Genomic DNA, 144179 nt, shown 5'->3' with positions numbered 1-144179 from the left:
ACAGTACCCCATATGATATAAACACTAATAAATATTAGTAGCTGCTACACATCACTGTTCAGGCTCCCGTTTCTTAAACTGTGAGTCACACACACACAAAAAAGTTGACAACGGTCAAAAACGCTCCTGAACACACAACGAGAGAAAGAGAATCGAAAAGCAAACTGCAACAAGTCGGAGGTTTTGCCAGTGCATTAACCTGTACTGTATGATGTGATTTCGCCACGGTGTTGGTCGTGAGCACACAACACGTGCCAAGGGACAGGGCCTGAGACCTCGGCTCCGATTGCAGACCACAGCACACTGTCAACTGTCGCGTTCTTACTGCGCATGCAAAGCCTTTTTGTTTGTTTTGAAATGTAACGGTTTAATTATGGAAAACAGAGACTGAATATTTCCCTGCCGTTATCCCCCAGCAGCAGCTATTCCATTAGTCTGCCTGTGTACGGCGTCCTGGGAATAACTGATTTAAAAAAACAAAACAAAACAAAACAAAACTGCTGCTTGTGCTGCTGACTTGAACTTCATACAAGAAAGAAATTCTTAAAGAATTTTGGTTCAGGATTAAAAATAGAATTTCTAACCATTTTTTAAAAAATGGTCCTAAATGCACTGCTACAATTTTATAATGCTATGTATTTATGAGAAGCAGTATTGATCGGTCAAATTATCGACCAAATCTGAAAAACACTGAGGCCATGTGATGCCCTGTAGTGTCTAATATTTAGTCTTAATTTAATTCTTTATGTCAAAGCAAAAAAGCAGGTCCACCTCATTAGTATGCAAATTTGCTGTTGTCCTTAATAAGCAGCAAAATTATGTGTACACCAAAGAACTGTTTTAAAATAAACTTATTTATTAGTAGCAAATATTTAATGGTCCTACCTATTTCACCCACCTAGTGTGGTGCTTTGAATAAGAATGGCCCAAATAGGCTCATAAATTTGAAGGTTTAGATGCCAGGGTGTGACACTATTAAAAGGTGTGGCCTTTCGGGAGTAAGCATGACCTTGTCGGAAGAAGTGTGTGTATTTATGTCTGTGTGTGTGTGTGTGTGTGTGTGTGTGTGTGTGTGTGTGTGTAGCTGGAATGAGGTTTCAAAAGCCCACGCTAGGCTCAGGCACATGCTTTCTGTCTGTCTGTCTCTGTGTCTGTCTGTCTGTCTGTCTCTTTGTGTCTCTTTCTGTCTCTTTGTATGTGTCTCTTTCTCTATATCTGTCTGTCTCTGACTCTCTGTCTTTCTCTCTATGTGCCTGCCTGTCTGTCTGTCTGCCTCTTTCTCAACCTGTACATCAGAATGTAGTTCTCACCTCCAGTGCTGTGCAAGCCACCATGCTCCCTACCATGATAACGGACTAAACCTCACAAACCATAAGCAAGACCTCAGTTGAATATTTTCCTGTATAAGAGTTGCCTGGGCCATGGCTGTCTCTTCAATGCAATAGAAGAGTAACTGAGACATCTGTATTCCCTGGACCAGGCTGACAAGTGGTTGCAAGTGGAAAATGCTTACAACACCTATATGCACACAGGAGTGAGGTCATCCGCTGTATCCACAGACAACCTTCCAGGAACTTCAACCCCCAGAAAACATGACTCTCTGTCCCTCAGCAGCCAGTCAACTGCCGAATCTCCATGCTAGAATTTTGAGAGCCCCGATCTTCTGCAGGTCTTGTATAGGCAACTGCAACAGCCGTGAGCCTGTGGCTCATCAGTTTCCAACTGACTGGTGTGTCATGTCCTTTTCATTATGGCGGCCTACCCACGGGGAGCTTTATTATGCAATACGTGCTTCCTGGCTTTCTCAAGATCAACATCACATACCTGACTACCACGGGCATTAAGGACTGAGCGCAGCATGGCTGGCCCATCTGGCACGATGACTCAGACATAATTAATGTTTACTGGATGATGGATGATACATCTATCAGACCCCAAGGTAGGCGTTTCTGCTCCTTTTATAGAACATTCTATGTATCTATGGGACTAATTCATTAGTTAACCATCAAAATACTCCCACCCCATGTATTAACTACAAGTTTTAGTCTCTGTATCTCGATATTCTGACATCTTAGGGCCTTGCTAACCAATCAGAACCTACCCCGCCTCTTTCGGTAACACATATTGTGGGCCACTGTAACCCCAGGGGCGGGTCCTGACCCATCAGGGACAAGTGGCTCCTCTCCAGAGTGCCTGCTGAAGTGACTCACACTGGCCATCTCCCACCTCCCTCCCTGCCTCTCCTGCCTACATCACCCCTCAGTCCTTTTCCCTCCTGACCTGGCGATTCGGCATGGGGAAGCTCTGGTAACTATGCCTAGTTAACCTTCTAGGAGAAGGTGAGTATATAAAATAAAAACACCTTGCTTAACGACAGTCATCTCTGTGTCTCTTATTGCACCAGACTGAGCCAGACCAGAGGTATTAGAACAGCCTTCAAACCGTAGAACGAGTTCTCTGTCATCCCATTCTCTGTACTCGGTAAGTAAGGAAGTTTTAAATCTTTTCCCTGTAATTTCCATTACTTTGCCTCATGTTAACAATACTTAACTTTGGTAAGTTTTATTGGTCTATAGCTAAAAAAAATTTTTTTTCAATTAAAACTATTTCCTACTAGCTAAAAGACCCAGCCCTGGTCTACCATCACAGTACTAAAATTTAACTGCAACACCTGTAGCCAGGCACGCTCCATGGTAACCTTCCACCCACACCAATTAGTCTCCTCTCAGCGGTAGCCGGGATGTAGCTCAGAACCCCACAAGTGAGCTGTGTGTTCAGACCCCACTGAAGCAGGTGTGTGTTTGCAGGCTCAGCTGCAACAAACACAGACTAGGGTTCTCTGGGAGATGCGAGTTCTTTGCAGGTCCCTGGGACCGCTTTGAGCTATGCCTGCACTGGTGTGCCCACCACACTTCCTGTTGACACAATTGTCCATCTTCCTGCGACTGGTTTAGCAATGCATTCTGCTTGAGCAGGCAGCAGCGAGGAGGCGGAGCCATAGAGAGATGAAGGTCTACACTGCGCTGCAAAGATGGTCTTCCTTCTTTTTCCTGCCCCTCCACACCTTCATCTCTTTCTTTTCTACCTTCCATATTTCTTTTTCTTCCTCTCTTTTCTCTGCAACATGTCAAACTCTACATAGTGGTTTTTGGCATGAAAACGCAAGGTGGGTGCTGGTTCTCAGTGCTGCATCCAAAGAAGGCCTGATTCCCGCTTCAGTGGCGGAACGGGAGAAAAGAGCTGTTTTCCTGTTCATTACACAATACGCTGACTGCATCCGAAGAAAACACTGAGCACAGAGTTCAAGCAAGCAGGGAGTTTAAGTCGTATAAAAGGGCCCGGATATGAAACACAAATTTCCTTCCATGGGAAATAATAAAGGTACTGAAATTTAATCTACCATGAGCTAGTTTTGTAACGCCATCAAAGAGTTTCCAAGAAAGGCAGGATTTACTGCTGACGTGCGTTTGGTATCTTTCTAGACATCAGAATTTGAAGACACCTTGAAGTGTTTCCATGGCGGGTGTTCAAACTCATTCTATACGTGATTACTGTGTGTCACTGTCCCAGGTGGGTGCCATCTCCTGCAGAACGGGACACAGATGGTCTCTGCCTTCCCGGCGCCTACAGTCTAATAAGCAGACCAGCATAAGCCGTTGACGTTTTATTCACATTTAAACAGCCATGAGAAGGGTGTGTGCTTTAAGACTGATGAGCTACTAACATCAGGGACAATTTGACAACAGTGGGGGCACACACATCGTTAGTTAAGCCGGGGCTGTCTTTTTTTTTTTTTTTCTCACTTTTACAGAGATGCAAGTCATTGAAGTCCGTCCTCTGGGCATAACATGCCAGGGATATGTTGAAATGAGAGCAACTCTCACAATAGACCAGAATAAGATTGAGCTCGAAAACCTTTCCTTGTGGAGGGTGGGGTCTGCACTATGATAGCACAAGACCCACCCCTCCCCAGGATATATAAGCAGATAGAGGCTGGGGGGATATTCTTTTTTGGTGAAGGGGACACCTGTAAGTTGTCACACCCCTGCAAGTAACCCCAGCTGAACTCATTGGTTCATCCATCTGGGGTGCGCAACCACTTGTTCGCTTTCCCCCAGGGAAAGTTAATGCAGCAGTGTATCAGTTAAGTTGTTTTAAGAAAGATTAAGTATGACTTGGCACTGACACCAAGGCATGAGAGACAGCAGTGGGGCATAAAGACCAGATTACTAAAGAAACATTTCTCTCTGATGGGCATTTCCACAGTGCTTTGCAAAGCAAGATAAAAATGCCTCACCAGACAGAAGAAAGACGCTCACTGATGAAGCTACCTTACAGTCTGTTGCTGAGTGGGTGAACACACATTGTCTGTCCATCACTGGCCAAGGAAAGCCGAGAAGAGGGAACCTAACCTCCCTTCAGAACTAGCCTCTGTCACAGTGGCCTGTGGCACAACTGTGGGAGCATTTTCTCGATTGCTAATTGGTTCAGAAGGGCCCACCCGCTGTGGGAAGTACCAATCCTGGGCTCCTGGTACTGGGTTTTGTAAGAAAGCTGGCTGAGCAGGCACCAGAGGCAGTAAGCCAGTAAGCAATATTCTATGTAGTCTTTGCTTCAATTCCTGCCTCCAGATGCATGCCTAGGCTTCCCCCAACAACAGAGCATAACCTGTGTCCTAGTTTGGTTTTTGTTGCTCAGATAAATAAACATCATGACCAAAAGCAACTTGGGGGGGGGATAGGGTTTGTTTACAGTCCATGGAACTGGGTAGCAGGAGCTAAAACAGCTGCAGAAGAATGCCTCTCACTGGCTTGCTCTGCATAGACGCTTTCCCACTCAGGGCCTGCCTGAGGGTAGCACCACAGACAAGGAGCTGGGTCCTCCCGGAAACAATCAGCATCAATCATTAATCAAGAAAATGCCCCCACAGATGTGCCCATGGGCCAATCTGATGGAGACACTTCCTCAATTGCCACTCTCCTTTTCCAGCTGACTCTAGCTTGTGTCTCGATGACAGAAACTAACCAGCACACCCAGTAAACCAAATAATCTGTTTCTTTCTCAAGTTGGAGGGTTCTATCCCAGCAAGAGGAAAGCAAGCTAGAACTCAAGGGAAGGGAACTCTAAACCACAGTAAACTGGCGTGACCTATACATGCAGTGTTGGAAGTGACATGCCCTAAAACTGTCCAGATTTCCACTTTCCCATATGACATTAAACACACACATACACACACACACACACACACACACACACACACACCAAATCTTTCAGCTGATGAAATTTCAGAGTTAGTGAGATATGATAAAAAAATAAAAAGCAATATGGATTGTCGTCTCGTGAGAAGATTTAGGAACAGAGTGCAAGACTTGGTTTTGGATGGTTGTAAGTTCGTGGCATCTTTGCACGTGATGCTTTTGCAATACGTTTAAGAAACTGGAAAATGTCACTAATTGCACATAGCTTCAGAGATTGCTAGTCCTTTAAAGAAGGTAGGGACCCTTAGTCAAAACATGTTTTTGGTTCCCCTTCCACTCTGGGGCAAGAATGCCACAGCGATCAAATGCCATCTGCTTTCCCTGGCATTTGGTGCTGTAGTTTAGAAGCAGGAGATGGGGAGCAATAGAAATATCTGGCTCAGACACGCACATCTTACTGTGGTTGGAGAAGACGGGGTGAAACCACTGCACAGGAGACTTTATCTGAAACTCCAAAACATGCACACAGACCCCGAGACTGTAACCACTTAGAGTAACAGCAAAGGCCAAGAATAGGGATTTATTTTCAGGTAGCAGGTCACAGCCCCAAATGTATGTTTTCTTTTAATCTTAGTGCTGAGAAATCACCCTGAACCAAAGAGAATTGAAAAGCACACCAAGAAAACACACAGACACACACACACACACACACACACACACCCCAACGAGAAAAGAAATCCCATCAGCAATAACAGACTTAATTTTCTTAGGCACAGCTTCAAAAGTTACTGGGTCACACTTGTGATATGACTTTTAATGCTGTCCAGTCAAACATCCAGTTCCTCAGTAAAATATCATATTAGAAATAGGTGTGCTACAGTATCTGTCAGTGGGCCACAAAGCCACACACAGATGAGGCATTTCCCACTGTGAAGAAAGCTTGCTTCCCATCCCTAGAACTTCAAATCCACTCTTTTCAGTCGGAACTAGGGAATTCAGGAGATTCCCTGGATTAATATTTCTTCCCCCCCCCCCCACAAATTCATTTTAGTCTTTCCTTTTAAGTAGGCCGGCCTCTGCTAGGAATTCTCTGACAGTTGGGACAGTAGGACACGTGAGTCACTGTGAACACTGCAGGGGATGTACTGCTGCCAATCAGCAAGGTGTGCTCCTGTGTGCAGGACCAAAATAGCCTCTGATGACAGAGAGTAGATTACTCCTTAAACACCAAGTGGGGGGTGGCAGGGGTGGGGTTGCTTGAAAAGGCAAGGGTTTCGCATATCTGGACATCCAAAATCAGGCCGAGGGACGGTGCAGGGAGGAGACTTGGGGCTTGCCCCTCCATACACAGGGCACACAGTGGCCCAGAGAGAAGCAATATTCTATGAATAAGTCTGACATGTTAGGCCACGAGATGACATGCATTTCAGTTACAGCAGGGCAACTCTCAAAAGCCTGGAGACGCCACGGAACAGTGGCAGGGAGTCGGGCCGATCCAGGTTCAAATCCTACCCTGATCCCTCACTTGCCATGTAGTTTTTAAGAAATGATCTAAAATAGAGTCAGCTTGGTATGGTGACATGTGCTTGTAATCTCAATCCTTAGGACGGGAAGGCAGGGAGACCACAGGGAGTTTGGGGGCTGCTGGAACTATGTGGGAAGTCAGACAACTCAAGAAAAGGAATGATGCTACATTAGAGTTATAATAATAATAATAATAATAATAAATAATAATAATAATAATAACAACAACAACATCTAAGTCTCACCTAGTGAGTGCCTGACACAGAGTAAATGTTGCACACTGCTAGGGACATTTTCTTAAGTGAACTTTTGTAAGAGATAATATGGTATGTGTGTGTGTGTGTGTGTGTGTGTAAGTGTGTGTGTGTGTGTGTAAGTTATAAGGACCTGAACAATATGTCCTTGGCTGAGGAGACTGTAAAGTTGTTTTAAAGTACGAAGGTGTGATGACAGGAAGAGTCCAAATGTGAAAATCTATGTGTGACCAGGAAAGTATCAGAGTCTGATAGAATTCAACGTATTTGTTAAAAGCTGCTAATTGCAAGACTAAGCAGTAGCTAAATATTACCACTCCTACCAAGTTATCTTATTATAGGCCTTTTCCTACATTCTTGGCCAAGCCATGGGGTTTTTTTTTTTTTTAAGTACTTTTTTTTTTTTTTACACATCTATTTTTATTTTATGTGTATGGACGTTTTGCCTACATACACATGTACCATGTACATGCAGTATTTGTGGAGGTCAGAAAAGGGCGTTGGATCTCCCGGAACTGAAGATGCTCGTGAGCTCTGGGTGCTAGGAATCAAACCCAGGTCCTTGGTAAGAGCAGCCATTGCTCTTAAACACTGAGCCATCTCTCCATCTCTATTAACCAGCACGGGTTGAATATAACTGTAAGAATTAGTCTACATTACAGAGTCTTGTAAATAGTGCTCACCCAATCCCTCTTACTTTGATAGCTGAAACTTTTGGCTATGTTCTGCATTCTTTTCCTTTCTCACTCTGAGAAGTGGGTCAAAACTTCATCCGTTCCCCTCCCCGCCCTCCCCCCTCCGCTTCACAGCACCTGTCCCAATATTAAAGACAAGCCAATAGGAACCACAGAGCAATAAAATATTAAATTCAACACACGTAGCTGGCCCGTTGTGCGCAGTGTATCTGCGATCTTTGGTTAGAAAGTAAGATGGGCTTAAAATGTAGAGGCTTTAAAGCTTTAAAGCTCTTGACGGACAATTCTGCAGTACACAGTTAAACCAGGTTTATCCTGGGCACCGTGGCCAAGCAAAAGCCACCAGGTTGAGGTGTAGATGCGACTGCAGAAAAGCCTCCTTCCCCAGGGAGAGTCTCACAGAGCAATTTCCTCTTGTTGCGTTCCAAGTGAGGAGGGTTGCTCTTGTGGGAAAGTGCATGGTCCGCTGCGCTCCAGTTCAGCGCGTGGTGTAGGTGTACAGGGCAGTGTGCCACGGATCTCTCCAAGGCCTCGGGGACCAGGGATCCATCAAACTCCGCACCTAACTTTGTCCCGGAACAAACCCTCTTTGAAAACACAACGGGACTGGAGAAGCACGAAGCGTGGGGATGCGGTCAGCTGCCGGCGAGACGGTCCTCCTCCCCCACCTCTTCCCCAGAGGGAAGCGACCCGACGGCGCGGCCCCGCCCAGCCCCACCCACCGGTTCCACAAAGCCACTGCCCAGGCGCGCGGGTCTCCCGGGGCGAAAGAGGGGTGAGCAGAGCTGGTACCTTAGGAAGAGGCCACAATGCCAGAGCCCCGGGACACCCGCAGCATCGCACCGCCGCCGCCAGCTGCTCCACCCAGGGCCGCCGAATTGCGCCCTCCCCGCTGCCCGCGCCGCGCTCCGCCGCTGCGCCCGCTCGGCTGCCCGGCGACCGCCACTGTCAAGTGCAGCCCCGCCCCCGGCGCCGGCCCCAGCCGCTCGCTCATTGGCTGCGGGAGTGGCTGGCTCCGCCCCTCGGGGCAGGCCCTCTCCAGGGGCGCGCTAATGGGTGGGGACCCAAGCTGGGCGAGGCTTCCTGCGGGCACCCGGAGCTTCTGCTTTGCCAACCCAGAAATAGACAGCTCCAAAGAAAGGAGAGAGAGGAAGTGTCTTCTCCAGGGCGAGGGCCATGGCTCCGCGGGACGGGTTCCCTAGGGTGGAATATTGAGATCATAGCTAGAGGGCTGGGGGGTTGGGTGTTTTTGTGGGCTTGCTTAAAAAACAAACAAACAAACAAACAAACTTGAATTGCTCTCACACACCTCAACTTCTTCATCCCATGGAGAAGCTAAACCAATTTAAACCTGTCTGGCCAAGGTCACTGAACGGGTAGTATGCAGACTCAATGCTGTTTGGGCTTTAGACTTAGGCTCACGGAGAGATTGTTCTGATGTACTGTGTATGTACTTAATTGAAACTCTGCAGGTAAGTCTGAGGTTGTAGGGGTGGGTGGAGCGGCATGTAATTGGGAGTGCTTGCTAGAGAATAGGCTTCACTTGGGGAGATAGGAGCACACTATACTTTTTTTCAGTGGTGCTGCACACCTGACTCTTGACTACATTATAAGCTCCTGGGCTGTACATTTTTAAGTAGTGAACTTTATGATAGGTAAGTTATCTCTCATAAAACCAGTTCTAAAGTACTGAGTAAAGAGTGTTCAATAAAAATCACAGAGCATGCAACAACTTGGTCCATTATGAGCAGAAATTAGGATTTGTTGGTGCTCACCCAAGCGTCAGTAACTCACGGCCATCTTCACCAACCGACTTCAACAGGGCAAAGATTCAAATGTGTCCCACTTTTCAGCCCCGGGAGTGAGTCCTTAATGAAAGGTGACCATTCCTATAAGGAAGGAAGCCAAGTGCTAGCTCCAGAGAGCCAAGGTCAAAGAAAGGCATTGGGCCTAGTCACACCGGGCCCGGAATACCCTCAGTGTTGAGCAGTGACTGTCGCCAAGCATGGGGGCCACTGTGGGAACCCAGATGAACAGCCATTGGACAGAGCAGAGATGGCTCAGAGCTCAGTTCAATACAGTAACTTATGAAGGACATTTGGGGTTCCTTCTCGGTTTCCCTAACCCTGTGAACTATGTGATCATGGGAATGGGGCTCATTTAAACCCATTTCATTACCTATGTCAGATCAAAGGAAGCACTCACCAATCTAGGTTCCAAACCTTATGGAGTATCAGCAGTTTTCTGCATTAAGATTCTGAACTGGAGCAGAGAGGCCAGACCTCAAGGCCTTAACTTCTGAGTGCAGGGGCTGGAGGCCTGTGACTCCGGACCATGTGTCCCTGTTCTTCACTTAGCATCCTATAGAGTTGTGATGCTTCCTCGGATATGTAGAGCACTCAAGCTAAGGGAGCATTCAATGCAATACCGGTTCATTTGTTGTTTGATTGGGAAGTAGAAATAGGACTTAGAAAAAAACCTAGTTATTCATCTACATCCCTGGCGAAACCCTGGGTCCTTGTCTAGGTATGTGTCAGTGCTGGAATAGAGAGGTTTCCCAGTGGTTAGAGCACTGGCTGTTCTTTCAGAGGACCAGGGTTCAGTTCCCAGCACCCACATGGCTGCTCACAACCATCTGTGACTCCAGGTCCATGGGATATGGTGCCCTCTTCAGGCCTCTTCAGGCATTGCAGCATGTGGTTCACAGACATAGGCATAAAATGAGGTGCATGCTCACTTCAACTCCCTTTGCTTCCACATGTCCTTTCATCCCTCATGAGAGTCTAACCTTCCTTTAAATGCTGGCCTTGTGCTGTGTTTTGATAACCTCATTTGTCTCTCTCTGCTTGTTATCCTATCCTGTTCCCCGTCCTCTTTGGGGGTTAGGGTGAGTGGCTAGTGAAGTTTTATCATAAGACAGGAAGTCCATTTCTCCACACTAACAGACAACAGTGTTAACATGCATTGAGAAATTTAGAAATTAATTGGCCCATATTGCATTCCTGCTCCCGTGCTTTGGGACAACAGCAAAGACACAAGAGAATTACATCAACACTTTCCATGCTTTAGCAAGCTGTGGACTGAATACTAAGTCTACGTGCCTGAAATCTAACGTAGTCTTGGTCAGAGAAGTCACAGTGTTAACGTGTTAGCCATAAGCAATCAAAATATTTGGGAGAGAACATTTTGATTTATAAAGGTGGGATCTTTAATCTCTTGAGATTAAATTTCCACTTGATAATTTACTATCTTTAAAGGCTTTTGAAATATCTTGAAATTTGCTCCTGTTTACTTTCTTTCTCAGGAATCATAGATATTAGGTAAGCACTCTAAAGTGAGCCACATCCCCAAACCCTCCTATCCTTTCAATACTTCTTAGGAATATGTATGTATGTATGTATGTATGTATGTATAAGAATTCCTTTCACAATAATCTTACATCTAACACAACAGCTTTACAATTGTCTGTTGCTAAGTTTTTGTGGCAAAAATCTAGGATTCCAAAAGAATGGCAATGTATTAATCTCCCTGGAGTCCAAAGCCCAGGCAAAAACTGGAAAAGCCGCAGTTACTTCTTTTGCAGGAGCAGATGCTGTCTCACCCCAGGGAGTTATGGGTTGGAAGAAATGAGATAATAAAACTATACACGTTTCTTGGTGAACTGTACCAAGGAGGATCAGGGCCAGCCGTATGGATCTGCAAACGAACGCATACAGTTCACCCCTAGAACCAAGGGCCGGTGAGCACTAACTACAGTTTTCTCAGTCTAACCAGAGGAAAGTAATCCGAGCAAGAAGACTGACCTAATTGAGCCCCACATGGTAGCCTGTGGGAACCAGAAAGCTGCCGCTGGGTTAGCTCATCTAGTTGTGAGCTGTCAGCTCTGCTCCACAGCCATGGCTGCGCCACTCTCTCCAGCAGACATCCCCCTGTCCAAGGTCACAACCCAGAGTTACGGGCACAAGCATCTGTTCCCCTAGCTCTGCTCCAGGGATTTGTGTCTTTAGTTGAGAAGCCAAGAACAATAGCACATACAAAGTAACCAAACCACTTGCTTCCTGACAAGCTGTTTGCCTCTTGGTACCTTCATAAGCTATTTGCCTCCTGGTACCCTCAACCCACAAGTTGGGCTTCCTTATCGTTCTAGGAAAACCAGTCCACCTTGCAGACAGGAATCACACTAAGATATAGGAGTACTCTGATGGAAAAGAGTGCACTTGGACATGCAATGGAAACCTAGGAGGTTTTAAAATGAAAAAACGAGCCACAGCACACATTCTCTGTAAACAGTAAGGGGTAGACAGCTCTCTTCTAGCTGAACACATGGTTCTGTTGGGATGGCTCTGAGAGCATCTTGATGCAGGGGGATATGAAGCTGACAGGGAAACATGGAGGAGTCCAAAAGTCTGAGAAGCTGAGAAGAACGGTCCATGCTGAATAGCCGGTGTGGAATGATGAGCACTGGCCTCAGGGAACAGCCGAGCGAAAGAGGGATTGTGTCTGACATACATGTTTCTGTCAACCTAAACTGCTAATTTCTGCTTTTTAAATATCCAAAGATTTACCCCTTGGGAAACTGGATACAGTCTTAAGAGAGAACAGACACAGGCTTGAAATACCCCAGTTACCATAGAGAAAAGGAGAAATTAACAATTTCAATATAGTGCGTGGAGGAAAGAGAAGGACGATATATAATTACTCAGACTCTCCAATAAAGATGCTCTTCTGTGAACAAAAAGGATATCCCAAAGGCACCTACTGTTGTGACATTTAACTGGGAATGCAGCCAAAAATTTAGGCTACGAACAGCCCTTGCCTTTCTTGTGAAAAACTTTGGGGGCAATTAACTCACTCAAACTGATGGTTGTAGTTCTGGCTAACTTAGAGCGATGGTTCGGTTCTCAACCAGTAGGTGGCAACCCCCACGTGGGTTGTATATCAGGTGTATACATACATACATTCATAGCAGCAGCATATTTACAGTTCTGGAGTAGCAATAATTTTACGGTGGGGGCCACCATGGTATGGGGAGCTGTATTAAAGGCGTGTAGCATTAGGAAGGTTGAGAACCACTAGGCAAGAGGCTGATAGAAAACACCCACAGATGTGCATTGATAAAGGTTAACGTGATGCCACCTTTTGGCTGAATGATTTGAAGGTTTCCGGTATTGTATCTAAGTATCTCTCAAAGAAGAATTTCAGCTATCTTTTGTATTCATTCCTTTTTGCCAACTTACATGACTGATATATGTCAGTTTTTGTCAAACTGACACATATTTGGGAAGGAAGAATCTCAACCGAGGAATTGCCTTCATCAGACTGGCCTATGGATACCTGTGGTGTGTTTTCTTGATTGTTGATCAGATATAGGAGGGCCCAGCCCACTGTGGGTGGTGATACCATCCCTGGGAAGGCGGTCCTAGGCTGTATTAAAAAAGGGACTGAGGAGCTAAGGAGCTGACTCAGAGCACTGACTAACCTTTCAGAGGACCCAAGTTCAATTCCCAGAGCCTACATGGGGGGTCACGATGTCTGTAGCTCCAACATTAAGGGATCTGATGACTTTTCTGGCTTCCAGACATACCATGCATACATGGCAAACAGTCATACATGCAGACAAAACCACTATATGTCACCTAGAAATAAATAAAATCTCAAAAAATTTTTGGATATTAAAAAAATATAAATGAAGGTGTCTGAGAAAGCTAGGAAAAGCAAGCCAGTAAGTGACCTTCCTCCATGGCACCTGCTCCAACTTTCCCAGTGATGGATGCCACTGGATCACAGAAGCCAAATAAAACCTTTCCTTCCCAAGTTGCTTTTGGTCAGGGTATCCATGGCAACAATAGAAAGCCAAATGGAGCAACCAGCTAAAATGATTTTCACCTCTGTCTCTTAGTCTGTTAGAATTCTATTTCATTGCACTAGAAGTTTCTGGGAAGGCAACCACAGCACACTGATCTGTCAAGAGTGGATGCTCTCAGGAGATGGTAAAGAGATAAAATTAAAATCCATTTTTCAAAAGGAAACTAAGGGTTGTTACTGTAGCGCTGAACTCAATGATGATCTAGACCAGTTGCTCTCAGTCTGCGCACAAGTTTGTACGTACACAGGGGTTTCCAGAATCAAGCAGCGATCACAGAAAAGCAAGTGTCCCATCATCCCTCTGGCTTCCCCCAAGTAGGACCACAGATCAGAAATACATTAGCTTAGTGTGAATGTGATAGAGATTGCTAATTGCTTCTTAACAAATATTCCTTAACTTCTTTCCACTACAAAGTTTTAGCTGTTTGTGGTTGCGGGGAAACCCTACTTCCTAGACTCCACTGTGAGTAGGTGTGGATGCTGGGAAATCTTGGGTTATGACTCTACTGTCTCCTTGCTTCTGGGAAGCCTTGTTACCACTTCCTAACCGAGAGAGAGAGAGAGAGAGAGAGAGAGAGAGAGAGAGAGAGAGAGAGAGAGAGGGAGGGAGGGAGGGAGGGAGGGAGGGAGGGAGGGAGGGAGGGAGGGAGGGAGGGAGGGAGACAGACAGAGACAGAGAGTGCACACACACACCCTGGTGAAAATGGACTTGCTCCCTGAGGACAGAAATGATTAGTTCTAAGGGGCCTTTAGACTCCACATTTCAATTCTGTGACACTAGGAATTCTCACTGTCATCCTTTGAATATGTAATGCCACCCTACCTCCACCCTGTGTTCCACTCCCCTGCCAGCAGGACCTTTGGGGGTGTGTTGTCTCTGTCCTCTCCCTGTCTCCTCTGGTAGGAGAAGAAAAGCTCTCCTCTGCCCTATGCTTCCTGCCACAACATCCCGAACAAATATGGGGAGCAGACAACCATGGGCCAGGTCCTCTAAAAGAAGGAGCCCAATTAAATCCTTGCTGCAGTCAGTTGTTTCTGTCTGGTACTGTGGTCACAGTGATGACTGTAATGAATCTGGGAGCGGAGGTTCTAACTTGAACATTGCAGGGTGTGTGTGTGTGTGTGTGTGTGTGTGTGTGTGTGTGTGTGTGTGTGGCACCCATGCAAGATATGCTGCATTCTTAGTTAGCAGACTCATCTCCTGCACGCAGTCATTCAGAGGCATCTGTGCTCCTCAACAGGTTGTTTCTTCATCTTCAGGGCTTTATGTATGGAAGTGAGGATGAGCCACGGTGACTCTCAGTCACGCTCCTGGCAGAGAAGAAAACAAAAACACGAGAAGGAATAAACGCGTGAGGTTGCAGCAAGAGCACAGTACTGTTACTTCCTATGTGTGAGCATCTGGACTCCGAGGCTCGCCCAGGCTCAGGCTTGGATTCTAGGAAAAGAACGATTGTATTCCATCATTGAGAAGGATGTACTAGCTTCTCCTCTCTATACACGTATGGCCAGGCCTATCAACCCATGAAGGCTTGCAAAGTGTCCACGCTCTATTTCTGCCCTTGCGGCTTCACTTTCTTACTGGAATTACTTGTAAATTGGTACACTTGCTCTAACTCAGTATTTGCTTTCCTGGGCATACAGCTTCTGTAGTTAAGGCAAAATAAATACTTATATTTCCCTTTATTTACCAGTTACAATGATAGTTCTTGTCCTGCTTATTCCAGGAAGCCTGCAGATGTTGCCACGTTCACTGATGGCATCATGTAGCCATGGACTTAAGGGTGTTGAAGAGTTCAGGGTTAGGAAGGCTCCTCCTTCACAGTGAACATAAAACACGAAAGGCTTCCACAGCATTCTAACTTCTGACTACAGTTTCTAAGTCTGAGGAGACTTAGAACAACCCTCAGGTTTTCCAGACAATCCACTGGAAGGATTCACATAACTAACCGAATGAAACCGGTTATTCTTAAGGCTACATTGTAACACAGCGTGTGGTGACTGGGAAAGGTCTGAATAAACCGCTAGTTGGAGTTCCTGTGGGCTCCCTGTGAAGGGATTACTGCATATTCTAGCTTCTCTTGAGGCCTCTCCCTCCCTTCCCCTCCTCTCCTCCCCTCCCCCATTACCTTTCCTAACAGGTCTCAATTCCACCAGGAGGTCCCACCTTTGTGATCTGGCTAGCCCCTAAGTACTTTCTGGGAGCCCCACCCCCAGTCATTGCTATTTCTGTTTCTGTGTTAGAATATAAGCTTTAGTCGAACACAAACATTCCATTTACTACACAAGCTTCAAGGACAGGAAACGTGATTATCAAGCCCCTCAAGAATTTCCGATCTGAAAATTTATATGTATGTATTCGTTTTTCCTAGCATGCGCTTTTACTCTCATTAAAATTCAAAAGAGATCAGTGACCCAAATTTTTAGAACCTCTGTCACAAACCCGGGGTTCCTCCAGAAACAGCACTGAGTCTTGTTTTCCCTTTTGATATGTAAAAAGATGGGGGTGGGGTGGGGGTGGGCCGAATGTCTTTCTGTTCTTGGTAAATATGAGAATGAAGGTAACTTTTTAAAGATACAGGATTTCTTTCCCCTCTTCTCTTTTTGTTTGATTTTCACGGGAATTTGAACTTGAGAAACAACTCCGAGTGTGTTTGCGGTGTGACTATTGGGCCAGCTACAGACATAAGAGTGACAGGACAGGGTGTGACTGTCAGAAACAGTACTTTGCCAAATGGAAATCTTACATCAAGACACAACAAGGATTTCTGCCATTTCTCTACCTTTAGCCTCTCTAGTGGGTGCTGGAAAAGTGACTCTGGGCTTAAGGTCACTTTCCACTTTTGTCTCTTCTAGATGACCAGAGTTAGGTTCCCAGCATCTTCAACAGGATGGCCAGAGTTCTAGTAACAGTTTCTTTTAAAAGTTGCCATTCCAGGGCTATAATAGAGGTAGATGCTCCGATACTGACAATTAACCCAATGGTTGGCAGACTGTCCCAGGACAGGTTTGTAATTGGTGAAGTACTCCTAATGCCTCTCATCATGTTAGCCAGCTTTAAAGGTACAGCTCTCATTACTTTCTGGTACTTTACAGCTCACAGACACTGATTGCTGGAACATCCAAGCTTTTGCCCGATTCTTGAAAGCAACTACAGCATTTTCAGGTCTAGGATGTTCTTGAAGCACCGAGCACTCAGGGCTCTCATCACGATACAGAGCTAGGCTCCATTGGGCAGCAAGACCTGTAGGAAATTAATCCCTAGGAACATCAGAAACTGGCTGACCAACCTCTGGAATTCTGCTGATAATGAAAATTTTCAGTTGTATTTATTGACTGGCATGCATACTGACTAGGGGTCCATGTTCAGACAAACCAGAGGCCACAACCTGCAGAGAGACACACGTGGGCAACGGGCAGCCCTTTCCGTGCATGTCTACATACTGTGGAGAACTCTGTTACCTTGACTCCCAGCCCGGTTAGGCTTTAAGAGTTGGTAATGTATAGAATCCAGTCTTTACAAGCATCAATGGATAGAATTGTTTCTGGCTTTTCTCTTACACACAGTCCCTCTTTGACCCCCCCCCCCATTGATCTAGGAATGGTCTTTTGTTGGCTTTATGAGCCTCACAAGCTACTCTAAGGGAATAGTAGCACCTGTGATTGAGTTAGCCTTTATCTATAGGATCTTATGAATTTTCTTGAGATAGCATCAATTTCCCACTCATGGACTATGTAGTTCTATTTCTGTGGTTGTATATTCAAAACAACACTTTCCAAGCTTTGTAGTTGGAAGCACTAAGTATTTAATAGAAACAGTGTGGTGCTTTGAATGAGAAGAACTTTCATAGGCTCATATATTTGGTTGTTTGATTCCCAATTAATGGAACTGTTTGAGAAGGTTTAGGAGGTGTGGCCTTATTGGGGGAGGTGTGTCACTAGGGGAGGGATCTAAAGTTTCTAAAGACTCCCACTACTCCAGTGTCTCCGTCTTTCTGCTGTAGGCATAATATTTTTGTGCACTGTGGAAAGGTTATCCTTGTGTTTTTCAAATGCTGATTTCTCTGCCCTCATACCTTGTTTCAGTCCAGACACCTCATTGTTGTTGCTGGAATTTCCAGCCCCAATAAGCTCATATAAAAACGCACAATCCAGTAATTATAATTATAAGCTATATGTCTAGTTTGGACAGATATAACTCTATGCTAACTTATCCCCTGGCTGTAAGACCCCTTGCTATATATGGTTTCTCCTGGCCACGTGGTTCTGATCCATTATGGCTTCCTCCTTCTCTTCTTCTATTCTCTCTCCTTCCTCTCTTGTCCTCTTCTGCCTCTCTACCTGACCCCATTCTCAAATCTCCAGTCCCGTCTTTCCCCTCTGTTGCAGTAAATATTAAAAGGATGGCTTAACCTTTCATTGGCCCTTGAGGTCTCCTTCCAAGGTTGCCACTCGAGTGTGGAGCAGAACACACGGACTGCAAGCTGCACTCTCCAGGTGGTTCCCTTCCCAGATGGTTCACTCTGCTTACCTTGTTATTTCTGTCCTGGGTGGATAAGACTGCCCTGGTGTCTTTCTTCCACCACCCGATACAAACATGACTCCAAAGCCTGATAGCTTTTCATGCCAGTTCATATATTAAATTCTCAGTCCACAAACCCTCTACACAATATGATTACATCCAATGAACAAAGATACAAACCACTCTTCTATATGAGATAAAATGACCTACAGAAACCCTTAAACATATTCATATCTACCTATTGCCAGTTCTTACCATCTGGATCTAGATCTTCCTTCTCAAGCTCCATCTTGATTCTCCGAATCTCCTTTCTACCTCCTGCCTCTACTTCTGTTCCTCGGCCTTTACCGCCTATCTCTCCAATGTCCAATCATATAACGCCTTAACATAAATCTACACACCTCTACTGCTCAATCACAGGCTCTAGCCTTTATTGAACAGTTAAAATAGTGAGAAGGTTCACATGAGATCACCTGAGTACCCATAGACTGGAGAAACCCATCTTGAGGAAGCAGCATTGACATCAGAATACAAACAGCATCAGTTAAAAGGTGAGGTCCACGAATGAGAGAGGGCATGTGATGTTTGTCTTTCTAAGTCTAGAACATCATCTCGTTTCCCTCCAAAAGCCTAGAAAATGAATTTATATACTATATGGTCATTGAACAATGATACTAAGTTCGTTTCTAAAAGCTCCTTCTGTCCTCGTAACGCCCTATGACGACAAGGAAATACCATTAACTTCTGTTTTATTTCCATATCAGGCAATATATCTAGTAGCTGCCTACAAAGACACTGACTTGTAGCTATGTAAAATCCACAGGTAAGCCACTCAGTTTAATATTCTTTTTTAAAAGGAAGTACTTTTTATTTTTATTTTATGTGTATGAGTATTTGCCTGCACATATGTATGGATGCTCAGAGAGAGGTGGAAAGATGGAGGGAGGCAGAGACAGAGACAGAGGATTAGAGGAGGTGTTCATGAAGCATCAGAAAAAATACCTGTACCAGCAGATTTTGTGTCAACTTGACACAAGCTGGAGTTATCACAGAGAAAGGAGCCTCAGTTTAGGAAATGCTTCCATGAGATTCATCTGTAAGGCATTTTCTCAACTAGTGATTAAGAGGGGAAGGTTCAACCCACTGTGGGTGGTGCCATCCCTGGGCTGGTAGACCTGGGTTCTATAAGAAAGCAAGCTGAGCAAACCAGGGGAAGCAAGCCAGTAAGTGACATCCCTCCATGGCCTCTGCATCAGCTCTTGCTTCCTGACCTACTTGGGTTCAAGTCCTGACTTTCTTTGGTGATGAACAGCGATATGGAAGTGTAAGCTGAATAAACCCTTTCCTCCCCAACTTGCTTCTTGGTCATGATGCTTGTGCAAGAATAGAAACTCTGACTAAGACAATACTTTTACACTGAACACAAGTCCACCCTAAAGTCTGTGACCCTTGAGTCCATCACCCGTGTCCCAGGGCTTTGGAGAGGGGCCAGGGATTTTGATTTTCATGAGGTTCTCTTAGTTCTGATGCTGCCAACTCTTCTGACCCGAGTTTGAAGAGAAATGCATCCCAGATTCCTCATCCCAACTTGATCTTCTCTGACTCAGTGTCTTAACTGTGTCCCCCTTTTCCAACCCAGGGTGAAAAATTTATTCTCTCAAAGTGATGGGAGCTACAAAGTCTGAATACTTGGTGTTGGCAGTCTGTGCTCTTTCTCAAAAGTTTGTAGAGAAGGCTCATTTGGTTTTGTAGTAGCTGCAGGCATTCGCTAACTTGGGGCAGCAACATCGTATATAGTCTCCGCCGTCATCTTTTCACGGCCAAATTTCCCTGGTAGCCATGTCTGCCCATGTGTCCATCCACCACAGTGGCCAACCTAACAGTCTTACATCACTATGATTACTCGTGAAAGGGCGTTATTTCCAATAAGGTTACAATTACCGGTGCCAGGGGTTGAAGCTTAAGCAGGTATCTTTGGGGGAAACACCATCAAGGCATATATGCTCATGGGTTGGAAAGATGAAATGTACAATTAAAATGTGTGGAAATTGGAGGCTACGGAGATGCTCAGTGGTGAAGAGCACTGGCTTCTTCTGATTCCCAGTGCCCACATGACTGCTCCCAAACCTGTGTAACCCCAGCTCCAGGGATCCACAAAACCAGGTATGCACATGGTGCACATGTGGACAAGCTACTCACACACATAAACTAAAGCTAAATTTAAAAGTACGTATGGAGTAACAGCAGTAGGTCAAACCTACATTTATCAGTTTCGTTCTTCTACACGAGGATTCTAGTTTCCCCAGTACCATTTGTTGAAGAGGTTGTTTTTACTCTTCCTCTGATGCTGATGTAATTTTGAAGGCATCTTTGTCCAAAAATAAAAAAAAGGAAAGTGGCACCCTGTCTATTTTAGTTACAGAACGCCTGTTGACAATCCTGGCTTTCAAGAAGGACAGATGTCACCGAGTCATTCACAAGGCACATGTACAGGGATTCTGCAATTTCTACAGGTTGCAGCAATCCTTCCATAGACTCTGGGTGCATGTCTACAAGAAGCTTCTAAACCGCTGGCAAGCATAGACCATATACCAACTTAATATTAAGTGCTGTATTCACAGGTGCTTGCAGATGTAACTCGATAGCTGTGTGCTGGCGAATGGAGCCCAGGGCTCTGGGAATTCTTTGCTCACTGTCTGGATATGTTTAGCAGTTCTATCCTGAGCAATCTTATCCCATCTCACTGCAAGGTCTCACCAGGATCACTCTAGAGCTAACTGGGTGCTTGGAAAGCCACATACATCTGGCTTTCTTTTCTTTTTCTGAGGTAATTATTATTGTACAAGCTAAATTACAGCACTTTTGAAGGAAATTTAAACAAGGAAATTAAAACATCCATAAGCCCACTACTTTAATACAATAACTGATTTTTACTGATGTGATTTTTTGATCTAATATGTACACACACACACACACACACACACATGCATGCACACACACATGCACACACACACCTTCCTCCATCATGATCTCAGCATACATAGCAATAATATTGTGCCACTTCTTTTGGCAAGGGTGTCCATTTTTACGCTGTCGTACAATTTCCTCATATTTCTAGACACAGAAATATACTTTTCTTTTGGAATGTTACTTTAATTGTCTTAGTCACCACTATGAGCCATTCCATTCTTCCTCTTTGGAGAGCATCGATGGAGGTATTCTTTCCGGGCTAGGCATGGTGGGTCTAACACAAGGAAGTGTTCAGAAAGTTCAGGAGAAGGAATCCTTTTCTCCGAGGAACCAAAGCACAGCTGCGGGAGTGCAGAGAGAGAGAGGCTCGGAGGTCAGTTGGTGAGGGCTGCTTTCAGGAGTCTTACCTGGCATATTCCAAATGCTTAGGAAGGAAGATGCATAGGCAGGATGAGGAGAGACGACAGAAGTTAGGCAGACTCAAGGAGACATTCAATTAAGCATAGACGTCTTGCACCTTTTAAGTTCATAACCCCCCCCCCCCCCCCAATGCTCATGCTTGCTGTGCGGTGGCATGCTCCTGTTCTGGACCGATCTGGTTTGTCTCGTTGTGGACATTTATTTCAGAGTGAAAAAGAACAGCTTCTCCGGTGCCACTCTGGTGGCCCCTCTGTTTAACCGTTATCTTGTCAGGGATTTGATCCCATTTGAGCGAGCCACAGCGCACATGCCCTGCTGTGGGGAGTGCACAGCTCTGTAAACAGTGGTTTCTTTGAGAGACAGGGTTTTGCTAAGTAGCCCATGTCAGTTGTTAGCTTGTGATTCTCTTGCCTCAGCTGCCTATAAGTCTAGGATTAGAGCTATGAGCCACCATACCCAGATATAAGGATGGAGGGTTTTTTTTTTTTTTTTCCTTTAGAGGAGGAGGGGAGAAAAGGGTTTATTGAGCTCTCACTTCTACATTGTTGTTCATCACCATAAGAAATCAGGACTGGAGTTCAAACAGGTCAGAAAGCAGGAGCTGATGCAGAGGCCATGGAGGGATGTTACCTACTGGCTTGCCTTGGCTTGCTCTTTTTGCTTTCTTATAGAACCCAGGACCACCAGTCCAGAGATGGCACCGCCCACAGTGGGCCCTTTCCCCTTGATCACTAATTGAGAAAATGCCTTACAGCTGGATCTCATGGAGACACTTCATTAAGGGAGGAAGAATAGAGTTTTAAGGTTCCAGTTCTCAAGCTTTTAGAACCATATCAAATATGGACCTCCAGAGCTGAGTAACAACACCTTATGATCTATTCCTTGTGGGTGCTGGGAATGAAACCCAGGTCCTCTAGAAGAATAGGCAATGCTCTCCCCTGCTCACAAGCCACCTCTCCAGACCCGATAGAGAAAACTTCCTTCCTTAAACAACATTATTACTCTACAACAAACCCTTTTTCTTATTGGCTGACAAAGAATACATTTGTAGGAGCTGTAGAAACACCTCACTGCTCTTTCTGAGGGATCACATTCAGTTTCCAGCACCCACACTGGGCCCACAACTGGCTGTCACTCCAGCCAGGGGATCCAACCCCCTCTTCTGGCTCTACGGGTACCTGCACCCTTGTGCAATCCATCCATGTAGATACTCTTACGTAAGCATTTAAAACATATTTTCATAGTTCCTAAGAAATGAAGAGTCACTCACTTTAAGGAGGGCTACATGCTTCAGAAGAATGGGAGGCGGGTGGGAAGAATGCCTGCCTCAAAAGCAACCAAACGTAACATTTGTCTCTAAGGCTTATTTAAAAAAATGCTGGGTCAACCAGAACCAATGACTCAGTCTGTAAATCCGTGGGATCTGCTAAACTCCCGATGAACACCATGCTTTCTGTCATTACTTCTGTTTGCGCGTTTTACTTAAACAATTTTAATTTCTAAAAATTTCAGACAGGATCTTGCTGTGTAACCCAGGCTAACCTGGTAACTAACCTTCACTGTGTAGTTGTGACAGTCATGAAATCAATGTGTACTCCAGGCTGTCCTCAAGTTCCTGTCACTCCCGCTCCGGCCTCTGCAGCACTGGAATCACAGGCGGTACCAACACTTCCAGCTATGGGAGGGGCCACGAAGGTTTGTTTGCTTGTTGAGGCTGGAAGTGGAACCCAGAGCTTCACACATGCGCAGCAGGCACTTCACCGCAGAGCCCACAGCTTCTGTCCACACTGCTCATTTGTATTGTGCTTTCTAACGGGCTCTCGCTCTGGAGCGCAGCCTGGCAGGCACAGTCTGTGTAGCCCAACACGGGCATCAAATTCCCAGCAATTCCGCCTACCTTAGTTCTACGGTCCGGGAATACGAGCACGACCATACACGTGACAAGAACTCATACTTTAAATGGTCATATTTGAATGTTCTGATCCGGTACTGCAAAAAAATAAGGGAAGAGCAGTAACTGTACTTATGTTGTCACCTTGAGATTAAGACAAGGAAATTGAAAAGAAACGTTGTTTTTATTCTTTGAGTCAGGTTTCGACCACGGCGTTTTATACACGTGTCTGCACACTGCCTCCTAACCTGTCCCTCTCCCAGACTCGCTTGCTGGCTGCCCATCCGATAGTCTCCTGTCTGCTATGATGTCATATGTCCCCAATCCCTCTCTCTTTCTCTCTTTTCCTCCCTTAAGCTATCTCTCTACCATGTCATGGTTCCTTTTACAGTTCCATGTGCTACAAACTCAAGCACACGTGTAAACATGATGTATGTGTATATGTGAATACACGTGCATACACACATATACAATTACACATATAAACAGAATCTTTTCCAATAATGAGATTTTAAAACCCCGAAAAATTAATAAGTAATAACTAGCAAGGTAATGCTAAAGTACCCGGACGTGTGGTGGGGCACTCAGAGGAACAGAATCAAAAAGAAGTGAGGGGCGAAAAGCTTCATCCAGTAATAAATAGACGAGTAAACAGAATTAGAAGAAAGTATTCAGGGGAATAAAAAAATCATTTAAAAATCGACACCACGACCCAGTATAAACTCCGCTAAAGTTGCAGTAGATAGAGTAAAGAGGAGGGTCACAATAAGTAGGGTAGAAAAGACCAAGACAGCTTCGTCCTGGGGGTCTGGACAATCGGAGTCTGCGCAGACCATGGGGAGAGTCAGCTGAACTGGAGGGTTCCTGACTGTCTATGATTAGACAGCAGGTGCTAAGGAACTGGAGGCCGAGTTGTCATCTTCACCTGGGCCACTTTTCTCCTCAGCCCACTAGAGGCCTCTGCTGGCCACATGTAACATTACAGGCTCTGTGTTAGGTTGGTTTCGGACACTTTGAGGGCATCCCCTGGGGTGGCTAGTGTTTTAGCCTGCAGACAGACTGTCCTCCACGTGCAGTGTAAACAAGGAAAGCAATCACCAACTATTCTAGGAGGGGGAGAACCTGTCTTTGTGCTTTCAGGACCCTCTCAACCACCAGTATCGATCACCGTGTACCGTGTTGGAGGGAAGCAACTGCGGGTATTAACACACTGCTGGGGCGTCAGAAAATTTCACATCTGTGGCTGCTGAGGGCTGACTCGTCTGATGCCCTCGGCTCAGAGACAGCAAACTCCAGGGTTATTATCAGTTATGAGACCTGATCACTGCCACCGACAGACAAGAAGTGGGGTGGGGGTGGGAAGGGAGAGGAGGGGGGAGGGAAGAGGAAAGAATTGGGGAGGGGGAGAGGAGAGAGAGGGAGAAGAGAGGATTTCTTCCTTCCCTGCGTGCTTCCCAATGGAGCCTCCTCCTCTGCACGATTTGGCTCCTCATCAATCTGCTCTTAGGTTCACAGATGACTCCTAGGGCATCCCTCACCCTGGGCCTATGACAGACCAGGCTAAGTCTCCCTGGCTTGCAGTTCTCTGAGGGAACTTATATTTGGCACTATCTACATCCTCATCATTGGTCTCTAGCCTTGGACTTTTATTTTGAAATTAAGAGTTTTTTATCCTGTTAAAAATAGTTATGAAAGTCTTAAACCAGTTAATTAAATATGTAATAGTGCATTACTTTTTTTTCCCTTGAGATAGCGTTTTTCTGTGTACCCCAGCCTGGACTCAAATCCATTGCAATCTTCCTGCTTCAGATTCCTAAATTCTGGAGTTCTGATACTAAGGTCTAATTCCCTAATTGGTTCTTGATTTGTCAATAAAGAAGGCCGCGAGCCAGTTGCTGGGTGGAAGGTACAGGGTCACACCTCCAGATCCCAGGAGAAAAAGGCAGACCCAAGGAAGGAGAGGGGATTTTTCTGCCATGCTTTGGAGGAAAGAGCACACTAAAACTATGTAAGGCCTTGGGGCAGCTAGGGCCTGTGGCCTCCGCTATGAGCAGATGGCCAAAGATGTTGGCAGGGTCTAGCTGATGCAAGCCACCAAGTTTAGGGCGGAGGGAGAGACAGAGAAGATACATCAATAAGGACAAGCATTTCCAGGAAAGAGGTATTTGCACCCAGTAATTATGCTAGCAGGCAAGTTCTAAAGTAATAAAGCTGTCTCCACGTCTTTTATCCTAGGATTCAAGGGTGTAAGAATCTGGCTGGTAATGCAGCCCCTCCGGGAGCAAAGGTGGGCAGATAAAAAGACTGGGTTGGGGCTGATTGTGATGGATCCCCGAGCTAAGCCACGTGGGACAAAAGGGAGCCAGGAGGGGCCAGAGACCAGAGCCCAGCAGCTTGGGTGGGGGGGAGATGGTCTCATACATTTGTAACTACACACAACACAGGTGTTGTATAAGTGAGTCATCACACACAGTCATAAATGTAGCCTGCTCTCAGTGGGGAGGATGAAAATGTACAGGAAACACTGGTGTAATTTGTCAATGAGATTCATAAAGGACCGTTAAGATCTAAGACACCTAGCTTGTTTAGGACCTGGGGTTTGATACCTCCTTTCGATAGCTTAGTTGGTAGAGCAGAGGACTGTAGAGGTCTAATGGAGTGATCCTTAGGTCACTGTTTCGAATCTGGCTCAAAGAAAGTGTCTTTTAATGGATATTTATCAACAGATATAAAAAATGTAATAAGTACTTCAGGGCCTGGGGTTTGATCCCCACCAAGAAAACAAAAGATAGATAGGATCTTATAAACTTCCCAGGCTGGCCTAGAACCATCTGGCCAGATTCATCTGCCTCTGCTTCCCAAGTGGATGCGACTGCAGGGCTTGTGTGGCTGTGCCACACATGGCTTTAATTGCTCCTGAAGAGTGTGTGATAAATCAGGAAGTTAATAATCGAATGATCTTTGTACTTGATGTCAGTGTTTGCATGTTTAACATGTGAAAAGTCTGAATGTGTTTGTTTAAATTGTAGTTTTATGTGTATGGGTGTTTAATCGAGTGTATATGCATTCACCATGTGCATGCCTGGTACCCACAGAGGCCAGAAAAGGACACCAGATCCCTTGGAACTATAATGACAGATAGTTATGAGCCACCATGTGGATGCTGGGAACCAAACTCCGGTCCTTGTAAGAGCAGCCGGTGCTCTTAACTGCTGAGCCATTTCTCCAGCCCCTGAGTGTGTGGTTCTATCTAAAAATGCATCATAGGTCTTAACAGGGAGAGCACAGGCTATGCTTGTCTAATCTAGTTTCAAGGAAACTCAGTTACCACAAAGGGAGCAGTAGGTTCAACCAAAGCTGCGTTTTCGTCTGACTCTGGATTTCAATGTCCCGCATGGGCTCTGCTTGAAGAGGGAGAGGTTTTTGGTCCCCATTGTGATGCTGACTCACGCATCATTGCCATAGCCCTTCAAGTACAGAGAATCAATAAGTATTTCTGGATGGGGCTGGGAAGAGAGCGCAGTGGTTAAGGTCACATTATTCTTCTTCCAGAGGACTGGTGTTTGATTCCCAGCACTCAACTTAAGTGGCTCACAATCACATGTAACTCTAGATCCAGGGGGATCTGACTCCTCTGGGGTCCACAGGCACCCACACATACTTGGCGTACACTCCCAAATACACATAAAAAGAAAAGAGCGTTGTCGGTTCTCTGGTGGTCTAGATATAGCTTCTGTCATGACTGGTTGGGACTTAGGTAGTGTCCCTGTGGGTGGGAGTGCTCTGTGGAGGTTTTAGAAGACTTCACTTCCATCTGCCACATGTCCTAACTGTCCTCAGTTTCTTCCCTTGTAACTCATCCCTCCTGTTCATGCTTTGTGGGAAAATATCTTGGAGACCCTTCCAGTGATGTGACACGTCTGGAACTTGGGGGCTTTCTCCCCAAACCACGGAAAAGAATAGCTCCTGTTTGATTATGCAGGTAACTACAGTGGACTTTCTTGAATCTGTCCTGGGAGGTGAGACTCAAATGTGGAGAAAGAGGTCTGTTTAAGCCTCACCCCTGAGAGGCCAGGTTTGGCAAGCTCAATCCAAGCCAGACGTGTTGGTTTGGGTTGGAGAAACTCCTAGAAATCAAAGACTTAGCTACTGTGCTCACAACCCTGGTCTGCCAGCCCCATTCTGCCCACAGAGAGAAACAAGCTTAAGTACTGGCAGAAATATTCAAGTGTATGCATTAGTCAGATTTAACGCCTGTGGTTTGGCTTGGTTGCTTTATTCAAAGATTATCTACTGACATAAAGAACATTAAAAAAATACTTGGAAATATTGATGGTGACTTCCATAGTCATAGTGTTTTCGTGAATTCTCTCAATGCTTTTAACAACATGGATTGCTATAAAAATAAAATAAAACCAGCCTTCTTTTCTTTAGGGTTCTGGAGCCCTGAGCGGGAGAAACTGATAGAGACATCCCGTTTAGGACAGAGAATTCCACATTCCCTCCCTTCTCTCTCTCTGCGCATTGCCTTAGCTGGGGGGTCTCTGCATTTATTCTGATCTACCGCAGGAGGAGGCTCTCTGGTGATGGCTGAGCACAGCACTAATATATGATTATAGCAGAATGTCCTTAGAAGTAATCTTGTTGCTATGTTTCTTTAGCAGGACAGTAATATCTGGGGACTCCTCTTGGTACCTGGCCTATTTAGTCTCAGACTGGTGGCCACCCAACCTGTGTTGGAGATAGGCCTCTTCTCATGGAGTGGGCATTAAGGCCAATTGGGTATTTGTTGGTTACCCCCAAAAGCTTTGTGCCATTATTACACCAGCATACCTTACGTGCAGATCATCACCGAAAATCTCAGGGTTTGTAGGTAGCTTGGTGTTTACCTTTTCCCTATACAGAGTGCAGAGTACTTTCCAGTATCCTGAATACTAGTCAGTAGGGTGAAGGCTCCCGGTAAGTACCAGCTCAGCTTCTCCATGGTCAGCGAGAGGAGTCAGAAAGAAGATGAGAGCCAAAGGGGATGGAGAAGATCAAGGACACACAGACTTGTAAACACTGCAGGGCTGGTGTGCGTGGAAACTCCCAGAGCCTCTGGCGGCAGGCACAGAGCCTGCACAGGTCTGATGGAGTCCCAGTGCTGAGAGTTGAAGTGGACACAGGCCCGAGTTGTAACCCAGAAGCCACCTCCAATTGATAACCGCTTGCAATGGAAGCATTCGTTGTCCTCAACAGAGTCTTACTGGGTATGCAAACCACTGCTAAGGGCGGGCTGCATTCCCAGCTGTGGATGGACAAACTCAGTAATGTTTTTGTTGTTGTTTGTTTTGTTTTTGTCTCATAATGCTTTGTCTGGGGATTTTTTTTTCTTCTTACCCTACAGATCTTTTGTTTATATGTGATGGTTTCCAATTTTTTTAATGGGATGTCTGTGTGTAGCAATATATGTCTCTGCTTCTCTACATGTTCCTTGTGTCCCCCCCCCCCTTTGGCTCTCCGTTTTTCTGTTTTTATTTTATTTTATTAGTTTCTTTCTTTCTTTTTTTAGATGCCTGTTTGTTTTCTAATGAGAGCAAGGGGAAAAAAAAAACCTGTGGATTTGGGTGGGCAGAGAGGATCTGGAAGGAACTGGGGTGGGAAACCATAGTCAGAATATAGCAAGTGAAAAACGTCTATTTTCAATAAGAAAGAAAATAAAACCAGATTCAAAGTTAAAATAAATAAATTAAAAATAAAGCAATAGCTTCATCTTGTGGCTTACAAATAAGCATCATCAGTATTAAATATGCATATTTTATCTTGCATCAACAGGACATCCGACAACAGACCTATGTTACAGAAACATACACAAAGATAAACACAGAGGGAAAGATTTGTGGTAAGTTTCTTATTCTCTAGAGTAAGAGAGTAGGAAAATAGAAACTCTTTTAATGTTTTTTCTTTATTCTCTCCTCCTTCACCTCTTCTTCCCCCATCATCCCTCCCTCCATTCTTTCCTTCCTTCCTTCCTTCCTTCCTTCCTTCCTTCCTTCCTCCTGCCTTTCCTCTCTTCCTTCTTTCCTTCCTTTCTTCCTTCCGACCAATAGCTCTCCAATAGCTCAGGCTGATCTTCAGTTTGTGATACTCCTGCCCTGGTCTCCAAACATCTCTCTTAGTTACTCTTCAATTCCCATGGAAAAACATTACAGTTCCAGAGGTTAGAGTCTATGATCATCATGACAGGCAACAAGAAGACAGGTGGGCAGACATAATGCTGGACCAATAGTCCAGAGCTCACATCTGATGATCCAAAAGCAGGAGAAATAAGGACTAACTAGGAATGGCATTGGTTTTTGAACTCTCAAAGCCTGCCCCAAGTAACATGCCTCTTCCAGCCAGACCACACCTCCTAATCCTTCCTAAACAGTTCTACAAACTGGGAAGCAAGTATATGAGCCTCTGGGGTACCATTCTCATCCAAACAACTATAGGCCACTCCTGGTAAAATGATAATATACATCCATTTATCTCATACAAAAAAGCCTCTCACACAATATGTCTCCACACCTCACATGTATTCCTGGTTTTACCTTGAAGCTGAGATTCTAGGTTATGTGTAATTTTTTCAAAGTCTCCCATTTCTCATTTCTGTGGTGTGCATTCTGTAGCTCTCTACACTGCTTATTAAATGGAGGCTGATACATGGAGGGTAAAGAATCAGCAAGTATGGATTCAATCTGGCCCCAGAGTACTCTCAATTTCTGTAGGAGAATGAAACTGTGTGGCTTACCCATGCTAGGGGTCCCTGTGAAAGGAGCTGAGTTGGGGGTATAAAGAAAGGTGAGAAATGTGTGCTATTGCCATTGTCTGCTTGTCAGTCTCAAGTCTGTTTGATTTCTTTAAAACCTGAGTCCTAGTTTGCTTTTTGTTACTGTGATAAACACCACGACCAAGAGCTACTTGGGGAGAAGAGGGTTAATTTGGCTTACAAGTTATATATAGTTCATTATGTAGGAAAGCTCATGGCAGAAACTGAAGCAGAGACCACAGAAGGATGATGCATACTGCTTTGCTCATCTCCCACCTCCTAGTCTATATATTTGTATAATCCAGACCTGCCTGCCTAGGGATGGCACCGCCCACAGTGGGCCGGGCCCTCTTGCATTGATTAGCAATGCCACACAGATGAGCTCACAGGCCAATTTGATGGAGGAACTACTTCAATTGAGAGTCTCTTCTCCCCTTTTTGTTGCTTTGTGTTTCAAGCTAGGCTTGTGTCAAGTTGACAAAAACTAACCAGATAGTCTGTGACCAAAAAAAAAAAAAAAAAAGGCATTTTAGGTATTCTGGTGAGTGTAAACAATCCTATTAGTAAAAATAATTGGGACTTAAGTATGAAGTAAAAATTACATTAAAAACCCTTAAGTTTTCTAGACTTCCACCTGAGGTTCCTGTGGATCTTTGAGGGTATGCTTTTCTCTTCAAGGGAAGATGCCCTTCACACACATGCAATGTAAGAATGTGGAATGTATGGGTCACCCTGATCCTTTCCCACTCATAGGAGGAACAGGCCATAGCCTCTCTCAGATGCCGAAGTGATGTGTACCCGATGTTTAAATTGTCAAAAAAAAAATCCTGACTTTCCATGGTATTTATACAGTCACATAGAAATCTGAGTTTAGAAAACAGGTTTGCACTAACAAAAGGTCTCATTCAGCTGAAATAAAAGGAGTTCTTTCTTCTTTCTTCTTCTTTCTTTCTTTCTTTCTTTCTTTCTTTCTTTCTTCTTCTTCTTCTTCTTCTTCTTCTTCTTCTTCTTCTTCTTCTTCTTCTTCTTCTTCTTCCTTTTTTTTCTTCTTTCTTCTTCTTCTTCTTCTTCTTCTTCTTCTTCTCCTTCTTCTTCTTCTTCTTCTTCTTCTTCTTCTTCTTCTTCTTCTTCTTCTTCTTCTTCTTCTTCTTCTTCTTCTTCTTCTTCTTCTTCTTCTTCTTCTTCCTCTTCTTCCTCTTCCTCTTCTTCTTTTCCTTCTCTTCCTCCTCCTCCTCCTCCTTCTCCTCCTTCTTTCTCCTCCTCCTTTCCTTCCTCCTCCTCCTTCCTTCTTCTTTTTTTCTTGTTCTTGTTCTCCTATCCTCTTCTTTGCATAGCCTTGGCTATTCTGGAACTCCCTCTGTAGACCAGGCTGGCCTCTAATTTACACAGATCCTCTGCCCCTGCTCCTGCCCATGCCCCTGCCTCCAGGGTGCTGGGATTTAAGATGTATGCCACCACCATCCAGTGGAAATTTTTATCTAAAAGCAGACATATTTGTAATGATTTTTCTATCCCTATGACAGATTGTAAATCACTAGGCTGTTAGACTTAACTAGATGTTATGGTGGTGTCAGGTTGCTGTCTACTATGTGGCTTTTAGTTTCCCATAAAACTGCTAACTTTATAGAAGCTTCTACCATTTGTGTTTTAAGCCCTCCATTCAAGAACATGGACATTGTGATTATTTGTATATACTCTGCCCAGAAAGTGGCACTTTTAAAAGGTGTGGCCCTGTTGGAGTATGTGTAGTCTTGCTGTAGTAGGTGTGTCACTGTGAGTGTGGGCTTTAAGGCCTTCTCCTAGCTGCCTGGAAGTCAGTATTCTGCCAGCAGCCTTCAGATAAAGATATAGAACTCTCAGCTCTCCCTGTACCATGCCTGTCTGGATGCTGCCATGTTCCTTATTTGATAATAATGAACTGAACCTTTGAACCTATAAGTCAGCCCCAATTAAATGTTTTGCTTATAAGAGTTGCTTTGGTCATGGTGTCTGTTCCTAGCAATAAAATTCTAACTAAGGCAGACGTCAATGACTGACAGCTCTCAAGGTAGATAACTGGGTATTCCTATTTTTCTGATAAAACATTGACAAATACCACCAGGGGAGGGGGGCTTTATTTCCTTTTATACTCTTGGTTACACTCTATCAAGGAGGGAAACCAAGGTAGAAACTCATGGTACAAATGGAAGCAGAGACCATGGAGGAATGCTGCTTACCACTTGCTCTCTATGGCTTGCTCAGCAACCTTTTTTATACAGAGAAAGCCCATTTATCTAGGGCTGGGACTGTCCATATTGGGCTCCCACATTAATCATAAATCCAGAAAATACCCCACTGACAAATCTAATGAAGACAGCTCCTCGTTTCAATTTCCTTTGCTCTGGTGTGTCAAGTTTGTGTCAAACTGACAGAACTAAGTACACTTAGTCATGGGCCATGGACAAAGATTTTGGGTCAAAACTGAAATATTCTAGACTGAAGACCTAGTCTGGCTGTGTTAAACTATTTGTTTGAATCATGGATTTGGAAAACGCCATGCAGTGATGGTCTCCGTTCGACAGAAGGAGGCTCACTCCACTCACAGCAGCTTGGAAACAAAGAAGGCAGGGGCCAAGATGCCAGGATCCCCCTGAACTTTCTTTATATAGGTCTCACTTCTTCCATAAACTCTCAACAGTGCCAAAGACGACTTTAACAAGATGCCAGCGACTCTACATGAACCAGTGAAGAAACAGGAAAGGAAATGACAGCCATAGAGAGGGAGAGAGGCTGAAATCCTGAGGGAGGAAGGCAGCCTTGGTCACACTGCCATGCATAGAATCCACATGGGAATCACTCCCTGAGAGAAGAAACACAATTTTGGTTAAATGGAGGAACTTGTTTTATGACTTTATGACTTTAGTCAGTGTTAGGTAGCAAATAAACCAAGACAACGGTGATTAACCTCGAAGTTTTGTTTGTTTTGTTTGCTGGATGCTACCAGATAGAAGGATGTTCCATTCATTCTATAGAAAAGTGACATCTTGTGCTTAGACAGATGCTTGCATTTTTCTCTTCCAAGGAACCCAGAAAGAAGGGACAGGAGGTGGCAAAGCTCACTTACCATTTCTCACCTTGGCAACAGAAGAACAGAAATGTCAGCCACGTCTGGGGAGATAATGGTGTGCACCCTAGCAATGATGTGAGACATGTTCAGCCATCCCCAAACCCACCCACATTCTTTGTCAAGCTTCAAGTAACACACAAATGCAAAATATAAATTTATTCGTAGTATTCTTTCCCCCATATAAACTTTTAGTATAAAAGTGTCCAAGTCCTCATATACATTTTTTCACTTAAAAAAAAAAAAAACGCCAAAGTCTCTGGCATTTTTGGGTGGGAATGGGGGGATTTGTGCAAGTAAGCAAACGGCCCCAGATCAGACCCGTCGTCCTGCGTCACCTTTGAACTCTCCTTGCCTCTGTGCTAAATGAGAAGAGAACTTACCAGCAATAGAAATATCGTTCTAAAGCATTTGAGAATCGTAACTGTTTGGGGAAGTTTGTGTTTCCGATTTCATTCTGTGGGTAACTTTAGGAAAAAAAAAAAAACCTAACATCTCAGCTTATCTGAGTTTAAATAGAGATCAAGAACAACTGGCTCTAGGCTCCCACAGCATGCCTCCTGCTTGTGTGGTCATGTTAGTCATGATAAACTGGTGAGAAGAGCTGCATTCAAAGTTGCTATTCTAGCTGCCTGCAGAAGCTGTCAAAAGTATCGATAAGATGGTTTCATACGGTACTGAAAGAGCAATGACAAAGACGTTCATTTTGTGTCGTGATGGTCACACCAGAATAAGATGTCATGGGTCACGGATGCCCATACTTAACAGGCAGTGCAATTCGGTGTAAAAGACGGCCGTGGCTACACGTGGGCACCCAGGGCTAGGCAGGCAGTGTTGACTACCCGGAGATCAACCATGTATCAGTCGACATGGATAACATGTGCATTCTAGGTCTGGGCAGGCAAGAAGGAGAGGTTTGTGACGCTATTCTCAGCTTGCTCCACAGGTCATAGAACTGTCCTCAGAATTCAGGGGCCCACAGCCATTCCACTGTGTCCCTGGCGCTGAACGGGTGGCTGCTGGCCAAGATGAAAACCTTCTCGGATGCCATCTTCCCCAAACTGTACTTTGTTTTAGGTAGTACTCTCAACGTCTAGTGATCTAAAACCACTACGGGGAGACTGGTTTCATTACACTGTCCCCAAGGGCTATTTTGTTCAACACTCCAAGTTTAAGTGAAGAGTCATCTGTCCACACAATGGAAGCAGACAAACTTTTCTTCTTAACTTTGAAAATCGATTTCCTCCGATGTTTGTGCAGCAACTGTTTCAACTTGTCCTTAAAAACGGAGGTGGTGAGAGTGTAGAGGATGGGGTTTAAGGCGCTGTTCACCGGAAGGAAAAAAACCACGATCCAGGAAGTGATGGTGCCTGGAGAAATAAAAGAAGTTTGAAAAGAAATAGAAAGTGGCTCCTCTCTCTCTCTGTTCTCCCAGATCCAGACCCCCCCCCCCCCACACACACAACAACTCCGTCTCCATCTTGTTCCTACTGCTTCAACAGAACACCAACTGCAACCTTCCCCGCAACATCTCCTGTGGATCCCACACACCCTCACCTACGCCACTCACGGCTGAATCTCAGCCTGCAACTTTCTAGGCTCCACCCAGCAGTTACCTAGCAACAGGCATGTAGGCCAGGCTTGCTATAAAAGGGAGTGTTTGGCCTCTCCCTTGCTCTCTGACTCTGACTCCCTTCTCTCTCTGACCCCTTTCTTTTTTTATTCCCCCAATCTCTAATGTTCCCAGCTGGCTTCTTTTTCTCTCTCTTCCTCTCCCCCTTAACCTCCCCTCTCCTCCCCTTCCTTTCTTCTCCTCCTCCTCGGTCCTTCTCTGTTCTCTCTTTTCCTCTATTCCCTTCTCAACTCCCCTTCTTCTCATACCCCCAAGTAAACTCTACTCCACGGGAGGGGTGGGGTGCCTCAGCATGGGCCTGCCGCGGTACCCCTTCTCACAACACCATACTGTGCTCTATAAAACACATCCTTGGCTTTGTAAAACACATCAATGCCTACCAGAAAGCCAGGCAAGCTGTCCACAGATCTTCTCCTCTTCTCTCTATTTTCCCAGCTGCCCAATATCATCCCCAGTGCTGCTGCAGAACACCCGTGGTAACCTTCTCTGCCCCCCGCCCCCATCTTCTGTGGATCCCACAGATTTCCCATCCTAACCTTCCTCCCCTAACTTGTTTCTTTATCCCAGACTCCAACTCCAGCAGGCACCCTTCTGCTAACCCAAGGGTGGCTCCTCACAGGGCAACAAGTAGGCTGAAGGTGAACCCACACCTCTCCTTCTGCTCCTGAGATCCGATGCACTCAGTGGCACCCCAGCTCTGTAGCAGGAAACATGTTGAGGTCCCCCTTTCCTCTCTGACCCCATCCTCAATGAATCACAAAGACCTTCTCCAACCGTCTTTCCCCCAACCCATCCCTCCTAACCTTCAACATCAGTAGGCACTCCCCATGGACATAAGAGCTGATCAGGACAAAAGCCAGGCAACACACGGCATCACACGCTTCAATAACCCAGAAACAGAAGCCAAGGAACAAGACGCCCACCCCACAAAGACAAATCCAGCCACCAGCATCTAGATATTTAATCATCCAGAAACCAGAGGCTGAACCGCCAGTATAAAAACACAGTCAACAGCAGCTAGGGAATTAAGTCTTCACAAGAGCTCAGCTATCTTACCACAGCAGGCCATGAACATCCCAGCTGAGTTGAAGCACAGGAAAGTGACCCCAAATCAGCCTTTGTGAATATGATAGCATTTCCTTACAGAGGGAACGAATAAATCCCTTAAAGAAACCCAGGAAAACACAACACACTAGTTTAAGGAAGTAATTAACATGTTCAAGAATAGAATGTTGGGAATAGAAGTCAATAAAAAAAAATGAGGGACTTCAGGAACTGAAAAAAATTAGGAATTCTAATGGGATGGACAGAGGCAAGCGTCACTAACAGAATACAAGAGATAGAAGAGAGAACCCCGGGTATAGAAGATATGATAGAAGAGATTGATACATTGGTCAAAGAAAATGTTAAATCTAAAAAAATTCCTGACTTAAAATATCTCGGCAACCTGGGAAACCATGAAAAGACTTAATGTGGGAATCATAGGAATGCAGGAGGGAGAGGAAACCAAGCTCAGAGGCCCAGAAAATGCTTTTAATAAAATCACAGAAGAGACTTTTCCTAACCTAAAGAAGGAGATGTCAATAAAGGTAGAGAACACCAACTAGATTGGACCATGAGAGAAAGTCCCCTTGGCACACAATAGTCAAAACACTAAAAACATACAGAACAAAAAATACTAAAAGCTGCAAGGGAAAAATACCAAGTAACTTAAGAAGGCAGACCTATTAGAATCATATCCAACTTCTCAATGGAGTCTGTAAAAGCCAGAAAGGCCTGGGCAGATGTCCTACAGACCCTTAAGAGTTCATAGACGCCAGCCCAGATGACTATACCCAGAAAAACTTTCAATCACTGTAGATAAAGAAATTAAGATGTCTTATGATAAAGTTGATTTTAAACAATATCTCTCTACAAATCTAGTCCCACAAAAGGTGCTAGAAGGAAAACTCCAACCTAAGGATGTTAACTACACCCATTAAACACAGGAAATAGTGTCACACCAGCAAAAATCAAAAGAAGGGAAACACACACACAGACACACACACACCTACCACCACCACCACCAGCAACACCACCACCACCAGCACCACCACCACCACCATCACCAATGACAATACCAAAGTAACAGGAATCAACAATCATTTCATTGATATGTCTTAATGGTCTCAATTCCTCAGTAAAAAGACACAGTCTAGCAGACATACATTATCTCATGGACCTAAGAAGCAAGCTGGTATAGGCATTTTAATACCTAACAAGAAAGACTTCAAATCAAAACTAATTAGGAGTGATAGAGAAGGACATTGCACACTAATCAAAGGAAAATCCACTAAAGTGATGTTTTAATTATTAACATCTGTGCCCCGAACACAAAGGTACCCAAGTTTTTAAAAGAAACACTACCACAGCTTAAATCACATACTGACTCTTACACATTGACAGTGGGGGACTTCAAACCCCATTTTCAACAATGGACAGGTCATCCAGACAGAAACTACATGGAGGAACACTGGAGTTAACAAACTTTATAAACCAAATGGATCTCAGGTATGCACAAAGCTTTTCACTCAAAACCAAAAGAATACACTTTCTTCTCAGCACCTCATGAAACTTTCTCCAAAATCAACCACATACATGGACACAATGTAAGTCTCAACTGATATAAGAAAATTAAAATAACTCACTGCATCCTATCTGACCACTACATAGCAAAGCTGAACAACAGAAACCAAACCAAACCAAACCAAACCAAACCAAACAAAACAAAAGCTTACAAACTAATGGAACCGAGCAATTTTCTACTGAAGAAAAATGGGTTAATCCTGAAATAAAAAAAAAATTAAAGACCCTTTAGAATTCAGTGAAAATGAACAAACAGCATGCCCAAACTTATAGGATACAATAAAAGTGGCACTAAGAAGAGAGTTCATGGCACCAAGTCCCTACATAAAAAAGACTGGAGAGATCTATCTCCAGTCTATCACTATCAACTTAATAGCACACCTGAAAGCTCAAGGATCAATCAAATTCAAGAGGACTTGACAGCAGGAAATAATAACTGAGGGATGAAATCAATAAAAGAGAACAAAGGCTGGTTTTCTTTCTCTCTTTTTTTTCTTTTTCTCTCTCTCTTCCTTCCTTCCTTTTTTCTTTCTTTCTTCCTTCCTTCCTTTTTTCTTTCTTTCTTTCTTTTTTTCTTTCTTTCTTTCTTTCTTTCTTTCTTCCTTTTTTTTCTTTCTTTCTTTCTATCTTCCTTCCTTTCTTTTCTTTCTTTCTTTTGAGAAAAATCAATGAGATAGACAGATCCTAATCCACACTAGTGAGTAGAGAGAGAATATCCAACTTAACAAAGTTGTAACTGAAAAGGGGAGGGGCAAACAAAAGGCACTAAGGAAATCCGGAGGATCATAAGGACATACTTTAAAAAAAACCTGTTCTCCACCAATTTGAAAAATAGAAATGAAATGGATAATTTTCTTGATAGGTAACACTTACCATTTAAATCAAGATGAGATAAACAATTTAAATAGACCTATAATCCACAGTGAAACAGAAGCAGCCATTAAAAGTCTCCCCCAAACAAACAAATAAACAAACTCCAAAATCAAAAGACCAAGCCAAACCAAACCAACCAACCAACCAAACAAACAAACACCAGGTCCAGATGGTTTTAGCACAGAATTCTACCAGACTTTCAGAGAAGATTTAATACCAATACTCCTTAAATTATTCCACAAAATTGAAACAGAAGGAACATTGCCTAATTTATTTTATGAGGCTACATTCATCCTGACACTTAAACTACATAAAGATTCAACAAAGAAAAAGAATTACAAACCGATTTCTCTTATGAACATAGATGCAAAAATACTCAACAAAACACCTGTGAACAGAATGTATGAACACATCAGAAAGATCATCCACCAAAATCAAGCAGGCTTCATCCCAGAGAAGCAACATACAAAAATTAGTAAATGTAATCCATCAATTAAACAGACTGCATGACAGAAACCACATGACCATTTCATTATATGCAGAAAAGGCCAGGGACAAACTCGCACACCCCATCATGAAAAAAGTCCTGAGAGATTAGAGATCCAAGGGACATACCATATCTAAACATAATAAAGGCAATTTATATTAGCTTAAAGCCAACATCAAATTAAATGGAGAGAAACTCAAAGCAATTCCACTAAACTCAGGAGCAAGAGAAGGCATCCACTCTTTTCATACTCACTTAACATAACATAGTACAGCTATGAAACACCTGAGGAAGAACAAGAGGACACCACTTGGGAAGGAAGAAGTTAAGGTATCTTTATTTTCAGATGATATGATTGTATACACAGGTGACCCTAAAAATTCCACCAAAAATCCCCAAAAAACAAAAACCAAAACCTACAGCTGATAAACACTTTTGGCAAAGTGGCCTGAAGCAAGATTAACTTAAGTAATAAAAATGTTTAAAAAATCATTAGTCCTCCCATATACAAATGACAAATGAACTGAGAAAGAAATTAGGGGAAACCACCTTTTCATAATAGCCTCAAATTATATAAACCATCTTGAACTAATTCTAACTAAGCAAGTTGAAGACTTCTATAATAAAATATTCAAGTCCTTAAAGAAGATATCAGAAGAGGGAGACTCTCCCATGCTCCTAGATCTTTAGGATTAAAATAGTAAAAAAATGAAATCTACAAATTCAATGCTATCTCTATCAAAATCCCAACACCATTCTTTGTAAATCTTAAAAAAACAATTTTACAATTTTCAACTCCATATGGGAAAGCAGAAAACCTAGAATAGATAAAAGTATCCTGAACAGTAAACAAAACAAAACAAAAGAACAACAACAAAAAAAAAACACCTTGGGGGTCCCATTATTTTCCATTTCAAGTTGTACTACAGAGCTATAATAATGAACCACATGGTATTGGCACAAAAATAGACATGTTGATCAATGAAATTGAATTAAAGATCCAGACTTAAATCCATACACCTATGAATGCCATTTTTGATAAAGCCAGAAACACAGTGGGGGTGGAGGGAACCCAGCATCTTCAACAAATGATGCTGGTCAAACTGGTTGTCTGCATGTAGAAGAAGGCAAATAGATTCATTTTAATCACCTTTCATAGATTCAAGTCCAGGTGGCTCATAGATTACAACATACAACTAGATTCACAGAGCCTAATTGAAGAGAAGTGGAGAATATCCTTGAATGCCCGGGCACAGGAGACAACTCTTGAACGGGACAGTTATAGTACAGTCACTACTTGATCAACAGTTAATAAAACAGACTTCATGAAACTGAAAAGCTTCTGTAGGGCAAAGGGCTCTGTCAAAACAGCAGCCTACAGAAAAGGAAAATATTTTTGCCAACTTCACACCAGATATAAGAATGATATACAAAATATAGAAAGAACTCAAGAAACTAGACATCAAAAAATCAAATAGCCCAATTTTAAAAATTGGGGAACAGATATAAACAGAGAATTCTCAATAGACAAATCTCCAATGGCTGAGAAAATGTAAAGAAATGTTCTGGGCTGGAGAGATGGCTCATCAGTTAAGAGCACTGACTGCTCTTCCAAAGGTCCTGAGTTCAACATGGTGGCTCACAACTACCTGTAATGAGATCTGATACCCTCTTATGGTGTGTCTGAAGACAGATACAGTGTACTCATACACATTGAATGAGTAAATAAATCTCAAAAACAAAAAATGTTCAGTATCCTTAACCACCAGGGAGAAACAAATCAAAACTACTCTGAGATTTCATCTTACACCTGTCAGAATGACTAAGATCAATAAATCAAGTAAGAGCTCAGCTTATGCTGGTAAGGATGCGAAGCAAGGGAAGCACTCCTCTGCTGCAAGCTTGGACAGTACAGAAATCAATATGGCAGTTCCCCAGAAAGTTGAGAATCAATTTACCTCAAGACCCAGCTATTCCACTCTTGGGTATATATCCAAATGACACTCCATCCGGCCCCTAAGACATTACTCAACCATGTTCATTTTGACTTTATTCATAATAACCAGAAGCTGAGAACAACTTAGATGCCCCTAACAGAAGAATGAATAAAGAAAGTGTGGTGCATTTGCACAATGGAGTACTTTTACATTTACACAATTGCAACTGTGGAATGCTCCTCAGCTGTTAAATGGTATCATGAAATTCGCAGGCAAATGTATGGAATTAGAAGAAAAATTATCCTGTGTGAGGTGATTCAGACCCAGAAAGACAAATGTGCTACGTACTCACTCATAAATGGATATTAGCCATTAAGCAAATGATAACCAAACTACAATCTATAGGCCCCAAAAGGTTAGGTAAAGAGGAGGGAGGAGTCTAGGTGGGGCACACATGAATCTCCCTCAGATGGGGAAATAGAATAGATTTTCCCCAAAATCTGGGGGCCAGTAGGTATGGGAGGAGGAAGTGGGGGGGGAGGTAGGGGTGGAGTGGGATGGGGTGGAAGGAGAGAGTGCAGGGAGAGATGGCTGGGATTGGGAGGCTTATGTGGGGTGGGATGGAAGCCTAATGCAATGAAAGCTTTCTGGAATCGATGAAATGATCCTAATAAGGACCCCTAGTAATGGCAGATACATAGTCTCATTTCTTGTAGCCACACAAGCTTCCCAGTGGCCACATAGGATCCCACTTGGTTGAGTTGTTGGTCAAGGGGTCCTATGGATCTCCAAACAACCCACACTGTTGCTAAGACAAAAGGATGCTCTCTTCAATCTGAGAGCAGGGATCCATTGCTGGGGACAACACTCACAAGGCTCACTGAACACGGAGAAGTGGAGCTGGTGCCTACATGGAGCCTCATCTCTGTGTTCTAGTCCCTTTGGTGAAAGAAGATGCTCTGTAGGCTACCGAAAGAGAAACATGGACATCAACCCATCCATAAAAAGACTTTGACCTACAATCTATCTTACCTGCAAAATATCCTATGGTAATGGTGGCATAGAACTTGTAGGAGTAAGGAACCAATGTCTGATTTGACTTAAGGCCCACTCCATAAGGAGCACATACTGTTTGGATAACCAAGAACCAGAGAATAGATATCTTAAAGACAGGTGGTAAAACCAAACACTACTGGCCTAAAAAAGTTAAAAAGAAAGGAAGGGAGGAAGGAAGGGAGGGAGGGAGGGAGGGAGGGAGGGAGGGAAGGAGGGAGGGAGGAGGAAGAAAAAGAGAAGGGAATAGAAAGTGAAGATGGCTGTTTGTTTTTACAGTGCTGGGGACAGAGCCCAGGACTTCATGCATGCCAGGCAAGTACTTATCAACTGGGATCTATCCATAGTCTGAGGATACTGACTTAAAGAGACATACATTATCCAAACTGCAATTGATGTATATATGGTGATGCTTAGTACTTAAGGAGTTATAGATTCAAAGTTTTATTGCTTACTGTTTTTTTTTTTTTTTTTTTTTTGCATTTCATTGACTAAATTTTAATTGTCATAAGACAAAACCGGAGGAAATGCTCTGACAGTATTCTGAAAGGTATTTTGTATAGAGGTATTTTTTTTTTCTTTTTGATGAAAAAAATGAATGTACGAAATATTTTGTTATCGTGGCATTAGGAAAGAACACAGCCCCCAGAGAGGTAAGAGACTTGTAGAACAGGGAAGCCATTTTTTGAGAGCTATCTAAAAGGCACTCCAGTGAAGCAATGCTACCTCAACAGACCAGTGGGTGGGTCAAGATAGGAGCAGGAAATATTCAACTCACTCATCTGGGGTGTTCTTTTCCTTCTCCCACAACCGGGAGAAAGGAGGCAAAGGTGATGAACATCCGTGACTCCTGGGCAGCCCCAGCTTCCCCAAGTCACTGAGAAAGGTTCCTCATGGAGCTCAAATACTGGTTAGCAGCCTGGTGTGCTCCTGACCCCTCACTCTCCATGGGGCAGCTCATAGCATGGCAGCTGAGTTATTGTTTATTAAACACCATGATGTGAAAAGCTCGGTGGAATATATGAAGATGAATAAATCATGTTCCCAGCATTTCTGGAATTTATAATTTTAAGGAAGCAATGGACACATGGACTCAAGATGAAAGCTAGTATGATGTGGCTCAAAGGAGGCCAACAAGTATGATGGGAACAAGATCTTGTAGGTGTTAAGCAACTGGTTTGAGTGAGGCCGGGGATGGTGCCATTGGAAGAGAGAACTTGCATTGAGCACTGAGGGAGAGAAATGTTCAGTGGACTACACTATTGTCTCCTGAGAGCTTGTATGATCTCCAAGTAGAAGAAACCCCGTCAAATGACATAGCAGAGAAACACAAAGGAGAACGTTCACAGTTGCTATGGCCTTAGATCACAGAGGGTGGGGTGGGAAGTAAGAGACACCACAGACATAGTCCGACACTGGACTACATTATGTGAGCAGTGCGAGCCAGTGGATTATTTGGTCCTATGGAATTTGAAATGGTCTGATGAAAGAGTTGTCCAGGTAGGGGGCCACAGATTGAAGATTGCCCAAGGGAATGTCTGTGCTGCACGTAGCTGGATCTCCTCCAATGAGCCAACAGCAAACAGTTATGTCATCTGCTTTCACTGCGCAGACCAGCAAGTCTCCCAAGTACTCAGCTCTGACCATCCGTGATCTTCAATTCCTCATCTCACCTGGCTTGATGGACATCTAAGCTGGATGAACATCTATGCTGGGCGGACATATATGCTGGGCAGACATATATGTTGGGTGGACATCTATACTGGGTGGACATCTATACTGGGTGGATATCTATACTGGGTGGACATCTATACTGGGCGGACATCTATACTGGGTGGACATCTATGCTGGGTGGACATCTATACTGGGTGGACATCTATGCTGGGTGGACATATATGCTGGGCGGACATCTATACTGGGCGGACATCTATGCTGGGCGGACATCTATGCTGGGTGGACATCTATGCTGGGCGGACATCTATACTGGGTGGACATCTATGCTTGCTTGATGCAAAATTCAAGCAAGAGGGGGCTACTGGGCCTGGTGTGTCTCTTTACACTAGGGCAGGCCTCACATAACTGCATAAGCTGGGGGGAAAGAGCTCTTCATCACCTTCCATGTGCCAAACTCAGGGCTGTCACAATGACCAAGACACAACTCCCACCATGATCAGCTCTTCAGGTGGACCTGCCTATGGGCTGTAAGCTGAAGATGTTCCCAAGCTCTATTTAAGAACAAGGACAAATGCCCTGGTGGCTCCTGGCAGCTGTGCTCTTAGAAGAGGCATCGGGTAAAATACAAACCAACAAAATGTGATTTTTCTCTGTGAAGTAGGGTTGTGCTATGGGTCGGGGTGTTTCATGAGTCATGTAGTCAAAGCCTGATACGATGTTTCATGGTTAGGACTATGAAATAGGGCTGATGGTTCTATCTGAATCTGAGCATCTAAATCACAGGGAAATTGAGAAGAATACCTCTTGTGCATGCCTTGGCCCTCAGGCACCAATCTAGAATTCTTGGTGGAACCAGAGATTCTATTGTCTGTCTGTCTGCCTGCCTGCCTTTCTTTCTTTCTTTCTTTCTTTCTTTCTTTCTTTCTTTCTTTCTTTCTTTCTTTCTTTCTTTCTTTCTTTCTTTCTACTTGTACGGGAGGGGCTGATACTAAAGTATGGTTCCCTAACTGGTTCTTACTCTGGTTAATAAAGAAGGCAGGAGCCAATTACTGGTGAAGGGTACAGGTGGGACTTCTGGGCCCTGTAGGAAAAAGAAACTAGAGGAAAGAAAAGGGACTTTTCGGCCAGGCTTTGGATAGAGAGGAATGAAACAACCATGTAAGAGCTTGGGGAAACTAGAAGTCTCTGCCACTGGTGGATAGCCAAGGAGGTTCTCAGAGGCTGAGGGTGGGGTTTTAAGATTACACACAACATCTATCTACCTGTCTCTTTGTCTATGTATGTACATAAATGTGGTGGTTTGAATATGCTTGGCCCATGAGAAATGGCACTATTAGAATGTATGGCCTCGGTGGAGAAAATACATCACTGTGGGGGTGGGCTTTGAGGTCCTATGCTTAAGGTCTGCCCAGTGCAGAGGAAAGTCCCCTCCCGGCTGCCTGTCCCCTTCTGTTGCCTGCAGATCAAGATGCAGAACTCTCTCTCTGTTCCTCCAGCACCATGTCTGCCTGGACGATGCCATGCAGCTCCTGCCATGATGGTAATGAACTGAACTTCTGAAATTGTAAGCCAGTCCCAAGTAAATGTTGTCCTTGATAAGAGTTGTCTTGGTCATGGTGTTTCTTCACAGCAGTAAAACCCCAACTAAGACAGTATTATCTGTCTATCTGTCTAGAAGCAAGATACTTAGATTTATCTTCTCTCTTTTTTCAGTGATTTTTTTATTCTTCTCACTGGATTTCACTACTGCCCATGTTAGAATATTAAATATAAAACACTGAGATGGGAGTGTTAGCTCATTGTATCAATGCCATAGGTCCTTATGGAGAATTTCCTATGTGCAAGGCACTGTCCTAAACTCTGTCCTTGTCAATCAAAAGGCCTAAGAAGGCACTGTGAACCCGGGGATATAGAAGGGGACTGACCTGGTATCTCCACTTGAAGGAGAGACAGGATTTTAATGACAAACACAGGAATCCAGCAGATGGCATCAGAGAACACGATAAAAAAGAACCGGTTGGCAACAGCCACCTCCTTCCCGATGTGGCTCCTCACTTCTGCAGTCTGAAGGGCTGTTTTCTGAATGGAGCAGAACATGGTGACATAGGAGAACATGATGACCAGGAAAGCCAGCAAGTTCACACCTGTTGGAGAAGCACGCTTGGTTTACACTCTCTGTGTGGTCAGTAGAGAAGCATCGGCTACGTGGCTGCTAATACAGCGCCCAGCACTGGCCTTTCCCAGAAGCACCCTCTCCTATGTTTGTACAGCTATGTAGCTAAACTTCCCCAGTTTGGGGAATAAAATCAAGAATTGGGTTTTTATTAGCCTTAAAAGAGGATTTCAAAGGCATACATTCTTTATGAGAAATTAGGGCTGGAAACTCAAATCTAGACTACTGTGAGGCAAATTAGCTTTTCTCCCCTCCCAACTCTCTCTTACACACACACACACACACACACACACACACACACACACACACACACAGAGTTTTGTTTTTAGTTCCTAGTAAGTTACCCTTTAAGGTGAGGCTATGATTATAATTCACGTTTCAAAAATAAGTAACAATCTCAGTTCTTTGTCTTATACACATGAATAAAATAATCTTAGAATTCATCACAAATATAATTGCCCCAGAACCACTTTTCTTTAAGCTTTGGGCATTTCAATAAACATAACACATAAAACCAAAATGTATTTTTGCTAACTTTTGTCTACAGTGATTTAAACTATTGTGGTTCAGAACCCTTTACATTCCATTTAGAAAAGAGATAAAAATGTTTAAAAAAAATACAACTAAATGAATCATTCTTTTGGGACCAAATGGTTCCACTGACATCCCCTATAACACTTATTTCTTGTTTCTTTAGCTTGCTTTATTCTTGCTGGAACAAAAAAAAAAATCCAAAATAGTGATTATCAAATTTTTTTTAATAAGCATGAAATTTGCATATATTTCCAGAGCTGCTAAAAACATTCCTAAATTGAACTCAGACTGTGTACAAGACCGGTAATGGCTGGGGAAACAGTTAAAATTATTGTTATATAATAGAATTTTATAACACTGGTTTGTCTGAGGTCTCTTGTCAGAGAGTTTAGCTTGGCATAAAGTAAAATGATTCTGTTGAAGGTGCTTAATCTGTTTTAAGAGAGTCTGGTGCCTCAGCTGTAAAAGTTAGCTACATCCAACTTCCTTAGCAATTTAACTGGGCCTGGCTGGTCCTTGGAGCTGAGGTCCACTTTGAACTCACAAAATGTTGTTTCCTGGAACACAGCTGGAACACACTGGAGTGTGTTTCCTGGAACACAGCTCCCACCCCTAATTCTCTGTCTTCGCTTGGCTGTGCCTCTCCACCATCCCCATTCATTTCTCCTTCGAAGCCTTCCCTCATCCTCAGACGTGGACATCCTAGTCTCTTTACCCATAGTGCTTTTCGGCATGCGCTATGAGGATGCAGCTGCGGGTCTGCATCCCGCTGTGAGACCCCTGGCTGCTGTCTCTCTAGTTCTTAATATTGTGCACGGCCACAGAAAATGCACAATAAACTCTTGACACTGTAAGTTTTGGCGGTTTGAATGTGTTCACGCAGGCATATGCGTCGGAGGTGTCTGCGAAGATCACCTGCGCTAGGTACTGTGAAGAAACAAGCCAGGTGGAAGCCTAAACAGCCCAAAGGATCCTGGGAGAAGACTGGTGTCTGAAGAGAATCAACAAAATGATGTAAAAACAGAGTTTTGTTTTCCAGAGAAGGAGAAGGAATCGACGGAGAAATGGGAACAGAGGTTAGGGCGACTTTAGGGTGAGTTTTAAGCGATCCATTTAAGTTTGGCCTGGAGAGTTTGGTGGGTTTCTGATTGGAGACTGTTCATAGCCAGGGCTATGGAACAAATGTGAGGGGGGATTGTGACGTCAGTAGTAGTGGGAGGGGCTAAGAGTGTAGAGCAGAGGCAAGATCTTAGATTATAGCAACAGCAGTGGGCAGAGACCAGCAGGAGTGGAAGGCAGAGGGAACGTATTTTTAATGAAGCATCAAGAAGTTGTTGATGGGGAGATGAGAAAAGAAGAAACAGATGAAATGATGTGTCTTAGGTAAAGAAAGGCTGTGGACAATTCTTCATTCCAAGCAGAACGAAGACATGTACAATTTAAACCATTAATGTTAAGGTCTAAGTCTATCATATATTTATAACAGAAAATACAAGATCATCATTTCTAAGGGGAAAAAGTCAGGGAATTAAGACAGCTGAAAAAAATTTGTATTGAAGGGGCCTCAAGAGCTGTGTTTACCAAAGGCAATAATTCTGTGGGTGTTTAGATACTCTGCTAGTGGGTTTCCAGAATTTTATTAATATTTAAATTATGACATTAAAATAATTTAAAGGGAGTTTGAGAAATTTGGTAGGGTTTCAGGACAGGGCACTAAGTTTTTCCAGGCCATACTCACTATGACTGAGAAGCAAAAAGAATGAGAAGCAATTAAAAAAACAAACCACCCACAGGTCCTGAGAGTGTGTCTTTGTTTCCTACACTAAATCTCAGCAATGAAAAGTTTAAGGAAAACCTACAAAGTGCACGCCAAGAACTTTGTTTTCTTTCCGAATGAACAGAGGAGCATCTGATGTCATTTCTAGAAAGATGGTGGCGTCTCTGTGAAACCGGGGATGAAATTTACCTAGGAAAATCCCAAGGGAGTACCCTCTACTTCCAAAATCTTCTGCTTGGTCGTAATGAAGTGGGAAGCAGACTCCGTTTTCCCCATAAAAGTTGCCAAAATAATCCTCGCTGGTGAAGGGAACGGCCGCTATGAGAAATCCCGCCACCCAGATGCTGGCGAGGACCACCGCAGTCTGGCGCTTGCCCAGGCGCAGGTTTCTGAAAGGGAATACGATGACCAGGAACTTCTCCAGGGTCAGGAATGTCAGCAGCAGCACCGAGACCTCCGTGGACAGTGTGGCCAGGAAGCCCAGCAGGCGGCAGGGCACACTCTCCATCCACAGCAGCGCATACTTCTGGTACTGCCCTCGGTACTTGATGTCAAAGACGCCCACGGAGAACAAGTATACACCCATCAGGCAGTCGGCACCTGCAAGGAGCCAAGCAACCCAAGACAGTTGCGCTCTATTTTCCTAGATCCCTCTTCCTGTATTAAACGAGCTGATGTTAACTACCTACTAGACTACTAACCAGCCACAGTGGACCTCATTTGTTATCGAGCTAAAAGGCTGGAAAGGGGTAACAATTTTTGAGGGGGTAGTATGTAACTGAAAATATGTACTGCTTGTATAGTTAACAAAATATTCTTGATTAACACAAATATTTGCCCATCTTTTTCTTGACAGTGGCAGTAAGGGAGCATCTGGGCTTGTCAGGCATGTGGGATTTTGTAGTTGAAATTAATAATAAATTACATTTAGTTTACAAATCTCAAAACCTATTTTATCTTCCATGTGCCCCTCCCCCCATTCATTGGCTGGAGTTTTCATTTCTAAGACGTGATTCCCAGGGCTGTGTTTCGTGCTAAGAGCTTGTTACGTAAAATCACAAAGAACAGTCCATTCACATCTAGAAAATATTTGCCCACCAAAGCTAATTTGTATTGAGGGATATTTGTCGAATATACAATCCCGTATACGCATCATATAAATATACAATACGTCATATACATATCCCCTTGTAGAAGGCGATCTATTTATTACAAGAAACATACTCACAACAGAGGATTTTGATGGACATAGCGTGGGTCGTATTCTCAGCCTTAATGCGAGACCTCACGGCTATGACAAGGAAATTCCCAACGCAGGTAATGAAAGCTATAACCCAGACAGACACTCTGAGGATACTGTTAGCCAAGAGGTCCTCAGATGAAGAAATACCATCAGTCGAGGGCATACAGATTCGGACATGGGGAACATAGGAGCAGTACCGAAAGGTTTTCAAGTAACTGAAGTCAAAGGAGAAAAAGAGAGAGTCATTTGGCAGCAGTGATTCAAGATCCCCTACCAGGGCTACAGGCGGGAGGAGGGGTTGGCACTTGGCTGGTTTGCTTGTTATTGTGAAGTATTATTAGTCTTTAGCAATTTGCTGGTCTAGGTAGGGCTATTGGAAAGACTAGCACTGTGTGGGTCATAGACTTCAGAACTGTATGGCTGTGTTTGGAGAGAGTCAAGGGTCAAGACCTCAAGTTTCGGGGGTTCTACTACCATCCCTGGCCATATTGGATATTCTAAAAAGCAGGTCACTATTAAAAGAAAAAAAAAAGATCTCTAGCTAACATCCCAGGCTTTCACTGTCGGGAACCTATGACTCACAAAAACTATTCTCAATCAGTATTGAGTATCTAGCCTCCTTCTTGTGCTGGTCAAAGGGGGGAGTTTGAGATTAGGAAGACTGAGTCTTGCTAGAGCTGGGAGAAACAGTCACCTCAAACATAGGGTCCATATCAGAGTTTCTTCGAAAGGACTTAGCTTTTAGAGGGAAATGTGGTCAATGCATTTGTAATCTGGGCACTCTTGAGGGTTGGAGATGGCCAGCTCATTGGGGTTATGGCCACACCCTAAACATGTATGTGTAGATTTTCTCCCACGGCACACGTTCTATCTGTACTCTTCCACTGTGTCCTGTGGTTCATTATCCTATTCTTTCTGCCCCAGATGGATATACTTTTACCATCTCCGAATTCAGTTTCCACACCAGCAAGTTAGATGACTCCATGGCGCTCTGTGGAGCCCTCTCAAGACCATGTGCCTGGCTATGGTCTTCTAGTCTTATGCAAGCTAGACCCATGCCCCTTGGCGAGCCTTGACTCTGCTTTTTCTTTGGATATATTTGGTTGTTTCAAATACCGAGTGACTGACCATCCAAACCCTTCATCTATCTCTTCATTTCATGCATCATCACGGAATCAATAGACATTTACTTATTGGCTCATTTACTCCCACTTCAAAGCTAAAAGAAAGTACTCTGGCACATTCTTTCTCTCTCTCATTCATGGGTCCTCAGCATCACTATGTTCCTGCCAGATGCTAAGGACTCAACAAACATCTCTTAGATCATCGAAGGATGTTGGATTGTTGAGTGTTGGGTGTCTCGGAGACATACAAGGCATATTCTACCCCAAGTAGCTTACAGTCCAGCTTCTTAACAACAGTTGACATCCAATTAAAGAAACCTGACATCTTGACTTCATTAGTTTCTTTTTCTACCCCAGACCTCTGTCCCAAACTTGGTTCTTTTAGGATTCCATGATACTCAGTGTCTTCAGAGCGAGAAAGCCAGGTTGGCTTTCTCACTGTGACCAGGAGCAGGCGGGATGGGAACAGGGGTAAGGGGTGAGGGATAGGGTGAGAAGGTAGGGATGTTTCAGCAAGTGAAGGTCAAAGAAGAAGAAAGGAGGTCATTTATCAGGAATGTAGCTAAGCTAGCTCTTTTTCTGTTTGTTGTTGGTCCCTCCGTGACCTTAGCATTTAGACACCAGCTTCGCCAAATTCAGAACAGTCTGGATCTCTCTAGTCTAAGACAAACTCACCTTCTGCCTGCAGCAAGTAAAGGACGGCCTCATGAATTATTTATCTAATGGTGCCACAGGAAGGGAAATGAGCAAAAGCACACGGATACGCATTGAACACCTGTCTTTGAGGCACCACACCCCCTGCACAGACACAAAAGTGTTGTCCCCCAATGAGCACCTGAATTCACCTCAACACTCTCATCGACTGGCTGCACCCAACTTGGGATCTTACATCGATTTCTCCCTATGTTTGTGGATGACAATGGTTAATTTTGAAATCAGGAACATATAGATCATAGACAGTTGATAAAGAAATGGTCACGTTAAAAAATAAACACATATATGAACACAACTTACACAGTGCACTTTAGCCAATATATATTCAAGTGACTTAACAAAACTGATAAAGATGAATTACCTCCATTTGCAGTGCACTTTTAATAAGAGAAACAACACCTGGAATCTACATAGCCCACATCTGAGAGCAGCCGACTGCTCACTCATGTGAAGTGAATTAATGTTTCCAGGTCTCCTGAGTACCCTTTAGCCAGTGACTTCATTTGATGTAATATGTGGCATTCTGGTACCCTGATCTCTTATTGGGCCTCAATTGGATAAACATCGTGTTTCCAGAGAGAAGGGTCATTCATGTCGGCACATCATTATATTGAACTCTATTTGAACAGGGACCAAAGGTGACAAAATTAAAAAGTTCTCAATAGAAAAGAAGACGTTTGTTGCATACAAACACAGTTCAGTGATAATTAGACAGTTGAGCATGAGAATATTTGAATTAATCCATCATGCCTTCTTTCCCCTCCATCCCTTCAAGCATACATACATGTGAGAAAGGTTCTTCAGGGGTCGGAACATCCCTGTGCTTATGTTTGGAATCTCTATCCTTTCCAGGTCTCTGGAAGATATGTACAATGGGTTGCACATTTTTAGGGTTACACTCTTTGAAACCATTTCACTTTTTGGTCACGACTAAAATCTGATGCTTTAAATTTTATGTTACCAATTCGAATATGGCTAAAAATTTCATAGCAGACATTCCGATGAAATTTATCATTAATATTAACAGCTGCTGTAAGTGGGAGTTTTTGTGTCGCTTAGATGCAAAATTACATTTTGATATAAAACTGGTTTTGAAATGGTAAGGGGCTGGGAGAGTACGGCTCAGTGGCTGCATGCTTGCCTGACAAACACAAGAGTTTGGCTTCCACCCCCAGAAGTAATAAACAAACAAACAAACAAACAAACAATCAATTGATCAAATGGCAGTGGTGTCTGATTTGAGTTTAACATTATTTTCAGAGTTTGATTAAGTCAGCACTACCATGGAAGTTCATGGGTTTCATTTCATACCTAGAACTTCCAACTAAAGTGAGTCCGATGAGAATCTGGATTTGAATATTTATTTCTCCCTGGCCTTATGGGCCTTTGGAGTGGAAGCTCAGAGGCAGTGGGGAAGATGCTACTCAGAACCATCATTTAGCAAGACCCCAGAGGAGCAGTCATTCTTATTTCCCGCCAGGGTCTACAACGTCAAGCATCCGGACATTCTGAGTTAGTTGGAGAGATGGTTAGAGACCCCCGACATTTTGAGCTTATCCAGGCACTTCTAAAGGTTTGGGTCTCAGAGACCCCTTCGGGACAGTGTAAAGGAAGAGCCACAGGCCTCACCGGAAGCTAACAGGGAAAAGGCAGTGTAGCAGTGAGAACTTCCTGTTTGCAGCGTGCGATCACAGATAAATCCTTTAAAAAGCAGGATTTATCCTGATGCTTATAGCTGATTGAGTAAAGATTTTGTTCACAATATGTTTTTAAATTTTCCTTGGTCTAGTGGCTTCTTCACGGGAGAATCCCTTTGCTCTCTAGACCAGAATTAAAATGGGAAGAGATACCTGATACTACAGAATCATCTTGTGGCCCCTCTGGGAAACCCCCCGAGTTCTTTTAAAAACTCCCTCACCCCACTTCTTCCCATCGATTTTTCAGCTTTCATGTTCGATTCTCACCACTGACGTTTTATGTGGATTGCATGGTTGCTGCACCACGGGGGTCATTATAGCTTGTATGTAAGTCCAATATATGAACTGATGTCCAGTTAGTATTATTACTATAGTATTGCTCACCAGTATATACCAACAGTGAGGTATTATTCCAGTGAGTCTTAGAAACAATTAGACGTGAAGAGAGGAGAGCAAGAGCAACACTTTCTACTTTGGGAAAGGGATCAGACGGCAGCAGGAGAATTTTCTGTATAGAAACGTGCACCGTGAACCTAGGACCCCAAGCCGGTCAAGTGTTCTGTCAGTGAACTACATTCCCCAGCCGTTTAAACACATTCTTACACAGGACTGCTTTGTGCAAGGGAGTCAGAGCGAATATCTTGTGTATTGTATGGGTGCATCGCCTGTCAATTAAAAAAAAAACCTATGGCCTATAAAAAAGGGTAGATCAGAAGGTGGGACTTCAGGTAGGTAGAAAGAATTCTGGGATAGATACCCACATGGGAAGAGTCGCTGGGGGAAATATGAGAAGGGCACATGTGAGGTACCCAAGCAAAGGTGTGACACGTGACAGAATGTAGATTAGTATAGATGGGTTGTTTAAAATTATTAGCCAATTATGGAATGAGCTTAGTTATATAGCCTAGGTATTTGTAAATATACTTCGAGTGAGTTGTTATTTTGGGGAGCTTGGGGCTGGGGAGGAAGACAGTTCCATGCAGTTGAGTATCATGACATATGATGACATTATCCATTAGAGAGGAACCATGATGAAGGCCTGAAGTCGGCTGTTAAAAAAATAACAGGTTAGGGCTGGAGTGCTAGCTCAGTGGTTAAGAACACTGACTGCTTTTCCAGAGGACTTGGGTTCACTTCCCAGCACCCACAAGGTGGCTCATAACTAACTGTCTGTAACTCCAGCTTCAGAGAACCAGTGCCCTCCCCAAGCTTCCAAAGTCACTGATGTGCGTGTTCATATACCTGACTTCACCACGAATAAATAATAAGTCATTAGAAAATTTACAAGCTATGTATACTCTAGCGTTCTAAGGACAATGCTGCCCGTCAGTGGATGCCCACCGATGTTGGCTAAAAGACCACTAAATTGTGTGCTGTTAAATAGATTGTTATTAGAACAGAAATAGAAATCTATTTAAGAAAAAAGAAATTTGATGTTGAAGATTAGTTTCTGGAAGAAACCTGGTATAGTGGAAACTAATAACCTTAGCACTTGGGAAGGGGAGGCAGGAGGATCAGAAGTTCAAGGTCACCCTTAACCATGTACTAAGCTTGAGGCTAACCTGTGCTATGTGAGACCCTGTCTCAGAATATTAAACAAACAGACAAAAGTCCTACTTTTTAAACAAGCAAAACAAAACAAAGAAAAAATGCATCAGGCTGAAAAAGATAATGTAATATTTTTTTTTTTGTCAAGACAAACTTTTGCCAACAGATAGTCACCCAGGGGAAAAGAATCAATAACATTTATAAAGAGTAATTGGCAGGATTTTTGGTATCCCTGGAACTCACTTGGTTGAAATTGTAAAATACCAAAACAACACTGAATTTTTTGAATGTTTGTCTTTGTGGGGCTGTTCTCATTAATTAAAAAGTAAAGATCGATTTTTATCTTACAATGTCTTCAGGGAGATGGGACAGGGGAAAAGAAGCAAAGTCCTAGATAATTTATTTCTGTCAGTCTTTTCTAAAACACGGTTATTACAAATTTCATTCTTCCTGAAGGTCATGGGGTTTGATTTTTCCCTCTCAGTCCAGTTCTCTGGATGGAAGTATATGCAGCTTCATACACAGAGTGACTTTTATAGAACCACGTGACCATAACAGCAACTTTGCTGTGACCTAGTTAATAGTTGACAGTGGACCGTGTGGTCAGGATTTCCTGGACATGCCTCCTGGGGATGCCTGCCCCATCATGAGAAACACGCACTTAGTATCAGATACGTCTCTAAGCGAGACAGCCTTCCTACAGCGGTACAATTAGAATGCTTTACTTACAGAGACTGAAGTTGTTTGAGACTTCCAAACTGGTTCTTGTGGACATACAGAAGAGGGTTGGACGACAGGTTCCTTTTTTCCCATTAGAGGAAGGGAGGGGGATAAGTATGGGTATTGTTATTATTTTGGAAGGCTAAGATCTTGCCACTTAAATCTGATGGTGAGGCAGGGGACTTACAGCTTTTGGAGCAGATGAAGGTCACCGAAAAGGCTGGCTGGGAGTTGTGTTATCATATTGCTAGACAGGTCCCTGTTGATGACAGTGGAAAACCAAAACCAGTTAGACTGGAGATAAATAGCAGGGACATCTCTCCCCACAGTGGCCATCTTCCCACTTGAAAAAAAAAGAGAAAATATGAATCCAGTTCAACCAGGCTGCAAACTTGTGGCACAGCCAGGCCCTGTGAGTCAGCGAGGCAACTGTTTTCCATCGCTGGCATCCTGCTCATCCAGTTCCTATCTGGAATTTCTTCTCGCCCCTTTGCCAGCACATTCTGGCTCTGGGCTCTCTACTGATGTCCTCTTTGGAGCACAGGCTGTGCACATCTATCACCCACACATTCCCACACGTTCCACATGTTTATCCAGCAGCTTTTTTGGGGGTCAAGTCTTGGATCTCCTATTTATGTTGCATTCCATCTGAATAAGTGTCAGCCACTCAGTAGCTATGCAGTGGATCCATTTATATATTTTAAATACACCCTGCACCCTGTTACTGGGGATTGAACCTAGGACCTCACACATGCTGGTCAAGTGCTTTCCCACTGAGCTACATTTGATGGTAGCCTAAATGCATTCTTAGATAGTTCTGTTCTAATTAAATATGATGCCATTGTCCAATCTAGAAAGAATCATAGGGTAGGGACGCTAGAGAGTATGGCAAAGAGATCTGTTGCAATTGGAGACACAAATCTGGGGAGGGTCTGGAACATCTCTCTGAGTAGAGACAATCTTAAGGATGAAACCTGTGTATGAGTGCCTAATTAGGGATAAAGTAAAATAACTTTAAAAAAGTAAAAATAACAAAAAGTGGGTGTTTTGCCTGAATGTAGGCATACCATGTGCATACAGTTCTCATGATTATCAGGAGAGGGCAACAGATCCTATAGCACTGGTGTTACAGATCGTTGAAAGCTTCTATGCTGGGACCCAACATGGGTCCTCTGGAAGAGCAGCCAGTGCTCTTATCTGCTATGCCATCTCTCCAGCTCCCAAAATATAACATCTTAACTATTTTTGATATCTTGTGATAGGTATGGGATGGCTGGCCAGAAATAACTACAGAGGTTTGTTCCTTAAATAACAATAATAAAAAAGTTTATTTATAGTAACAGCCAGAGTTAAGGTTTGGGCGTGGTCTGTTCTCCAATGGTTCATGTAGGGAAGGCTTGGTCTATAGTGTTGCAATGGTGGATCCTTCAAGAGGAAGGGCCTAGTGAGGAGTATGTAGGCCATTGATGCATACCCTTAGAAAATATTGGGGTAGTTGTGTGGGATTCTGGATAGCTCCTGTAAGAGAAATTAAAACCCCAGCAGGTCTGACCCCTGACTATCTCTTTGGCATCCTGTCTCACCATGTAGCCCCGTGTACATCCTTATGATGTTTTCAGCAGAAGCTGAGCTGCTGAATCTGGCTAGTGTTGGACTTTTCAGCCTTTAAAACTGTGGGCTAAACAGAACCTTTTTTCTCTATAAGGTACCCAGCCTCAGCTGTGTTGTGACAGGGACAGAAATGAACATATAATCTATATTATAAGGGGAGAAGAAACAAATAAAGTGTGATTGACAAGGGGGGGCGGGGAGCCATCAGTCTTGAGTATGGAAATTAGGAAGTGCTAGGACAAAGCCAAAGGGTTTGGTTTTAGGTTTAGCAAAAGAAGTACAACTTTTTATGTGAGAGTAAAGCATGACTAGGAAAGCCATGACCTTGGCTATCATCTTCAGGAACCTACAAGTGACTCCGCATGAGTGGAAGACCAAACTCTACGGAAAGCTATTGAGGAAATGCACTAGTTGCTAGATATAAGATATGAGGCCCCCACACAAGCTTCAAGGTCTTACTTGTTCCAGAGCGCAGTCAAAAAAACACTGAAATCACTGGGGAAGCTTCTAGAAACTTCACATTCCAGGCACCCACCCCAGGAGGCTGGCAGCCTGAATTGAACGAGTCTCCTCTGCGAGGCTGACATTTGAGGACTGAGCAGGTGAGCAGATACAGTGCTTGGGATCACAGGATGACAATTGTTGAAAGATTTAGGAGGGAGGTGAGGAAGGAGGCATCCACATGAACCAGGTAGGAGCTGGCAGAGGCTCCGCGGAGACAGTAGCAGGGGTCAGGATCCGAGAATACTTAGCATTAGGAGGGATTAGCAGAGAGCTAGGAAGCCGACTTTAGGATGGGCTGTTGGGGTGGTTACTATTATCATTAAGATGGGAAATTCTAGCCAGAACAGGCACATTTGCTGCAAACTGCTGTTTAGCATTCTACATAGCGGGCTGCGGCCAAGCAGGGCTTGCTTCCTTTGCCAATACTGCGTCTGCTGGGACCCTTAGAGTCCTCAGAAAGGACGAAGACAGAGATAACACACACATGCAAGCCTTTCCCAGAGTCTGCTTTCATCCGTGCTCTCTGCTGTCTGAACCTGTTCCCAGGTCAACTGTTCTAATGCTCCGTAGCTCGGCGAGTTCAGGTCAGCATCCATTCTTCTGCAGACTGAAGGCCATAGAGCAGTGGTTCTCAACCTCCCTAAGGCTGACACCCTTTAACACACTTCCTCTTGTTGTGGTAACCCCAAGCATAAAATTGTTTCATTGCTACTTCACAGCTGTAATTTGCTACTAGTATGAACTCTGATATAAATATCAGAGATTCAGGGTATCTGGTCTTTGGTTCCCATAAAAGGGTTTTTCAGTTTCCCAAAGCAATGGAGATCCACGGGTTAAGATCCACGGGTTTGATGTCCAGGAAGCTGGCCACTTTTGGGAAGGCCTCTCCTGTTCTGTAATTTCCCTTCTGGTAACTTATTTTGTTCATAAAGATGATTCTAGGCGACTCATTCCTGGGCTGTTGGTACTGTTCCAGCTTGGGATAAGATGCTAATTTACACCAAGAAAAAAAACATGCAACCCAAGTCCAGGTGAGGAAGGTATCAGGAGCCAAGTGGCAGCGATAGTTCAAGAACAAACCTGTTAGTTTAAAGAGGTGTGATCATGGTGCCTGAGCCCTGCTTAGCAGGGAATTCTTTCCTAGTGCCTTAGGTGGAAGGCGCATGTGCAGATCATCAAGAAAGACATGGGTGTGCATGAGCCAGAGAAAACATCACAAAGGGGACGGTGCAGGTGATGTCATGCGGGGGGGGGGGGGCGGCGGCGGGCAGGATGTCATGCACTGAGAAACTGTCCTTGAAAACTGAAGTATACCACTTTGGGGGACATCTGGGGCTTTCTGTACTCGTGATTATTACTCCTGGGGATGAGTAATAACCCTGGGGCTGAATATGATACCCAAACAGTAGAATCACTCAACATGTAAACTCATGTATAAATGCCTTGTTCACGTTACATCTGTCGACTCTAGGATTTCCTGTAGCTCTCCAAGGCCACATGGTTTGAAATATTCTAACTTTTAATGAACCAGTTATGTGGGTTTTATTATCTATGAATTCATGGCTAAACAGATGTTTTTCCAGAGTTTTAAAGCTATAAAACACGTATTTGGACAGAGAAAATGTGAGCTGTCTGAAATTTCCCCACAAGCTTCTCTTCATTAGAGACATGTCTACATGCTTCACCTGCTAATGTCTCAGGGGATAGTCATCCCTCTGGTCAGATATAATCAGCTAACAACACATCAGTCAAGTCTCTCTTCATGTGGCATCCGTTGAGATGTAACCATTAGTAGCCACTAGAGAAATACCATCCGAATGTATGAGGGTGTGGACAGCTCACTTCATTCCCAACACACACGCTCACACGCACACACACAGACACACATGAAATTGACCGTAGGAAAGTAGGCAGAGAAGGTAGGGCAGGCTGGCTTCCTTGTCAACCCCAGCACATGACTGTAATGTGCTCTTGACATTAGGATCATGCGGGCTTCCTTAACTGGTTTTTAGTATCGAATAGTCTACAGAAGTTTGATTGTTCCAAGTAGAAAGACAGTCTCACTTGTCATTTCGACTGATAATCTTGGGAGAGAGCAATCAGAGTCTTCCTAGTAGACCACGCTACTTACAGTTCTCCTAAATTTTTTAATGAAGAAAATGTCTTCTCTGGAACAAAATCAATTTGATTTCTAGGCAGAAACCTGTAAAACATGGTGAGAGTCAGCACTGGGGGTTTTCAGTCGGCTGTCCCAATCAGTTCCTGCTGGGAGATGCCACTGCTCGGGTGCCATTGAATAAGCCTCCTTTGAGGGCTCAATAGGATAGTTTTCTGGTGTGTAACCAGAGCCAAGCAAAACTTTGCTCCTGAGGATCCCCTGGGCCCTCAGGAAGCACTGCTGGGAGCAGTTCCAGGCACCGAGGGTGGTCTGTGAAGTTCTATCTTGTTTCGTTTCTGATCATTCTTAAAACTGTCTTTTTTACAAATTTTCTTTTCCCTTATTTTTCTCTGGTCACCTGCGTATTCGTTGCTGAGTGCCCGCTATCCCCAGAAAACTCCAATTTCCAGAAACACAAACTCGTTTTGTCCCCTCCCCGCCCCCACAACAGGCACAAACAACAATCAGAATCCTCAGTCAGTCTAGGGCCAATCGGAATGCGCTAGCTCGCTCCCGCTTTCTTCAGGTCCAGAGACCCATTTGATGAGTCTAGCCATCTGCTGTAAAGGATTTCATTTCATGGTAAATAAACACATTACTCTTCGCCCCTTTTCACTCCTGAACATTCACATCAAGGCTGGAAACAAAGCAGAACTTTGAAATCCAGGCTCAACCTTTTTCTCGACTCTCCCAATCTCTAAGGCTTCTTGTACTGAAGTCCACGTGTACTTACAGAACCGTGAGCGAGTCACACATTAGAAAGGTGGAGTTCGATATGTGCTTTATCCCATTGTTTGCCAGATCCCTGAAAGTCACAGAAGGAAAAACACGTCACACACCTTTGTACAAATCATCTACTAACTTGAAGGATGCTTTTCGTTGATAGAATAGTTCTGAACTTTATCTTTCCTTTATTCTATTTGATTTTGGGCATCTTTCCTAAGTTTTGTGGGCTTCCTATAATTTATATGGTTTCTGTTTTCTTTCCAACTGATAATAAAACATAATAGTAGTAATAATAATAATAATAATAATAACCTAAGGAAAGGGAAATTAGATATTTGGAATGGGAGTGTTTCTCTTGGCTGGGCTGTTAGTTGTTAGCTGTACTTGGTGGTTTGGATGAGTCTCAGTCATTTGAATACTTGGTACCAGTTGGTGGCTCTTTGGGGAGGATTAGGAGGTGTGATCTTGCTGGCCAAAGTATGTCACTGGGGGTTGGGTATTGAGGTTTCAAAAGACTGTTGCCATTTAGAGTGTGTACTCTGCTTCCTGTTTGGGGCTCTAGATGTGAGCTCTCAGCTGCTGCTCTGGCCACCTGCTTCATGCCACCCACACAGTGGCACCATAGCCTCTCACACTCTGGAAATGTAAGGATGAAGCAAACTCTCCCATAAGCAGCCTTGGTGATATATAAGAATAAGACACTATACTGTACGCTAGGTTTCACCAACCACCCTCCCTTGGGCTGGTACTGCTTCAGTGTCTGTGAAGCTTGAGCCAGTGTTGTCCTGCACAGACCGTTCACCAGACAGGACACAAATCTTGGTCTGTGCGATATCAAAGGGTATGTAGGTCTTCTCTACGTGGCCTTCTACGGGGATGCTGATGTCTAATATCACACAACTCTGAGTGTTAGGCCTTATCCTTGAGATCCACCTGCCCCTTCTCTTTTCTGTTTCCCAGTATGTAAATGAGAAAAAATTAATTCCTAAGTATTTTTGAAACTAGGTCTTATGAAGCCCAGGTTGGCCTCAGACTCTGTGCAGCTGAGAGGGTCCTTGAACTTCTGACCCCTCTGCTTCCACCTGACATGTATAAGTGAGGCATTTGAGGCAGGAATAGTGGGTGGTGTTGAAGCTGTGATGCTCCCAAGTAGTTATTAGTTACAAGAGAAGAAAGAGTGGGAGTGGCTTAGCACATCTACCTATCAAAGGTTTATTGGTCACCTATCACGTGGTGGGTGTGGTCTTGGTCCTGATTGGGCATGGCATATCCTTGTGTGGTGTGGTGGAAACATAGAGGCACTCACTGAAGTGGACCAATGTGTGGAGACAGCATTCTGAGGGTGAGATTCTGGACATTGGAAGGGAATGTTAAGAGTTTAGCCAAAGGGATGACCAAGAAAGATTTTTCCCAGCTTCAAGAAGCATATGAGCCTAGAGATGGTTGAGAACTATGGTTTGTTTTGTCTAGACAGAAGGGGCACATGGAGGACAGTGGAAAAAGAGCAGACGGACAAGGGATGGACAGAGCTGGGAGAAGTAGTTAAGAGATAAAATTATCCGGTAAAAGCAAGCCTTTTTAAAGTAAACATACAGAGACTTTGAAATGTCCCTTCTCTGATAATATAACATCAGCACTAATGTCTTGTTAGTCAGTTTGGTTATGCCAAGCAAGTGAAGAGAAACCAAGTCACAGTAGTCTCATGGAGCTAGGCCAGGTGCTGGCAGAAAGATCAGAAAATCCTGCTGTCCGTGGGGTGACTGTGGTAAGTGCGGGTGGGTGGGAGAAGGCCAAGCACGACCTTACATGTTTGGGGATACTCCAAGGGCTTTTGTTTATTTTGGTTCTTAAAGATTTGTTTCTTGTTATGTAATATTTAGAAGGGTCTTGCCTGTATTCATGTCTGTGTGGCATATGCCCAGTGCCTGCAGAATACAGAAGAGGGCATCAGATTCCCTGGAACTGGAGTTACAGGTGGTTGTGAGCTGCTATGTGGCTGCTGGGACTTGAACCTATGACCTCTCAAAAAGCAGCCAGTGCTCTTTACCACTGAACCATCTTTTCAGCCCCTCTTTTGTTTTCTTAAGACAGTGAGTTCACTATGTTCCAGGCTTGGCTTAAGCTTTCAACCCACCTGCCTCAACCTCCCCAGTGCCATGTTCCAGCTACTTTTAAAAGATATTTTATCATTTTATTTCACAACGTTATGTAGGGTCATATTTCTACAAGTGTATAATGCGTGTTGGTCACGTTCCATCCAGTTCCCTGCTACCCTCCCTTCTCCTCGGTAGATCATTCAAAACAGAAAGTAACAATTAGATATTGGTTTGGGAGAGAGATCCTTTATGGATTTTAAAGATAATTCTGCATTGAATTCATAGCCAGCCTCCTTAATTCTAGCATAGAAAAAGCTCAGTTCTTAGTGAATACTCACACCCAGTTGAGTTGAGGCATCTGGGCACACAAACTTTCAGGAAGGGCCTTGAGCTGGTTACTCACCATGGACCTTCATACAGAGAAAATGGCAGTTAGACACAAATGGTTAAACTACATTAACAAGGGGAGTTTTGCTCTTTTGCAGTTTTGAAAGCTGAACGCTGTCATCTATATATCACGATGGAGTCTTTGTGTATAACCATGCCTTTACTAACAGTGCTTAAATGTCTGTATGGAAACCACTGAGGTTATCCCCGGCCATCAGTTATCCTAGGGCATTAACAATGAAAACACAGTTAGGAACACAGCTCCATCAGTAGGCAAGATTTGGAATTCTCATTGGCTGTCACTGGGCAAAAGCACTTTTTCATCTAGTGAAAATGGAGCTGGGGGCTGGAGGGATGGCTCAGTGGTTAAGAGCACTGACTGCTTTTGCAGTGGACCCTGTTTCAGTTGGTAGCATCAACACAGCAGCTTACAGCAGACTGTAACTCTAGTCCCAAGGGATTTTTCTGCCCTCTTCTGGCCTCTGTGGGCACTGCATGCACGTAGGGCACAGTCAAGCAGGCAGGGACACTTATGCATCAGAAATAAAAATAACAAATGTTTTTAACAAATGGAGTTGGAACTGTACTCCAATGCAATCCTGTTTTTCTTCGTTCAGTTTAAAGAGGATTTTAGGAAATTAAAGCAAACCTTTGTTCAAGCACTGCAAATAAAAACATGGCTCGTTCTTTTAGGAAATGAGAAAAGATGAACAACATTGAGCAGCAAGCTCAATTACATACTGTAATCAGTCCAGCCATTTCCTTTGACTTAGCAACAGTAACTATACTGCCGCAAAGATGGCTTTGAAGGGTTTGTTTTAAGGCATTTTCTTAACGATTTCTTTTTATAGACAGGTATACAGAGAGAGAGAGAGAGAGAGAGAGAGAGAGAGAGAGAGAGAGAGAGAGAGAGAGGGAGGGAGGGAGGGAGGGAGGGAGGGAGGAGGGAGGGAGAGAGGGCGAGGGAGACAGACAGAGACAGAGACAGACAGAAAGACGGGGGAGGGGTGGGAGGGAGGGATACTTACAAGAAAAACAAGGAGTTTAACCCGGTAAAGGACCTCTGTGAGATTCTGGTGATGGGGTTGTCATCTAAAATTCTGACAAAACACATCAAAATGTTTCCAATGTTAGTGATATTTCTGAGAAACCCAGGAAAAGTATAAAAGGTCCGCAAGATATAAAAGGTCCACGAGAAACCGCACTCCCCACACCTGGCCAGTTCCTTCCCCATGGGACACAGGCATCTTTCCCTCGACTCTAGGATGAAACATTGTTTCCTCCAGCTTCCTGCAGCTCTCCTCCCAGCTCAAATCAAGCCGGAGCTGATGTCTCCCGCATGTACCTGACAAGCACTTTGCTGGATGAAGTGGTCTCCATAAAGGTTCCAAGCTGCTGATTGGCTGAATAAAGGAGGGATGAGCAACCCCCCCCCCCTCAAATAACATAACAGCTATGAGCTGTATATCTTCATTACAGAGAAGAAATAACATATGGTTGAAGAGATAGAAGTGTTAAACCAGATTTAAGCATCACCTAGTGTTTGCCTACGTTGGAATTTCATCCAGTGCCTGCTAGTATGAACAATTTTCATGCTTTTATATATCAGCTAAAATTAAAAGGCACTTCCTTAATGTCTGGTTAGATAGGTCGCCTTTTTCACATGCTAATTTACTTGTAAGGGCCATGCTCATCCTCCCCCCATTCCTGCCATTTCCTCCTCCCCTATGCAAACTTTGTGTCCTTTTTTAGTTTTAAATCCTTCAAGTCCAGTGTGTGCTGCCTGTATACTCTCCAGTGTGGGACCATCCAGTGGAACCTGGTTCATTTACCAATAGCCACACCCTTAGAGAAAACTGGTTCTTCCTCTCCTAACAGCTATCAATTACCAATAGCTCCTCACGGGGGGGGGGGGTGACTTCATGCCTACCTCCCCCTCCATGCCTCTCCCCTTTCTCATTTTCTTCCCTTGCTTTCTCTTTTCTTTTCCATAGGAATACGTATTTTGAGGAATTCATGTGGCATCATGAATAAAGCCCCAACAGGCAGGTGTGACCCTCTAACACATGCTCTCCTGTGCCCTTCCAAGAATAAATGATAGTATAATTCTTAGAAAAATCACATTTTAAAACTTTACTTTCATTTTATGTGTATGGGTGTTTTTGCGCGGATGTACAGTCTTTACATTATGTGCGTGTCTGGTACCCACAGAGGCTGGACACGTGACAGTGCCCAGAACATTCCTTGAAAAGAAGGAGTCGTTGAGACACAGGCCTGGGATGATAAGGAAGTTGGTTGGACTATTAGCCCGCCTGGCGGTCAGGCTCACAGAGGTCTAGATGAAGCTCAAGCCCTGGGCTTCCCACCAGTAAGGGCAATTTGCAGACACTGAGAAAGGCAACACAAAGCCTTCTTCAGCCCCTCACGTATTGTGCCAAGGACAACGTGGGCAGCTGCTGAGAGTTTCCTGGAGGTGGAGCTGTCCGCTCAGGGGGAAAACACCAGGTGGTACTAGATTCTCAGACTTTCCTCTGGCTGCCCTGAGGACCAGAGCAAAGTCCAGACCTTTGCTTCCAAACACAGAGCTTTCTAATGGAGGGGAGTTCTTCCCTCCCAGGGGCACATGGCAACGTGTGGAGATATTTTTTTCTGTCGTCACAACTCTTAGGAGAAGTTGCATTTCTGGCACAGAGTGAGCAGTGGCCTCCTGCAGTGCTCAGGGCACCCTGTCTTCTCTGGAGCAAAGGATTAAATACGTCAAGATACAACAGTGCCGGGGTCAAGGAATTTCTGTTCATGGTGACACTGGATGGCTGCCTGACTCGGCCAGGCCGTCATTGGGAGCCGAATGTCCCCTGTAATAACATGGTCAGATTCCTTTTTTTTTTTTTTTTGTCCAGCCTGACCTACCCATGTCTGAACTGCTTGGGCAAAATGCTCCAGATTATATGTGAGTCAGAAACATAAACCAGAGACATCTCAACCTGGAAAGTACCCAAGCATGGTTGTAAATCACTAAGACTCTGACCAGTTGTAGGAGAAAGAAAAGCCAAGGTACTTACAGCCAAGCCAGCTGATGCAAGTCTTTGAACATCCCGGGCCTGAGAGAGGTAATGCAGTTGTGGCTGAGGTACCTACAAACAATATGGGCGAGTTCATTGGGCAGACTCCGCATTCCAGGCCGCCACGTACAGTTAGGTGGGGGGAGGGATGGTGGGGGATGGGGTGGGGGAACGACTATGAAGCATCCAGAACTATGAGCCCAGACTGGGTCACACTATGACCAGGGCAGCAATGAGGCCAAGAACAATATTGGGGGAATGGTACATTGGATTGGAGTATAGAGACAGACAAACGAATGTGTAGAGCGATTCTTGTGTCCTTTTTTGGTTATGGTCTTGGTACGTTACTATTTTAAGACATATATCTTCAGTGAGCCATGGTAGTGGGGGAAATGAAATACCGAGATGCTGAGGAAGTGGTCTAACAGCAATACGACAGCACTACCCTTGGATCGTTAATTATTTACATACAATGAGGTAATGTAGGTAATTTTAAAAGCTTTGGTGGCACAGGAGATCAAACCTGAGCCCTCTCATCTCACATCAGGCAAATGCTCTGAGCTACACCTCAAACCCTACTGTGATTACCTTGTAGTCTTTTAATATTTCCGTTTCTCTGCAACCCTTGGTTCAGCACGGAACCTCATCCCTGCCCGAGTCTACCTTTGCAGTCTTTTCTTCAAAGGATACCCAGTGGTACAGTGAAGACGGAGTTACTCACAGTATTTGTAGATTATGTAAGCCAAGAAACGCTCTCCTGGAGATGTGTGTGATGCAGTTGTGCTGAAGGTATCTGAGGGAGCAAGAGAGGGAAGTCAGGCGATTACAGTGTGTGAGCTCTAAGCTTAAATTGTTGTGTAATGAGCAAGTTTGCTTTTCTTTTTCTCTGCCTAAAAGTAGTGGGTGAAATTGGATGAAGCAAGACAAGGCCTGCAGTGAAGACGGGATGTCCGTGATCTGTACCACTGAAGTCTGTGGTGTGTGTGTGTGTGTATGTGTGTGTGTGTGTGTGTGTGTGTGTTGCAGCTAGTCTTCTTTTATTCAAGCAGGAGCTCCAGAAACCCTCTTTTCTAGCTTGCAGTAGGCTGCTGGCTATGAGAGATGGAGCAGCCTTTCCTCAGAATGTGTTAGCACTGCGCTGCACCTTTCATTCCCCATTTGTCGGCATTGTGCTCTCACGGACAAAGAGGAGCCCTCTGAGTCTTGTCTAGATGCAAAGCAAGAGGCAAGCGAATCAGCAACGTGCTCAGGGCTCCAGCTGCTGCCGAACCAGGGCTCTTTAGGCTCTGGGACCTGAGCTTTCAGGACCCTGAGTCACGGCAACTTGATAATACAGAATCGCTTCCCTAACAGCAAGACTGGGGGATCTGTGGGAAGAACACACACTCCCTGCCCTCATTAGGCCATAGGAAGTCAGCCCCGAATCTGTATTTTCTAAAGCCAGGCAGCAAACAGCTGTACTGACAGTGTAGTAACCAAAACATAAGTGGCTCTTGTTTTTGTGTGGTGTGGGGTGTGTGTGTGTGTGTGTGTGTGTGTGTGTGTGTGTGTGTATCTACACATATCTCTCTCTCTGTGTGTCTATCTGTCTCTCTGTGTACGTGTCTGCCTATGTCTGTCTGTCTGTCTGTCTGTCTGTCTCTCTCTCTCTCTCTCTCTCTCTCTCTCTCTCTGTGTGTGTGTGTGTATCTACACATATCTCTCTCTCTGTGTGTCTATCTGTCTCTCTGTGTACGTGTCTGCCTATGTCTGTCTGTCTGTCTGTCTGTCTGTCTCTCTCTCTCTCTCTCTCTCTCTGTGTGTGTGTGTGTGTGTGGGTGTGTGTGTGTGTGTTACACTGAGGATTGAACCCAGGATCTCATGCAGGCTAGGCAACTATTTTACTACGGAGCCACACCGCCAACCCCCACACAATCTACTTTGTTCTGGGGTGTCTCATTTGCATTTGTAGCAACGCTTACAGTATTGCAAAAGGCTGCGCTGACCGTGACGGCGTTCTGCAGTGTTCTGCTGTAAAACCACGGGAAGACCATGTGTGCATTTGCTGTCTAGCTAGACTTTTGGGTTTCATTCTACTGGGATTATTCCCTGTCAGAGCTCCCCAGCCTGTCCTTAGGGTTATGAGTACGTTGCAAAAATAACAGGAGCTGAACATTCTCAGGCCCCAAGACATCAGAGGAAGAAGCTAAGGCCGACTTCTAGTTTACTAGCTGCCCTCAGTGCATAGACAGTCGTACTTCACGTATACCCCCATGTGAGAAGTGGTGCTGATGCAGGGCATCTGCATTATGCCTGTTCCCAAGTACAAAGCACAGATTCCAGTCCTGCAAAGGAAGCTTGAGAGGGAGTATGAGCTCCTGTATCCAAACGCCTGCTTCCTGCACTGTGTCTGTGGGGAGATGCTCCCAGTGCAGCAGAAACCCCTCTTTGGGCTTAACATTCTACTCTGCATAGGAGAGACAGACAGACTGACTGACAGACAGTGATAGGGATCTTGCAGAACATTAGAGGAGTGTGTAGAAGGATGAAAGAGAATGAGGTGATTTAGATAGTAATGCACAGGAAGCCAAAACAACAAAAAGGCGTATAATGTGTTAGTAAAGAGGCCCACTGAAACTTCTCTTAAATATAAAATCCACTTCTCAGCTAGGCCAGTTCCATTTTATTTGACACACCTTTTAATCTGAGGGTGCAACACATGCTTTTTCTACTTGGTGAAGAGATGTGTGCAGTTACAACCCCTGAGACCAACCGTGTACTTTCATATCAGAAGTCAAAGGAAAGAGATGTTCAAACCCAGGACCTGTCTAATTCCTCAGCTGCCCACAGGCTGTCTCCTCTCACCGACATTACCTATGATTCCAGTTCCTTAAATAACGGGGAGCCGCTAGTCTGAGCTTTAGCTGTTGGCTGTCGCTGCAGAGAGACTGAGTCTCAGATCTCAAGTCTCCTGCCTACACTGGCGAACTTAAGCTCTCTCCTTGGTGTCTACCTCCTGTTTCCAGAAGAGCCATTTAAAGAATGTGAGAATGGAAACATGACGATTTGGCCTCGTTCTAGCTCACGCTGAGTCACTGGTCTGTTAAATGTGTGTCACACTGAGCGGTTCGCCTAAGAACAGCTTCCTGGATCACTAATCCCTGGTCTTTCACTTTTCAGGTGGAACACCGAGGACTTGTGCACCAAAACAAGGCAAATCAATACTCTGACGACACGCATGCTCCTGTGCTATTTTTACATGTGACATGATGTACTTCAGAGCCAGGCAGGCACCTTTAATTATGTTTCATTGCCAGTGATTGATCGCATTTAATATGAACTGAGGTTAAGAAGAAATACCTAATTTTTTATAAGGCTACTTTACAATGAGGAGGAGAATGGCTTTTGGTTTCCATGGAAACGGCCACAGAGCATACAGCTGACCCCATAAATTGTATTTTATTTCTCTGAAAGGTCATCTCAAACTACTTTTTCAACTTTAGAAAAGCCAGGTACTTAAGATAACAACATTGATCCACAGTGAAAGAAAATTTATATCCGTTGAGCAATGCTTATTCATCTGGTAATTAAAATGAAATTTTGATGTAGGATTTTTTTTTTCACTCCAGTGTCAGAATGACCGAGACCGTACCATGGGGATTTAGAGGGGTCTAGACAGTGGACAGGAAGTTCTGTCACTGTCAGCGAGGAGGGCTAGCTTGTACCCTCTGGGCACCAATTACACAACTATTTCCACAGTCTTCCTTCCTGTGGATAGCAGCTACCCCAAATAGGGATGTGGATGATGAGGAAGGACTTGGTTGGAGATACCCAGTGTCAGGTCTCCTGTTTGAATGTGTTCATGGTCTTTCTTCCTCCTCAGATATCCTTCTTTTTTTTCAAACAGAAAGCACAGGATGAAATCATGCCCCGGGCAGGACAACACATCTCAGTAGAAACTCTGGGATGTGCTGATCAATTTTTTTTTCCATCCCTAGGTTTTCATTGGGATGGTTTAAGTCCTAGTGGGTTCATTAGAAGCTCTGACCTCTGCTTGTGATTTCTCTACTACCGAATTATAGCTACTAATTGCGTCCCTTAACTTTTGTACACTGGCTGATTCATGTCTAAGGTGGTCTAATTAGGAATTCTTACAACTTCTATGACACCTGATGGTAGAGTTGGATTTTTCATGTCCCACAAAGGCTTATATCTCATCTGGGTGCTGTTGTGAAGGGCACAAATTTCAAGAGATGGGACTGGAGAAAGGTTTTCACCCAAGCTTCACCCAAGCTTCTCCTCCCTATTCTCATTTGTCTCCTGGTAAGGAGGTTTGACTGCATTTGGGATTGCATAGATGATAAGATGATAAGCAAAGCAGATAAGATGATAATGTATACCCCCCCCACAGCTCTGCTAGTTGGGACTTCTCCAGGAACTTCTTTTCTTGTTTGAGAGCACCTGTCTTTAATTTCATGAATGTGGAGTCACTGATAATTTTTCCAGAGACTTTCCTTTTATGCTAGGTGTCGAAGGATAAAAGAAGAAAATATTTCTGCCAGAGATTTAGCATGTGAAGCATTCCTTTGCTGGTATTAGAACCTAGACTATTGGTCCTCTTGACAGATGTAGCATCCTCAGAGACCCCAAGGAACTCACCTTGGAAGGACTGATAGACAGTCACCCAAGCTACAAACCTGTGAGTTTTATACCCATAAATAGCAATAGGAGGCATCACTATGACCTATTGAATATGACTATTTAAGCAACCCAGTATGAAGATTATGAAGTAGCTTAATAAGGGGCTGGTGAGACGGCTCAGTGATTAAGAGCACTGGCTGCTCTTCTAGAGGATTCATGTTCAGTTCCCAGCACCCTCATGGTGGCTCTTCAGAAATTCTGATGCCCTCTTCTGGCCTTGGTGGGAACTGCATGCATGTGGGGCATACAGATATGGCAGGTAAAAGACTCATACCCCAAAACAAACAAACAAAAAATAAAGTCCTTTAAAAAAAGCACCGTGAGGATTGTGGGTTGCTCTGTAAGGAAGGAATGAAGCAGATGCATTTGGGTCATATCAAGTGACAGTTCACGAAACTTGGGGTGGAGACTGAGGGCTCATCACTGCTCTCCCACAGAGACCACCCACCAGTTCCAGCTCCTAGTTGTTGTTTCCCTTGGACGCTAGTAGCATTCGGTCTCTTTCTCACTGAATACTAATTATTTTATTTATATACTAGTTATTGATGTGCTCTCTCCTCAAATATAATAATATCATTGTTGTTACCACCACCACCATCACCACCACCACCACCTCCCACCACCACCATCACCAACACCACCACCACCACCTCCCACCACCACCACCACCACCACCACCACCACCACCACCTCCCACCACCACCATCACCAACACCACCACCACCCCCCACCTCCTACCTGCTTCTATTATTCTGAGATTCAGGCTGTATCTTGTTTTAAACACAATGATTATTCTTGCCTAGCCTTTTTCTAAATTGAACATCAGATCCAGCTCCTCTGATCCTGCAACATTACTCTCCAATAATATTAAGGAAAGACATGAGGCTGTGTATTGAGACAGTCTATCTGAAGCCCAGGTCATCTCTCTGAAAACGGTTAAGCGAAACTGTGCTCTAAACTATGGGATGAAGACAAAGCCTCTTTTCCAGTGCTTTATCTTCTAAGCTTACGTTTAGAACTGGAGTTAGCAACACATATAAAACCTACTCAAACTCAATTCTGTTCTCAGATCAAAAGCATCTTAAAATGTCACAAGAGCTTAAAACACCACACGTCTACCTTCCGCACTACTCACATCTTTCTGAGTTCTGTGTATTTGCTGAAAACCTTGACTGGAAGTCTGTGAATTTTGTTTTTCTTAAGAGATCTGAAAGAAAAATCAAAACAGTTTTTTTTTTTTGGTTACTTTAAGGCAAGTCCATGATTGTATAGCCCAGGCTAGCCCAGGCTTTTCTTGATCTGCATCCTCTTACCTTAGTCAGTTAGTTGCTGCTATAGTGTGGTGTGTATGTATGTATGTATGTATGTATATATCTATGTGTGTGTGTGTGTGTGGTGAGTTCACTCTTCCCCTCTTATCTTTGAATAAGTCAACAAGACATGAAAACAAGTAGAAGCCAATTCAGCAGAAAATCCCAGCCATCTCAGACATGCCCAACGAGGACATGACTACAGGTCCCCGAGGGCCTTACATTTCCAGCATGTACACAGTGGCTTACAACCATCTGTAACTCCAGTCTCAGGACCTCTGTTGCCTCCTGCTGGCCATTGTGGGTACTGCACACATGTGGTGCACATACATCCATGCAGGAACACTCATATATAAAATGCAAACAAATACATCTTTTAAAAAGCACCTTCAATTATTTGCTCACTTTATTATTTATAGTTTATTACTCTAGCACTATAGGGTTTTCCGTGGTTTTATGAGACTTTAGGTCCAAAATCTTGTTTTTACTCACAGTAGTGTCACGTTGCTGGAAACCTTTGGCACAGCTTTTAAATCAGCCTTTACACATTCCAGTTCATTTTCTCTGCAGTAACAGTGCTGTGGATACTGGCTGAGAACTGGGGAAAAAAAGACAAAAAAATTGGACCAGAAAAAATAATACACTTATTTATGACAGCAACTAACATGCTTCTCTTTTCGTCAACTCTATAACAACTTTTATCTATGAGTGGATCCATTGAGCCCTTCATAAAAGCAGGTAGGAGTCCTCTCCAAATCAGATCTAGACCAGTGAAGTGTTCGTCTCATCTCTAGCTCCTGTAGTCATCACAGACACATTTAACAGGTGGGCAGGAAAAGAAAAATCATCAGCTTAAACAAATAATATCAGACCATGTTCTAAAACAGGGTTAACTTCTGTTCAGTGAAAAGCATCGTATACTTGAGTAAATTTCCATGGTGATGACTGGATCAACTCAGCTCAATAGCGTGAAGTAGTTGCTAAATAAACGCTTACTGATTAACCTGTAATTCCTATGTCCCAAGTCATACATGATAGAGGAGAAGAGGCAGACAGGATTTCAACAGGATCTTTACATTCTCTGCTGACCCTATGGAGAGTTGACTTGATGGAGTTAAGGAAGTAGATGTTAATTTTTATTTATATTATCATTGTAGTTAATTAATGAACTCTCTAGACATAGGGTCTTGTTATATTGGACATTACCTTCTGCCTTGACCCCCTGAGTGATGGTTTGAATACATGTGCTGTGGTGTGGGCCCAGCCTACTATCATCCACTGAACCGTGAGTATAAATTCCCTCTAATTGCTTACCCTTTTTTTTCTATCCCATTTAAAGTGAATTTAGATGCATATTGGCAGCAAATCCACCACAGCTATTACTGACTTCCCACGTATGGCAGGAGATGCGTTCGATGTAAAGCATTTGGATATTATGCAGTCTACATGATAATTAGCTCATCCCAATAAAGATAATGTGTTTTCTTTAATGTTATCAGCTTCAGGAATATTATGGCTGTATTATTAGATTGAATATTGATCAGGGAGTACTTGAACACAAAAGATTTTTATGTGGTGAAGCTGGGTGTGCTGCTAAAAGCAGAAACGTGGCAAGACTGAGTGACTCAAGCAGAGATTTCCCAGTGGTTAGAGATTTCTTCTTGCAGAAGACCTGGGTTCGGTTCTTAGCACCCAAATGATGGCTCACAACCATCTGTATCTCTGTTTCTAGGGGGTCTGGTGCCCTCTTCTGGCCTCCTCAGGCAGTAAATATGCCTGTGGGGCACGTACATGCATGTAGGCAAAATATAATAATATAATATAATAATATAATATATAATAAAAAGAAGCAAATATTTAGGAAGGCAGAAATGTGAGAAATGTTTCTTCACCCTTCATATTCTGGAATGCAGTCAGGCATCTCTTCTGTGGATGGTCCTGAAAGTCTGGTCCCATCTCCTTCCACTTCACTCATCCCAAGTGTTCTTGGACTTAGCTTTGTAGCCTTTGCCTACACTAGATGTCACAATAACCAGCACCGGCTTCATTCTTTCCACTCAGTGGGCCTAGATCCCTGGTGGTTGTGGATCTGTCTTGTACCTAATAAAAGACTGTAGTGTCTCTCCCTGGCCTTTACGACCTACTTGCCAGTAGCGACCCACCCACCCACCCGGAAATTCTGACAGTCACAGCAGACATGGTGACCCAAGCTCGGACTTCCTTCTCTCTCCCATGAAGTCTTCCTCTGGAGGGGCCATTTTGGAACATCTTGTTCTGATCCCGAGTGTTCCCCCTTTACTATAAAAAACTAAAACAACAAAAACACAGAGACCCAACCCAATCATACACACAGATTTACCATTGTGTGTGAACTGAGCTCCAGATGAGGTGTGTTAGGAAGATACTATTAGAATATTGACTTTTAATTTCTTACTAATCTTGTCAGTTTTTAATGATATTTTTCCTTTTTGTTTTATTTTGTCAAGTATTGAAACCTTTTTTTTTTTGTTAAGTCTCAATAAAGCAAACTTTTACTTTTAATAAGAACACGCACACAGGAGGTGAACGTGGTCTTTCTCACCCAGGTGACAGTGTCTTTTCCTCATGGGCAGGGACCTGACCTCATGGTTTTTCATGATTGACTGATATTTTGAAGAATTGACATAAAGAAAGGGAGGGGCTTGGCCACTTCGACTCAAGAGCGTAGCGGGGCCTTTGTGTAGACAAAGGTTTCTCAGGGTGTGTGGTGGGGCAGATAAAAATATTTGAATTCCCTGTCATAAATGGTTTTATAGTACTCAGCACAAAAGACTCACTATTCCTTGCAAATCCCTCATCTCTTAAACATTTTTTTTCCCTTCAGACTCTAAGGTATTGCTCATTCCTCCTCAGAGTAAGAAGCTGCTGTGAGGTGAGTTGCCTGTCTAATAATAACTGCTAAGAAAGAAGCCCGAGGGCCGGAGAGATGGCTCAGTGTAAGAGCACTGACTGCTCTTCCAGAGGTCCTGAGTTCAATTCCCAGCAACCACATGGTCATTCACAACCACCTGTAATGAGATTTGATGCCCTCTTCTGGTGTGTCTGATAATAGCTACAGTGCACTTATATATAATATATTAATTAATTAAAGAAAGAAGCCCGAATTAGGCCCCTAGGACAAGAAATGGATTATTGCATGGTTATTGCATCTGTTGCATGGTTTAAGGTGAGCCCCCTTTCTGTGGGTGGCCCCTTGGCCCATTGGAATATTAGGCCTTTACCAGGCCAGGGATTCTATTCTCTTGGTCAAAAGGAGTTTTCTTCTAACAGACCTTCATGGCGACCTTAACCTTCTGCCTCCTGAAAGACCCCCAAGTCATCTAGGAACAAAATCAGTGATCAGAGCTCCTCAGACACTTTTGATATCTTAGGCCTCTGGCAAGGATGAAGCTGTTATGAATCCAAAGGGCATTTCTGGCTTTTAGTCAAGAAAGAAACTGCTCATTTTTCTTTGGGGTCTTTACCTTAAACTCCCTAGCCAATTTCTACCTCTGGCTATAAAATATTTATTTTATTTTATAATTTTACTGTGTGTGTGTGTGTGTGTGTGTGTGTGTGTGTGTGTGTGTGTGCACCACATGCATGTAGTACCATAGAGGCCAGAAGGGGATGTCATATCCACTTAGAGGAGGTTGTGAGCCATTATATGAGTGCTGGGTACTAAGCCCAGGTCCTCTGCAAGAGCAGCCAGTGCTTTTAACCTTCAACGATCTCCACATAGCCCAGCCGGGCTTTGAACTCAGGATCCCCTGTGTCAGACTCCAGATTGCTGGGGTTACTAGTGCCTGCCACCCTATCTGGAGTTAATTTAGTTTTTATATATTATACACCCACGTGTAAGTATATAAATAAGTTATGAACTGGTATAATAATGTGCACACTGCAGGCTTTCCCCAGGTCTGGGGTGAGGATTGTTTTCAGGGGCCTTGTGGATACCTAACTTCACTAATGCTCAAGCCCCCTTTAAAAAGTCAAGCAGTGTTTGCGTAGATCCTTTAGCTGATCTTTAGAAGCTTCATGACGCTGATTACTGTATACATGCTGATGACATGGCTGTCCCACTAGTTACATATTTTACATTGTTATATGATTGTAGCAGTGTATAATAGAATGTACATTAAGGATTTTGATTAGGAAATTTTCTCTACAAGCTCAGCACCGATGTGGTTTTGATCAGACTCTTTGTGATTTGGTTGCAACCCTAGGGAAGTGCACTGTGCACTGTTGGGATCGGGTTTCATTGCTGCTGCTCATTTGCTTGTTTGTTTCTGAGTCAGGGTCTCACTCCATGGCCCTGGTTGGAACTCATACAGATTGCCTTCTTCTGCCTCCCAGGATGCTGGGATTAAAGATGTGCACTACCATGTCCAATGTTAGTATAGCATTTAATGTGTGCACATCATATACATAAATATTTTTGTATTCTGACATATACCAGACTATACATTCATCTACATATGTACACACACACACACACACACACACACACACACACACAACTCTATGAGAGTAGGCCAACCTTTACAGTGTGTGCCCCAAACCCTCTTAATTGGAGCATGCTGCAGCCTCCTGAGTTCGGCCCTGCCCTCTTCCTAGCTCAGGCTTGTGGATCTCAGCACCCTTGTGTAAAGACTTTGTGCAACCAGCACTGGACAGCTCCCCCCATGTCTTCCAGGCCTTGCTTCCCTGCCGATCCGTTTCCTCTTTTCTCTCCATCCAGGGACTTCCCGGCCACCTCAGTGCATCACTTGGGAAAGTATTCCCATCCCTGGCAGGGCCTTCATTTCTTACAGAGGTCTTCCATGCTTCCCTGTGCAGCCTGGAATCACCACGGCTCAGTAAGAATGACTTTCTAGCTACATATAACCTACTGTGTCTAAAACAGTGTGAGCTGCTTATTGGGAGAAAAAAAAAATCAAAGAAAATGGATCCTTGGCATTTGTCACAATTATTATCTGTGCATTCTGGTGAGCCATACAGTAACACAAGGAGTGAGCATGCATAGACATGGATCTATTCTTCCTCCCCGCCCCCACCCTCAGGCTCACAGGCGGACAGTAGAGTGGTTACCGGTGAAATACATTGAAACGACAATGACGTTCTGAAGGTAGCTGAGCCACTACAGCAGTCCCCACTTATCCACAAGGGACACATTCCAAGATGCCCAGTGGATGCCTGAAGCCAGAGATTACGCCAAGTCCTGGACTGACTGATTTCCCTCTGCCTACACGCCTCAGGGACATTTATAAGTCAGGCCAGTGAGATTAAGAGTAACTGATGACTCCGTAGAAAAATGACAGCAGGATACCATGACAAGATGCTACGTGAACGTGGTCTGCCTGTCTCAAGGCCCTGCCACCGTCGTTACTGTTTTGGGACTGCAGTTGACGGCAGACCGTTGCAGCTATCGACAGCAAAACCTTAGATAAGAGGGGGCTGCTGTTCCCAGATAGATCCACGCGCCACAGTCAAGTTTTCGCAAAGCGGATACCGTCTTTGAACCAACACCACTTACAGCACTCCTCTGTTAATGTCACTTTATTGACATTTCCATGGACTGTGCCAAATATGGTCGTCCATCCACTAGTGTCACCTGTGGGATGGTGAGTGATATGCGTCAGTTAGTCTTGAAATCAGATACCACACCACAAAAACAAAAGAACAAAAGTTTCATGAAATCAAACCAAATTAAAAAAAAAAACAAAAACAAAAAACTGCTCAAGCAACAGAATGAACGACTGATCCTTTTCACAAGGGTTCCAAGTGTGCATTTCCCAATATGTACAATGCCAATATTGTTTTATGTGATTATAAATGTCTTGATAGATTCTAATACGGACATTTTGGGTCTTTGACATTTTGGGTCTTGGGGGGTTTCCTGAGATCACTGTACTCTGTACTTGTGAAGATGGAAGGGGTATGTGCGGTTGGTCTGCTGAGTTCTGATAAAATTGGACCTTCCTTGTTTTGTTTCGGTGCTGGGGATTGAACTCAGGGCCTCACGATGCTCTCAACGCAGGCTATACTGTTTCTTGGCAGAATTTATTTTTAAATAAAGCAAAACGCCAGAATACCTTTTAGAAAAGAGTGTGGGGTCCCGTTGAGAGAAATAATAGTTGCCTCAGTTTGTCCCATCTTAATGTCAGTTTGTCATTTGCTATTGTGAAATTCTTATTTGCTATGTCCTTTATATGATAAAAGAAATCATATGTGAATAAAAATGGGCCCATTTTGGGGCATTCTTAATTGAATATGTTCCATAAAAGTGGTAAGATTCACATTGTAATAGATGATACTGAACTCCACATGAATCAAAAAGTAAATTTACACAGTCACTTGCAGGCTCCTTTGATCCCTGATATTCGTAATTTCCCTTTATTCCTTTTTCATATCCTGAACTGTGCTGCTGTGATACCTTTAATTGTGTTATAAGCTATTGCTTTGTTTAGCTTGGGTTCAGAATGTCCCAGTGGTGAATAGAGAAGCAGATGTGGCCCTTGATTTCCTCAGAGCAAAGACGACATCTCTTTGTCTTGTTCATTGATAATCAGAGAAGTCCCTCTGATTAGAGCACAGATTAAATGCCTACTGTGTACCCTACTGGGCACAGATTGAGTGCCTACTGTGTACCCTTCTATCCTACATTCTTGTGGTAGCAAAGCAAAGAAGATCCGGGCCTTTTCTTAGGATGCTTGCATCTGCCAAGAGGTGGCAACGTATCACACATGACTTTACATGGCTGGAGATTTACCCATGGGCATACCCAGGAGGAGAGAGACACTTGGACTGAGACTTTTTTGTTTGTCTTAGGCATTATGGATTGAACTTGGTGCCTCCTGCATGCTCAGGCAAGCATTCTCGCCCTGAGCCATGTCCCACACCTGTGAACTGCGTGTGAAGGGGGGATGGGAGTGGGCCGAGACAGGGTGTCAGAGTAGTTTTCCATCCAAGGGAAGGGTGCTTTTGAGTACCCAGGGGTGAGACACAAGTTACAGAACAGCTGCTTGGCACTCCAGCATGTGGCCATCCTGCTCAGATGCTGGTTGGCCAGTGCTGAGGGGAGCTGGCTTTGTGTGCAGACTGGGAAGGGCTGAGTCTCAGCGTTGACTGTCACTGACTTCACAGATCAGCCTCTAGGCCATCAAGCCTCTTGACCGACAAATAGGCAGATTAGATCAGCCAAGATGAATGGTCCCAGCACATAGCCCTCAGCTTGGTCTGAGGGGTCCTGGGTAATGAACTGTGTGACCTTCTCACACTTTCTATGTTGACTCTGCTCAAGTCACAGCTTTTTCAAGAGTGACCCTATTTCAGTTTATTCCACTCAGTCTTAGGGCCTGTTATTTCCTATGCCTAGAATTCTATGCCCTAGAATGTCTTCCTTCTTGGCCTCCCTCTCTCCCTCCTTCCTGCCTCCCCCAACTTTTATTTTGTTCTCATTCAAGTCAATTTGCATTAATTAAAGTTTTCCTTGATTTTGTCCTTAAAATGATTTTCTGAGATGCTATTCATCTCTTTAAAATTCGTGGTCGTTTTCTCTCTGGGTTCACTGAGCTCATCTACGTACTGAATTATTGTTTTCTCAGTTCGTATTGTCCTATGAGCTCTGAGGTCGAGGGCCTTGCTTCTCCCTTATTTCTTTTGCACCCACTGTGTCCCGGTCCTGTGGGGAGGCCCTGGCCCTTAGCCGACGCTCAAGGTCGGCGTGATTCATTTGATTCTCTAGGTGAGCCCAGTGACAGCTTACGGTCGTTCTCACAGCTGAGCAAAGTTATCAGCTACAAGGAAGCCCCTTAAAATTGAATTATGAGAACCAAAGTCGAATTTAGAATGTCATTTCAATTTTTTATGGGACCGTCTTTCTGATTTTAGCAAGCTCTGGCTGTTTTATAAGTCAGGTCATTAGCCTGAATGCCATGGGCAGTGGTTATTAGATACCACCCCCCTCCCCAGTTCCCCTCACTTACTGGCTGACAGTTTGGTGGTTTGGGGGAACACATGCAGGGAGGGGGGTAGTAGGGAAGGACTCACCACAGTTGTCCTCATCGGCACCATTCCCACAATCATCCACGCCATCACAGTGAAAGGCACGGGGCAAGCACTTGGTGAGATTCCCACAGGGAAAATACCCTTTTGGGCACAGAGGAGTCACCATATTGCTGTCAGCCAGTGCAAAACCTATATGAAAGATGAGAGAGGGCAGACTCAAAAACCATACATTAAGAGACCAAGCGTGATCGTGGCTCGACCTCACTCGCATTGTCCCGTGGTAAGAACTCCATGAGCTGATTCATCCAGGGTCATTCTTAGAACACAGATATGAAACATCATAGGTGACTGCAATCGACCTCAACACCAGCTACACTGTGGGTGAGAGGAAGACCCATTTTGGATCTTCATTTGAGGGAGGTAATGGCAAAGAAAGCCAAAGGGGTTGCTTGACTATTGCACGGAGTCAGGGAGGTATTTAGTGCTTGAGTCAGAAGGCTACAACCATGTTTAAATGGGACAAAAAATGATTTATGCAGTTATTAAGTTTTCCATAAGAGAAATCTAAGGTGACTCAGTACATATGCAGTAACTCTCGTGTTAAGGAGTACTGAGCACCAGCACTCTGCTTGGTAATCATCTCAGTTACTTCTCTCTGGGTAGAGAGATGTAGATGGGAACAAATCTTTCTACATGTTTTACCAGATGGTAAGCTAGGGGTGTCCCCTAGGTGACGTGGGTAAAGTTTGGTTCTCCCTTCTGATGTCAGAGGCTACAAGTAACCGCTATACTGGGCGGGAATCAAACCACTCTGATATATGTCTTTCCAAGAGTAGAAGCCATTTATGAAGACAAATTAAAACGAGTCTTCCTGGAAGCAGGTCATAACACATGAACAAGTGTTGAGTCCAAGTGTAGTTGGACAGAGGGGTGCAGACAGGAGGTCCAGTGACCTCTTACAAGGACACATACCAGGAAACAGTCTGAAAAGCAACCCCAGATATTTAGGTCTAATAAACTCGCATTCAAGTTTAAGAGCGCGCTTTCCAGAAAAAAATAGACATACTCTTTGTAAACAGTTTTGGAAGTCTCGAGGTCAAGCTGAAACTTCCCAGATCTGTTTTATATTGTTATTTGAGACGGTTGTGTCACGTTCAGCTCCTCCCCTCCTCCCGGGATTTCTATCATCCTTTCACTGAGACCCTTAGAGTCCAGTTTGTGCTGCTGGTGTACCCTTGGGAGGCTTCAAGGGAGAAGCGATAGAACAAAATGATATAAAGGATGAAGAGATTAAGGGGAAGACTTAGGTGGGTTATCGGGTAGGATGGCAGGGGAGAGGACGGATGGGGTACAGGTAGGGTTAACTAACACTTGAAGACGTTTCACAGTCACTTCCTATATCACCCTGTTATAGAGCCACAGTGTCCCACCAGACACTACAGGTTAACACACTTAGAGAGTAAGGGGACTCTGAAATGGCTAGTTTATTACCGCCCATTGAAGGGATTGGGAAAGGTGTTGGCTAGGTGCGCCTGATGATGATGTCATCACCACGACCCGGAAGCTAATTGTGTGAAGAGAACAATGGTTTTTCAATAGGCTTTAGCTAGGTTGGCCTTCGCACGGCATCACCTACTGTGTGTTGGGTATCTCTCAATTATCTCATTGAATGCTAAAGGTAATGGACCCTACTGATATTCTGAGCACCTGGCTAGACCCTTAGATCCAGGACAAGGGATTGAGGTGGATATTTTACACACCAAAGCAGACCTGACCTCTAGGTTCTCCCAGCATCCCTCAGTCTCCACCTGGTATACTCCGCCCCCAACTCTGAACTTTCCAGCCCAGGGGCTGGGCTGAGGTTCTCCTTATATGATCCAGACATTTTGACCTTTTCTCCCCCTTCCTTTTCCTCCTCTTTTTCTCCCCCAACTCTGTGACCTACCTCCCCACCTGCCTCCCCATGGTGACTTTCCTGACCTCAATCCTTGGGTCAATGAACTTGCTTGAGAGAAGCTTCCTAATAAACCTGCCTTTAATATAAGCTGATCTGGCTTGAGCTGGCGCATTTCACTGGCAGAGAAATAACCTATCAATGATAATTACAAACATGCTTTTATCTGTGTCTGGGGAAACATAGCCCTCTGGGCCTTCCAGTAGATGGTGCCTTGCAGAGAGATCTCTTTGGAGATCTCCCTGCTGTCTTCGTGTTCACAAAGGATGCAGGTGTTAACACGCAGGTGTTTGAGTGTCACCACTCAGGCTGTCTGGCTTAGAAGTGCATGCCAAGCTTCCAAGGACGTCATTGAAGAAGACAGTTGGATTATGTGAGCTTTAGCTCATTAGTCAAGATGACCCTGGATGGAGCCGGAGCAAATGCACAAAAACAGGGCGGCTGATCTTCCCCAGGGACAGTGATGTCATCAAGAACTCTCTAAGACTCACAGATGCATCTTCTGGAACTTTCCTGGTGGAGGAGGCCAATCTAGAGTTCAACCCAAGAATGTCAGGTGGGGGGAGTGTGTCAGATGGGGGAGGGGCAAGAGAAGTGGGGGACAGGGGCTGACCACAAGTGTCTCCAACTGCCAGTTGTATTTGTCAAGAGTCTCCATTTCCCACTCCACGGTTGCATCTTCCAGGGACATTTCAAGCATAAAGGGATACGAAAAGGAAATAATGACTGAACTCAGCTTCTTCATCTTTGTCCTCTGTCTCCTTCATGTCTGATATCACTTGGAGCTCAATTAACTTAAAAAAAAAAAAAAAAACAAAAACAAAACCCCCATAGGAGCTGAAAAAGGAAAAGTCTCTTTTAAAAATTGACCTTGCTAACTCTCTGGGCTCCCGTTTCAATTCTGAGTAAATAAAATCCAGGGTTCTGTGTGCTGTCCTTGTCATTCTCCCTCATAAGCATGACATCTAAATAATAATTAAGAGTCCTGGCTGTGTTTGGCACGTGCTGACGGAGACCCACTGGCCATCACTGGGAGACATATTCGACAGCCTGGGGCTCCTGCCATCTCTGGTAGAAGTAGAGAGAGGCAGTTTTACTGAAACTCAGGGATTATAAAAGTAGACGTTGCCAACATGAAAGCAAAGCTGGTGGCTTCCAGGGGTTTCCATGGGAGCCCTTTGGCCAAGCTACAGCAGTGGGGAGATCTGGGCTCATGAAAGGAAACCACTGTCAAGGTCCCTCCTGTCTCCAGTCTCTGCTCCAGACCCATTGTGAAGGTGCCCTCAGAGGAGCTGGACTGCCACCCAAGGCGCTTTGGGTTGCCAATCAACACTTCCTGGACTACTGGGAAGGGATGTGTGAGAAGGACCTTTTAGGTTTGCCATGTAAAAATCACTAAGGGTGGTCAGGTCCCTGTTTTGATTTTCAGACAACAGTAGTAGTGACTGGAAAGCCGAGTGTTCTGAAGAACCAGCCTGCCCCCATCTTAGGTTGACAACCAACTTACAGTAAAGAACTCAGTTCATTCCTGTTTATGATTAAACCTCTGTTTAAGGATTGAGTATTCCCCACCTGTATCGTTAAACCACAAGCATGGCAATTATGTCTTTGTTTCAAAAGGTTGTATGATCACCTATGACTGCCTTGTTAGGAGACCTGCTATGACTACCTTGTTAGGAAGCCTGTTGTTATGACTACCTTCTTGTTATGGCTACCTTGTTTTACCCACCTTACAATATCTTTGTTTCAGGCCATTAAGACTAACTTGTTGTGTTTATGATCTGCTCCTGTAACCCCACCTATTTTGCACCTCCAAATCCTCCATTTGTAAGCCCCCTATCCCCTAACGATAAAAACCTTGTGTTCCTCACGTCCAATGCTGACCTCTCAAATTCTGCTTTAGGGGAGGCAGCCCATGCGTGTGAATAAAAATGCTTGCTTTAACTAATTGTTTGATTTAATAAATTTGGCCATGATGATTTGGGAGGGTTGTCTTTCTTCTCCCATCTTTGAGATTAATGCCCCTCCCACCAGGTGCCTTCCAGAGAGGACACTCCATAGAGGTGACTGGCTGAGGAGACCATTTACTGGGTGACCTGTATGGGGCTGCTCACCTCAGTGAGGATGCTACTGTCACTGAAGGAGGCCATATATCCAAAGTTACAGACAGAGCCTCAGCCATATACTTAAGAGTTAACTACTGGAACTTCCAGGAAATGTTAACTGGGCTATATCGGTTGCCAGTCAACAAGACAGGCACAGCCTTCTCTCTGGGTGCACCCAATGGGATGCAGCAGCTCTCTGGGCAGTTTGCACTTGGTCAGTCCACTTCCCGGGAGCTAGTCTACTTCTGGCAAGTCAGGGCATCTCGAAACACATTGTTTAGAGCCCAGGCTAACCACAAATGTACACTGCTTCTGCTGTAGCCTGGAGTGCTCAGATCACAAGCCTGACGTCATGCCTGCCTGGCTGTGTTCTTCTGTTTAAAATATCCATCTTGTTCAGTGGGATTAGAGAGTCTGCCTTTTTTCTGAAAGCTGCCCAAGACTGAGAAATGCAGAGAATGCCTAGTAAGTGGGTGAAGGACGGAGGGGCAGGGTTGAGTGTGACGGTGACAGACTAGATGAGTCCCCGACATGGGCAACATTGAAAAGAGAGAGGACTAACCTATTTATTGCTCGAGTCATAGATTCCCCTGCCTCAGAGAACCTTCACTGATGGCTCTTCTTCTAAGTGGGGATTCTTCAAAATCCCATCAATTTACACCTTCCCAACACACAGAGTTCCTGACATGCACCTGATCAGGATGTGCCTTGCACAGATATAAGGTACCCATCACTTAGACTGCCTGCAGCAGGGATGATGCCTGAAGGGTGAGGGCCTTCCTACCTGCTCACAGCAATGTCTCCCGAGTCTACACTCTGCCTCAGCATCTCAGATGCTCTCTACATTAATTACAGCCCTGCTTTCCTCTGTTCCTGCTATCTTTTCCTTATCATGGCATCCCCTCTACATCAGTCTTATTCAGCCAGTACTCAGAGGCTGGACACAGCTTAGAGAGGGAGTGCTTGGTCTAGTGAGGTCCAGGTTCAATCACCACATCACAACATGCACATGTGTGCGTGTGTACATATACATGTACAGGCACAAACACACGTGCACAGGCATACACAATGCAGCACATACACACAATATACACACATGGGCACGCATGCACACTCATGCACACATATATGCAGGTACACACAGACACACACAGGCATGCACACATGCACACACAGACCCATGAACACATACACATAGGCATCAATACACGTATCACACACATATACATACATACGCACACATACATACATACATACACACACACACACACACACACACACACACACACACAAGCACACATACCTAAACAAACCAAAAAACAATCAGGCCTTGTATTCAAAAGAAGTTAACAAACCAAATGCTATTATGTCTAGTTGCCTTTGGGGCTGAAACACAGTGGTCTCCCCTTTAAAAGGTCACCACTCAGAAGACACCTATCTCCTTTCTCTCACCAATGTCCAGCACTGGCCTGTTACTCCATCCCAGTTCCCATCAAGACCAGTGTTTGTCTGCTGCCCAGACCCAGTTTTCCTTTTCAAGATAAAGTCTCACTCTGTATCTCTGCATAGCCTGGAACTTACTCTGTCAACCAGGATGACTTTGAACTCACAGTGATCCTCCTGCCTCTGCTGTCTAAGTGCTGGGTTTAAAGATGTGTGCTTAATCCTCTCTGCTATCTTATTTGTCCCCTGAAGGGTCTGACAAATATCACCACCTTCACGAGGCAGGATGCTTCCTTCCCTGGCTCTGTGGTTCCTCACCACCCTTCTATACTTCAGCTTCCACAGTTCCTCTATGCTCTGATATTACAGGTGATTCTGCTGGCCTGCCCTCAGGGGCCTAGCCATGCTTACCATGACCTGCCACCAGGTGTGACAGCTGTGTGCTGCAGGTGTGTGCTACAGCTGTGTGCTCCAGGTGTGTGCTACAGCTGTGTGCTGCTTAGAAAAAGGCCCAACACTCAGCAACACTCTCTCTTCCTACTCCCTCTTTCTCTCCCTCTCCTTTCTCCCTCTCTTCCTACCTCCCTTTTCCTCCTACCCCTCAGCATCCCCCCATCTGTTCTCTGTAACCCCCTTTGCTTGGCCCTCATGGCTCTGCTTCTGTCTGTCTGCCTCTACATGCCTCTACCCCTTTCCAGGTCCTCACTCCTTTCCCCTTCCCTAACAACCCCCTTTCACACCAGTCCTGTTGTGTGGCTTAATTACTCAGGGGTGGGAGTGGGGGCTCACCTTGACATGGGCCCTCACCACGTTTTACTTCTTAACTCCCTCTTATCTCATTAATCCATTTGCTCTGTTTTAAAATAAAAGAATAGTAATTGTGAGATTGGGCAGGGTCCTGAAGGTCAGAGCTTTCTAGGTTTTTGCATTTCTTTGAACAACAAATGGAAAACTTTGCAGGAACTTGCAGGCATTATTAATATTTTAGCTTTTGAAGAGGTACTCTAAAATATTTGTCACCTTACATTTCATATTGGTTCATTAGAAAAATAGCATTCTATCATCCAAAAATTAGAAAGACTCTCCCCAGAGAAGACAAGTCAGTCTTTCCATAGGATTATATCTGCTTTCTGAGACTCTTAACTAGCATTCCTGCTGAGGGGCTGGTTGGACGTGCCTCCCTGACAGCAGGGCTTCAGAACACAGTGTTTGCAATGTTGTGTGAGAAAACAGAGTCTGGAAATGTGGCTGGAATTCTCGGGGGTGGGGGGAGGTCAGGCCTCTTGTTTTAATTCAGGCAAATAGTCCCCTTATTTGTCACTTGCCTATGATTTCGATGTCAAGAGGGGCTCCAGGGGGTAGAACTCCTGGACCCTGGCATTCAAGTAACTCTACAAACCGAAAGTAAAGGCTTTGAATCTGTAAAATCGTAGCTTGCTTCACAATAGGTTTCCAAAGGCAACAGTGCTTGCTACTGCTGGTTAAATAGTATACTAACCTAACAGGGTGATCAAGAGGCTGAGACAGTGTCGTGAATACCAGCAGAGGGCTTACAAGTGTTGCTGCCTATGGATGATCAGTGTATACCCGGATGTGCTGGGACAACGAGCTAATAATGGCAGAAACATGATTTTCTACACAGCCAGATAGATGCAATCAGCAAACAATTAGAAAGTGAAGTGTCCACACAACCATTTTTTTTTTAAAAAAAAACATCGTTAACAACCACATACTTAGGGATAAGTCTAAAAGCCCGTACAAGGGGTTTATGTAACGTGTATGTTATCATTGAGAAAAACCGGTGATGTTAAATGAATAGTGGAAACAGGAAGGAAACGTGAGCAGATAGAACGTAAGGGCCGGAAGGCAGGGAGGAGGGCTTAAAACGCTGTCTCCAGGGCGTGCTTCAGACATTGCAAACATGATCGCCCAGCAGCTGTGGTTGCCTGCACTGGGCCTGCGCAAAACTGAGCCTGTCGACAATCAATCATAGATTGGGGAGGGACCCCTGGGGGCCCTATCTCTCCCAGCCGGACTTCTGGTTATGTGTAGATTCTGCAGCAGGCAGGGTTATTGTTTCCAGTTACGTACCCAATGGGACCCACCAGGATCCAGAAGATAGTACCAACCAAGCCTGTGGTTCCAGGGCTGGTCTGGGTTAAAACACTAACGCACGAGACAAAAGAAAGGAGGCATGGAAGTGAGAAAGGGGGCCGGAGAGAGAAAGAAGGGCACCCGGTCCCTGGAACTGGAGTTACAGGCACCTGTGAGCCACCGTGTAGGTACCGGTAACCAAACCTCTGAAAGAGTAGCAAGCGCTCTTAACCCCGGAGCTGTCTCTTCAGCCCTCCTTAGGATTTAAAAAGCAGTGGTGCACATTTTGGGGAGGCTACGAAGTCACGCAAGCCTAATATACTTCTGGGAATGCCCAGGAGAATGCCTGCTTTGGAAAACAGCATCTCGCCATCTGCTGAACTTGAAGCTTTTCAAACTGTATGAATCATCAGGCTGTCTCCAAGTCTGCAGAAATGTGTGCAAAGTGCACCGGAAGACACCCCTCCCCCCAACTCCCCACTCATATTCCTGCTGCCGGAACGTCCTCAAAAGCACCACCCACCACAGTCCCAAACTGGGAACAACCTACACGTCTTTGAAAGAGAAGGCGTGTAAAAGATATTATGAAGATCCCTCGGTGGCATACTACACAGTCTGGAAAAGTGTCAAAGTAATTTCACTGGCTAAGCCTCCTATACTTTCTCTGGCTGTTTTGTCTCTTTCTGGAACATTCCAGGAAGTGTGCCTTTTATGGTGGAAAGGTAATGAGATTTTTAAAATTCACTGTTCTTTGCATTGGAAATACATTTTGTTTTCCTTTTTCACTTCCTCTTTGTTTCACGTTTATTTCTGAAGTCATTTCTAGGAAAGCTTCCCTGAGCCTTCCAAGACCCAAGACGGTCACTCCAGATTATGAGCTTCCCTCAAAAACCACCTGGAACATCTTTGCAGTGTTGGATTCTAGTTGATTTTGTTTTTCTCATACAGCACAACAAGTCTTATCTGATGGAAAGAAATTAATTATTCATTTTGACTGTTCCTGGAGCAAGGAAAGTTCTTCATTTCTAACACGTGATGTGTGTCTTGAAAGTTGTCATCCACACATGAAATATTTAGGAATAGGCAGAGCTGTCTCAGTGAGTGATTAACCAACCAACACACACAGCTCACACACGCAAGGAGGCAGACTGGCCCTGGCCAGCATCTGTGAACTCCGGCGCTGTTAGGAAGGACGCTTTCCCAGAGGATGATCTTAGCTTTTACTACAGTAAGAGCAGCGTTTGGAAGAGGGAAAGGGGAAACAGAAAGTTATCTGTTGTAACTTGATTAATTTCTTCTGCAGGACTGGAATGGCAAATAACATTAAGGCTGTCATGTAGGTCAATTTGCATAAAGTTGTGAATTACTCTCCGTTAAGAGGCTGTATATTGTTAGCATGGGGTTAGCAATTCCTTTGCCAAATATTTAATTGTCTTTATCACCTCCAAAGTAAAAAAAAAAATAAATAAATAAAATGATTTACAAATAGAATTAATGTGATAAATGGTCCAGGTCAATTCAATTAGCCACCCAGATGAACGCAGATTGTATAACAAAAAATTACCATATTCTTTAAAAAAAAAATGACTTGGGGATGAAGAGATGGCTCAGTGGTTAAGGGAATTGCCTGCTTTTCCAGAGGACCTGGGTTCGGCTTCTGGAACCCACATATTGGCTCACAAGCACCTGTAACTCCAGGTACAAAGGATCTGGCACCATCTTCTGGCCACCGTGGAACCTGCATGCACGGGGCACACGTGCAGGTAAAACACCCTTCGACATAAAATAAGTGAAATTAATTCTGAAAAATTGAAAGCAGCACATTGTGACATGCTCATCCACACCAGAAAGCTGATCTACGGCACACACAACCACAGAACCAGCTGCTGTGCTTCTTGACGGTGCAGCATCTCAGGCCCCTCCCACACTTACCACGGGTCTGTTTCTTTAACTTCATCCGTGGCAGTTACTAGAATGTCGGTGATAACTCCAGTGTTGCGGATACTGAGCATTTGGTATTATCTGGTATGCTGAGAGCCAAAGGAAGAGTCAGGACTACCGTTTCACATTGATCCGCTGACCCTGAACCAGTCTCTTAGAATGCCAGCTGTCTATCCAGCCTCTCACCATCATACAACTCTACTGAGTGGCTTTTCAGCTCTCTCTGGCGACGTCTTGTGGCCTCTTTGGGAACTGCAGGCACATGGTGTCTTCTGACTTTGGGAAAAGCACCCCACCCTACTGTGGGCAAATCCCACATATGTTTCTTTATTAGATACTTTTCTAAAAAAAGCAAAGCCTGCTGGGGCATTTTAATTTGTACTGTCAGGTTTAACATTAGCTTGAAGCAGCTGAGTGTGTGATTGTCCCCAACCCAAAGTGGTGATCTCAATTAAACCCTTTGCTCATAGGCAGCAGAAAAGCAATGGGGAACCTCTGTAGTGGGACATGGGATGGAGCTGGATTATCCACAAGACAACATTAGAATGATACTATTAGAATGAGCGAGGGGTCAGTCTGCCTATGTGGATACACCCATGGACCCAGTTTCTCTAACCTCACAAACAGGTTTAGGGCCAAGCCCAGGGAGAATTTATATTGGGAGAAGTAGGGAATAAGACAGCTTTAAGAAGTAGTTCAAAGTCTACATCCTTAAAATTCTCAATGAGCAGAGGCTGGGGATGGGTCCGTGGTAAAGAGCTGACTGCTCTTCCAGATGATGTGAGTTCGATTTTCAGCACCTGCATAAACTAACTCCAGATTCCAAGAGTTCAGATTCCCTCTTCTGGCCTCCATGGGCACCACACCACATTCAGGTAAAACAGATGCAGAACCCAAAAGTGCCAGAAGATGGCATCTGATTCCCTCTAGAACTGGAGTTACAGATGGTTGTGAGCCACCATGTGAGTGTTGGGAACTGAACCCAGGTCCTCTGCAAGAGCAGCCAGGGCTCTTAACCAGAGTCATCTCTCTAGCTTCAGTGTACATGCATACATATTTATGTACATATTTTTGCTAATTTTAGAAAGCTCATGATTACATAGTTTTTTCTGCTGAATAAGGCAAAATTTTATAGTCAGGTGGATTCGTGTTTTATAGCACAAATTAATGCATTTTTTACAATACATGTTTAAAGGAGTCTAAATTGTCCCTGACTAATTTAGACTAAACTGTGTTCAAATTTCATTTTCAGAGCCTCCGATATTTCAGAACTGGGATAAATCACTATAGACCTTAAGAAGAAAGCATTCTGGTGGTGCAACATTAAAACCGAAGATATAATGATTGTTTGCTTCGGTTTGAGTTGTGCCCCTCTCCCCAAATCTTAACCCACAGAATCCTACTGAAGACTGTTGACCAGGAGTTGAGCGGACAGCCACCACCCCAGACAGGAAATTGAGCTAATAGGAAACAGACAGCTACAAGAAGTCTTTCAGGGGGCAGGGGCTGGGGTGGGGGAGCCCAGCAATGACAGGGGGTGGCGACAAGAGGGCTGGAAACCCAGGAAGATTTCGGAGGAAGGAGACCGGGAAGACGGCTGTGAGCGTGGCTAGAACACAGACGTGGTGGAAGCAAAGGGGAGCAGGGAGGATCGCACAGGACGCGAACCCAGGCAGCAGTGACTTCCCCAAATGCCCGTGGTCATGCCACTGTGCTGTAGACAGCCGGCTGTGCCCTTGTGTTCTGGCGATTCCTATGACTCCCTCCATCCCTGGCTTCTCCTCAGCCTCTAGCAAGCATCTTTGATGATTACACATTCAAGTAGATTCTCTTAATCTCTACACTGGAGCATGTGTATTATATTTTTTGTTCTGCCTGGAAGATAGGCGCCCACACACGCCAAAGAACAGGGAAATTAAAAATGATCCTGCTTTGATTGGTACTACCCCCCCCCACGCACCGCACTCCTCACAGCGCCCCCTACTGATGAGCACAAACAAGGCATGTCAGTAAGAAGTAAAACTGGGGTGGACGAAAAGAGTTTTGAAGAACTTGCCTGAGAAGAAATGAAAAACGTACGCAAAAGTTTTTGTTGATTCTGATTTGAACATCGCACCGTGGGCACACACAGAAACATCCCATGGTCCCCAGACAATTTTTTACAAGCCAATTAAAAAGGTGAAGTCAAGATGAAAGCAAAAACCAACCAACAAAACAAACAAAACAACCACAACAAAACCAGACTAGACTCCTACTTAGGAATAGAAGGAGGCATCACCAGGAACAAGGAGCCAAGTCAAGGTAGGTGGGCAGGAGGGCAGGGAAGAAAGGAAGGCTGGAATTCTCTCGGTTCTCACTGAAGACACTCTAGTGGCCCTTTGCCTCACAACCTGGCTCATGTAATTTCTCTCTAGCGTTAACCTTTCAAAAAGCTCTTTGTCATGTGAATGCTAAATCAATTGTTTTTGGGAGGACATTTTATATATTCAGAACCCTCCTAGATCTCTTTGTCCTCTGAAAGTATAGCCATGAGAAATTAATGCACTGTAAATTAAGCACACGGGAAAAAACAAAACCAGAATTGTTTACACTGGATTACCCCGCCCCTCTTACCTTCACTAGCGTTTCTCCTGTAAAACAAACACACCGATTCTGCTTAATTAGCAAGTTACACATTTATACTGAATAAGTAAAACACGGAGTTTGGCGATGCTGATTGCATAACTACCTTGCCCCAAATAATTGGTTACTAACTGAATTTTATTTGAGACTGCATTAAAAAAAGATTTTAAAAGCACACAACTTCGCATTATTACCTTGCTTGCTAACTATTAGCGTCCCAGTTTTGTGTCTCGGGTTCAGGCGGAAGGTGTTCTGAAAGTCTTTACTACAGCTGGCTCTGCCACAGCAGGATGCACCTCTGGAGTTGACAAACCTGAGAACACTTTGACATTCACCCCAAGCAGGCTCTGTTTTTGCCTCAAGCGAGCAAACTTATTTTTCCATTACTGGCGAGAAAGAATTTCAAGAGGATTGGATTGAAGTCCAATGGATTTTCACAGCTAGGCACAGCATGAATGCAATTGTGTGAAATTAAAATGTAGCCGGAGAAGCTTTTCTGTAGTCTTAGCGATGAAGTTTAAATGACCGATGGTTTGGAAAGCACCCCCTTAAGGCCTAGGTGCAACGTGGCCACTAGGGGGCACTCAAACACTGCTCACTGCAGAATGGCTCCAGGGCTCCGCTTCGTATACTGATCACATTTATTAGCGTAGTAAAAGATGTGAGGATATAGCCGTTGGAAGTTATCAAGCAGGATTCTCCGTACTTGATACTTTAATTTTGTACCTACTCACACTGTTTGATTTTAACTGTTTTGAATTAACTCTGCCTCTATCCGTTCATTAAAAGTCTTCTTAGGCTGGTTTGGGGCCAGTTAGCAAAGATCCAGATTGAATTAATTAACGATAAAGTGCACAGGTCACGAGAGGTGTCAGGTGTGTTGGCTGTAGTTGCTGGCTAATGTATCGAGACAGTAAATGTCATTTGCTTCTTAAGCACTTGAGTGACCGTGGCCCAAAGAGAAAACAATCAATCCTGTGACTTAAACTGCCCTAAAAAAATGACCGACCATACAGACTTAACTTCAGAAAACAATTTTTATCCTGAGGGAAAAAATAATAATAATTGCCTTTGATTCACCATGACAAAGGGCCTTACTGTTTTAACTGTTAAGGATTGTGTGAGAAAACACAAAAGCTTTGGCCACTGAGAAACAAATAATTACGATTTCATAAGATGTCAATACTGACCCACATTTCTAAAATGAGATATTGTGAATATAAAGGTTTAAAATGAGGAAAAGTAACGCAAACTTAGAAAATTAAACAGAGAGGAGGATTGCAATTAGTCAATGAACTATTTTTAGGCTTGAGGTATGAATCTGTAATCAGGCACTTAAAAAAATCCAAAATGATCTTTAAAAAATTTTTTTTTCTCTTTCTCTCCCACTTCTCAGAGCCCGGTGCCCTACAGCAAACCGTGAGATATCACTTCGAAGTGGTTCGGGGGTCAGGAAGGCAAGCGCAAGTCTACACGAGACACAGTGATTCATTTGGTGAGTGGTGGTTAGAGTCTGGCGCACCAAGGGCCCTTTCAAACGCTCACTTTTAACCATCCTCCGAAACTGAATATTATGAATAAAGACAAAACACAGGCTTTTCTGCCTTTACGTCTTAAATCAAATCCTGTCTCTAAAGTTGCAGTTTCCTGAGAGAAGAATTCATTGTTTCTCTTTAGAGAATAGATTTGCATGCAGGAGAGGAAAGAACACAAAACTGAGACTGGGCTGGTAGGACCTTTGGTATATAATGTGGAACAAAGTTTCTGTGTCGTTAGAAGTTCAAAATAAAATTTTAAACATGAGAAATCTTTTGGTAGTTGTTGGTAAAAACTGTATTTCATACCCAGAAGTTACATTTGTTTCCTGAGCAGTTTTACTAAAAGATGAAAACTATTCATTTGTAACTCATTTAACCAAATTGAAACTTTTTTTAGAGGCTAAGGCTAATTTCAAGTTCTAATATTTATTCTGGAAAGTCTGAAAGAACAGCTATGAATTAGCTGAGTATATTTTGAACCAAAGTAGTAACGAGTCCCTGTGCACTGGGAAGAGATGGGGAACGTATAAACTCGGGGCAAAATTAGGTTTTTTACTTCAGGTGTTTGGAGCACTAAGGCATGAAAGTCACTGACTGGGAAGTGACCACTTTACACCAGCTTTCTAAGTCTCAGAGCAGGCAAAAAAAGGTATATAAAACACACATTTCTATATTTTAATAACTGTTTTACATAGGTGAACTCTTAGACTTTTTTGGATTTGCTTGTGGTTTAGATTAGCAAAAACAAACATTATATATATATACATTACATATATGTGTGTGTGTGTGTGTGTGTTTAAACTCAAACCCTATAGCCACTACAATGAATTACACACATTTTATGGGCATATTCAAACAGGTTGGGTTTATACCAACCCATCTTTTAGTTTATGAATATACCTTGCTTTCAGAAGCACTTTCCTCTACTAGAATTGATATGTCAGCACTGATTTTTAAAATACAACCCATCTCTAGTTCTAACGACATAAAGAGAAAAAAGTCACGTTTCTGGGAGATACACACGGCATTTGAAAACTGCTAGGCTCCATGGCGCTCCAGGCAATTAACAATCATTTCAGTGGCTGCACAGCGGGGTACCTATCTTTCAAACACTACAGGGAGCCTGCGGTAAATGTCGCAGAACTACACAGCGGTTTTCTAATCTTTGGAAATCGTAGTCATTCATAGTGAGAAAGCAGCAGCCTTACCTTTGACCCCTGTCAGAAGGATGACATGCAGTAGGAGCCACATTGCCGTCGGTGTGAGCTGGAGAGGTGTCCAGGGTCAGAGGCGGAGAGAGCTGTAGATTTGTAGCGATCGAGTTGGTGGACGTGTCCCTCCTGGCTGCTCAGAAGGAGTTTTGATAGACGCTGGTGCCTCCCATGTGTCTGAGCATGCTCAGCTGAAACCTCCCGGGCATGAAGGGACACCGACGCTTGTCACCAGGGAGCCCTGCTTCTTTTTCTGTCCTTTCCTTTCTCTTGCTTTGCTTTCTTTTAAAAGTGGAACTGTGTTTCTGGACATTACATTCATCGTGGTATAGGAAGGGCGATGTTAATAGCTCTCTGGCCTAATCAATAAGCAATATTTTAATAGCTTAATGTTTCTCCTCAAAGCATCTGGAGTGACCTGCACCCATTCTTAATCTAAACATAGTACAAATTCCAGAGGGTGAAGGACAGTATATCAACCGGGAAACTCTTTATAAGCAGTTTTCATACGAGGAGCGAATGAGAAATAGGTCTTCACTGGCACACACACACACACACACACACACACACACACACGGAGGACTGTATGTGGGACCGTACTGAGATGTTTCCAAGGGACATTCAGAAAGATGGTAAGAGCTCCAAATGTGACCTTGTGTTCCTTGGGTGAAGCATTCACCTAATACTTTGAATTTTACTTACTTTCCCCCAATCACAGTCTTGTTATAAAGCACAGACTCGCCCATTGCATTAAGTTCAGAATCCCTCAGCTACTCAAAGCCACTGTGACTTTTCCCCTCACACCCCAAAGATAGCTTTTTAACCAGCCAGCTTTGTGTAAGTTACTGTAAGTTACGGTAGGGACTTCAGTTGATCCCGGTGTGATCCGAAAGAATGTTCCAAAACGACAAGTGGGATTTCCTTGTCAGGGAATAGACTTATTTTTTCCCTCACTGGGAAGTGTTGGTGGAGAAAGGCTCCGAGTGCAGATTAGGGCGGAGGGTTTGGGAGCCGATGGAAAGAAACACTGTCTGGCGTTCGCTTGTAGTGACCGGCTGCTGGCAGCTGGGGCCAGCCTCGCTCTGTCTTTCCTTCCTGCTTTTGATAGGACAAGAATTCAAACAGAATTAGAGATATAAAATATTTTATTTATCACGTAATGAAGTTGGTTCTTCTGTCTTTTAAGAAGCGAGTTAAACTTCTTTCAGGCTCGCCCTTGATACAGACCAAAGGAAAACGCAACAGAATCAGACATGAAAAGAAACTCGTGGAGGCCTCTGTTATGCTTAAAGAAACTTTTGATGTTGTTCACTGAACTTGAGGTCTTCTAAGATAGCCTCCTCCCTGCAGCCCCCCCAAACAAACAAACAACCCCAGCCAAACAAACAAACAAACAAACAAAAAAACCCTGTCACTTAAAAAAACAAAAACCCCACTATGCTGATTAAATGACTCTAGATTTGTGTTCTGCCAAAATGATGGGTGCTGAGATCTGCTGATAAAGTTTAAAGCATACATTTTAAAATCAACTAAGTATTATTAATCGGCCATCACAAGGCAGTATTTGAAGTTTAAATATATTTTCAGATATATTTATATATATTTCAGGATATATCTCCAGAGAAAGAAAATGGTGTCTAGACTTCAAAGCATTTAGTTTAGAATTCTGCATTAATATCAAGCCCCGGCATAATATCTTCTGAAATTGTAAAAGTCAATTCATCTTTTCCCACCAGGGCCGCTCAGAGTTAATCTTTGAAATGTTAGCCTAGGAAGAGCCCGAATTCAATAACTATAAATAATAATTAAGAACTCCTCCAGCTCATTATTGACGTTTGAGCGCAGAAAGCCAAGCATTTGGATGTGTTTGCTGTTAACGCATTTCATCTGCGGGGCGTCCTGGGCGCACGTCTGGACTTTGACCTGCACCGGGAGAGTCTGAAATGCACTTGGCGATGATATTTACAGCTGAGCAGGGGCGAATGAATTCAGAGTCTTACTGGAGAGGCGAACTCGGCAGGGAGACTTCAGGGCCGGCGTCATGCAGAGCTAGGATGGGAGACCTGGCAAATTGGTTCAGAGAAGTACACATGCACTTCATTGATCTTGTGTGGTGTCAACTGACTTTTTTGTTACAATCTCCAGTCAGCAGCTCTTGTACCTTTGATAAATACTACAAGATTTCATCTAAATACATGTCTTATTATCCACTACATTCACTGGGGTTTTTATTAACGGAGGGGAGTTTATGTACTGAGAATTTCGGCACCCGATTTTGTCTGAATGGGGGGGGCTCTGTGCCCCCTATAAAATGCAGCCACTTTTATACACATCTATAAAATAAATAAATGTAAAACCAAACATAACAAAATTAAGAAAGACATCTTTTCCTTGGTTAGTGGAAGATAAATCCCCCCATCTAAAATAAAATAAAATAAAATAAAATGAAGTTACAAATATAACTCACCTATGCTCAGAGAAGTTTGATTTTAACATCACTTCAGAGCTATCTGGTGACTTTATTGTTGGTTGTAATATTTACTATCTTGCCAAACTTCCTTTCCTTTTCTGAGACAGTGTTTTTCTCTACAGCCCTGGTAATCCTGGAAGGTGCTCTCCAGACCAGAGATCCGCCTGCCTCTGCCTCCCGAGTGCTGGCATCTCTGGGTGAGCCACCAGCACCCAGCATGATGAACTGTGTTTTCAATCAAGGTGTTTCCTAAATTCCCTCTTATGGTCAGTTTTCTATGGCTCTAAAGAGACACCATGACCAAGGAAATTTTTATAAAAGAAAGTATTTAACTTGGGTCTGGCTTAGAGGTTTAGTTCATTATCATCACGGCCAGTAACACTGCAGCATGCATACATAAGAGAGAGAGAGAGAGAGAGAGAGAGAGAGAGAGAGAGAGAGAGACAGAGAGACAGAGAGACAGAGAGACACACAGAGAGACAGAGACACACACAGAAGAGAGACACACAGAGAGAGACACATGCACAGAAAGACAGAGAGACAGAAAGAGATGGAGACACACACACACACATACAAAGAAAGAGGGGGGGAGGGAGGGAGAACTCTGCTTTTGAAACCCCTAATCCCACCCCCAACTGATGCACTTCCTCCAACAAGGCCACACCTCCCAATCCTTTCAAACAGCCCCACTTCCTGGTGACCAAGCATTGGAACTTATGAACCTATGGGGAGCTTTCTTTTCAAACACCACAGCCCCCTGCACCTAAGGGTGGACTAGGCATGGAAATGCCTCTCACCACTACAGAGTTTCTCCCTTTTATCACAGATTCAGTCCATTACCAATTTAATATCATTTATTCTTTGAAGAGTAAAGGGCCTGCTGATACCCATTGCATAATGACATAACTAGGTAAGACTTTTCCCCAAAGGATGGATTTTATAGTAACTACAGCAGCAAGCGATGACGGCGATACCCACCTGGGTAATTTACTTGCCGTCAGTTGTTATGGGGGAAAATCTAGGTGACTCTGCTCTACAAGTGTGGTATCTGTGATTATAGTTATATGTTAGCTTCTCAGTGTGGAGGTCATGAATTCATTAGTCACTAAAACTGGTACTGTACATAACCCTCTCATAAATGAGCACATATTTAGTGGCAGAAGAGAGGCAGAATAGCATAATCCCATCAGCCTTTTTGACATTTGGTCGAGCAAATCAGTCACCCAGTCTTGAGTAGTCAAGAGGAGCCAAGCATACTCCCTGTGCTGTCCCAAATCTAAAATAATTTAAGCCAAGCTCTATTTGTCTGGAACTGTCGCTCTCGGCAAGAGCTGCTATTAGGTTCACACAGCCAGAGTAAAACCTGTTATCAGACACCCACCCCTGGTGGAGCGGTAGACTAAGTACTCTAAAGGCTTCAGAATTCTAAAGTACTTCAGGATAACAACATCTACATTAAGGAAACTGAGTGACCTTTCTGGAGATAAGAAGATGAAGTCTAAAGGGGAAGAAGAAAGGCAAAAAGTGCTGGAAACTTTACAGAGAGCAGTGAACTAAATAAAGGCTCAATGGTCTGGGAAGTAGACATGGATACTGGAACTGTTGTCTTCTAACCCTCAAGTCTCTGGCAGGTGCCGGGAGTTCACCCACAGTCCCTCTAAGGATCTAAGGACTCTAGAAGGTGGGTCTAGAGCTGCATTCACAAGAATACAAACTGCCTGGGAAAACACTCTCAAGTTACTTCCTCACACTTGACCGACATCTTGATGTCAGCCAAATATTAGCTCATTATCAAAGGTCAATTAAACACACATGGTTAAGAATCAACAGAAGCAACAATAATAGATTTGAGCCGTAAACACTGGCTATTGAGATAGTCGGGTTTGGAATATTAAATTCCGTAACACAGGTCACAGATGAAACCATAGGAAACGTAAGAAAGGACCGACAATGAAGAAGAAGCGCACAGAGTTCAGGGAGCTAGCTCAGCAGTTTAGGGCACTGGCTGCTCTTCCAGAGGATTCACGTTCGATTCACAGCACCTACAGGGTGTCTCATAACCATATTTGCACTTCTATGGGATTACTACACCATCTTCTGGCCGATGTGGGTACTGCATATGTATGGTACACAGACATACACGCAGGCAAACACACGTGCACACACACACACACACACACAAGCAAGTAAACCTTTAAAAAAAAGAACCACAGAGATGTTAAGAAATGCACGATATCTTTTGGTGTCTTAAGAACTCAAACAACAGAGCAACAGTTCAGAGGAAAGAATGAAAAGTTTCAATAGATAGTCAAAATGCCTAAAGGGAGAGATCAATAGTAATGAAAAAGAGATAATAATGAAACGCAAGGATCTGGGAATATGCAACAACTAGTAAACATGAGTCTACCTGTAGACATTTGCTTTTGAACTTATGGCTTTATAAAAAGGTAGATGTTTAGAAAAGCCGAAATTCTAATGCGTGCAGGCTTGTCAACAGCAGCATCCGATGTCAGAGTAAGTGTGTGAATATTCAAAGTTCTGAGGGAAAGTGATCGTGAAGTAAAAATGTATCCTTAGAACTGCTTTTATTAAGTTTAGTTCTTAAAATTGTACGTGTATGTGTGGATGCACATGTGGGTTCAGGTAACTGGGGAGCCCAGAAGAGAGTGGGGGTATCCTCTGGATCTGCAGTTACAGGTGGTTGAGAATGACCCAACCTGGGTGCTGGGAACAAAGCGTGAGTCCTCTGGGACAGCAGTGCACACTCTTAACCACAGAGCCTCTCTCCAGCTCCCTAGAACTATCTTAAAGAAAGTCTAAAGAAAACTAAGAACAAGAGAGCATAAACAACCAAACTGAAGGGTGCAGGCAGGCATTTCAATGGAACTGCTAGGAAAGGAGCAATCTGTTTGAGTTGTGTGTGGGTCAGTAGGTGAGTTCTAAGTTCTGTTCATCTTCACTGAGGGCCGAGGTTAAGAAGTAATGTCAGCCATCCTCACGGTGTCTCAAGACATATACCAAGTCACGTGGAATATCACTGAATGTGAATCCAGTCAATCCCAGGTGGGTGACAGAAACCCTGCAGAGTCATGAACAATGTAGGTAAATTCCCTACGAAGAATTTAACGACACTGTGGTTGTGACTTCCATAAAAATTCTGGTAGACGCTCATAACTGTCAGCCATTGGTCCAATGCAGCCTTAGTATTTCAGGGAAAACAATGACCATCACCTTGCTTAGAAGAATGCACCACAAGATGGCTAATTTGTATAGTTAACTTGACTGAAGTTAGAGTCACCCAGGAGACAAATCTCTGGCGTGTCCAGGAAGACATTTCTACACAGGCTTAACTAGGAAGATACAACCCAAATATATGTGGAATCCTAAGATGTTGGAGATGCCAGGACAACAGGATGTCCCCCAAGGAAGCCTGCAAGCCCAGAGGGGAGCCAGTATGAGAAACAGCCTGCATGGAGAGAGCCCATGTGATGCAGGCATAGACTGCTGGTGTGGACCTGGTACAGAAGAGTTTGGTGTTTTTCCCAGTGAGTTTCGATATTGCTTTGAGCATGCATTTTCTTGGTATCCCTGTTCATTCCTTTTGGGATTGAGTATTTATTGTGATCCACCGTGTATGGGATGTAACTTGTTTGATTTTATAAGTTATGAGCCCTTTGTTTTGAGTACTAGATGTGTTTAAAAAAAAAAGAACAGTGCTGGAATTGCTAAAGACTATGGAGTTTTGATGGTGAACCAAACACATTTTGCATTATGAGATTGCTGTGAACCTTTGAGGACCAGGGGTAGATTGCTGAAATTTAAAGTGAGATGTTTGGTTGTTAAGTTAACAAGGGAAGGGTGGGGCCTATGTTGACTGATCTTCTTTACTAATTTGATTTGATTTAGAATCATCTAGGAGGCAAAACTATGGGTGTATCTGTGAGGGTACTTTTACAAACATTGGATAGGAAAACTGAGATAGAAAAACCCATTCTGGATGTGGGGTCCCATCCCATGGGCTGGGGTCCCATCAATAAAAAGGAGAGAGTAGTCTGCAACCAGCATCCATCTTTCTTTGCTGTCTTATCGTAGACATGATGAAACCCGGCAACCATGTTTTCTCTGCTGTGAGCCAAAACATGTATATGTGTGTGTGTGTGTGTGTGTGTGTGTGTGTGTGTGTGTATGTGTGTGTGTGTGTGTGTGTATGTGAGTACACTGTAGATGTCTTCAGACACACCAAAAAAGACATCAGATCCCATTACAGATGGTTGTGAGCCACCATGTGTGGTTGGTGGGATTTGAACTCAGGACCTCTGGAGGAGCAGTCAGTGCTCTTAACCACTGAACCATCTCTCCAGCCTGGAACTCCCTTTCTTAAGTTCCTTTTGTTGGGCATTTTGTCACCACATGAAAAAAAAGCAACTAATGTGCATGTGCATGGAACCACCTAATATATAAATTGAACTTTTTAAAGGCATTTTCTTCTCCTGTTCTTTTGATAAGAGGGACTTTACTAAATAGCTAAGTTTGCTAAACTTCTAAACAGCCCATGAGTTCACTAGCATATGTCGTCATGGAAACTATTTGCCTGCTATGTGTCCAGTAGAGGAATAACTTCCAGAATGCACAAAGAAATAAGGAAGTAAGGCCAAAATCAAATGACCTAATCAATAAACGTGAAATTTAGAAAAAGCATGACTGTTCAATAAACATATGAAAAAATATTCGGTATCAAATCAAAACTTTATTAAGATTCCACATACTCGCAGTCAAAACAAATTACCAGAAGGGCAGCGGTAATAAATTCTGGCAAGGACGTGTGGGAAGAGGGACACACATTCTTTGCTGATGTGAGTGCAAAGACCACAAGTCACTGTGAAGAGTCCTCAGGAAATAGAACTAGTGTTGCACCCAAATTTCTCGGGATAAATTATTCAGTAATTAATTCCAGAGCTAACATTCCTTTTGTTACTTCCTAAAGGGTTCCTGAAATATTAACTCAACTCGTTTCTCTTTTGGAACAGTGCAAACTGCACCTGAATTTAAATACACACTCAGTCAAGAGCCATGGTCTTCTGGTGCATAGGTTTTTATAGTTTTTGGGTGAATCATCTTAAAGCTTCAGGTAACAAAATAAATTAGAAGTTTACTAGGTGGCTGTTTAAAACTTCAAACCAGTGCTGCACTTACACTGAACAAATGTTCCTGCACAGACTTCTAACATGAGTATCATGCGGTAAAGACCTTTGATTTAAAGTGAACAGTCATGAAGAATTTTTTTTCAAAATCTACATTCTTTTAAAGTTCATTAAGCTAGCCTTTTTACAAGATCATAAAAAACAGAAGCTTGCTTGGACCCCAAGAGGCCACCAGCCCAGCCTGAATGCTCAAGACTGTCACAAAGCTCCCCATACCATATATTGCTTTGGCTTGAGTCGAAACACAAATCTATTGGCTTCCTTTTTGTTTCTGGGTCTCCCTGGAACTCAGGGGACTCCTAAAGCAGGTGCTGTCCTTGGGAGCACTCACACACTAGCAGAGCATTCCCTGTGGGGACTCTTATCCACATGGAGCTCCTGACAAAGAGTCACAGCTGCTTTTATCCGTTGCGATTCTGGCTGGCTGAAGAGCCTGCCCTGCAGTTCTGAGGCAGGACATAGATGCTTCCTTTGCTGGGCATGTGGCATAAAGAAAGACAGTGGTGGCATGCACTGCCCCGGACCCTGCCTTCATCTCCTCAGCCAGCCACTACCTCCTTCCCCCTTTATCTAATTAGCTCCCAGGGTCAGTTTGACTTGGCCTTTCTTAATGCGTGCCCAATAATGGTGTAAAAGAGAAATTTATTCTTCTCGCATAGAATAATGAAAAGACAGGATTGTCTAGGGCAGGATTGATAGCTGCACCTGTCACCAAGGATTTACTCCAGAGGAGGAGGAGCAGGAGCAGGAGGAGAAGCAGGAGGAGGAGGAGGAGGAAGAGGGAGGTAGAGCCTTCCTTTTTGGTTGTAGGTCTGCAAATCAGGAGTCAGTCACTAGGAGGGAGAAGGAAGGGTCTCCTCCCTGCAATAGATGAACCTCCCTTTGGCAGCGGTCAGCGCTGTGGAAAGTCTTCCTCGGACCCACTGTATTAGAACTTTTGTGTATTCTGTGTTCAACTCCCTGTATCCTGATCACATACAGACAAAAACGGAATTACGTTAATTGGACTTCTCTTCCGCCATCTTCACCCATGCTGTATGGTATTACTGGAAATTGCAGTCCCCAAAGTGAACTGGAAAGTGAGCTCCTGAGTGAGTGGAGGGCTTGCTACTATTGGAAAGCCTCCCTATGTCTCTCAGGCTGGCCCCAAACTCAAGGTTGCTCTGAAATCCTGGACCCACCACATTGTTATCAAGCCTGGTACCGGTCTCCTTACAGAGAGCTCATGTTACAGAATAGAATGTCAGTGGCAGTTGTCCTGTCTAAAAGTCTTGCCAACGGCCCGAATTTGCAACATGTAACTGTATATTGAATAGTCTCCAACACAGCATCTGTAACATAATCTTCCCAAGCCAACTGATTTGCATTATGAAGCAAGATTCTCTTTCTCTAGAATCCCTTTGGCCCCAAGACACCATGAAAACCACATTTTAGAGTGCAACGAAGCTTTTAAATTCCGGTAAAATAATTCCATAAACTGCAAATAGGATTTGAAGAAACACGTGGAAATTATACCCCCCCCCACACACATATTCTCTCATTTTAGCTTAAAGGTCTGAATGCTGAATAAATTTGCTGAACACAGTTGGAAAGTCAACAAGCAAGCCACAGCTTCTGAAAACCCCAGTGCTCTGAGCAGAGGGCACTGAAGGCTCCTGTGTGCTCTTATCTGGGTTTTCTGACCTGTTCTTGGGGGTGACAATTCATTCCTTTCAGAACATCAAACTGTGAACTCAGGACACGTCTCAGAATATTTGTTGGAAAAATGCACTGGAGCACTTTGCACTTTGGCAGGCCTCTGGCCCATGGGCAAAGTTGGACCTTCCTGGTCCTGGTTCATCTGATTCTTCACAAATGCCCTCTGTGTGAATGTGGGTTTGACAAAAGCTTCTGAAGCCTCCACCGTGATTTTACTTCTAGGATTATTGACCTTGAAGAAGGACTGTGGGTGTGCAGTGACTCAGTCACGGACTGTAAATAAATCACTGGTGGCTGGTGGTGATAACCTCCAGGTGATAAACCGCCTGACACTCCACAGCCATGGCATGTGACCCTTAACCCCTGACTTCTTCTGGGTCAAAAGTAAGGCTTTTTGCTCCTTTTATTTCTCCTCTTTCTTCCTTCTAGAACTATTTGGAGTATGAGGACCACCCTTGGTAAATATCTGCTGCGTGGGTAAACGGTGTTTTCCATATCATCTGTATCTAATGTCCTTATTTCTATTCGTCTCTTACCATTTTTTATTCATTTTTATATTTTGCTTTTCCCATATTGAAATGAATAAGCCACATAATACAACTGGGTGAAACAGAGCTTAATTAGTAAGACTAGTCACAATTCTTTGCTAGCCCATGAGTAAATAGATAAATTTAGTGTCTTAAAGTTCTCAGAAAATAACCATCCATATTTAAATCTTTGATTAATTCTTTTCTATAATATTTCAAGTCCTTAAAAGAAAAAAAAATTTATTCCTTATAGTTAGTTGATAAGAAACATTTCTTTTAATTCTCTTATAATTAGTCAACATCATTATTCGTTCCAGGGGATCTGATGCCCTCTTCTTTCTTCTAGGGCATTACACAGATGCAATGCACATACTACAGGCAAACATTTTTTTTTTATTTGCTTATTTATTTTATGTATGTGAGTACAGTGTGGCTGTCTTCAGACACACCACAAGAGGGCATTAGATCCTATTGAAGATGGCTGTGAACCACCATGTGGTTGCTGGGATTTGAACTCAGGACCTCTGGAAGAGCAGTCAGTGCTCTTAACAGCTGAGCCATCTCTCCAGCTCCCCAAAAAGACAAACCAAGCATTATTTTAAACATTAAGATAAGATGGCTGGAGAGCAAGGAAGAAGGGGGAAATTTGAGCTCCTGACAGAATGCTAACGAGTCACTGACTGGCCAATACCATTTTATCCGGTGGGATTTGTTACCAGAAATGGTAGTGGTGCCTTTAAGTTCAATGTGGAGCAGATGGACAATACTCCATGCGACCACCTTCGCATCTCGGCACCTTCATTCGTGTCTGCGTGGGATCCTTGTTGATTTGAATCCAGATCTCAGGGAAATCGAAGTTCGTCTAGTTGTTTTTTCACCCACCGAGTCATCAAGAGCAGTGAGTTTGGGAAAGAAAAAGGTTCTAAAGAGAAAGATCTCAAAGTACCATCAAGATTACAGAGAGAAGGAGGCAAATCTTTCTGGAGGTTTGAGAAAAGAATGCAGAGCTCTGAGACCAAAGACCAAGATCTCAACTATGGAGGCAAGGATTCCACTGCACCCAGGGCAGGAGTAGCGGAGGCGGTGGTGGCGGCGGCGGCGGCGGCGGCGGCGGAAGAGGAGGAGGAGAAGGAGGAGGAGGAGGAGGAGGAGGAGGATGAGGGGAGGAGAAGGAGGAGGGGGAGGAGGGAGAGGAGGGGGAGGAAGCAGTGGTGGCAGTCTTTTTTTTTTGTTGTTGTTGTTGACAGTCCTATCAAACAGCCAAATCCAGCTCCTAGAATGGGCAGTATCAAGGAATTCCGCGGCTGACAAACAGTTCGCATGCCAGGGGGAGAATTCAATGTGCTTGGACTCACTTAATGGTCTGAACCGACGTTCATCAGCATGTTGGCTCAGTTGTTGGGTTTTGCTTCCACTGTAACAACACGCAGTTCCTCTCACCAGAGGTGGGCTGGCCAGCGTGTTCTCACCCTCCACTACGACTGCATTCTCACCGACCAGCTTGATTGATTTTCCCGATAACCCATAGATGTGTGATTGACAGCCTAGGAGACTATGAAGTGTTGTGCGGGGCATGCTTTCTCGCTCCAACTTGGCTTTAATCATATACGGACTGTGGAAATTAACTACAAACCTTAACATAGCTCAGCACACTCAGCGTCCCAGGGAACAAAACCAGAGGGCTGAATGCTAAAATTGGGGAACTGCATTGTCCCATTATGCTGGATGTAGCTCACAATCCACTGGGACCCTTTCTACGGAGACTGTAAGCTACATGCAGATAAGCAGCACCGCCCACCTCCTGGAGAACCACTCAGAAAACACAGCAAACCTGTCACCCAGATGTCAGCAACAGGCAGGGTATTTAAGAGTTACATTTAAGAACAATAGCATCTCTACTTCCTCTAACCTTGAAACTAAAGTCTGACCTTAGCTGGAAGTTGCTTACACTTAGACCCAGCCAGTGATCCATTTTAGCATTGCTATTGCCTGAAACACAGAACACAATCGAGTCAGCAACATTTTCCCCCAGAGTGGAAATGTCAAGGAAGCCAACTGTGAAGGACAGTTGCTTACCACTGCTGCGTTGGGATTTGCAACTCGGATCCCTGCAGTAGAATTCAATTTGGCCATTAATCAGTTCACAGGGACCCCCAGAGGCTAGGTCTGATGTGGTTTCTTGGGAGGTTCTAAGATGGTATAAAACACACAAAATAAGCTTCCCTAGAGTCTTAGACTTCTTAGAAAGATAAGAGAGCTGGATGGAGGGAAGAACATACTGGAAACCTTGCCAGGGGAAATTGCTCCTCTTCAGTTGTTACAGACAAGATTCTGACCACCAGCCGCACTCTTTCCAGGTGTTGGTTACACACCTAGGCTTTGCAGAGAGCTTACATAGATCCCAAAGAAAACTGTATTTTAAACTCTTTTCCTTTGAGCCGAGTCTCTCCAGGAAGCTTCAATCACAAGTACTGAGAAATGTCTGTTTAGTTACTGTCTCAGTCAGGGTTTCTATTCCTGCACAAACATCATGACCAAGAAGCAAGTTGGGGAGGAAAGGGTTTATTCAGCTTACACTTCCACATTACTGTTCATCACCAGAGGAAGTCAGGACTGGGACTCAAGCAGGTCAGGAAGCAGGAGCTGGTGCAGAGGCCATGGAGGGATGTTACTTACTGGCTTGCTTCCCCTGCCTTGCTCAGCCTGCTTTCTTATAGAACCCAGGTCTACCAGTTCAGGAATGGTACCGCCCACAATGGCCCCTCCCTTCTTGATCACTAATTGAGAAAATGCCTTACATCTGGATCTCATGGAGGCATTTCCTCAAGGGAGGCTCCTTTCTCTGTGATAACTCCAGCTTGTGTCAAGTTGACACACAAGACCAGCCAGTAGAGTTATGTTCTACTTCAGACTGGTACAGGAGGGACCGGTCCAGTTTGCTTCTCTTTTGCTCTGATAAAACCGTAACCAAAAGCAACTTGCTTACAGGTCTATCATGAGGCAAGGTAAGGCAAGAACTGAAACAGAGGCCACGGAGCAATGCCACACATTGGCTGGCTCTCCACAGCTTGCCTGGCCTGTTTTCTTATATAGGCCAAGACCACCTGCCCACAGTTGGTTGGCTCCACCCGTAGTAAGCCCGACCTCCAGCATCAATCATCAACCAAGAAAAGGCCCACAGACTTGCCCACAGTCCAGTCTAATGGAGACAGTTCCCCTGCGGCTTCCTCTTCCACCTCTTGAAGGGACTGAAGTTTGTGTCAAGTCAACCAGCATTAACCGTCACACTACCATTCCTGTTTCATACCTACATCTGTGTCTATTTATGCAGACATCAATGTATTGGAGACTTGTAGAGACTGCGTTGTATATTCCTGCCAACAGAGGACTTTTACCATTTAAATACTCTTAAAAGCATTTATTCACTAAGTTTGATAGATGCTCTTCTGTTATATAAGCTAATACACTAATTTCTTTACAAGTTTGCCCACAGATAGCAAACACTGTTAAATTTAGTGGAAGTCAGATACATGTTTCTTTTGGTAAAAAAAACAGGAGACAAATGTTGTGTTACACACCCTTCCCTTTAGCAATAATCTGATCCTCTGGAGTCGTGGGCTGAGAGGTAGAATTTCCGTCTAATTTATTTTGAAGTGTGAAACTCAAACTTTACATATTCTTACAGGTAGAGTAGGCCACTAGCTTTGTTGTTTGGTTTTGGTTCCCTGCCAGTCAGCCACACCAGGAGCCTATATCCCTTGTTAAAAAGTTGCCCCAGTGAAATAGAATTGGGCCTTGAGACAGTTGACAAAGTGACATCCAGACCCCAGGTAACTCTGTTTCTCTGCTTCCTTGAAGGAAAATACCACAAAGCAGTCTTTGAGGGGCAAGGGGGACACCGAGGTTTATCTTAGAATGAATATACTTTCTTAACTTGCAGAGAAATGGAATATTGTAATCAAAACCATTTTCCTCTGTTCCCACAAGTTGCTGATCCAGAAAAAGCACAAAAACCTAGCTGATAAACTTGTCAAATAAATCAATTACCCATAAACGCATATTTATATATGTAGTTAAAATGTTACATCGATATGGATTTATTATGTCATAAATTATAAGAAACCTTCGAAATCCTCCTAGCCTTTGTTCAATAAATGAATGTTTTCTTTGAAAATTCCAATATATAATACATACCTTTCAAGATTGTTTAGTGGTACACTACGACTCTATTAAAAAGATTTTTATTGTATTTTCTGTGTATGGGTGTCTCGCCTGCATATATGTCTGTGCAGCACATAGGGGCCGGAAGAGAACGTCTGACTCCCTGGAACTGTAGTTTTAGAGGGTTGTGAGCAGGCAGTGTGGACTTAGGTTTGAACTCTGGTCTCCCGTAAGAGCAGCCAGTGCTCCTAACTGCTTACCCAGTTCTCCTGGCTCCGCCGTGGCTTTATAGCCTGGCTTGCCCCGCACATCTTTCTGTTCTGGCATATTTGTGTCCAGGCACAATTTCTCAGCAATGTTGAACTAAACACACTTTTCCTCAGATGGTTTTCCTCAGACGGGACGCTGAATTCAAATAAGCTGGTTCAGTACCACTGGCTTTAAGGTTGTCTTTCCTTTGTTGGTGGTCCGGTCCATAGTGCAGTTATGGGAAGAGGCTCTTTGCTTAGAAGCCACTGGCAGTTCCGTGGAAGTGACGTGAGATGCACGTGTCTCAGAACTTGGTGTTGCTTTAGGGCATGTTATTGCCTTTAAGATCAGCAGGATCTAAGTGTGTGCTGCGCATCCCGCGTTCTTTGGTAGCGTTTGGAAACGCAGAACGTCACACGTGTTCTGTGTATCATCCTGAGAATCACTGCTTGTTTGTTTTTTTCTTTTCTTTTTCAGTTCTTTCTGTCATTTTTTTTCCCCAAGCAGGTATCTTTAACTGAAAACAGACTGTACCGATAGACTTTTGAACTCTTGCTTTTCCCAGCACAAATAATTTTCAAATTCAGTATTTTGTTTAAGGTCAAGTCCATGTTCACAACTGGCAGTTCTATGAAGAGGAACTAAGGTAAACTCAGAAAAGTCTAGAATGCTTAGCTGTGTGTGTTATAAACGTACTGCAGATGCCACCAGGCTTTACCGAGAAAAGTCAATCCCCCTTTCTGTCTCCGGTGACTTTTCAGGTATTATTATTTTTAATGAAAAGAACTTATTATAAGTAAACCTAGAAAAAACATCATCAGTCATTTAAATTTCTTTTTACTTTCAAAGAGAGAGAAATAGCTTAAGAAAACAACATCCCTCTTCTAAACACATGATACAAACCAAAACCAGTTGTGGCCTAATTCAGTAAACCTTAATTATGACAGGAAAGGGCTTGCCCATGTGGTGGCGTAGAATAGCCTTACCAATCTCACTGGGTTCATATCCTAATCTGAGCTGGGTAAATATTACTGGAGCATGACAGAAAATGTGTCACACTCTCCATTGTATGGCTGAGGTCACTTCCATAAAACACATAAGCCCCGTTGAGTGACCTGTACACACATGAAACACAGTCCGGAGGCAGAGAAACCTATTCTCCAGACTCTGCCCCTCCCCAGCCCCGCCCCTAGCCCCGCCCCTCCTCTGCCCCGCCCATCCCCGCCCCTCCATTAAGACTCCTGTGTCAGTGTTTTGTCTACAAGCTTGAGTCATCTCGGAGAGGAAACCTCAGTAGAGAACCGGCCTCCATCAGATTCACTTATAAGCATACCCGTGGGAACATTTTCTCGATGAATGATTAATTGGGGGCTTGGGGTAGCCCACTGTGGACTGTGTCCCCCCGGTCCTGGGTTGAATGAGAAAGCAGGCTGAGCAAGACACAGAGAGCAACCCAGCAAATAGCATCCCTGCATGGCCTTCGCTGGCGTTCCTGCCTTGGCTTCCCTCAACAATGGACTGTAACCCATAAGCCAAATGAAGCCTAACCTCCCCAGTTGCTCTTGGTCACGTGTTCACCACAGCAACTGACTGGGAGAGTTATTAAATACACATCGGCTTTTGTCAGCTCCGTCTTCTGCAGAGATGAAATCGTGCAGCCCCTCTGTGAATAGCCTCCTGAGGCTATCTCACATCAGCAACACTCTTCCACAGTGCACGCAGGAGATCCCAAATTGTCACTGGTTTCTACTCGAGATAGTGTTGAGACCTATCCATCACTCAGCACAGACAACCATCTGGTCTGGTCAGCCCGTAGCAGCGGAGCATACCAACGACCTGAGGATGCCTACGGATGTCTACGGATGCCTACGGATGCCTACGGATGCCTACGGATGCCTACGGATGCCTCACACAATGAGTTCATCTGTGCTCTCCAGTTGAAGGTGGAATCACTGGAACACAGGCATCTGTGTATCCAGTGCCACAGACATTGACAAACCATCCAGGGACTGTCCTCTCTCCTCCACTTGTGGCGTTTGTCCAGACACTGTTTGCAGAGCCCCTGAGTGTCCTGTCTGTCATTTCCCAGGTCCTGTTGAGCTCTGGATCTGTTTCTCTCAGTACTGCATCATCTGGCAATTATTCAGATTTTTTTCTTGTTTATAGTAATGGTTTTTTTTTTCCGACTTGAAAAGGTTTGTTGTTGCTAAATGCCTGGAAGTTTTCCTGGGCTTTGGGGAGACCAGGAAGAAAAATGAGTGGCATCAGACAGCTGTCTCAAAGTGTCACCCCAAACTTGTACACATGCTGCTGCTGCTCCCCCATTTGGATAGTTTCCTTAGGGTCCAGTTTCATGGTGGCATTACAGCCTTGCAAGGAGACTGATGTATTTAACAGGACTTTTGTTGCATAATTGCAACTTGTTTTTCTAAAGGTTGAAGTGAATTTGCATTTTTTCAAAAAAGACTAAGTTCTCTCTGTGCCTCCCTGTGTCTCTCTCCCAAATCCCTTCCTCCCTCTCTCTCTCCCCGTCCCTCCCACCTCTTTCCTCTCTCTCTCTCTCTGTCCAAGACAGGGTTTTTCCGGGGAGCCTTGGCTGTCCTTGAACTCTGTAGACCAGGTTGGCCTCAACTCAGAGATCTGCCTGCCTCTGCTTCCGAAGTGCTGGGATTAAAGACATGTGCCGCCATGCCCTGATAGGTTCATTTTTTCTTAAAAACAAAACAATAAACAAAGTACAACATCAATAAATATATTTTATTTTATGTGGATAAAATAGTTTTGTCTGCAAGTACGCATGTATTCCACACATGTGCAGTACCCACAGAGGCCAGGAGAGGGCACTAGAATTACTGATGATTATGAGCAGTGGGTGCTGGGAACTGAATCTGAGTCCTTGGCAAACATAGCCAGAGCTTTTAACCACGGAGCCATCTCTCCATCCCTAAATTTACATGCTTTGGTGATGTATGGGTGTTCTAAAGGGCAAGACATTTTCTCTTTTTGACTTGGGGAATAATGAAGCACCTGATATTTGTTTTAATTTGAATACGTTTTATTATTTTTCTAAGAATGTGCTTCCTTTCTGCAAGCTGTAGGGTGTTGGGATTTCTTCGGTGCTCCAGTGAACAGAATTCACCTGGATCTACTATATTTAAATTAAAATCGCTTCAGCCCCTTTGGGTAGTTGAAATATACAGTCTGCTGAGGCCATTTTTAGATACCTGGGAGCTCACTTGTCCCCTAGGTGCTTCTTAATCCCATCGATTAGATCAGTGGAGTTCTGGGTCCTTCCTGTCCTGTTCATCATTGAAACATTTAAACCCAGGAGGCAGTCAGCAGGACAAGCAATATATAAATAAAACATGGGCCAACCGTTCGGTGGAATGTAAACCCTTCCATTTTCAGATTCAGCTGTGTGAGGATACCCCATTACTACCTTCATCTCTAGGTCTGGGCTACTTCATCTCTGAGCCTTTCCTGACGCTCTGTTTGCCCAGCCCAGCTATGCCTGAAGGCTGTCTCTAGAGGGTGCTGGTCCATCTGCATTTTACTCAACTCAGGGATGTTTTTCTCTGCATTAGTTCTGCTGAGAATATTTACATCTGTTGTTGCTCTTGTTTCTGTTTCTCTACCCATTTGTGTATTTGCTGATGTTTCTCACAGGTTAATGGTTTTTTGCTCATTTAAAGATTCCCAAATTACAAAAAAACAAAACAAAACAAAACAAAAAACCCCAAAACAACAACAAAACAGCCAGCAACACAAGTAACAGCTATTTTCTCTGTAGTAAATATAAGTTTCTCAGGAAATTTACTCACTCCGGGTAGGATTCATAAATCTTTCAAAATATTATTATATCTATGGCTTTAAGCTACAGAACAGAACCTCAGATCTCATTTGGGGTATGGCAGAATAAATTTCCTATAATTGTGTTATTTATCTTTTGTTTATCTTGGCAATCAATACCCTTATCTCTTCCTAAACACAGTTCTATAGATAATCGAAACCTGAACTCTACAAGGAAAAAACAAGGACATTTGCTCAAGAGATTTCTTCATTTAACTTAGACTCTCATTCTGGAGAATTTGAAAAGTATCTTATTCTAGAGAGGGTTCTATAACATTCCACCCATTAGCTACCTCTTTAAGGAGGCTTGTCTTGTTGGTCATTACAATGTGGTGGAGAAGAAGTAGACTTTTATAGTGTGATATTCAAGATTTCCCAAGGTTTAGGACATCTCAACAGCCACAGTTATTACAAATTAATAATGGCCGGACAGATGGCTCAGTGGTTAAGGGCACTGGCTGCTCCTCCAGAGGACCTTGGTTCAGTTCCCAGCACCCACATGGTGGCTCACAAGCACCTGTAACTCCAGTGTTAAAAGATCTATCGCCCTCTTCTGGCCTCTGTAGGCACTGCATGCACATAGACCATATATCCACATGCAAGCACTCATGCACATAAAAATAAACCTTAAAAACTCCACAAGTAATAACAGATGCCCAGAACGTCTATCAGGTTTTTTTTTTTCAATATGCATTCAGAGAGATGCTCTTTATAGAAAATGCCATTCAAGAATGATATGAAAAGGCACACTGTAGAAAATCAGCAAGGAACCATACTAAATATTAAGAAATGTAACAATCATATTCATTTTATAAATATAAGATAATCCAATCCAATCAAAGCGAAGGGTTGCGAGAGCCAGAATTAGAAGAAAAAGTAAAGAAAGTCTAGGTCACTAAACTCTACAACTTTCTTTTGTTTCCTTCAAGGGTTAATGCCTCTCAGCTGCTAAAATATAAGAAGGCTTCGTGTACATGAAATCACAGTCAGTTTTGATTCTAAATTATCTAAATGCCATGAGCGAGCCTTCAGCAGAGAGAGCCCAGGCAGCATGAGGGATTCAATGTAATGAGGACAAACCGGGAAGAGTGGGCAAAGCTAGTTTGTTCGGGTTTGTCTCGGCACCTTCATATCTGCGAAGATGAAGCTACCCTCTCTGGTCACAGACAGGGCCATTCTTGGAAAAAGGCTTTGGTGACCTGCCTCAGGGTTGATGGGAAAAGGAAAGGCAGGAGTAACTGTTCTGCCTCTACTACTTCCTTGGACACAAGGTGTGGAGCCTGGGTGCTTCTCCAGCGGACCTTGGTTCAGTTCCCAGCTCCCCACATGGTGGCTCATAAGCACCTGAAACTGCAGTGCTAAGGGATCTATCGCCCTCTTCTGGCTACTGTAGGTACTGCATACACAATATGCAGCACACAGCCTGAGTTGTGGGATGCGTGGGGTTAACAGTCTGCTTCTGGAACCTTAGCCGTGTTGGCAAGATCGCAGTAAGTCCTGAAGACTCAGCTGGATTTTTAGGTTTCCTTTTCATGTAGAGAGGCCAGGAAGTGAAGGCTAAACGGAAGACAGAGAGTCGAACACGACACCGAAGTGCTGGCAGGCAGCGAGCGCAGTTTTCCAGATGGTGGCCCAAACGTTCAGAATGAAAGAGCGTTAGCAGTGGATAGATTGCTTCCCTGGAGGCCACAAAAAATTAAGCACATTTTTCTTTCTCCTACTTCAATTTACAAAGGCTAATTATCTTATTAAGAATTCTCCTTGATCAATGCATGTGTGAAGAAGAAAATCGCTTTTGTGGCTTTTGCCTAGCGAGGCCATCTTAGGCTGAGGGAAGAGAGACAGAGGCTAGCGTTCTTCTTAGTGATGGATGTATCTGTTGGTTCTGAACCCAAAGCAAAGTATGCGAGATGGGAAAAATAAGCATCACCCAGCAATAACCTCAGTAAAGGCGGACCAGGTATAGCTACAGTTTGAGACGAGTAACCATGGAAACACTGGGCGTCAGAAGAGAAACTGGAAGCAGGGAGAGGATTCAGATACCTCGGACAATAGCTGGGGAAGAGAAGCAGAATGAACGTCCTTTGCCACTGTGGTGCTATGGACGGAGGAGGGGAAAGCCTTCCCACAGAGAAGGTTGATTGTGAATGGGAGTCCCAGCAAACTAGCTTCTGGAAAGTTCCACAGCCCTTACAGGCTCGTGGCCCACTTCGATCATGGAAACGAGACCTTGCTTTAGAAAGGGATGTCACATTGTCACACATAGCTTTAGTGAGTTGTCTGTGTGACTCATATGGGAAGAGGGAGTTTCAACTGAGAAGTTGCCTTCATTAGATTGGCCTGTGGACGGGTCTGTGGTGGGCTTTTTCTTGATTGCTAACTGATGTGGACTGGCCCAGAACACTGTGGGTGGTGCTATCACGGGACAGGTTGGACCGGGTGGTATAAGAAAGGGAACTGGGAAACCCAGAGCAAGCACACACGTATCCCTCCACGGTCTTTGCCTCGGTTTCTGCTTCACATTCCTGCCTCAGTTTCTCTCAGTGACGGAGTGTAACCTATAAGATGTAATAAATCTTTCCCTCCCTAAGTTGATTTCCGTCATAGTGTTAATAATAACAGAAGAGCTAACCAGAACACATGTCTTTTTCCAGTGACTTCAGGACACCGTAGCCAGGGGCAGTGCCAAGGAGGGAACAGTTATGTGAACTCAGCAGACGTAGGAGACAGAAACCTTTGTTTATTCACATCTCTTGGGCTCCATAAACATTTCTCTGCGGTCGGGGAGGGGGCCTTATAATCCCAACTTGACCCAGCACAGCAGCTATAACCAAAGCCCCTTAGGTTGGCATGTTAGGGAATATGTGTTACGACAAGATAGAGAACGGAGGACACCACCATTGAGTATCAGATCTGGGACTGGAGAGATGGCTCAGTGGTTAAGAGCGCTGACTGCTCTTCCAGAGGTCCTGAGTTCAAATCCCAGCAACCACATGGTGACTCACAGCCATCAGACAAAACAGAAGCCCTTCAGACTGTTGTGCCTGAAGACAGAAGACAGCGGCGGTATACTCACATCCATAAAATAAATAAATAATTCAGAGAGAGAGAGAGAGAGAGAGAGAGAGAGAGAGAGAGAGAGAGAGAGAGAGGAGCATCAGATCTGGGCTTTTGCCCTACTCCATGTGGAATGTGCTAAGGCCAGGCAGGTCCCTCCCTTTCCAGCCCCGCCCCCTTGTTCCGTTTAGCCCCGCCCACCCCTTGCACCATGCTCAAGCACATATTACCAACAGAAGAGGAAAGAGGAAATACCATAGTTTTCATTGTTGCCCTGTCTGCATAGTGTGCAGAGGGCATTTTGATCGACTTTGTGACTTTGTTGTCCTACCTAGGCAGGGATGGCTGTTCGCGAGAGGGGGCTGTGAGGGTTGGAAATTGTTGCAGTGGTGAATTAAGAGCAGCTTTGCAGCCAGTGTGCTGCTGGCCGACAGTCATACAGAGTAGCACAGGCTGCTCCAACTCCATTGGTATCCTACCTATATAGTTGCCCCGAACAGCCACTCCCACACAGAAGAGGTTCTGCTTGTGGCTCCCACTGCCACCTCTCCCTGTGTCATAGTATCATCTATGGTGCTGACTGGTTAGGACACAGACACTCTAGGACCCTGGCCAGTGCTGGGGCTGCCACTTCCAGGTTCTCTTTCTAGAACCAACAGTGCTGGAGGAACCCACTCACTGTTCCATAGGGTGTTATCCCTCCTTGGAGGAAGCTACCCACTGCCCTGTAGGGTGAGGGTCACCCCTCCTCTGCTACACTCATCATTTTTAATGTCACAGGCATTTGACAGGCAAGCATCTTCCCACTCATGCATGGCCTCTGAAGATGGTGGGTGTCTCCATCTCTTTCCTGGTACATACTCTAGCGAAATTCATTCATCATAGTCAAGCTACAGGGAGCTAAGCAATTGGTGTTCAGATAGAATGAAGTGAGTATTCCATACAAATTGTCTAAGACACATTCAGGGAAAAAAAAAACTATCCTCCAAGAAGAGAACCATATATAAATATGGTAGGAACATTTTCCCTACCAGATGCAAACTTCAAAGAACAACAACTATGTTGGGAAAACTCCGTAGGATATATACTTTCAGTAGAACATCTCTGTAAGATCAAATTTTAAAAAAAGTGTGCAGAAATGGTTCACGGTTAGAAGCACTGCTTCTTCTCCAGAGGAGACATGTCAGGGAGCTCTGAGTCTTCGGTAGCTCCAACCTCAGGGGATCCAACATCCTCTTCTGGCCTCCACAGACACTCCCCACCCCCACAGCATATGTTCACTGAAATGTACACATTACACATAAACAAGTTTTGGGGTCCTACGAGGGGTTATTTATCACAGACCTAATTCTGTGCCCTTTCCTGTTTTCTACTTACTCCAGCCAGATGAAACAATAAATCAACATGTCTGCCTCTTCCTCCCAACCCTTACCCTTTCTCCTACCCTTTCCTTCCTCCCTCCACCTCTTACCCTTTCTCCTATTCCCTTAACCCCTCCCCCCACCCCAACCCTTCTTCTTACGCCCCTACTCCTTCTTCAACCCCCTACCCTCCCTACCAATTCATAATCTAGAGAGGACAGCACCTGTATGTCTTCTCATTGCAATGGCGTGGGGATGGGGCAGCTCCAGTTCAGTAGCATGTTTTATTGTCTATAGCAAAGGCCATACACTTGATAGCATGTCCTTTCAGGTGGCATGCTATGGTTCTTTTAGGCATCGTGTAAGGGTCTTTCTAGTACAAGAGTATTTTATTGATAGGGAGCCAAGGAATCCCACAAAGTCACACCACGCAATAAACAAAGGTTTATTGGGGAGAAACAGAAGGTGGTGGCCACCTCTGAACAGGAAGAGAGAGATTGAGAGAGCAGAAGGCTGGGTGAAGGGGAGGGCTTGGCTTTTATGCGGTTCTTGGAGCATGGGTAGTGAGCTAGTGGAAAAGAAGATGGCAGCAGGTTGGTTTTATCTGCTGAGTCACAGGGCCTGGATTTCTAAGCTTCAGGGGAACAAACCAGTAGGCAGGGTGTTTTCCTTTGGCCCTGGTCTTGGGAGTGAGCAGTCAAGTAAGGGGCAGAGTGATCTCCTCTGGATCTGGTCTTGGTATCAAGTCAGGGGCAAGTTTGTTTTTCCCTTGTCCCCAATCCCTACAAATTCTATTGTGTTCTCTTCTACTATTGCTGTTTAGTGGACTTGATATGCTCATGGCAGACCTCATTTATCATGAAGACTTACCATTCCATGTCACATACAGGAAGACTGACATTCCAGACCTCCCCTTCCGCAGCCTAGACACACCACGTCCCAGATAGACTTCATCACCAATCATTTTATTCATAGCAGGGCAATGCCATAAGAAAGCACACCAGTTGGTCCCCAGTGGAAAGAGCGCCATCCTGGAATTAGCGCCGTGGGCCCTCCACCCTCAGCTTTGCTTCCAGTGGTATTTGTCTTTTCATGTACTGTAGACATAGGGCAAGTGCTTCTTCAAAACTCATCTCCGGCTCTGTCATGCCCCACCATAGGTCACCAAGCATCTTCTTTAACCAGATAGGATGCAAAGGACAGACTGAAAAATGGTCCCATCCAAGAGTAGAGGCTGTGTGAGTTAGGAGGACTCCAGGGAGGGGTGGGAGTAGAGAGCGGTTGGCTGAACCAGTGCACTGGTAGTTCAAGACTTTCTGGAGTGACCCTGAAGGGAAGCTGAGCTGGTGTTGTGGATCCGCTTAAATCCAGCAGACACCCAGCATAACTCAAACACCAAGTCAATGCAGATGACAAACCTTTGTCATCAAGCTGCTACTGATTGGCCAGGGCCACAGAAAAGGCTTGGGAGCTGAAGTAGACCCCGAAGGGACATTGTCCAGCATATTTACAGGATAAAACCACAGAGAGAGGGGGAACATGGTGGGCTATAATGTTGTCAAATCATATGTTGACATGAGGAGTTGAATAAGGGGAACTTTTGCCAGTCAGGTTTGGAGCTGGATCCCGGGCCTGGGAACATAAATTTGTTTGACCCTGACAGCAAGGTAGAGAAGTTGTTCCTTGAGTGACAAGAGGGGTCAGGAAGACAGAGCTGGGAAAGTGCTTGCTCTGTCTACACAGCTAGTATAGACAGTGAGTGTATACCTGAGCTCGGCTTCTCAGCATTCACATGGAGATTTGCACACGTGACTGTGCACATCTGGAAACCCACCACTTGAGATACAGGGACGGGTGGATTCTCAGGGCTCCCTGGCAAGCCAGACTAGCTGAACGGTAAGTTCTGGTCCAGCGAAAACCCCGTCTGAAGGTGAAGAAAAATAAAGACACAGACATAGACTTGTAGCCCACCCTCTTCTTCCTCTCTCTTTCTTATGTGCATGTTGTGCAGGTGAGACACCCACTACCCAAGCGAAAAGGGCAAGAGGGAGAGGGCGGCGGGGGAGAGCAAGAGAGCGAACAAAAGGGATAGAAGGGGGTGGGAGGAAGAGAGAGAGAGAGAGAGAGAGAGAGAGAGAGAGAGAGAGAGAGAGTGTCTATAGGCCTGATCATTCCAAGGCTATCACCATAAATAGCGATGTTTATCTGGCATTTGTCTTTGTGAACTTTACATTGGGTTCACGTTTGAGTGGACAAGCCACAGGCATGAAGTTAAAAGGAGACATAAACATGTCCCTCTGTACTCCCTGAAGAGTGCCTAGTGTCAAAGGTTTTAAGTGTGTTCCAGGGGGATGAAAATGTCCCCACTGGCAACGGCAAACACTTGGAGAATAAAGAAATCAAGACTCTACAGGGAGGGAGAAAAGCGTAATTGAAAACACACAACTAGCTGCCATGTTTGACAGTCAGAGACGTCTCGGTCCAGGTAGATGGAACTCAGCCATTTTACCCGAAGACCATTACTGAAATCCCAGGCTGCTGATGAAAACGAAAACAAACTGTTTGTAATTGCACTTCCTTAGCAAAAATAACATTTCTCTCAAGTGAGAGGAGAATTCTCCATGAAATGATTGCACATTATTTCCTTGCTGCAGCTGAACCATAGCCCAAGGTTGTGTGCTTTGGCTTTTTATTTTTCCCTCTCTCTCTTCATAATGTCTCATAATGATGATGAATTCAGTTTGATGTCTGATTACATGAAGTAAATTTTCCAGAAACACACTGAGATCTAAGAATAAACTAGGTTGTATTTCAGAATGGATTCTGAGAAGTTGTCTGGAGGTTCTAACAGGAGAGTGCAGTTCTGTGGTTCATGGAAGACTCGCCCTAAGTTCTGGTGTGTGTGTGTGGGGGGGGTGACAGAAGGACCTACCAAGTCAGTCAGAGCAGCTGAATCAGTCTGGCCATCAGTGGGGTGACAGATGCTGCAGCCAAATGCCAGACTGCCCTCACCTCTTCGAATGCACTTTGAACAGGTTTTGCCATTAATTGAAAAGAAACGATGGAATCAGAATAGTGTAGTGCAGAATAGATTAAATCCCGGAGTCATTGCAGAGCTTAAGGATAATATGTATGCTCTCTTTTTCCATCTGTGCAGCTGTGCACGTATTTAGTTTGTGCGTGGGGATGTACGTGGGTGAGTGTAGTGGATGTGTGTGTGGTGTATGTGCGTGTGTGGGGACCTGTGCACAGAGGCCAGAGGAGGAAGCTGGGTGTCCTCCTCCATTGCTCTCTCCTATTCACTTGAGGGAAGCTCTTCACTGAACCTGGAGCTAGGCTGGCAGTCCTTGGGCCCCAGTGAGCCTTCAGCTTCTATCCACACAGCCCGAGTCACAGACGCATTCATCTGAGGTTACATCCAGCTTTCTCTGTTCGGACTGGGAGCTGTACTCCAAGGCTTCTGCACCTTCAACATATTATTTAAATTCGAAACATCCACAAAACCCACCAATGTCCCACCACCTTCACAGAATCTTCTGAGCTTCTCCAAACCTCTCCATCTTTGAACGTTTCCATTCAGGGAAATATTATCAATTATTGGTGATGGCCGATTATTCTCCAAAGCTGCAAGAACAAAAAATAGGACGAGTTAGACCAGCTACTGCAGAAGAAATGGTGAGAATCCCAATTCCTCTAGCTGGCAGGCTTTGCTGTGAGTTACATGTGTCCCACTGGCGATGGCTCCAGCCCAGGACTGACCCAACACTACATGTGCTCGCATCTCTGAGTTCTGCTGTTTTCTTCACAAGCTTTGCTCTGTGACATTATATGGGGTCCAGGCTATGCTCTGGGTGCAGAGAGCTAGAGGGGACAATTCTTATTTCTGGTCTCTGATTTTGCCTTGGCCCTGAGGTCGAAATTCAGGTCGTTCATCTGAATTTCTGCTTGGTGTGGGCTCCGTGTCATAGAAATGAACACATGGCAGAAATACAGCTCAAAACTCCTTCTAGGAAGGGGCCCTCCTGGCTTTCATATACACAGAATATACATTATTTCTTCTATTTCCAGTCACCTCTGTGGTCATCTGGGCTCAAATTCATTACCTCCAGAAGTCCTTTTCAGTCTGCTCATCTCTGATTCGCAGAATCTTTCTTTACACCAACCAGAGATCCCTTAACTTAAGCCCTTCTGAACTTACTGAAGGTCAGCTTTTATGTCTTACTAAATGTGACTCTGCTTTCTTATATGTATATATAGTTGTTCTAGCCAGAGATCTGGTCAATCATCTGGAAGCCATGCAACCCCTGGTGATCATGTGGCAGGTGACTCCACTGACAGCATCCCTGGTTTCTATAGCAAAACCTCCAATGTACACCAGCGAGTACACCATCTAAACTTGGTAATGAGATTCTTTTAACTTTGTCGAATTTTGCAATGCCAAATCATTGACATCAGGACTCTTTGTGTGAGCAGTTTTACAAACTCACCAGAGAGCCAGTGATCAATGGAAAACTGGGAGGTTTTGGCAAAGAGCACATGGGTAAATTTCCTCGGGTTATAACTTCACAGAAAAGAGAGAGAGAGAGAGAGAGAGAGAGAGAGAGAGAGAGAAGTACATCCTCCTAATACGTTCCATTGACATTTTAAAAAATGTTAATTCAGGATCCAAAACACCGCCAAGAGCATCCTATGCAAATTCTGAATTGCTAAAATGTAAAATTATTTGGTGATCCAAGAAAGGAAATTACCATATGCCCTGAAGTGTGAGTTTTACATGATAACACAGAGTCTCTTTTCATGATAGAGGCCAACAAGGAGACCTTAGAAATCATCTAGATCAATTTATGTGACAAAGGAGGGTCCCAAGGCTTCTATCCACATCATGTTGCTACTTACAAAGAAAGAGGCCAGAATATGAGACCCTCTGTCCCTGTCTGTCTATTCATTGAATAAATAGTTTGGTGCCAACCGAGATTTGTGCATAAGGGACATACTTTGATAAATCAAAAAAGATCTTTCTGCGATCCATGCCCAGCAGTTCAGTAGGGTAAGGGGAAGCACATTTTACCCCAGCTCACGGGCCTTTCTGAAGTTAGTTGTCTTGGGGATTGAACAACATACATGAGGATCTCTTCAGATGTCATAAAACATCTTTAGGATGCCAAGAAGCAAGGAGGCAGAAACTTCAATGGCGGACGTGTATTCCTATGTGAACACCCACAAAGGTGGGCTTAAAGACCCACATTTAAGAGCCCACTCAGTCTGTTTCATAGAAACATGAAAAAAGCTCGCTCATTTCCAGGAAAGTCTTAGAGGAAGAGATTCTCAGGCTCGACACATTGAATGTGCAAAGACGTCCGTTCTCGAATAGTCTTGTCAGTAGTCTGATAAAATTGCTGACACACAATATAAAATCCTGCCACCTCCAAATACCCTCTGTGACACCCGAAACACAGTTTTGTATATTTATTATAGATCTCCGGGGCTTCCTCCATTTCAGTACAATTGAGAAGAACATGAAAATTTGTCTCATTTGTTTGACACCAAGTTCTTTAAATTACTTCCTGAGCCTTTCTGTGATAATCTAATTGATTTCGGTAGCAGTCGTCGATTGCAAATAAAGAAAAAGGACTCAATTTTAAGCAATGAAAATTGCTAGTAGTTGTCAAGGGCAGCCTGGCAGCTTGTCCAGATCCCACGTGCTGTTTTTTTTACTGTGAGAAATGAAGCAATAATTTGAGCTACAAATCTTTTCCTTAAAAAACGTGGAAGACATTCATATTTGATTTAATTTATACAGAATTGAACTGTTTAAAAAAGAAAATTGGGAACTACTGTGGTGACAAACGCCTTTAATCCCAGCACTTGGGCAGAGGCAGGTGGATGTCTGTGAGTCTGAGGCCAGCCTGGTCTACAGAGTGAGTTCTAGCAAAATCAAAACTACATACTGAGGCCCTATTTTAAAAAAAAAATACAAAAACATCAAAACAAAGTGAAACAAAAATCAATAAAAGACCAAATACTAACCAACAAACAGAGAATAAAAATAAACTTTTTTAAAGTCTTAAAAAAATCACTGTACATTTTGTATTCATAGTATATTAATAACAATTTCAAAAAATGTTTGGGAAGAAACTAACCCATTGTAAAGGTATTTGAGACCTTTTTATATTGACTTGTGACTTCAGGGCTAATATTGTAACTTTAAAAAAATTTCATAGAAATTTCAGAGTCAAACTAATTTCTCTAATTAAGAATCTTTTGATAAAGTGCCCTAAACTACAGAGTCATAACTTGCTTAGTGCGGGGTGGGGCATGCGCCATTTTCCCTGCTCTGAGCTTTCTTTGGAGACTTTCTCTGTCTTTCCTTGCACAGTTAAGTAGCCATGACGAAGTGGCCGCATGAGGATGGATGCTCCGTTAACTCTGGGACTAATCTGATTGGCTGGCTATATTAGGGGGCAGGGCCAAACTCATGCATTATTTTTCTGAAATACTGATCAAGGTTATGAATGCCTCTGGCACTGTTTGAGGCGCCGGGATAGAGAAAGTAAGACTCTCCAGGAGTCAGCAGGTTAATGGGGGCCGAAATATGGGCAATGATTGGATGGTATATTGAGTGACGCATTGTGGGTATGTGGCACACTCTGGGGCAATGTAAAAGAGGTACCAGACGGAAGTATGCTGGGGAGAGTCAAGACAAGCAGGGATGACACCGCTGGAGAGAGTCCTAGTTTGCTTTCTGCTGAGAAGATAAACATCAGGACCAAGAGCAACTTCCCATGTATTTCAGCTTCCACTTGCTGGTCACACTCCATCAGAGAGGCACAGAGCCCCTTTTATAGTGCCAAGTAACTGCAGGGTGGAGCATACCCGGCTGTTGCCTGGTAACTGTGGGGCGGGGTTTACAGAATCCCAACAGGCTGGACCCTCCCACATCAATTATCAATCAAGGCAATCTCTCCCAGATATGGTTGCAGTCCGGTATGATCTGGAAATCCCTCAGCTGAGGTTCCCTTTTCCCAGGTGACTCTGCTGTGTGAAGCTGACGACACAAACTAACCAGAACAATGAATATTCCAGGGGGAAGACGGAGCAAGGTGGCCAGTTTGCATCCGCGGGGTTGTTCACATGAAAGATAGGTAGAGGTGGGTAGGTACTAAGAAACTTTTTATATCCCCGAGGGACACTGGACTTGGGCTGTGGACAGACAGAAACCCACAAAGAATTTACATCAGGATTAATGTTTAATTGTTTAGAATGTGTGCTGGTAGCGTGTGGAATGGGTTCCGAAGGGTCCAGGCTACAGTTGAGTAAGTCCTGTAAGAGCATGTGGTGATCCTGGAAACCACGGGCAGATTATGAATCAAACAACAATGTAATATTACCAAGTCCTCTGGCCTCATAACCAAGTAACAGTGGATACACAGCCAGAGAACTGAAGCCATTTCTGCACACCTCCTGTCCACGGACGTAGCAACCACACGTGCATAAACTACCTATTCATTAGTCTGTTATTTTCTCTATCTTGTCCTCAGACAGAAAATCTCTACAAACAGCTGGGCAGTTTTATAACAGGTGGGTGGAAACGGAGTTTCAAAGGCCGGATTTCAGGTCCTGAGAGGAGCATTGGTGATCTGGCATGCAGTGCCTGCTCTAAGCCTACCCACTCCCCCTCACTACACAAAGGGCTGCTTCCACCATTAGTCGTCCCAAGACTGTCACATGCACCCCCCTACCTCCGCCTCTCCCCCACCCTGTTCAGAATCCTGTTCCTCAAGACCACTGGGTGGTGCTGTGGAATACGGCTGATTTCATCCGTTTTCACAGGCTGGAAAATACACTGCGCTTTAAACCCACCTTATTCTTTCCCTTTCTGACTTGTGTTTAAAATAAGAAGGATACCTATTTCCCAGGTAGTTTACCAAGCTCCACTGTTGCATGCTGGATGGAAGAGAGGCTGAATTAAAACAGCAACAACAGAAACTGTCTATGTCTGTCTGTCTGTCTATCTATATATCTATGTGCCTATCTATGTATGTATGTATGTATCTATCTATTTATCTATTTATGACACACACACACACACATATATATACATATATTTATATATTCTAAGAATGCAGCTTTCTCCAAATAATTTTTTTGTAAGATTGGACAGGTGGCTGTGACATCTTGTGAGTCACAGGTATGGAAGCACTAGCTATAGGCATTTTATCACCACCGAAAAAGAAAAATAAAATAAATAGAGGAGAGATGGCTCAGCGGTTAAGAGCACACACTGCTCTTCCAGAGGACGGAGGTTCTGTTCTTGGCCCCCACATGGAGACTCACAAACACCTGTAACTCCAGCTCCAGATAATCCCATAACCTCTTCTAGACTACACATGCAACAGGCACGTGTGGTTCACAGACACACATGAAGGCAAAACATACGGAAAATTGATATTAAACATTAAAAAACAACAATGTGTTTTGCTAGGAAATTACAAGTTGGCTTTGTGCTTTTGAGTGGCTGCCTCTCTCTCTGTCTCTCTGTCTCTCTGTCTCTCTCTGTGTCTGTGTCTCTGTCTGTCTGTCTGTCTTTCTCTCTCTTGCCCCCTGGTCCTAGCTGATAAAGTCTTCCAGTGGCTGAGATCCATCAGTGCATTTACTCATTTGCTACAGCAGGTCACTGTGACTCCTATGGGCTCACTGTCACTGTTACTCTTATGAGTATATTGTCACTGTGACTCCTATGAGTTTATTGTCACTGTGACTACTATGAGTTTATTGTCACTGTGACTCCTATGAGCTCATTGTCACTGTGACTTCTATGAGTTTATTGTCACTGTGACTCCTATGAGCTCATTGTCACTGTGACTCCCATGAGCTCATTGTCACTGTGACTTCTATGAGTTTATTGTCACTGTGACTCCTATGAGCTCATTGTCACTGTGAATTCTATGAGTTTATTGTCACTGTGACTCCTATGAGTTTATTGTCACTGTGACTTCTATGAGCTCATTGTCACTGTGACTCCCATGAGCTCATTGTCACTGTGACTTCTATGAGTTTATTGTCACTGTGACTCCTATGAGCTCATTGTCACTGTGAATTCTATGAGTTTATTGTCACTGTGACTCCTATGAGTTTATTGTCACTGTGACTTCTATGAGCTCATTGTCACTGTTACTCTTATGAGTTTATTGTCACTGTGACTCCTATGAGCTCATTGTCACTGTGACTTCTATGAGCTCATTGTCACTGTGACTCCTATGAGCTCATTGTCACTGTGACTTCTATGAGTTTATTGTCACTGTTACTTCAATGAGCTCATTGTCACTGTGACTCTTATACACTTATTGCTACTGTTATTCCTATGAGCTTATTTCTTTACTTCAAATTTTCCATTATTCTAACTTCTTTGCCTGCTGTAAGCCCGCACTTGCTCATTTCCTTATTCTTTCATTCATTTATACACATAAGACTACAGAGATGCTCAATCTCAATGTTCTTCTTAAAAAAAAGGTTATCTGTGAAGCAGGAAACAGACATTCTGGAGCATTCTCCTGGGAGGAACAAATATCTCACAACATCTTTTAAAAGTTTCTGATCAGGTTGTCTTGTCAGGAAACAAAGACACATCTGTGTTATTTTGGATTTGCCTCTCCGGACATGCGGAACGCATTTGCTCTTTAATGCCCAGCAGCTTGGGTTCCTTATCTTGGTCAGGGTCAGGTTAGCTCCTTGCCAAAGCTTCTTGACAATAGCTCATTTAACAGAGGATTTAATTTGACTGTATCTCCTTCCCTTAATTTATCATAAGGCAGGCTTCCATTCTTGGGCCACACTTCTAAGCAATTTTCCACCTAGGAAATGTGATATTGCCTGTTTTCCAATGTTAAACAAGTACAGGTTCTTGTTCTGATGGAACTCTAACACAACCTGCCCCCACCTCAACTAATTTTGCCCAGTTTAGAGAAAATGTGAACCCTTGCCCAGACTGATCTTTCTGTGAGCCCTGGTTGCCAAGCTTCAAGTTCTGGACATGGCAGGTTGACCCCCAGCTTCACTAGAGGACTCCACAGGGGCAGCCTGTAGAGTGTCAGCAGCTGTCAGTGGGGACCATATGAACCCTAAAGCCTCATTCTGTATGGAATCCTCAGAGCAGACTATCCGGCCTGCATCCTGAGGGACTCACTACTGGGTCTCCTGGATTCCCTGGCTTTGCTTTATTTTCAAGAAACCAATCCCTGTAAGGCACCAATGCTCCCACACTGGCTCCCCCGGGCTGCTCAAAAGATCCGAAACTTTGTGACCCAAGTTTCAAACATACCTTCAGGAATTCTGGAAGGGCAAGCAAGTCCTACGAAAGTTCTCTCAAAAGATAGTTGCCGTATAGGTTGTACAACAGGTTATTTTTTGGAAAAATCCAACCCATGTTGCATTGTTTTATATTAATATCTCATTGTTTCATCATTAATTTTTATCTGTAGCAAACTCTTGAAGCAATTAGTTTTTCTACAAGGTCATAAAAGGAAGAGTTTGGATGACTACTGATTGCTGTATTAATTAGAGTTTTCCAAAGAAATCGTGTGTGTGTGTGTGTGTGTGTGTGTGTGTGTGTGTGCATATATCTGCATGCCTCTGTATATGTGAATACATATATGTATATATGTATGTGTATATGTGTATGTGTGTAAACATATGTGTGGATAAGTATTGTGTGTATGTATTTGTGTATATGTATGTGTGTATATATATGTATGTGTGTATGTGCATATATATACATATGTATGTATATGTATGTTTGTGTATGTGTGCATATGTATATGTGTGTATGTGTTGTTAATTAGATTTCTCGGCTCATATCCGAACAAACCACACCAAACCAACACAGTTCCACGTGGAGAGGTTTAATAGAATGGGGACAGGGGTCAGGGTCAAGAGAGGAAGAGAAGAGAAGAGAAAAGAAGAGAGAGAGAGAGAGAGAGAGAGAGAGAGAGAGAGAGAGGAGGGGTTTCAGTCTTTTATGAGGTAGTGTCCTCATTTGCTCCCAGGTGGAGGTGGGCTTCTGAACCAGTGTATTCTGGGAATGCTTTGGCTGTTTCCATGGCAACGGATGTGCCTGTCATCTGTGGGTGGTGCCATCGCTGGGGGTAGTATCTGTCCTAATGCCAACATTCCTCCCATTTTCTTATCATAAAAAGAGAGAAAAAGGAGCTGCGGAGGGAAGCCGATGGTGAAAGCGGAAGAGGGGGGCTGAGTCTCATTGGCTACTTCCTGCTGTCTTGGAGTTGTAGGTGTTTTCACCATCGGTGTGTCTGCTTGGTAAACATTAACATCAGGATCCTCTGTGGACAGTGGCTTGTAATCTTGTAACAGGAACTGATTAATAGTTTGGTTCGAAATTTTTTGTATCTCTCATTGAAGGAATGTGGAGACAGGATTGATAAGGCAGGGGATAGATAGTAGCGCTAGAAAGATGACTAGAAGGGGTGTTATGAAGGGGAGTATCCACTTCCATATAGGGTTTTCGAAGGTCCAGGAACTGGAGGTCACACATTCCCTGGAGTTCTGTATGATTGTAGCTCCTGGATTCCTGGATTTCATCTCTCACTGTCCTGGATTGGTTGAAGTAGAAACAACATTCTTCTTAAAGGAACAAGCAAAGGCCACCTTCTTTAGCTGTCAGGATGTCCAGCCCCCGTCAGTTCTGAAGAGCCACAGCTGCCAAGAAATTGATCTCGTTTTGAATAGTGAGCAAAGTTTCAGACAGTTCTTGAAACCTGTTGTTGAGTGAGAAAGTGATCTCATTCTATTTGGTCACGGAAGTAGTTATTCCTGCTATCCCAGTGCCAGCACCTACGGCTATTCCTGCTGCAACCAAGAGTGGCACGACCCGAGCTGCTCTCTTATGTTGGGCAGCCATCATATTTACAACTGGAATTGACAGGGGTTCCCCTAGATTACCCCTAGTTCAGGGAAAAGGAGAACCAACGTGCAACTTCCTGACCAGCTAGCAGGCAAACAATGGTATGCCTCCATGCCACAGAGGATTGATGTATTTTGGATCGCTAGGCACTATGGCAGAGATGGGGTACCAAGGATTGTGATTGTATTGCAGTCTAGGGAGCCCAGCATCCCTACAGAACATGTCCAGGATGTCTTAAAACCGTTTGCCATGCCATGAAGAGGGACAGAGGAAAGGTATGGAGTCATGGTGACTTCAGAGTCAGGGCAGCTGATAAAGGGTGAGGTAAGGTTATTAGGCAACATCACTGGGGAGGCTGTAAATCGTAATTGAGAGTTCGTTCCAGGGAGTACGCATAGCCAGTAGTCTTTAAAGTGGCCGAGTCAGGTGATATTAAGGAGTTTGTATGCTGATGTCAAAGTCTGAAGCAAAAGGCAGAAGGACAAGCTGGTGCCGTTTATGAGGGGGGATGTTAAGGAAGTAAGGGCCTCAGAGGAGTGTTTGATTATTTCTCCTACCCCTTTTATATCTAGGGGTTGGGCAATTGATACATATTTTCTCTGAATTTTGATAGTACTCACTGGGGACCCTGGTTAGTTTTTACAGTAGAGCTTACCGACAACTCCTGTCTCCCACCTGGCATCCCATGGATCTTGTATGTCGAAAAAGAGCATCTTGCATTGTTGGTAGAAGAAGTGGTGGATCCGTGATCCTAGCATATGTATCTGACAAGACCAATATGGGCAGCCCCCATATTTGTCTGGCCTTTTTTTTTTTTTTTTTTTTTTTTTTTTTTTTTTTTTTTTTTTTTGCAATCATCTGTTGTCTGGTCAAAGAGAAAGCAGGTAAAGAGGTCATAGTACTTGGATGGGATGACCGATACACGGTTCCTGATATCCAGTCATGGAGCAGTTTTCTCACCCTATTTGGAAAGATGGCTTGTTATCCACAGGAGTTTCTTGAACCTCAAATCTCCAGATATATGGGCTTCCCTGGATGAAAGCAAACAGTAAAGGGAAGATAAGGAGCCCATGTCTAATCCAGTGGTGTTGAATGTCGCTGGCAGGGTGGGGTCTCATTTTCTGGACCTAGGGACAAGTTGAGTGGCCTTGACATCTTCTGGAGCTTAAAGGAGCATGATGCTTTTAGGGTCGATGTATATGAAAAGTGTTTAGGTGGAGGGATAAAAGGTGGGACAGGTGGACCCAGTGAGGGAGTCCCTCAAGTTTAGCAGCTGTAGGTGCCTCAAGAATCATCTTAAAAGGGTCCTGCCATTTAAGAGAGGGGTGAGGGCCAGGTGTCTGGAAGGGATAGAAGAACTTGGTCTCCAGTGTTGACAGGCAGTGGACAAGGTTCAGCGTGTGGTCGGGTTAGATGGTGGTCAGCAAAGTTCCACAGGAGAGAGCAGAGGTGGCAATGTAACGGGGTGAGTAGATGGTCTGGGAGGGGAGGGTATTTAGGTGAAAGGTCAGGAGCTAGGACCAGAAACCCATACATGAATTCAAATGCTGAGACCTGGAGATGTCGCCTGGGGGAAAGCTCATAGTCAGAAAAGAGCCAGAGGTAGGAGTTTTACCCAATCAAGGTGAAATTCCTGTGACAGCTTGACAAGAGTGATTTTTAGAAAGCAGTTAGTTCTTTTTACCTTCCCTGAAGATTGAGGGTAGTATGGAATATGAAAATGCCAGGGCATGTCTAGAGCCTTAGACAGATTTTGAGAGATTTTGGAGGTAAACTCAGGACCATTGTCTGACTGAAGGGAAGCTGGGACACCAAGTCAGGGGATGATCTCTCAGAGGAGGGGATCAGAGACTGTCTGAACTCTTTTGTTAGTTGTGGGAAATGCCTCTACCCACCCCAAGAAGGTGTCTACCAAGACCAGAAGGCACCTGGCACATTTGACAGTGGGCATGTGGGTAAAGTCAAGTTGTCAGTCGGTTCCGGGAAGAAAACCTCAGGCCTGATGGGTAGGAAAAGAGGTGCTATGATATTTTGAGTGGGAGTCTGATGTCTGGCAGATTTTGCAAGAAACAGTGATAGATTTAAGAAATGTTAAGTCTTCAGGAGTAGGCTGTAGTGGGTCTTAACAAAATGAGACAATGCCCGGCTGTTAGGATGGAAGAGTGGGTGAAGATAGGACAGAGTTTGTCGAGTGTCAGGGGGTGTAGGTGGGACTGTGGGCTGTTGTTTAAGAATGTCTTAGGGAGGGTGAGTCGAGTCTAGGCCCCTAAGGGCTGCAGCTCTAGCTGCCTCATCAGCTCAGTTGTTTCCCTTGGAGACAATGGAATCTTCACTCTGGTGGGATCTGCAGTGGACAATCCCAATAGCTGTGGGGAGAAGGGAGGCCTTTAGCATGGCCATAATTTGATTTGTATTAGTTACTGATCCTCCTTTAGTTGTAAGTAACCCACAGTTCTTCCAGATGGCAACTTGGGACAAGAGGATATGGAAAGCGTATTTGGAATCTGTGTAGATGTTGAGGGATTGTCCCTGTGCCAATTGAAAGGTATGAGTAAGGTCTATTAATTCAGCATGTTGATTAGTGGTGTGAACAGGAAGGGCCTGGGTCTCTATCACCTCTGTGTCTGACACTATGACATAGCCAGCTCTCCTGGCCCCTTCATGTAGAAAGGAGCTTCTGACTGTATACCATGTCTAAATAGCCTGAGGCAATGTGCCCTCCTGTATGTGTGAAGGGTTAGGTAGTAGTTCCTCTAAAGTTTCAGTGCAGGAGTGAGACAGAGAGTGGTTAGTATTTAGTTGAGAAAGACTGGAAATGTTAAGAGGTGGGCATGATTGGAAGGTGAGCATATCCTCTATTAGTGCTAATAATAATAATCCTCTATTAGTGCTACCTGGAGAGAAAGAACCCTGGAGGGAGGTAGAGTCTGCGAGCCTTTGTAAGTTAGGAGCTGTGACAGGTTATGAGAAGAGAAGACAGTTATAAGCGACCCAAAGATTAGTTTCTTTGACTCTCTAATGAGGAGTTCAGCAGCTGCTAAGGTAAAAACACAGGGTGCCCATCCCTAGATGGTTAGATCTAGTCTTTTTGACAAGTAGGCTACAGGTACAAAAGATGGTCCCAGTTAGTAACTGAGAACTCCAAGGGCAAATCTCTCTTTTTCAATTACATAGAGGGAAAAAGAACAAGTCATGTCAGGGGTGTAAGGCCAGGGCCTTAAGGAGAGCCTTTGAAAAGTCTTGGTAACAGTTTTGAGGAGAGGTTCATGGGTGGGACCTAATGCTGCTTCATGTAAGGGGCGAGAGAGGAGGGAAAAGAAAGGAACCCAGGAACATAGAAAGCTAGTTATTCCTAGGAATGATAAAATTTCTCCTTCTTCTTCTTCTTCTTCTTCTTCTTCTTCTTCTTCTTCTTCTTCTTTTTTGTAGAAGGAATGGTTAGAGACTGAATTAGGTTCTTTCTATCTAAGGTAATAGCTTTGTGGGTTGGGGTGATTGTTAGTCCCAAATAGGTGACCTGAGAAGTGGACAGTTGGACTTTAGAGGGTGAGACCCTGTAGTCTTGACTGGAAAGGAAGTTTAGGAGAACAGAGGTGTCATCCTAGGTGATTTTTAAGGAAGGGCTACAGAGAAGAAGCTCGTCTACATAAAGTATGATCTTAGATCTGAGGGGAGGCGAGGACTGCAAGTCAGAAGCCAGGGCCTGGCCAAACAGGTGTGGACTGTCTCAGATCCCCTGAGGTAGAACAGTCCAGGTAAGCTGGGTAGAGAAATGGGTGTCAGGATCTATCCAGGAAAAGGCAAATATGTTCTGTGACCATGTGTCTAGAGGGATGGAGAAGAACGCATCTTTGAGATCAAGGACTGAGAAATGGGAAGTCCCTGAGGGGATAGTGGAAAGAAGAGTGTAAGGATTAGATACAACAGGATGAAGGGAACCACTGCAGAATTGATTTGCCTGAGGTCTTGAACCAGGGAATAGGTTTTTGAACTGCTAGTATAGGGGTGTTAAAAGGGAAGAGGTAGGGCTAAGAAGTTTTTTCTTAAGAGGTCAGAAATGATAGGCTTAAGTCCCCTGAGACTCTGGAGAGAGAGGGAGACAGGGTATTGAGCTTGGGATATATACCTGGTAGGGTACAGTAATTGGATGACAACAGGAGAATGATGTTTAGCAATAGAGGGGTTCTGGATGTCCATGACTTGGGGCTCTACCTGAGAAGCTGGTAAAGGAAACATGTTGGGTTAGTAGATTGACTGGCTAGAAGAAGGAGCAGACAAGCTTGGGTTCAAGCAAATGAGGGAGCAAAGTAAATAGAGGTTCCCAACTTAGCTAGAAGATCTCTTCCTAATAAGGAGACAGGACTTGTTGGCACTACCAAAAAGGAATGAATGAGAGGTACAACCCTAAAAATGCAACTTAAGTGGTGGGGTTTGGTGGTAAGGTTGTCCTCCTACCCTGACAATAGAAAAACGGAGGGAAAAGTAGGTCCCCAAAACGTTGTCAGGGCCGAGTAAGTGGCCCCAGTGTCCAAGAGGAAAGAGATAGGCCACCCACATATCATGATAGCTACCTGTAGCTCTCTGTTCGTGATAGCAGCAGTAAGATCAAGGGAGCCTAGGCCTCTTCAGTCATTTATAGCTAAGCCTAGGAGATCAGCTGGAAAGTTATTTGGGTGTGATGTCCTTCTGTCCTGCATCACACAAGGGCAATATACAGCTCAGTCTCGATGTCACCTAGGACATGGCCCCTTGACTTGCGGGTGCTAGGGAAAGCTTTTGCACAATGACCTTGTTGACCAAATCTGTAGCAGGGGTCTGGTGGTTCCGTAGCCCTGGAAGACCAGGAATCTGTAACAGTGGCTGAGGCTGGTCGGACAGCCTTTGCCAGCATATGGTATTTTTGTTTGCAAGCCTCTTCTTCTCTCCCATAGTACACTTTAAAAGCCAGCACCAGACTTTTGCCTGCAGAGTTAGGGGCCCCCTCTCTAGCTTTTTAAGCTTCTCTCTTATGCCAGGGTAGCTCTGGGAAAAGAAATAGGTCATTAGAAGTTGTTTACCTTCTGGGTTTTCAGAGTCTAAATTACAGTACTGTAATAGGGCCTTTGTGAGGCGCTCTAAAAATTAGGATGGGTTTTCCTGTCTGTCTTGGAAAACCTCTTGGAGTTTTTCGAAATTTACCGGTTTTAAGGCTGCTCTGCAGAGACTGGTCAGGAGGCAGGTTATGAATCTGTCTCTGGCCAAAATACCACCTGTGGAATTATAATCCCATCAGGGATCTTGGTCAGGTGCCGTCTCAGATACAATTGGGTATGTTCCATCTGTTTGATGGATCTCGTCTGCATGTGCTTCTGTTTGCTCCCAAACTCACCTGTGTTCCCCAGGAAGTAAATTATTAGTACACCATGGAAAGTCAAACTATAAGATTGGGTAATGTATTAGAACTCTTTAATAAAAGCAGATGGGGTGGAGATATAGGAACCCAATCTGTTTTCTATTTGAGAGAGTTCATTTAGTGAGAAAGGAACATGGATTCAGACTAGCCCATTGACACCAGCCACCTCCCTTAGTAGAAGGACTGGTGCTGAGCCAGGCATCTCTGGTGATAAAGAGTTTGTGGCAGTTTTGCCATGGCCTTGGAGTGGGTAATGGAAGGGGTAAAACTAGGTGCCAAGGTAGGGTGTCCTGTAGCTGGCATCGGTGGGAAGCTGGTGTCTGTGGAGATGGGGTTGGGGTGAGGTTGCAGTGCAGAAGAGGACGAGAGAGGGTATCAGCGGTTCTTGGGGTGGGTGGCGTGTCCACATGTGAGTCTGGTGGTGGAGGAGGGGAGGGTTCTTGAAAGTTTAAAGTAGCGGGAGTAGAAGCTGAGGCATCGGTCTGGATTTTGCGGTAGAGAGGGGGTGGCTCGTTGGCTGGGGCGAGAGTTGTGGTGTCATCTGCTGTATGCCTCATTGTTAAAAAGATCTGGGTGGGATACAAGAGCAACACACAGAAGTGTCAGAGAGAAGGTAGATAAATGCCTGTACATAGGGAACCTCTTTTCATTTACCAGATCGTTGGCAGTATAAGTGAAGGTATTGTAAAATTAATGAGTCTAGGGTACCATTTTGTGGCCATTTTGAGTCACTATTTAGTGGATATTGAGTCCAAACATTATTGCAGAGGTGTATGACTTTAGATGTCTTTAGCTGAGGCATTAGTTTTAGAGATTTGAAATTTTCCAGGAGACATCCCAGTGAGGAACCCGGTGATACGTTCTGAGGCAGAGTTGTCCATTGGAAAAAGGAGGTGAGGGTCTACTGAGTTATCTCAAACTGGTGTCCCAGAGGATGAACTCAGTAGAGAAAATTCCACCTATGCCCAGAGGTCCCAGTCATTACTCGGACTCCTGGTGGCTGTGTCAGGTTCTGGACCTGACATAAATGCTCCCCCCAGGCCTGGACTTCGGCAAGAAAACTGGCTGTAAGATTGCTGGGGGGGGGGGTAAGCTGAGAGGCGTTCCCGAGGGGGTCTTCCCAATGGTTAATGTCTGTCTCGGACCTTTGGCTGCAAGGAACTAACCCTTCTTGTCCGAAAAGGCTGGCCAAACCTTATTTGGAAAATCAGGGGTTCTATTAATCTGCCAGTGTTTGTGCAAGAACTTTAGCCATGATCTGGTACCAGGAAAAATGAAACCATGTGGTGTGTGGCTGATCTATCTTAGTGGCCCACGTGGCAGGAGCTATTGGCACGTGGTGGGTCACAGCAGGCAGTGGCCCATTAGTGTGTATCCAGCGGACCCCAGTAACAGCAGCAACTAATGTGGTGAAAGTCTGTGAGTCAGGCAGCTGCCTGCAAGTGGTATTATTTGCATGGCAGCAGTGGAGATGGCAGCGGATGGGCGGAGGTGGTGGTGGCTTGAGTGGCCGTGGTTAGCAACATGGGAATCCGTGCAGAAACGTGAGACAGTGGTGTCGTCAGTTAAGAGAAGCAGGTGACTTCAACGCCAGTCATGCATCCACCATTACACCAGGCAGGATCCCAAGGTCGGGCAGGTCGTGAGAAAATTTAATATCTCTGTACGGGCCACCAATGTTGTTAATTAGATTTCTCTTCTCATTCCCAGACAAACCACACCAAACCAACAGAGTTCCATGTGGAGAGGTTTAATATAACAGGGACAGAGTCAAGAGAGGAAGCAAAGAGAAAAGAGAGAGAGAGAGAGAGAGAGAGAGAGAGAGAGAGAGAGAGAGAGAGAGAGAGAGAGAGAAGGGGTTTCAATCTTTTATGGGGTAGTGACATCATTTGCTTTCAGGTGGAGGTGGGCTTCTGAACCGGTGTATCTTGGGAATGCTTTGGCTGTTTCCATGGTGATGGATGTGCCAGGTTCCTGTCACCTGTGGATGGTGCTATCACTGGAGGTAAGAGCTGTCCTAATGCCAACAATGTGTGCGTGCGTGTGTGTGTGTGTGTGTGTGTGTGTGTGTGTTTACCAAGAGACTGTAATATCCCTCTGTGTTTACAAAGACTCAGAAGTTCTATCACTTCTTATCTAAAAACTAAAGACCCAGAAAAGCCAATGGGAGTAAGTTCTAGTCTGTGATCAAATACTTGAGAAGCCAGTGCTAAGATGGTTAAATCCTGACTCCAGGCAGGGTGGGGCAGATGTCCTAGCTCAAGTAGGAGGCAAAATCTTCAAGTTCCTGAAGCTTCTTGTGACTTCCAGGCTGTTGGTGAGTTGGTTGATGACCATATGTACTGGGAAGGAAACCTGTCTAACCAGCTAGTCGACATGGTAACACCTTCCATACATACTCAGAAATACCCCACAAATTCACACAGAAGTAATGTGGGCATGCTATGGCCCAGTCAAGTTGACACATAAAATTACTTATCAAAAATCCATTTCTTACCAGAGTGGTACCTATATCTATAAACCAAACTTAACCTCCATATATACACAGCAAAAACATTATAATTCTGCCCAACATGACACAACCATCCTACTTATAACCCAAAGTATAATAAATATCTTTCTTAACAGTAAAGCCCATGGGTGATGTTTTCTTTTAAAAACACAATATTTAAACGCTGTGACATGAAGCCAATTCATCTTAAGCAACACTGTAAAGGAATGAGACCACACAGAACAAAACTACTTAATATGTACTCATCTACATATATTATGCATACGTGCATATTCATAACAAAATAAGGAAGATATGCTAATGACTCAGTCCTAGGTAACAATCACACAACTGGAACTTGGTCACAGGGTGATAGCTGGCATTTTCAGTCACTGTCTCCTTCTCCTTCAGTATTTCCTTCACCTTCAGAAATACCATCACCAGAGTTGGTCCTAGAGAGTTAGTCTGCATTCCAGAAGGATCTGATCAACTTGCAGTCTTGCACATATTAGCTCTTCCATTTACTTTCATTTATTCATTCCTCCTCTTTCCTCTATTCCCTTGCCCACCCTCCCCTTACCAAATAATCTAGGCTCTCGCTGGCCTTGACTGAACAGTGTATCTCATCTGCCCTAAAGTCATGGATAATCTTTTTGCCTAATCCTCCCAGTTGCTAGGATTACAAGAGGGAAAACTGAAGTCTGGCTTTCTCCTACATGTCTCCTCCTCTTCTTAAACTCTAGGAATCCTAGGCTCTTTCTTATTTCCCAAACATGCCAAGCATAACCTCCCTCAACATTGTGGCTCAGTCACAACCTTCTTCTCAGCAGTCTGAATAGTCCAGCTCCTCGTCACCGTCAAGGTTTTGTTCAAATGTTTCCTGAGTTAGCCTAGTTCCCCTATTTAAACGCACGTCACATCTTTCTCCCACCTCTTCTCTTCCACTTTGTTCTGCTTTAATTTTCCTGTACCATTTACCCCCTTCTGACTTCCTACAGTGTGTCTTATGATCACTCTCCCCCCAACTACCCATTGTCTGTTTTGTTTAGAGACATTTAACACCATAGTCGCTCACTAAACATACCACTAAATGTATCCATTCATAGGCTAAACTCCTTCTTAGGGATTCAACATAAGACTTAATGAACATCTGCTCTGTGCTGGAAGATTCATTCACACTGCTTGAATCGATGTTAAACACCACCAGGCAAAACAGTATCTGCATTTGTCAAGCACACAGCAAACCAAGACATTTAAGGTAATTCTCCCAAGGCTCTTAGTTAATTACCAAGGCACCAGACTTTCATGACAACAAAGGTGCTAACTTAGTACTTTGTAATTATCAACAGTGAATTTTAATTCATTGATTTACATAACGTAGGCTTTTATAACTAAGCAGCTAGTGAGATCATAAGGACATTTGAGTGCACCTTAATTTACCTTTAGAGTTACTTTGCAAACAGTGCACATCTATTATGTACTCAAGAAGAGCCTGGGAAGAGCAGAGAAGTAGTAAGAATGTAGTAAGAGTGGGTCTTAACACTACTATACTCTGGGTTCACTGTCTAGAGCAAGTAATTGAAGCTTTCTGGTAGCTGATTCTTTATCTTTAAAATGACTAAAGTAGAATATTATGTAAATGCAATCATTGGGATGAGAAAGGCGGGTATGTGCACAGATGGTTTCAGAGCTCAAGGAAAAAGCAGGAACACCAGAGGTGTGAGCTTGCAAAGGCAATGTCTGTTTTTTTTTTTTTTTTTTTTTTTGGATGAACAGTCTATTTAGAAACCTGTCCCCCAGTGTCCTCTGTTCTGAAATAGGGATGAGCCAGGGAGGGAATTTCTGTAAGGAGTATTGGCTGTCAGCAAGAGAAACAAAAGGCAGGTGCTCTGAGCTACCAGGGTGATCCTGTATATTCCTTGAGAGTTCATTACCTTTTCTCATAACTAAAACCAAGTAGTGTGAAGTTCTTTTAAAGGTAGAAGCAATAAATGTAAAATATAGCCCTATTCTGTAGCGAAAACAAAAGCAAAAAGAGTATACATGGAGGGAAACTATAGATTGGTCATTTGAAGTCAGGTGTAAATCTCTTTTCCACACTGACATGAAAAGACCAGGGTCTTTCATCTTTTTCACCAACAGAGAAGGGTTGTGGGAAGGTCTGAAGGCATCGTTGAAACCATGCACTGCACAAGTTTGAAAGAAACAAGACAGTTTAAGGCTAGCAATAGTTATTGGAGAGGTGGCTGGAGTTAAAATCTGTGGCTGCTCTTGTAGAGGACTCAGGTTGGTTACTGTCTTAGTTATTGCTATGAAGAGACACCATGACCAAGCAACTCTTGTAAAGGGAAACATTTAATTCAGGCTGGCTTACAATTTCATAAGGGTAACTATGCCTTGAATGTAGAGACTCAAACTCCTGGATATTGACAAGATTGTTGTAGCTCTGGTGTGTGTGATCCCTTGTTTTTTTTTCCACTATAAGAAATCAGATGCCCACTAGACACACATAATAATATAGTTGCCATAATTTTCATTTTTCTGGCAACTGAACCTCTATGAAGGTTGATAATTGTCCTACTTTATAACTTTCCATTGGAAGGCAGCTTTCTGCTGTATAAACTGGCTACCTCACTTTGACCTTCTTTTTGCCCTTGAAGATTGGGCATGAGCAGGTGACCTCAAACTGACTCACCAACCAGTAGCCTCTGTTTCAAATGTTGAATCAAGATCCAGGCAGGTAAAGAGGCAGCAGCTAGCTGTGGAGCATCTCCTCCAAAGGCAGGGAGCAACGGTAATCATCTCACCGAGTTTCCAGTCATTAGGACATGTAAGAGTGCTGAGCTATGGGCGCTTTCAGGAATGCTGAGTCATGGGAGCATGCCAGAGTGTTGAGTCACAGGGGCACGCAGGAGTGATGAGTCATGGTGACATGTAAGAGTGCTACGTCACAAGGGCATGCAGGAGTGCTTTTCTCACTTGTAGCCGTTTTCTCAATCCCATTTCTTTAGTTTATTGACAGTACTTTAATATTCTGTTTGCAATCTCTCTCTCCTTTCTTCTCTTTCCCTTTTCCTTGTCCTTTCTTTGTCTTCTCTCCTTTCTGCCTTCTCCTCACTCTTCATTATCTTCTGACTCTTTACCTTCTCTTCTCCCTCCAACATGTGATCAAGACACACAGTAACAGACATGGTTTCTGGCACAATATTTTAAAGAAAATCATGCAACCTGAGGTTACTTTGGTTTATAGTTGAAGACAATGACATTCCAACAGGATTCAGGGATGGAAGTCTAATCAATTTGTTTTTCATTCACCAAAAATACCAACATATCAGTGCTGGAAACATGGCTCAGAGGTTATGGCACTGGCTACTCTTTCCAAGGACACGGGTTAAATTCCCAGAACCCTCACAGTAGCTCACAACCATCTATAAATCTAGTTTTGGGAGATATGACATCCTTTTCTGGCCACTGTGGGTACCAGGCATGCAATATACCTATACACTTAAAAATAATAATTGACAAAACACAAAATGTCATCAGTAATTGTATGTGATGAAACACCCATCATGGAAGATTGTAAAAGTCATGGGGCATGTGAGTGACAGAGCAAACTTGGTCTTTTCTGGTGAGTCCCAAATGGGAAACAAGTAAACCCAGAGGCTATAAGTTATGAACTTATTGCTGCAGAAGTGAAGTTTAATTTTGAATACTTGATGCATAGATTTTGGGTTAGAGTTCCATTTTTATATTGGTATGGTCATTGTATCTATATATGCAGTTTCTCAGCCATCTTAAGAAATAGAATTCCAGGCTTATTTATAAATATTCCCCTACTGTTGAGGTAAAACCACAAACGTCCTATGTCTATGCTGAAAATATTTCCTGCAACAAAAGACAGCAATAACAACAGAATACATTGCCGCCATGAAGCTGAAAATCTAAAGCTATTAATCTGGACAAAACAAAAAACAAAACAAAACAACTATGGAACCATCACAGAATCACTAATTTAAGAGTCAAAACTCTGAGTAACAATAAAAGGAACCTGTGGACTACAAGAATCAATGAAGAGGGAGTTTGGGGATGTATGTCCTGAGCCTCTATTTGTATCAACCTGAAATCTAGGTTTCTCATATATTCATGGCTGGATGTTTTAAAGAGCTATGACTCTGGAAGGAAAGGCAACGTATTCTGTGTCCTTAACTTTATACCAATCACCAAAATTTACATCAGTGTGGCATGGAGGGAATATAGAAAACTTTTACCCAGGAGGTCAATGGTCATATGCTTGTATACCACCACAAAGCACATGGAAAGTTCTGAAAATAAATTTGGAAGTGGAAGAAAAGAATGCAATTTTAGGCTTGATTCAATATGTCAGCATACTGATTGGCCTTTGTGGCACCTGAATGATATGGAGGTTTCTGGAATCAGAAAGATGGTCATTTCATAAATAAAAGGGAATTTAAACATGGGAAACCACTAGAGTTGGGTTGCATAGGAATAACTTAGACGAGCATGGTAACCACAACTGTTTCTAAATTATCTTGAGTAAAAGGGAAAACCAGGGATGGTGGAGAAATAATACAGTAATAATTAATATCCTATGAAATTCAGTGACTGTCAAACTAGAAACCCCAGAGACCTGCACTCCCTTATCAACTCACTCTCAGGGAACCTTAGGGCATTATTCATCACCAGCTGGGCTGAAAAAAATTATCATTAATTGTAGAACCTTCAGGGAATACCCCAATGATATGTGAACTCCAGGAATCCGTTTCTGTAGAACTGGTCTTAATTGGGGTGACACGGAAGAGCAATAGTAAATGAATCCTCCCAGGGAACAGAAACTTAAATTACTTTGCCCCAAAGGATCTCTAATGAATTGCTGACTCTATTTCTAATGACCCTTTTGGGAAACAGACACATGGAATAAAGTAGGAAGTCTGGCAAAAAGGGCGCTAGGGAAGAGTTATGTGAATGTAATATTTGAAAAGGTCAAAGTGTAAGTGCTTGGGTTCCACATTTGTGCTTTTCCAAGAGCTTGTAAGCCCAGAGAATGCTCTGAATCAGGAAGGTAAACGGCCGATTTTGTGAATGTCACTCAAATCTGTCCCATAGTTTTTGTAATAATTTCTCAGTGATTTCCAACAGAGGCCATGATGCTAGACATGGCACTTTGACACTGGGTCCAGTAATGTTTTCTGTGTTCAAATCTCCTTTGTTTTGTAAGAATCCCATTTTAGTGATTCTAGAAACCTCCAGGCCATTGATATACCATACAGACAATCAATAGGCTTGAGCTGACACAATAAATCAAGCTTAAAATCCCATTGTTTTTTCTCTGTCTTCTACCTTCGTGTACATTTATAGCACCTCTCTATGCTTTGCAGTTTTGTTGGCTTTGTCTTCCCGTGTGCCGTGACTCTTTGAAATGTGCAACTGTAGCTTTGAGAGTTGGGAAACCTCTATTTTGGGTTAATATAGACAGAGGTTTGGCAATATGTCTCAAGACTCTTCCCACTAGTGACTATAAGAAGGATTTACTGAGTGGAAGCTGGTGCTGTCATCTGATCTTTTTGTGTCTTTTAATCACAATAATCAAAAAGGTGGGATTTTGGAGTTGTCAGGTGACATAGTTGATGGAGTTGGCTGAAGAAGGTTTCATTTGAGAGTACAGCTCTTGGGACTTAGAGTGGAGGAGTGATGGAGTGGAAAAGCCAGTTTGCCCCTCAGAAATCAACTGTAATGATCTTATCATCCTCCAGGGCTCTTCCAGTGATCGCAAACCCCCAAGCCCGGCCCTCGGTGCTTCATCAAGAGCAGTCACTTAATGACTGCCAAAATTAAATATGCTCCTAAATTGACAAGATCTAATATGGTTCTAAATCTACAGTCTTAGTTGGTAGCTGTGCATCTTGGTATATTCTGTTCCCTTGTGCTCTATTGGTTGAACATCAGAGAAAGATTTTATAGTTCAAGGACATGTGTCCAAAAGTTTCTTTCCCAGATCTGAAGGTGAGACAAGCAAGTAACATGTGATCAAGGATTCTAGTGCTATTATTTATCTAGACACCATCATATGTACACAAGATAGTTTTCATTGCTTGATGTTTAGGAAGGAAATATGGTTTAGAGAATATAGAATAAACTCTAGGTTTCCCAGCCCTGTGTCCGATTTGCAGCCGTCCCACTAAGCTGAAATGGTTAAAGTGGATCACCCCACTTGCTCATGACTATCTGTGTGATGGTACCACAGTTGTCTTCTTCCTAGACTGGGTCTAGGGAATAATATAAAGCCAGAGAAATGCCCATCTTCTTTGTGGTAGGTCTAGTGATAAGGCAAAGGTACAAAAAGGACAGTCATGGAGATGTATTTGTCAGGGGTGTAGACATGACTCTGTAGTTGTGAACTCTTGTATGGGACCAGAGTTCAGTTCTCAGCACATACATGGTAGCTCAGAACTGTCCATAACTCCAGTTCCAGGATTTAATACCCTCTTCTGACCTCTGTAGGCATGATACACACAGAGTGAACATACATACATAAATGCAGTCAAACAATCATACCCATAAAAATGTCTTTAAAAATGCATTTGTCCAGGATGTGATATCAACAGACCAAAGCTACTTGTGTTTCTATAGAGTATCAAGGAACGAGAGGAAAGGAAAACAGGAAATACTTTTGTGTGTGGTAGCAGAGAAAAGAATGACACACCCAGTAATTTAAGTTAACCAAGATGTGAAGGGTTTGTACAATGGAAGCTGAAAGGCAAGGCTAAAAGAGATTACCAGATGGCAAGCAGCCCAAGCTCTCATGCACTGTAGTGTCATACAATGTCAACACTGCCTATGCAGTCTACAGATTCAGGGAAATTTTTGTCAAAGTCAGTATGACAGTCTTACAGAAATCAGAAATTATGCTTCAAATATGTAAGGACTCTCAAGGGACCTTAAATAGTCAAATAATTTGAAAAACCAAGAGCATGACTGAAGGATTTATACTTCCTGAGTTTAAAACTTACTTCAAAGGTAGAATAATCAAAACAATGTCAAGGACATAAAGACAGACATAATGACTGCAGGAAGAGAGCAGAGAGTTTAGAAAAAGGTCCTTGATCTATACAATACATAAATCTATATTAACTCATATCTGTCAATCTTAAAAGAAAGCAGTGAATTTTTTCCTGATATTGTATCTGACAGCAACATCACAAAAATCATCTGAAAGAAAATAAACATCCAAGGTAGACTTCATGAAAATAAAAATTGTCTTCGATAAGAAGCAA

General features: G+C 43.9%; 2 protein-coding genes across 4 annotated transcripts in view; both read right to left on the bottom strand.

Moving 5' to 3' along the window:
• The window catches only part of FRY (FRY microtubule binding protein), a 364922-nt gene extending 356383 nt beyond the window's left edge, over positions 1 to 8539 (bottom strand). The window contains exon 1 of the mRNA XM_080941189.1: positions 8464 to 8539. The gene's annotated coding sequence lies outside the window, so the exon portion shown is untranslated. The remainder of the gene's footprint in view (positions 1 to 8463) is intronic.
• A 25803-nt stretch (positions 8540 to 34342) lies between these two features.
• On the bottom strand, positions 34343 to 94554 carry RXFP2 (relaxin family peptide receptor 2; the record flags this gene model as incomplete). Of its 3 annotated transcripts, XM_080940686.1 has the most annotated exons (18): positions 34343 to 34602; positions 45440 to 45658; positions 48188 to 48598; positions 49227 to 49456; positions 51864 to 51935; positions 55054 to 55125; positions 55232 to 55303; positions 59291 to 59362; positions 60051 to 60122; positions 62478 to 62549; positions 63555 to 63626; positions 65589 to 65660; positions 66310 to 66381; positions 71404 to 71475; positions 72071 to 72176; positions 77133 to 77210; positions 79649 to 79795; positions 94512 to 94554. In XM_080940686.1, the coding sequence occupies 18 exons, from the start codon at positions 94552 to 94554 to the stop codon at positions 34343 to 34345; spliced, it is 2214 nt and encodes a 737-aa protein (XP_080796812.1). The 3 variants fall into 3 exon arrangements, with proteins under 3 accessions (XP_080796812.1, XP_080796813.1, XP_080796814.1); XM_080940687.1 differs by lacking the exon at positions 59291 to 59362 and having other exon boundaries at positions 63555 to 63668; XM_080940688.1 differs by lacking the exon at positions 59291 to 59362.
• Positions 94555 to 144179: the final 49625 nt, after the last annotated feature.

The sequence above is a fragment of the Micromys minutus genome (assembly GCF_963924665.1).
Source record: "Micromys minutus genome assembly, chromosome: 29".
NCBI classification, from domain to species: domain Eukaryota; kingdom Metazoa; phylum Chordata; class Mammalia; order Rodentia; family Muridae; genus Micromys; species Micromys minutus.
The sequence above is the reverse complement of the archived record's forward strand: the minus strand, read 5'-3'. Positions and strand labels throughout refer to the sequence as shown.